General features: G+C 47.8%; 2 protein-coding genes across 2 annotated transcripts in view; one reads left to right on the top strand and one right to left on the bottom strand.

Moving 5' to 3' along the window:
- Positions 1 to 29,955: 29,955 nt before the first annotated feature.
- Positions 29,956 to 140,176, bottom strand: LOC147733038 (interferon alpha-inducible protein 27-like protein 1). Its single transcript, XM_086957599.1, has 5 exons — positions 140,041 to 140,176; positions 68,558 to 68,623; positions 67,560 to 67,721; positions 43,382 to 43,481; positions 29,956 to 30,246 (listed from the first exon to the last, which is right to left on the bottom strand). The coding sequence occupies exons 1-5, from the start codon at positions 140,066 to 140,068 to the stop codon at positions 30,195 to 30,197; spliced, it is 408 nt and encodes a 135-aa protein (XP_086813725.1). The 5' UTR covers positions 140,069 to 140,176; the 3' UTR covers positions 29,956 to 30,194.
- Positions 140,177 to 141,636: 1,460 nt separating this feature from the next.
- The window catches only part of LOC147733037 (uncharacterized), a 4,169-nt gene continuing 1,626 nt past the window's right edge, over positions 141,637 to 144,179 (top strand). The window contains exons 1-2 of the mRNA XM_086955603.1: positions 141,637 to 141,651; positions 141,737 to 142,691. Coding sequence (XP_086811729.1) covers positions 141,637 to 141,651; positions 141,737 to 142,691 — 970 coding nt within the window. The remainder of the gene's footprint in view (positions 141,652 to 141,736; positions 142,692 to 144,179) is intronic.

Genomic DNA, 144,179 nt, shown 5'->3' with positions numbered 1-144,179 from the left:
TCATATTCTGCCATCTAGTGGTCGAGTTCGGAATCGTGTGCTATCCTTCTCTTTTTCTTCTTAATGTTCTCTTTTTTTTTTGCGTGGGTGTCTTCGACCACACTTTAGTGGTAAGTCCACCCCCAGTGTGACGTCAGATGGCACCATGGAAGTTCCTGTGCATGGTTGCCATCTTCAGATTTTTTTTTCAGCCTTTGGGTCTGAAAGCACACTGGAGGAGCTGTGAAGAATGTTGGAAGATTTGCAGAGAGGAGAAAGAGTTGACTGAAAATCACCGGAGCCACGAGAAACGCTGAAGACCAAGGAAGGGAGTGTTCTTGTCCCCGACTTGGGACCCCCCCTCGGTTAGGACCAAATGGCTAGAGAATGCAGAGGAGAGGGGCAACTAAGGGATATGGAGAACACCCCCTTTAAATTCTGCCCATACTGCCACCACAAGTTTGCGCATAAGGATCCACATGCCGTCTGTAACCTATGCCTCCCCAAGGATCACAACACTGAAGACTCTGGAGCCTGCGCCAGATTCGCATCAAAGACTCTCCAGACGAGATTGAAGCAACAACTAGAACACTACGCCATGGCTTGCACACATGGACCACGAGAATCCCTGAAAGACCTGGGGCTTTCCAGTGATGACTAGAAAAACATCAAAGAGGAGGAGAGTCAAACGCCAAAGGGAGCCTCTTTGAAATCGAGAGAGCAGAGCCTGGTGATGGTCAGTGAAAAGACCAAGGAGCAGAAAGTGACAAAAGGACCCTAAAGCCACCTTGGCATCAAAACACTTGACAACCGAAGGTTGGCACAAATACAAAGAGCTGCATGGGTCTGGACCAAAGGACACCAAAGAAGCAAGCCTTCGAACCAACCCTCAACGCCAGCAGGCACAAAGGAGGGAACAAAGGAAAAGGACAAGGAACCTGCTGCCCGAAGAGTCAACTGTTATGTTTTCTTCCCAACAGATGATGAGGACAGGCAAGGTTAGTTATATTTATATTTTATTGCCACAAAGAATGTGAGTTCATACGATGTGAAGAGCCTGGGTCAACTGTCGTCCCATGGAATCTGGTCATCACACGTCCCATGCTCCAGATTAAAGGGAACATGGCCAGCCCAGATGCAACACATTCCCCTTCATAATAACCATATAACATTAATATTCAAAACAGATACTGAACACAAGAGAATACAATTGACTGAATATGCATCCCACGTAACAGCACACTAGCACAAGTTAACATGAGCAACTAATCCTTGCACCAATCAGGTTTCTTTCTATTGCACACCTCAACATTCTCCCTTCCTTGTCTTTCACACCTCCGATTAGTATTACTTCCCTGTACACACATCCCTACTCTAGTTTTTAGCAACAGACTAATTATCCTTAACTCCTGGTCAAAGCCACCTTGGAACTTTTATAACTTTACTCATACTCCACACATTGCTAAAAGATAACTCAACCACCTGATTGCCTACACTGACAACCTTCATTGGTGCTAAATATTAGGCTCTCCTGATCTCACTATTCTTCCCTTTTTCACCCCACCCAATCATTCTTGCTAAAGGGAAACCACATTTTTGATCCACTCCTTGATTGAACTTTGCCAGCTGACTTTGGCTACATACCCTCTGTTTTCATCTTTAACTTTGTCTATCAAAATTGACATCCACTTATGATTCACATTACATAATGCTCTTGGTTGTGATGATTGTATTTTTTCAAAAGGGGATGCCTCCTCACCACTTCTTGGAGTATTCCTGTAACTCCATAACAGTTCCTTAATAGCCTGATAACAATTCTTACCATTGACCACAGCAAGTTGTAACCCCTCCTTCAACACTCTAATTCACCTTTCCACAATCCCATTACTTTGTGGACAGTAAACTGATGTGCGTAAATGCTCAATACCATGATTCTCCAGAAAGTGCTCATTTCCTCATGTCACCAAACATCGGGGAAACCCTTATCTTTCAAAAATCTCACACAAAAATTGAATAATTATACCAGACGTGACCTGTGGTACTAATTTAACTTCAGGCCATTGAGATAATTGATCAATCAATACAATGGCAAACATCTGACATTTGCCAATGCACATGGGTCCTGCAATATCTAATGACACTCTTTCCCATACACTCAGGGGACGCGACAGTTGTACTTTTTGATGTACCACAGTTTTTTGGTATTGGTCAGTAATGGCGCATTCCACACATTATCGTACTTTCCTTTCAATGCACTTATCAATAGCTGGCCACCAGAATACAGCTCATACCGGGATGTCCTTCATGGGCCATATCCAAAATTGAATCCCTTAAACTTTCTGGCACAACTAATTGCTCACCTCGCGACAAGATACCGTCTTGTACAATTAACTCATTAAATACACAGAAAAAGGGTTTCAATCGTTCATTCAAATCTCTCTTTTTCGGCCAGGTTGAACATAAATATCTCATTGTGTGTCCAATGTCATTGTCACATGCTACTTTCCATTGACTTTCCTGAAAGCATCCTTTGGACACCTCACAAATGGATACCACTCTTTCCATGTCATCATCATCAATGTTTACAACGTCACACATAACAGGCAATCTAGACAAACAATCTGCTAAGATGTTATTTACTCCCGGAATGTATTTCACCTCGAAATGAAATTCTTGCAATTTATATTGCCATCTGGCAATCCTGGGAGTCGCTTTCTTACAACCTTTTGTAGTGAATAGATCAAATAAAGGACGATGGTCTGATCGTACTTTAAATTTTGTACCATACACATACTTGCAGAAATATTCAGTTCCCCACCAACATGTTAGAGTTCTTTCTCTAAAGTTGAGTTTTTTTCTTTCTGCCCCTCGTAATGATCATGAGGCAAAAGCAACAGGAAGCAGCTTACCATCATGCTAGTGCATCAACACTACACCAATAGCTATGTTACTAGCATCTGACATAATAACAATCACATATTGTGTCAAATGTCACCAATGCTAGTGCGAAGCAATTTCTTGTTTTAATGACAAAAATTCAGAAGTGCAATTATCATCCCATTCGAACATTAGATTTTTTTAAATCAAATTCCTCATATTAACTGTTCTGTCCGCAAACAATGGAACAAATTTAGCATAGTACTCCGCAACCCAAGAAAAGATCTGAGTTGATTTTTATTCTGTGGCTCAGGAACATCTCCTATTATTAGATTATTCATTATTATGTTTGGGGGCTACACCATCCTTGCTAATACTGTATCCCTAGAAATATACTGATTTCACACTACATTTGCACTTGTCCATTGTTGAGTCAACCCTTATTCTGAAGAATGTTGAACACCTTATGTAATACTTCAGTATGTTCCTGACTTGTACAACCAAAGACCAAAATGTTGTCTTGGAGGTATACTACGTTATTTAAATCTTTAAAAAGTTTGTACATTACCCTCTGTAAAACTGATGATGCTGAAATTAGACCAAAGGGTATCCTCTTATACCTAAATGCATCTTCTGATGTAATGAAGGATGTGCAGGATTTGCTATCTTCATGTAACACAATTTGGTGATATGCACTAGATAAATCTAATGTAGAACACGTAGTTGCCCTCTTCAATTTGGCAAACAGATTGGCAATGTGTGACGATCCACCCACACATACTTATTCAGGTCTCTTAAGTCAATACACAGTCTGACTTTACCATTAGTCTGGTGTACGACTACTACCGGTGATAACCACTCTCAAAACTCTATCTCTTCAATAACGCCTTGGACACTGTTTCTTTAGTTCCCCTTTTAATGCGCACCTCGTGGTTAAAGGTATATTTCTGACTTAGTGCACTTTAGGTATTGCCGATTCCTTCAATATAATCTTGTGCACAAATTTCTTAACCACATGGCTGCTGCGGGGATTTTTGCCCTGTGCTGCAAATTACAATTTTGGTGCTTCTATGACGAGCTCAGCTCGTCATCAGCACACGACACCCGTGGGTGATGACGAGCTGAGCTCGTCATCAGCATCGAAAGGGTTAATACATCCTAATTGAGACGAAAAGACCTTTGGAGACAACTTTTCCCAATCAGTAAATTTGCTTTCGTCAATCTGACACACCAGATCATTGTAGCCTAACACTTGATCAGGATGATTGGGATCCAATTCATCATTAGGTCTCTCTGCAGTGGCCAACCTAGTAAACAAGATCCCACTTTGGCCACATACATTTTTGTTTCTATAGTTTTACCTTTAAAACGTACATCTGACTCAAAATATCCTGATACATCAATTGGCTTATTACCAGAACCCACCAGTTTGATATCAGGTGGAGATAAGTTCACAATTGGGAATTCTTTTAACCATTCATCACCTATTATGGTATGTCTTGCTCCATTAATTTTCTTCCCTTTAATTTTAATTTTGCAAAAAGGAGCATCTTTGTGTGTTTCATTTATTCCAAATACACTTAATAAAAATTCATCAGCATTGTCACATGCAGGATCATCCATGACCTCACGTATATAATTTTTTCTTTGCCTGTTTTCCCTACTCAAACTCTTTCTATATTTGTTCCTGTTATGATACATCCTTGTATAGTGACCTTTAACTCTGCAATATCTACAAACCTGTCCTATAGCTGGACATACTTTGTCACCGTCCGAGTTTCCAGGCATACCACACTTGAAACAAACCTATTCCGTCCCCCCCATGCTTTGAGCTAACACCTTCATCTTGCTACTTGTTTTCTCATCAGAATTACCCTTCTTCCTAAAAACCTGAATCTCAACTATATTCTTGTCTGATAGTTCCTTCATACCCAATTTCATGTCTTCAAATTGATGTGCAATATCTAATGCTTTATCAAGAGTTAAATCCTCTGCCGCTAATAACTTTTCTTGCACTATTATGTCAGCTATTTTATGGACTATTTTATCTCATAACATTTGATCATGAAATGAGGCTTAGTTACATTTTGCTGTATTAGTATTCCTAAATCACTGACAAATGTATCAACAGACTCATTAAGCATTTGACCTCTACTCAAAATCCCGTGTCGAGCAACAACCTTGTTGACTTTTTTTATATACACTTTGTCCAATTGACATAAGGCCATTTCATAGATATCGACATGGTCCTCTTCTTCTTGGCGAACTGTTATAGGAGATAATTACTTAAAATACGCCTCCCCTCAGCCCCTAAACAATGTATGGCTAATTTACATTTGTCTGTGAATCCATCACCACCGATCGCTTCAATGTTTCCTTTAAAACCTTCCTTCCATTATTTACTTTCTAATTCAGGTTCTCCTGGTGTAGATAAGAATGGTAACTGAAGTAGAAAGGAACTCGCACAGCTAATTGTTCATGAGGTAGAGGATTGTAAAGAGGTGTAGTGTGCTTCGAAGAGGAAATCCCTGTCTGGCCAGGCAGTGAAGCATCCGCAAGGACTAATACAATGCTCCCCCTTCTGGGGATAGAGCAACTCTGAGCGCAACAAGTGGGGACCAACAGGTCTTATTCCATAACGCGTAGATTAATCAAAAGTTCATGCCAAAAGGACCAAATTATTCATCCATCTTTCAGAATTTATTTGACTGGTATTGAATGCATACTTTCACTTAAATCATTGGATGAAACGAATTCATAGAATGTCTCAATCATTGACACGTTGTAACAAATAAATCACACATCCCGATGCATTTCGGGCTACGCCCTTCTTCAGAGGATTACTCTACGAGAAAATCAGAAAATGAAACATATCACTAACATATCCTGCTTCTAACAAGTGATACAAGATGCTCATCTGTAACATTATAAAATAACGTGATAAACTACCGGAATGTCCCAAGAGTGAAAAACGTCAATAGATCCTAAAAAATAAGAGTAAAAGAGAGGTGCCGGTGATCTGACCTAATCAATAAGATCAAATGCGTCCCAAACTCACCCGAAGTCACCCTGAGGAAAAAACACGGTTCAGCGTTCATAAAGCGGGTGCAGGAAAACAAACAAACATGGCTGGTGCGCATACATGTAAAAGTGAAAGGTGATGTATCGAAAGTAAACAGACAAAGCCGAGGCTAAACATGCAAAACACAGTGACGGATTCAAAAGTCCCAGACAGGGTACTTACATCAGCGTAAATACGCTCAAACTCCGCGGAGTTCCGTGGAGGAAAAGATCACCGGGTAAGCCGCTGGTCGACTGAGTTAAAGCGTCCAGCGAGGATAAACATAAAAAGTGGACTAGGGAGTGAAAGATCAGTAACGGAATAGTGGGTGAATAAGCCATGCAACAAATCGCCATGTTGAAACGGGTAGACACATGAGGCAAAATACAAACAGGAGGAAGGATCAATGAAAAATACATTAAGAAGAAAAGTGCCTGATTCAAAAAACAGTAAAGTTAAAAGAAAGGCATGAAGAAAAGATGCAAAGAAAAAAGGTTAAAAAATCATGACAGTGGTTACAGATAGCAAAGAAATTCCATACGATCGTTGAGCCCATGGGGCACCATCGTGGACATAAATCGGATCCAAAAGTTCTCTCTTTTTAGTAGGGTGTTCTTATTGTTCAAGGTAACCTTGACTTGCTCCAATATTTGGAATTTTACCTGTGCCACAGTATGTCTGTTCTCACGAAAATGAGTTGCCACGGTGGATTTGAGGTTTTGGGTGCGAATGTCACTCTTGTGTTCTAATATCCTGACCCGGATCTTTCTTTCCGTGTGGCCGATGTAACATTTGCCACAGGGACATTTCAATAGATAAATAACATTACTACTATTGCAAGTAACGTTCACTCGAAGTTTGATCGAATGTCCTTTCATCGGGTGATTAGTGGTGTTACCAAGAATACAATTGTTGCAGTTACTGCAGTTGAAACAGGGTTTGAGACCCGTGTAAGTAGTCTGTGTATCTGATTTGCTGGGTTGGCTTAAGATTTCTTTCAAATTCCTGCCTCTGGTGAAGGCAAACATAGGCGGTTGGCTAAACAGTCCTTGGAAATCAGGTTCCATAGACAAAATGGGCCAGTGTTTGCGAATGATATGTTGAAAACGGTTAGAGATCTTGGAGTATTTAGAGACCACAACCATGCGGTCAGAATGTTTCTTGGGTTTGGGTTGCAGTAAAGCAGACCTGATACTCTTTTCGCTTCTCTCAACTGCCAGGTCAAGTATGGGGGTGGGGTACCCCCGTGCCTTTAATCGATCCAATGTGATCTTGATCTCCTTTTTGCTTTCTTGTTCATTAGAAACAATGCGTTTGACTCGGAGGAGTTGAGCATAAGGCAAATTTTTCTTTAAACCCAAACGGTGGAAGCTTTTGTAGTGTAAGGTGGAGTTTCTATCAGTAGGTTTCCGGAAGATTGTGGTGGACCAATCTCCTGGTTCTCTGTGTACTTCCACGTCCAAATAATGGACGCATTTATCACTGTATTCCCAGGTGAATTGGATTCTCTGATTGATGTTATTCCAAGATCCAAGAAAGGTAACAAGGGTATCAACTGATCCACCCCATAATAGAAAAATGTTGTCTATGTATCGAAGGTACAGTTTTCTATGTTCCAACCAGCTGTTTTGGCGTAGAATATGTGACTCCTCAAATTGTTTCATGTAGATATTGGCGTAGCAAGGAGCTGCCGAATTTCCCATGGCCGTGCCATTCAATTGAAGTATCCACTTGTCTAATACCTTGAAGTAGCTGTGATAGAGGGTAAAAATGGTGAGTTGCATCAAGAAAACTTTCAGATCCGGGTCCAAATCAGATGAAGCTAACACTTGTTCAATGGCAACAATTCCTCCATCATGAGGGATGGAGGTGTAGAGCGAACACACGTCCACTGTGCACATGATCAGTTCAGCGTTTCTCAGTTCGTTCATGATAGGTTCCAGCAATGGTACCGTATCAGGGTGCTGGCGTGCAGTTTCTGATTAGATTCTTTTCTAAGCAAGTAGAGTAATTGTCTGATGTTACTCTCCACGCTGCGAGTGTTACCAGTGGAGGTGATGTCATCTTGGATCAAGCCATATATTTTATCTGCAATTACTCTACTTGCTTAAAAAAGAATCTAATCAGAAACTGCACGCCAGCACCCTGATACCGTACCATCGTGCCCAACGGATCCCACGGGCCTGAGGGTCCCTTTAAAACCTCTACTTTGCAAAAATAATGTCAAATTCGTTGAACGATGGTATTCCATCCTCAACAAGTGCTCCCTCGACCTGATCGTGGAAGAGTTATCTAAAACATTGGAAGAACTGTCCCACGAGATAACTTGCGTAAAAAAAGAGCTGGACGAGGCCATGTCCGCTGAAGAACTCACTAAAATGTTGGAGGATGTGAACACCCAACTGGATAAACACACACGGGAAACACAGGAAAGAAAGTTTCGGAAATTCAAGAGAGACACCATAGATTATAAGCTCGGCGAGGTGTACACCTGGGCAGAGGTGTACGCCCGCCGACGCCCCAACAAGCCTTATAACCCTTTCTCTGCTAACGAAACATCATCTTCCGAAGAAGACAATAGACAAAGACCGACCTGTGCTACACCTGATGCTGAATCACAGACACCGAGTACCTCTACCGACTCTACGGTTCATTTTTTAGAACCGGGCCTAGATCAACAAAAAGATCCCGGGGGGGAAAAACCAGCCGAGGAAATAGAAAAAACTCCACCAACAACCAAGATCAAGAAGACCAACAGAAGATGATGAACCTGGATGACAACCTCGTCATTAACATCTCTTCTATTGTTTTATCTACCGAAGAAATTAACACCTTACAAAAGGGTCAATCATTTGTTCCCACCACCAGAACCAACACCTTGGAGCTAGAAGTCAGTGCCTTCAAATTGGTACGGAACATCCGACTCAGACATTATTTCCAGAACATTTGCCCGACACCCACACTAGAAGAAGACATGCTTCGAGGACTGCGCCCACACAGTTCTTTTTTGGCACCACAAAGCCACAAAATCATGGACTCTTGAGAACTTGATCAAACAGGAGATTCTGAACTTACTGTTTCAACAACCCATGAAACATGGGAATCTGACAAAGAAGGAGAGAAACATCTTACAAAAGCTAGCGGACAATCCTACCATCACCTGCAAGAATGCTGAGAAAGGCGGCGCCCTGGTGATCATGGACACTACCTTCTATGAACAACAGATTGAGGCTCACATCATGGATTTCAACACATATGATGTCCTTCCGGGGGACCCCAGGTCGGAGTTCTCCAAAAATCTGATTCAAATAATTAACCTGGCATTCGACAATGGTACCATTAATGACAAAACTAGAAGATATTTGACACCTATTAATCCGAAACCTCCTGTGCTTTATATGCTACCTAAGATGCATAAAGATCCTACCAAACCTCCCTTTCGACCCATTGTCTCCACCAGAGGTAGCATCCACGAGAACGTAGGTAAATTTTTGGACAAATATCTCCAACCGTTTGTCCTTAAAACTGAGTCGCATGTACGTGACACCACCGACTTTTTGTTGAAGCTGGAACCTATCATGAACGAACTGAGAAACGCTGAACTGATCATGTGCACAGTGGACGTGTGTTCGCTCTACACCTCCATCCCTCATGATGGAGGAATTGAAGCCATTGAACAAGTGTTAGCTTCATCTGATTTGGACCCGGATCTGAAAGTTTTCTTGATGCAACTCACCATTTTTACCCTCTATCACAGCTATTTCAAGGTATTAGACAAGTGGATACTTCAATTGAATGGCACGGCCATGGGAAATTCGGCAGCTCCTTGCTACGCCAATATCTACATGAAACAATTTGAGGAGTCACATATTCTACGCCAAAACAGCTGGTTGGAACATGGAAAACTGTACCTTCGATACATAGACGACATTTTTCTATTATTGGGTGGACCAGTTGATACCCTTGTTACCTTTCTTGGATCTTGGAATAACATCAATCAGAGAATCCAATTCACCTGGGAATACAGTAATAAATGTGTCCATTATTTGGACGTGGAAGTACACAGAGAACCAGGAGATTGGTCCACCACAATCTTCCGGAAACCTACTGATAGAAACTCCACCTTACACTACAAAAGCTTGCACCGTTTGGGTTTAAAGAAAAATTTGCCTTATGCTCAACTCCTCCGAGTCAAACGCATTGTTTCTAATGAACAAGAAAGCAAAAAGGAGATCAAGATCACATTGGATCGATTAAAGGCACGGGGGTACCCCACCCCCATACTTGACCTGGCAGTTGAGAGAAGCGAAAAGAGTATCAGGTCTGCTTTACTGCAACCCAAACCCAAGAAACATTCTGACCGCATGGTTGTGGTCTCTAAATACTCCAAGATCTCTAACCGTTTTCAACATATCATTCGCAAACACTGGCCCATTTTGTCTATGGAACCTGATTTCCAAGGACTGTTTAGCCAACCGCCTATGTTTGCCTTCACCAGAGGCAGGAATTTGAAAGAAATCTTAAGCCAACCCAGCAAATCAGATACACAGACTACTTACACGGGTCTCAAACCCTGTTTCAACTGCAGTAACTGCAACAATTGAATTCTTGGTAACACCACTAATCACCCGATGAAAGGACATTCAATCAAACTTCGAGTGAACGCTACTTGCAATAGTAGTAATGTTATTTATCTATTGAAATGTCCCTGTGGCAAATGTTACATCGGCCACACGGAAAGAAAGATCCGGGTCAGGATATTAGAACACAAGAGTAACATTCGCACCCAAAACCTCAAATCCACCGTGGCAACTCATTTTCTTGAGAACAGACATACTGTGGCACAGTTAAAATTCCAAATATTGGAGCAAGTCAAGGTTACCTTGAACAATAAGAACACCCTACTAAAAAGAGAGAACTTTTGGATCCGATTTATGTCCACGATGGTGCCCCATGGGCTCAACGATCGTATGGAATTTCTTTGCTATCTGTAACCACTGTCATGATTTTTTAACCTTTTTTCTTTGCATCTTTTCTTCATGCCTTTCTTTTAACTTTACTGTTTTTTGAATCAGGCACTTTTCTTCTTAATGTATTTTTCATTGATCCTTCTTCCTGTTTGTATTTTGCCTCATGTGTCTACCCGTTTCAACATGGCGATTTGTTGCATGGCTTATTCACCCACTATTCCGTTACTTATCTTTCACTCCCTAGTCCACTTTTTATGTTTATCCTCGCTGGACGCTTTAACTCAGTCGACCAGCGGCTTACCCGGTGATCTTTTCCTCCACGGAACTCCGCGGAGTTTGAGCGTATTTACGCTGATGTAAGTACCCTGTCTGGGACTTTTGAATCCGTCACTGTGTTTTGCGTGTTTAGCCTCGGCTTCGTCTGTTTACTTTCGATACATCACCTTTCACTTTTACATGTATGCGCACCAGCCATGTTTGTTTATTTTCCTGCACCCACTTTATGAACGCTGAACCGTGTTTTTTCCTCAGGGTGACTTCGGGTGAGTTTGGGACGCATTTGATCTTATTGATTAGGTCAGATCACCGGCACCTCTTTTACTCTTATTTTTTAGGATCTATTGACGTTTTTCACTCTTGGGACATTCCGGTAGTTTATCACGTTATTTTATAATGTTACAGATGAGCATCTTGTATCACTTGTTAGAAGCAGGATATGTTAGTGATATGTTTCATTTTCTGATTTTCTCGTAGAGTAATCCTCTGAAGAAGGGCGTAGCCCGAAATGCATCGGGATGTGTGATTTATTTGTTACAACGTGTCAATGATTGAGACATTCTATGAATTAGTTTCATCCAATGATTTAAGTGAAAGTATGCATTCAATACCAGTCAAATAAATTCTGAAAGATGGATGAATAATTTGGTCCTTTTGGCATGAACTTTTGATTAATCTACGTGTTATGGAATAAGACCTGTTGGTCCCCACTTGTTGCGCTCAGAGGTGCTCTCTCCCCAGAAGGGGGAGCATTGTATTAGTCCCTGTAGATAAGAATGGAACAGGAGCAATAAGTCCATCTATAATGGCAGGGAAGTGTTTACTAGATGTATAAGTCACCAACGTTATGAGAAAAAATATTTGAAAAATAACTAACTTGGTGTGCAAATTACCGAATTTATTGATCTGCAAAATGTCATGTTATGAATGAACAGCAACAGAACTGAATACAGCTTGCGTATGACTTGCCATTACACTAATCATAATAAGCAACTAGCGCACTAGACGTGGAGTACATGCACTTTGCAGCAAAAAGATAGCACACTAAACGTGAAACCGAGCACCTGAGACCAAACGTGGAGCTCTCATCGGGCAGTTAGCGCTCTAGTCTTTAGCCAACTGTTCGTGCGCTATCTCTCGCTGGTAGTTAGCGCTCTAGACACAACGTGCGTAGGTGCTAGAAGCATTAAGAATTACTCACGCGGGTCACAAAACCAGGAGAAAATCTTTACTTCCTCTGGTCCTCACCGTGAATCAGGACCATGCGGGCAACCCGTTCCAGGTAATCTTGCCAGAACAATCCCCGGAAAGCGAAATGGACGAAACCGCTGAGATCCAGCAACGTGACCAGCCCATCAGGACTCCAGGCTCTTCACTGCTACTCGGCTCATCGCCAGTGTTTCGTTTTCTTCCTAACAGATCATGCGGACACGGAAGGTAAGTTATATATATAGTTTATTGCCACGAAGAATGCGAGTCCATATGACGTGAAGAGCCTGGGTTAACTGTCGTTCCCATGGAATCTGGTCATCACTCGTCCTATGCTCCAGATTCCATGGAACGTGGCTAGCCCAGATGGAACAGAAACCCTCCTTGCAATTACCGAATGCTCACTCAAGGTAGAGAGGAAAAGACCCCAACTTGAGGTCGAAATGGCAGCACCCTCACAGAGCAAGATGGGGTTCGATGAGTCTCTGAAGTTGTGATGCATCCCAATAAAACCCTTGGAGTTGAGTATGTGGCTACATACTGGACATCTAGGCGCCCTCGATGCCAGAGCAGAGGAAGACCTAATTGACTAAAAGGAGTATAAACCCTCCACGATGGACAGGGCCAGCTTGACAACGAATAGCAGGATCTTGATGCCAAATTCAACAAGGAGGGTGTTGACAGCTACCCCTTCAGGCCCTCACTCCTAGACAACTTGTCCATGAAACTTGGACTGATAAAGAGAGTTGCAGACATGTATGGGAGATGTCATCACTGAAGACGAACCTGTACCTACCCATGCTTCCTAGCATACTGGATCAGGGCACAGAAGCTTTTGAGGAACCTGCCACAGACACAGTAGTTACACCTTGAGTGGAGAAAATGCATTCCACTCAAGACCCCAATACTATAAGGGGAAGGTGCCGACAGACTCCATCATAGCGAAAGCCATGAATAGGAATAAGGCACCCACGTCAAGCAGGCCACCACCAGAGAAGGAGCGCAAAAGAATGGATCTTGGGGGTAGAACGATGGAAAGAGAAGCAGCACCACAATGGAGAATTGTGAATACCAATGCACTTCTCAACAGGTACAACCACCAGCAATGGGTGGAAATGAAAGGACTGCTGCAGAACCTTCCAGAGGAATTTAGAAAGAGAGCAACAACAGTGATTCAGGAGGGCAAGAAAACCGCCAACTCCTGCCTCAAATCAGCACTGGATGCGGTGGGTATCAACAGAAGGCACATGTGTATGCGCACAACCCTCTGTAGATATAAGTCTCCAGCTTCAAGGGTGTCGTACAAGCATCCGTCATAAATATGTCTTTCACAGTTGAAACACCCTTTGTGACTGCCATGGATAGGGTATTCCAACAAATAAACAAGAATAATGACAGCCAAGGGCATGAGGGCCTTACAATTCAGAGGATCCTTCAGGAGAGGGGGAACCTCCAACAGGAGACCAACAGACAGGGCAGGGTTCTCGCCAGCCCACAACAACACCAAAAGCAAGGCTTCCGCCAATGAGCTACATACCAGCCCACTCCACAATAGTGGCAACACCCAGCGAGGCAGCCCTTTCACAGGAAATCCAGAAGGAGAGGACAACCCGCAAAAGGGGGACCAAGCAGGTGACTCTACCTGCCTAAAACCCACCACATAACACCAATAAGGGGAAATAGGAGGATTGCTCCAGAAGTGGTGGTCAGTCACCTCTGACAGTAGGATCTTAACGTTAATATGACATGGTTACTGCATAGAATTCTCCAAACCATAGCCTAATTTCCCACTGAATATAAGAACCTTAAGGGAATAAGAACTCACAGTTGTGAGAAGAGGTGAAGGAACTCATCAAAAAACAAGCTGTAGACAAGAGTCCCTCCAAACGAGGCAGGCATTGGCCTCTACTGAGCGTACTTTCTAGTACCAAGACTTGACACTCGGACCTAATCTAGGCCATTGATACCTAAACATGTTGATACAAACTCAACACTTCAAAATGACAATGCTACAAGAAGTAATCCCATTCTTAAGGAAGAAAGATTACTTGGCCACCCTAAAACCTAAAAAGACCCCCAACTACACATACCAATAAACCAAAGGCACAAGAATTTCATAAGATGCGTCCCATTGGCATAAAACCCACACCAAGGTTGTTTAGAAAATGCCCACCGGAGGAAGCAGCACAGTTGAGAAGGCAGGGTATACCGGTCTACCTAGAGCTGGATGATTGTGGCATTTTTGTTTTGAGCTTGCCTTTACAAGACAAAAAGATGCAAGACTCATCACCATGATGCAATGCCTCGGGTTCACCATAAACCAGGAGAAACCATCATCACGGCCAGAGCAGGTGAAAAAGTTGCTGGGGGCATCACTGGACTCAAGAACAGCATGTGCATATCTAGTCCCCAAGAGAGCGACAGCAGTAGAAAAGCAAACTTGCCTCTACCAGAAGCAGCAGGTACTGACTGCGATGACGGTCATGAAATCGATGGACATAACGGCATTATGCATCCCCCTCATACCGCATGGGAGACCACATACGTGACCCAGAGGCACGGCTCTGCAACGGATTATTGCAAGCCACGGAAAAGATCTAGTGGTAGTCTCAGAAAGGGTTCAAAAGGAAATAGAATGGTGGAATCCGACAAACGTGAGGATAGGGAGAGCTTTCAAATTACTAGCGCCCATGGTGACCATGACAATGGATGCATCCCCCAAGGGCTGAGGAGCACACATGGACAATCCGAAGGTCAAAGGACTGGAATTCTACAGATGCCATGAAACATATATACCACCTGGAACTAAAGGCAGTCTTCCTAGTGCTGAAAGCATTTTAGGCACATGAGAAGGGTCAGACAGTGCTTATCCAAACAGACAACAAAACAATGATGTTATACCTCAACAAGCAGGGAGGAACAAAGTTGTTTCCACTGTCGAAACAAGCTCAGAAGATATGGAACTGGGTGAGCTGATGAAACACAGCCCTAATAACAATACAGCTCCCGATGGAAACATAATACAGAGGCAGACAGATTGAGCATACAAGAAAACTTATCCCACAAATGGAAGATAAGCCATTAAGTAGTGGTCAGTGTGTTTAGTCTGGGGCACACCAAGTATAGACCTACACACCAGTCCAGAAAACACACAATCCCAAGACTTTGCATCCAAGTCCCCTTACCACCAGTCAGAACGGAATGCTCGGTCGATAAAGTTCAGGGAGATTTGCATACACCTTTTCAACAATACCCCTGAACCCAAGCATACTAGACAAGGCCAAACAGCCAGGGAATTAGATAGAGTCACGTCTGATGCGTGGTACTTGGCAGGGCTGCTCCTGTTTTGGTGGGGGGTGGACCACTGAAGACCTCTTGGAGGGATTGGATTGCGGACGTAAATCCTAGCTATGGCGAAAATTACATTGGCACATGAAGAGGTTAAATCCTCTGAAACAAGCTGGTCTCCCTTCCTGATGTACTCGTCAAAGGACTATAGAGAACTCACTCCTCCACAGTTTACAAAAGTGTTGCAGAACACAACAGAAATGGCTGCTGCCCTCAGAACATACTTAACACCTTGGGAGCCACCAGCGCTAAAGCAGATCTCCCTCCTGTGCTGAGATTTACTGAATCCCCTTTTTCATGACGAGCTCAGCTCGTCATGAGCATCGAAGGGGTTAAGGAATGAAGGAAGGAGGACCTACTCACCTTCATCACAACATTGAACCCTGGATGCGGATCGCTGCTCTATTCCAGGGGCGGTTCTGGACCAGTGCAGTTGGACTATGAAGAGTGACTGGGGGTTGTGTGACTTCTTTTTCATGTTTGTGTTTTTGTTTATTTTCTTAAGTTTTTTGCTCCTGGTCAATCACTGGTATACGGGCGATGGAGTGTGTGCCAATCAGCAATGTGAATAAAATAAAGCCCTACCTCTCAGGATGTATAATGTCAGTTCTTATGCCTTCAGCATCCAGTGTAAAGGCCTCTTTTGTATGGCTCCCTCCTCTCGGACAATCTAACTCAGGGGTGATTTCGAGTTCACAAACTGGCAGAGCTCCAACCCTGATTAATTCTCTGTAGAGGTGAGGGAACTGAAAGGTATCCCAGTGGAGCTTCAGCCAGCTCCACTGTAAGAAAACCTTGACCCGGTGGACGGCCCATCACAGAAGTGAAGATTCGCTTTAGGGCAGTGGCATTGGTGCAGCCGCAGTGGGCGCCGACCTGTGGAGGGCGGTGCTGTGACCTCAGGGGGCACTAGGTTTAGCAATATCTTATAATATTAGGGAATAGGGGCACTTTTGTAGGTGGTTGCGAGACAATCCGAGGAGGAGGTCAGGAGAAGTGAGGGCGCCAAAAGTGATTGTCACACCGGGAGCCACCAGCGGTGGTGAAAGGCGTGACATGGGCATGGTGACGATCACTGATCTTTCCAGCCTGGGACTACCACGTGAGGAGCTACATTTATTTACATTTAGCACACTGATAGCTTAATTTATAGAGCTAATGAATACCCATGTACACTGTCTGATCCAAGTCAAATGATAGCACATTTTGAAATAAATGAGTTCACCACAGTCTTGTCACTCTTGAGGTTACCAGTTCAGAAATATCAGAACTGGAGTTGCTTGGATCTTGCATGCGCTTGCTAACTTTTATTGGTACGGATACATTTTGCTGTTCAAATTAAATACTCTTCTTTAGACGTCACAGCATATGCCTACACAAAAGGAGGAAATGGATTTAAGGCCACGTGCTCTTCTTTACGACTGAATAAAGCCCATTGCTGACTCAAGCTCAGCATTCAGGGTATCCTTCAGACCGGAGGTAAGGGGCACTCCCAGGTTCCTAGGGAGAGGCCACGAAACCCCAAAATGGATCTCCAGGTAAACATGAGCAGCCAGTCTTGCTTTCTTCATGCAGAGGCAGCTGGTCCCATTGTCCCTTCTTACTTTCTATTGCTCAAGTATCTGCGAGATCCTCCTGCACTCTGCTACTAAGCATTATATGTTGTGGGTGATATAGGAACTAGGGGAGACTCTTTTTAGAGAATCTGAGGGTCCAGGCTGTGGGGGTGTAAGGGCTTAGCGAGGCCTGCAGCGCAGCGTAGGCAAATTACTGGACACACACACTGTTACTATGCTAGTCTGGACAGGAAGTGCCGTGCCACCTCCGTCCCTTTATTTAAAGCTTTCTGGCCACGCATGGCCAGAAAGTGATACATTTGTGGGTAGTGCTTCCGGGGCTCATCCCGAGACCCTCGGAGCACTAGAGCGCTACATCCCTTCCCAACTTGGATTTTGAAAACAAATGAAATTAAACAGTTCAACATGCAAAGTCTGCCAGTCTGTGATTAGGCCTTGGATTGGGTCTAAGATTGTATTGCCACTTGCCTCTCAGAGGTGTCTGGTCTCGAGCGGGTATTGGTGATGGTAGAGGTGATTCTTCTGCGGCGTCTGGGGGCCGGCATGTGCTGGTTGAGGCCGTGTTCCCTTCTTCTTCCCTTGCTGCAGATGAGTCATGTTCGGGGTTTTGTTCTCTCGGTGGTGGTATTTGTTTGAACCAGGATATGTTTCGAGTCACCTCTTCTCCGTCTCGGCTGACTGTGATTGCTGTACCTCTGGTCTCCTTGATAATCCATGGTTCTGGTTCGAACGGTGTTCTGAACTTCCCTCCTTGTCTCCTTGTGCGGATTAATACTGTCTCCCCTGGGTTCAGAGTTCTTGTGTGGGCTCTCCTTTTGAGACTTGCCTTCTCATTGGTCCTTCTTCTCCGTTCCTGGGTGCCTGCTGGCGAATATGGTGCAGGGGCCCAATTGTCAGCCATAGGTAGCAGGTCTCTCCGTGGTCCAGCCAACATCAACGCCCATGGTGATTGTAGGGTGGTACTGTGCGGGGTGCTCCTGTATTCCCTTAGGAATGCTTGTAGTGCTTCTTCTGGGTCACTCCCCTCTGAAGACGATATTCGCAGCACTTTGTTTACTGTCCTCATAAACCGTTCCACCTCACCGTTGGCCTGAGGCCACTGGGGAGTGATTCGGTGATGTTTGATTCCCAGGTTCTGTAGAAATTCTTTGAACTCGCTCTCTTGGAATGGGGGTCCATTGTCAGTTTTGATGACCAGCGGGATGCCGAACATCGCGAATGCTTTGCTGAGGATTGGGCGAATGTTCGCGAAGCTGGTTGATGCTGCAGTCTCCACTATGGGGTACTTGGTGTAACTGTCAATCAGTACTACCGTGACTCTCCCATCCGGGAAGCTCCCAAAGTCTAGACTTAGCCATGCCCATGGCGACGGGGCATGGTCTTCCGTGATTATTGGGGCAGGTACTTCAGGGCTGCTGGTTATTTGACATGCTCGGCATTCTCGTACGGCGGCATCAACACACTCGTCCAGGTTGGGGAACCATATCTTCTCTCGCATCCTCGCTTTCATCCTGCGTGTGCCTTGGTGTCCCTCGTGTGCTAGGGTGGTCGCCCTCTCTTGTAAAGTCTTGGGGATGACTACACGGGCTCCTCTCAGTAGCAACCCGTTGTCAGCGCAGCTGAGGTCGTTATGTATCTTCCAGAATTGGCTTAGGCGTGTTTTGTCTGCCTCGTTCCACCCGCTGACGTCTTTCAGGAAGTTGGTCCAGGATCCTGATTGTATTGCTTCTTTCGCCCGTTGGATGACTGTGTCGTTGTCATAGTGGGCAACGATTGTGTCTGCTGTTAGAGCCCTGGGGCATGCTCCTGTGGATATCATGTTGATGAACTCCTCCGCCTGACTTTCTTGTTCTGTGTTGTTGGGTCCCTCTGTGAAAGGGTGGCGTGATAGAAAATCTGCCGGGTTTTTCGCCCCGGGTCTATATACCAGGTCCATTTGGTACTGTTGAACTTGGATGGCCCAGCGTTCAATTCTCGGTGGGGGGTGTGGAGCTGTGCCTCGGAATAGAGGGATCAGCGGTTGGTGGTCTGTCACCATTCTGAATGGGTGACCAGATATGTAGAGGTGAAAATGGGCGCAGGCCCATTTCACGGCCAATGCTTCTCTTTCAATTTGCGAGTATCTCGATTCTGTCGCTGTCAACGCTTTACTCGCAAATGCTAGCGGTGCCCACACTCCGGGTTCGGCTTCCTGTGATAGTAGGGCTCCCAGGCCTACTGGGCTGGCATCCACCAATATCTCTGTGGGTCTCGCAGTGTTGAAATAGGCCATCGTGGTGCTGTCTAGTAGTGCCTCCTTGATATGGTGAAACGCTTTGTCTTCGGTGTTCGTCCATTTCCACGCACTGTCTTTCTTCGTCAGGTTTCTTAAAGGCTCTGCGATTGTGGCTAGATTGGGTATAAACCTTGCACAGTATTGTGCCATTCCTAAGAAACTCCTCACTTCGGACGCGGTTGTGGGTGCTGGGGCGTTCTTGATGGCATGAGATTTGCGTGGGTCTACCTTCACTCCGTCTGAGTCAAACACGTATCCAAAGAACTCTATTGATTTTCTGAAAAATTGGCATTTGTCCTTGTGTAGGGTGACACCATACTGTGCGAGTCTCTGTAGGGTGGCTTTTAGTCTTCGGTGGTGTTCCTCACTTGTCTTGGCGTGGATCAGGATATCGTCGCTTACGTTCAATACCCCTTCCAGTCCTGATAAAATTTCTTTAATCGTATTTTGAAAGATCTCGGCTGCGGATGATATGCCGAAGTTTAATCGCTTGTACCGTCTCAGCCCTAGGTGTGTTGAAAATGTTGTTATGTAGCGGCTCTCCTCCGCTAGTCTCAGCTGATGATATCCTGCATTGAGGTCCAGCTTGGAGAACCATTGGGCCCCATTTAAGTCTGTCAGGATGTCGTCCACTGTTGGAGTGAGGTGTCGTTCCCTTCGTATGGCTTTGTTCGGGATCCTCATATCTATGCAGATGCGGATCTTGCCTGGCTGGCGGGGCTTCTCGGCTATCACCATCGGGGACACCCACGGTGTTGGCCCTGACACCTTCTCAATCACTCCTTGTGCTTCTAGTTGGTTCAGTTCTTTCTCCACCGTGGAGCGCAGGTGAAACGGTATCCTTCGGTGCCTCAACGCCACTGGTTGTATGGCGGGGTCGATGTGTAGTTTGATCGGCGGTCGCTTGATGGTACCAAGGCCTTCAAAGAGTGTGGGGAACATTTGCAGGATGTCTTCTGTTTGGAGGGCTTTGACGGCGTTCGCAAACGCGATGAGGCGGAGGTCTTCCGCCGTGTTGCTTCCCATCTGCCTCTTTGTCTATGACGTGGAAGGTCGTCATTACTTCATTGTCTTCCGCTTTAACTTGAACCATCATCTTTCCTCGCAGCCTTGTAATGCTGGATTCCCATGACATTCACGGTGGCTCCCGTGTCGATGACTCCTGTCACTGGTGATCCGTCGATGAGTATTTGGCACTTGGGCTGGGGCCTTCGCCGTCTCTTTAGTTCACTTACGAATGATACGTAGTAACATTCATCTTCGTCCTCCGTGGATGATTCGTCAAATTGCGCTTGCCTCGGCGACTTGCTTGACCGGGACGACGTTGCGTCATCTAGCGACAACTGCCTCAAGGCTCCGGTGATTGATTTTCTTCCTGACGTTCCTCTTCCTCGGAAACCACCTCTGCATACGCTTGCGAAATGGTTGGGTATTCCGCATTTTGAGCATGTTTTGCCTCGTGCTGGGCAGCCATCTTGGTTATGCTCCTCTCTGCCACAGTATCCGCATGGTGTTCGGCGCGGCGTCCTGGTCGGCCATCTTCCTCTGCTTCCTCGACTGGCGCCGCGGACTGCGTCTACTCGTTCTGTCTTCACCACGGTTCCCGCTTCTGCCCGTGGGTTCAGAGCTGCTTCCATCGCGGTCGCACGCGCGTCCGACAGCTCGTGGGACCGGGCGAGAATTAGTATTTCTTCGAGTGTTATGCGCGGTTGTCTTAGAATCAGCGTCCTCAGGTGCTTGTTGCGACATCCTTGGATGAGCTGCGCCGTTACTTCTTTCTTTTCGTCATCATCTGTGCACGTGCTTATGAGGTCCCTAAGGCGTGCATGAAATGCGTCCATAGTCTCTCCTTCCCTCTGTTTAGATTGGCGGAATTTGAAGCGTTCATAGTGCGGGTTTAATTGGGGGTCAAAGTGTGCGTTGAGCGCGTTGACTGCTGCGTCATAGTCGGTGTCGTCCCCTGTATCCGGCAGGTGTTTGAATAACTTATATAACTCTGTGCCTCCAAAATGTAGTAATAGGGATCTTTTTACTTCGTTGTCCTTCTCCCTTGTGGCAGTGAAATAGTTGTTGAGCTGTCCTAGCCACACGGCCCATCTGGGCGCTGCTGTGCCTGGGTCTATGAGTTCACTGAAAGGTGGTAATGCTTGGATTTGGGAGTGGACCGATGGTGCTGGTGGTTGTGTCCCGGGGACTGTTGCCTGTGCTTGGGGTCTTGCTCGCTGCGCCGGGTCGGCCACTTGCTGTGTTCCACCTATTGCTCCCCCTGTGTTTGTGGACATTCTGATGTTGTGCGGGGGTTTGGCGCTCTTTTACTAGTTGTTTCTTCCCGCTCCGCAGGTTGTGTTTGCTTGTGTTTGTTGGTGCTGGTACGCTTGGTGCTGGCGTTTGATGTCTCCGGATGACTTTTGTGTTTGCACGTGCTTGTGCTGGTTTCTTATTTCTGACTTTTGTGTTTGCACGTGCTTGTGCTTGTTTCTTATTTCCTCTCGTGTGATGTGGCGGGCGGCCTCATTAGCGGGAAATACCTTTTCCTCTCTCCGGCGAGCCGTTTGCACGTGTTCAGGGCCTCGCGCTTGCGTAGTTCGAGGCACCTCTCCTGCCTCGCGCTCTCTCAGGGCTTCTTACGCTTGGGTTGGCGCCTCTCCTTCTGCGCATGCGCGCACTGCCGGGCCTGCTGCCGGGTCGCTCCTCTCGGCGCGCTTCCTCGCCTGGGCTGTTCTGCCGCTACCGTCACCGGTGCCACACGCAGCCTCTTGCATCTGCTGCTTACCGGTAGGTGTATTCTTGCTTCGGGTGGCTGGCTCTGCTTTCTTCGTCGCCTTCGTTCCGCTTTGGCGCTGCGGCCAGCGTGTTCGAACCGTTGTCGGTCGGGCAGGTAGCGCTGCCGGCTGGCGCTGCTCGCTTTAAGCAGATCCCACCCTCGTCGCCAGTGTGGGGGTGTAAGGGCCTAGCGAGGCCTGCAGCGCAGCGTAGGCCAATTACTGGACACACACACTGTTACTATGCTAGTCTGGACAGGAAGTGCCGTGCCACCTCCGTCCCTTTATTTAAAGCTTTCTGGCCACGCCTGGCCAGAAAGTGATACATTTGTGGGTAGTGCTTCCGGGGCTCATCCCGAGACCCTCGGAGCACTAGAGCGCTACACATGCGACTGATCCATTATTGAAAGCTGTTGACGCGACCCTCGTCTGAGGCATTAGACACTGCCCCTTTACTTAAGAGATAGTGTTTGTATGAACGCAATAAATGTGATCAGCGGCATTCTATATGATACGCAGCGCACTAGAGTGTGATAGATGGTGCTTCTGCACAGCAGAATGGACGGTCAGTTTATAATCCAAAGACCTCATTGGACTGAAAAGGGGGAGTAGGCTACAGGGCTCCACCCAATAGCCACCCGGTTCTAGAAACAGCACGGAAGTGTCTGACTCGCTGAGTGGTTAGTGTCTCGCTAAATCTCATTGATGGCAACTGTAGAGGACGGGATTTTGAAGAAGACGAGCTAGGGTAATTCACATGTCAGATACTCCTGCAAAAGGTTGTAAGGGTGTGGATGATGAAAGTCAGTCTGATGCCAGAATCTCAGAAGGGCCAGCAGAATTGTTGCGGAATCAGATGCTCATTAGAAACTAAAAACAACCTTTAGACAAAGCACAAAGTCACTCACGTGTTAAACTTCTGAGAGGAATGGGTTATCCTAAACTAGCTCAGAATCAGCCCTCGCTTGCATTTTACGGGTATAGTTCATGTAGAGTGCCTTTAATAACCGATATTGCCCTCAGCAGACTTTATTATGACCTATACGCGGAGTTTTTTGTCGTCCTGTCGGATTGTTAAAATTTCATGGCATGACTGAGTCAACGTTCTTAATTTTCAGATGTTTTCATTGTTTCAGAATATAACAGATTTGGTGATTAGTTAATTCTTCAGAGGTGCTCCCACATGCCGGTAGATAATGCTGCTTGGATTTGTGGTGACTCAGTGCCACCCCATAAGTGACCGATCAGAGCTGTATACAAGTACCACCTGTGACTGCTGATTTCAGTTTCTTGCATCTTTCTCTGTCCAAGCCCACAGACGTGGAGGGTAAAACAATTTGTCTGAAGCATTATTCGGATTCCTAACATGGGACATTTTTAAATGGTAAAGAATCCACTCCACAGAATGGAGGTGTGATTCTGTGGTTTGATCAAATATCCACCAGGAAGAGTGTTACCAACGGTCTGTAATCTCTTCTGCTTGATGCTTCAAGCCACAGATTCATTGCCTTTAGAATAGATACCATAGCAGTAGCTCACAGAGGTGGTGGGCCTGGGGAGCAGGCTCAGGTCAAAACGTCCTGCAGAACCGAACAGGCAAAATGACCTTCCCACTGAACTGGACCTTCAAGGCAGTAGTGTTTTGTGAATCTATGCACCAACACCCATGTCTTAGCCTAGCAGATGTCCAGAACAGAAACTTCTCTCGCTATAAAAACCGATGGAGGGATCTAGGTCCTGCTGGAGTGAGAGCACAGTCGTTCGCTGGGTTGCTTCTCGGCCACTGGATAGCACATTTGAATACAAAGGACTATACACCTTAACAGGATTCTCTTCTGCTCCATCTTCCCTTTCTTTGCACCGACAAAGAGGTGATAGTCTACAGAATGTTCTTTTGTGTGGTCAAAGTGAAAGCTCAGAGCCCTCTTAGGCTTAAGTTGATTAAGTCTTGTCTTCTTCTTACAGGGTTGAAGCAGAGCAAAACAATGCTGGCAGAGAAATCGAGTGGCCAAAATGAAAGGGGGTCATGACCTTCGATAGGAAGACCGCCCTAATCAGTATCCGTTTGCTGGGGAAAAATGTGGTGTTTGGGGGCTGGACCAAAAGTGTCTGCAGTTCACCCCCACAATATGCTGACTCAATGGCAATGAGGAAGCTCAACTTTTGTGTTACTAGCCTTAAAGAACTGCTATGAATATGCTTAAAGGAAGTGCGCATGAGAAACGTCAAGACCAAGTTCAGATGCCATTGGACATTGCTAATTGTTTGAGGGGAAACATGCGAGTCAAACCTTTCATAAAATGCATCACAACTTGTGACTTAAATAAAGTGGTTGGTCAGGTAAATAAAAGAAAGGCCAAAAGGGCTGACAAATAACCTTTCACAGTGCCCATGGGACAGCTATGAGGGCGATAAGAATGACAGGGCCCAGTCTGTCTTGATCTTCCTCAGAACTCAGGGTAGTAGAGGTAGCAGTGGAAATGCCTACAGGAGCAACAAGTGCCTTGGAGGAAACTCCAGCTGGCAGAGTTGTTTGCTACAGTCGAATGTGTAATGTCAACAAGTCTAGCCAGGATACTTCCTTCTCCCTCTTTCACCTCAGGATGGAGACATAACTACTAATCCATCAGCTGACACCTGCTTTTTTTTCGTTTTAGCGCTCAGAGATTCCATCATGTGTTTGGCAATCAGAAAGATATTTTTCGGGTCCAGCCACCTCCAATAGCATAGTGCCATCTGATACAGGATCCAGGACCCCACCTTGCCCTGCATGTTGCAGCATCACATGGCGGTCATGTTGTCTGCGAGTACCTGCACCAGCCTTCTATTGATGGATGGTAGAAAGGCTTTCAGGGCCAAAGGAATACCCCGAAGCTCCAGAAGACTGATATGGATCCAACTCTCAGCCAGCGGCAAGAGGTCTTCGATCTTCCCCTCTCCCAAATGCCACCCCAAACCCAGCAGTGAAGAGTCTATCAGCATAGTAAACTTTGGGTGGGGAGCCACCATTTAAGAATTGGAGATATCTCCTGTGATATCTGGATGGAGTTTAAGAGGCATCCCTGTTGCTTGGTCAAAAAGGATCTGAGGTTCCATTGCGGAGCCAATAAGAGCTACCTGACTTTCAGGATGAGAAGGATGCACAAGAGCGGGAGACCAAGAGGCCAGAGAACCATCCTCACTGAGACCGAGGACGGATCCTGAAACACCAGCATCAGATCCTAAATGTCCTGGACTCACTGTGGTGGAGGAAAGGTTCTGAACGATATTGTGTTCAGAAGTGCCCCAATAAATAGAAGTGTTTGTGTGGAGCTCAGGTGGGATTGTAACTCGTTTATATTGAAGCTCAACTATGTCAAGAGTGCGGCTGCCTCCAGAGATGATCTAAGACTGACTGCGGGAAGCCATCCTCTAGTACCCAATTGTCGATGTATAGGAATACGTGCATCCCGGACAGCCAAAGGCGGGCTGTGACCACTGCCATCACTTTTGTAAACACCAGAGTGACAAAGTTAAGACCAAAGTAAAGGAAGGTGAATTGAAAGAGTTCCTGCCCCACCCTGAACCACAATGTCATGCCTGTGAGACTGAAGGATGGGTATAAGGAAATACGCGTCTTGCAAGTCCAAGGATGCCATCTAGTCTCCTAGTTGTTGAGCTGTCAGAATCCAAGCCAGAGCGAACATTTTGAACCTTTTCTTTCGCAGAAATGTGTTCAGTGGGCAGTGGTCAGGGGTCCAAAATAGGCCTGAGGTTCATAGAAATGTGGAAGTAAAGCGTGCAGCATGGTCATCCTCTCCAAGTCTGCACCTGTTCCATGGCACCTTTAGAAAACAAAGGGTTTACTTCATGCAGAATTGTGGAGTGCTCTTTCAAAAGTCGTTGGGGTATGGAGGAAGGGAAGAGCAGGGCAAAGCCCTTTTAAACAATCTGTCAGACCCATCTGTCGGAGGTGATGCATCTCTAGCTAGGTAGGAAATGTCATATTCTGCCTTCAACGGGCCAAGTATCTATCTGAGAGGGCAAACTAATTCAGCTTTGTATACATTGCGGAATGGAAGAAAAAAACTCTGCTATCCCTACTGGATGGTGCGATTTTTGTTGGAGCCACATCCATGGCCAGAAAGAACTGGGCTGGTTTCTGCAATGCAGGTCGAGAGGGCTGGTGCCGTCTGTAAGAAAGCCCCCAGCAATCGTCTCTAAATATCGTGTATTGGAGGGGAAATTGCTTGGCTACCATCAATAGCACCAAGGATCGCGCTCCGACATGCCCATCTTTGAATAATTCTAGCGCCAAGTCAGTCCTCTCTCCAAAGAGCCTGGAGCCTTCAAAGGGCACATCCATTAAGGATGGTTACACATCTCCCTAAAATCCGGTTGATTGCATCCAGGTATGTGCCCTGAATACAACATTGGTGCCATTCGCTTTGCCAATGTAGTCTGTAGTGTCTGGACGAACGCAGGCAGAGTCTGACTGGAGATCCCTTCGGCTCCTTGAGGCTGGAAGGCACGCCAGAGGGAATTGGAATCACAACACAGACGCTAATCGTGGCCTATTAAACACTGCTGTTTGCTGCAAGGTCGACGATAGCCTGGGGAACTTGAAGCACGCTTTACTAACCGTGGGATAAGTTCGGTCTCAGAAGCCATCAAGAGACAGCGATCATCAGGACAGCCTTGATGTGAATCATGTCCTTTTCGGTGGAGACATGATTCGCTAGCACACTGCAAAAAGTGTCGAAGTTGTTGGACAAACTTCGAAATTTGGGAGTATTGCTCTGGATCCGTGTCAACGGCGGATGTTAGAATGCATGGCCGGTGCTTATGTACGGCACTGCTGTGCCACTTCCGGGGCAGCACGGAGTCACCATAGAGCCATGCAGCGCCTTCTATTGGCGCACAGGTGAAAACATATCCGGATCCAGTCTGGAATCTGGGGGTCTCATTCATGAAAAGTACGCATCGCTGCGTGAAAACAGCGATGCGTCACTTTTCGTTGCGCCCTCCTTGCGACACCAATGATGCGTCATATTTACATTATGACATCATTGCGCAAGGAGTTACAGATACATCAGTATTTCTGACGTATCTGTAAGCGCAAAAGTGACGCATTGCTGGAGTGTGTCACAAAAGTGACGCAACTCCAGCAATGAGTCCTTTCACATGGGGCAAGCCCCATGTGAAATGGCATGCGTCAGTCTTACGCCTGCTGTGAGGCAGGCGCAAGATTTTGACGCAACAGCGTCCTAGAAGTGACGCAGTGAAATCTCATAGATTTCACTGCTTCACTTCTACGACCCTTCCTTGCGTCAATACGCCCCCCTTGCATACATTATACCTCGCGCAGGTATAATGTGGCACAGGGGTTTACAAAGTGACGCATCTACCTAGATGCGTCACTTTGTAAATATGGTGCAACAAGGCGCATTTTTTACGCCACTGGTGCGTCACAAAAAGTGACGCACCGGCGGCGTAACAGTGACGCACAGCCGCATAAATGAGCCCCCCGGGATATTGTAAATGTGCAGAATCTGTGGTTAAAATGATCAACCCAAATTGAAACAACAGTGATGAAAGAAATGATGTCCATGCAAGGACTGAATGTGGCGCAGGGATGATTTCAGCTCCTAACAACTAGGGCCATAGTGCTCACAAGGGAGAACATGGGCTCAAAATAAAGGCAATCTGCACTCCCTTCTGTGGATGAACATGGCCTATTCAGGGGTGAACTGACTGCAGGGGCATAGCAGGTGCGGAGGGAACTGAGCAACTTGAAGATGGTTGATGTGCTCCTATCCAGCAAAGAGTGTAGTATAGAGAGGAGAGGAGATCTACTAACAGTGAAGAGTTGCTGACGCAAGCACTGATCACACATACTTACAGAAGCAGAGTGGGTCATTCTTGCGTAATCACAAATGAAGTTCGATTTGTTAGGAGAACTAATGAACCAGATTGCCTCTGTATGACATTGTGTGTTGGTAATATAGCAAGAAGGGAAAAATGGATATATGCAATCAAACAATATGTTTGAGCCTATGATTTGTAAGGTTAACAGAGTGTGCACAGTGCTTAAAACACAAAAAACAAACCTTTAAGAGGAGTCCAGATTGTGTGGTAGGTGTAAATGGGAGGAAGGTTATTTTTCTCTGTATGGTGCAGCGAAGTCTACAGGGTTTTGGAAAGAGGATGTGGGACACAGTTGAGTTGGAGGGGCTAGACCTGAACCCCAGAATTTGAAGAACATAAAAAGGCATATTTTTCCATACCAGCAAAGGATGGTCAAAATTGATAATGTAAGAAGGAGGGAAGGCTAGGGTAGGAGAGTGAACTGATTACAAGTGCCTTGCAAGAGTATGCTGCATTTCTCACACCCAAGAAAATTTGACACCGCAAGGGTTTGGGATTTAGCAAGCTCGATAATATCGCATATTCCGAGATTTGCTCTTAAAAGGGGCATAACAAGCAGATTTTAGTGCTTAAAAGCACCAAATCTAAATGTTCTGGTATTTATTGGGCCTCTTCCAGAGGTTAAATTCTGGCAGGTTTGACCTGCCAACAAATATCTGTGAGATGCAGACTTTATGGCAGCCAGCAATTGTTTGGTGTGGTAAACTTTGCACATATAATCAAAATACCTGTGCAAACAGGAGTGTGTCCAGGGAATCGTAAACTATCGGGGATCTCGTAAAATGGCCTGTTGTAAAATGTACTGCACAAAACGTCTTTGTAGTAATGGTGGTCTCCACTGGCAGATGACCTGACATTTCTAAAAGTTTTCTGGGTGCGAGGACCAACACCCGCATCCCACACAAGAAATCTAGGGCTCATCCTAGATGTCAAGCATAACATGACGGCTCAAGTCAATGCAGTGTGCACCTCCTGCTTTCACATTTTATTCATGCTGCAGAAGGTCTTCAAATGGTTGCCATCACCAGGCGAACTATCAAGCAAGCACCAGCAGGCTCGACTACAGCAACACTCACTATGCAGGAATATCCAAACAACTTCTACACAAGACTCCAGACCATCCAAAACAACACCGCAAGACTCATTCTACCTCCCATGCCACAACCACATCACACTGCACCTCAGGAAGCTTCACTGGCTCCCCATTCCCAAGCGCAGCCAATTCAAACTTCTCATGCACACATACAAAGCCCTACACAACACAGGACCATAATCCTGAACATCCCTTTACAATTTCACCAACCCACCGGACACCTAAACAGTGCCTCATTCGCATACATTCCCTGCATCTGCAATAGCAAAACCGGAGGCTGCTCATTCTCCTACATCACACCGAAGACATGGAACGCCCTCCCTCAACACATCAGAACCTCTTCTTCGCTTCTAGAAGTCCGCAAGAAACTGAAGACCTGGCTTTTCCTATAAACACCTTGTGTACCACACACCTGCCCAAGCACCTGGATACCGTCCTGGGTTATTAGTGCGCTATTTAAATCAATATAACATAACAATGAAGTATTCTGTGCTGGTTGTTTTTGTACTTCCAATTCCTTCATAACAGAAAACATGGTGTATTGAGGTTTGTAATAATTTAATATTTATATGGAATTTTCAATTAAATAAAGTAAAGACAAACTTACGGCAAAAAACTATAGACCGGATTTCAAGTCTGTGTTAATTAAAAATCTTCAGATGGCTACAGGAAGGGCAACATTCAGAGAATGTACAAGAGGAATTTACTGAACAATATTTTGTTTATGATGGAACAATGTCAATGGTTTTTATTCTTCCGAAGTAGACCAGTGTTAGAGAGATTCCAAGGCTATGAAGTAGCTGAGGTCCTTGCTTTAGTGACTGATGGTCCAGCTGCTTCCTGCTGTGACGTCTGTTTGGTCAGAGTTTTGCTTTGGGACTCCAGGGTTTGTCATCGGATTCCTCAACCAACCTACAAAAGATGGGAGTCAGTGAGGACAATCATCTAATATTTAGCACATAAAGATGTTGTACATTACACGGACATTAACCTTGTCAATTGCAGGATGCAGTAGGACCTTGGGCATTTTTGCCACGGACACGGGGACTCGGCGCATGTCAGTGACTATTCGCGAGTACACTAAGTCTTGATTAACACTGCCTGATTTGATTTAATTACACAATCTTGTGTAAAAGGTTTTATACACGGTTTTAATTTTGTGATTTTAATAGACAATTTTTGTGTAAAACGTTTTGTACACTGTTTTAATTATGTGATTTATGCATTTGTTTTAGCTTTCTGTTACTATGATGGTTTTTGAAAACAGAATAAAGTAGATTGATGAACACTGCCTAAATGTTTGGTAATACTACCAGAAATACTCATTCCGTTTAAATAAAAGAATGTGGATATGTTTTTTAGATGTGAACAATATGTGCATGCTGTAGGTTCAAATAGCCTTTCCTTCTAAAAAGCATTGATAGTAAAAAATACAAATTCAATACTGGACTAACTTTGAATACATACGATGAAGCTTTATAAAGTGCAACAGCGACCTCAAGTGGTCCCAGTTTAATAATAATATGCACACAGCGTTAGATGCAAGTACATCTCTTTCCTACCAAAACAAGCATTTTAAATGCAATAGGTCTCGCAATTGCGAGATTGTAAGCTAGTGGCGTTGTACATGATAAAGCCTTTTATTTATGTGTTTTTCAAAGCAACACATATATAAAAGGCATTGTCATTTCTAATACTTATAGCTCAAACTCTCGCAAAAGCGAGACCACTTTCATGGTGGCTAGACGCGGATCGCAATATTCAGGTTAGAGTGAGCAGAGTGTAAAGAAAGGGGAGCGGCCAACATTAAAGTTAAAGTGTGTATTGGGAGCTTTTACACAAAGTGTAAAAATAAATAAAAAGCTTTTGCAGCGCAGCCGCTAAATTGAAAGCAGACACGCTGTAAATTAATTAAATAAGCGCGGCCGCTATAGTTAAAGCGGACCACGCTGGAAATTAAAAAATACATGACTAATAAAAATATAAAAGGTGGCGGTGTGCTGCGACATCGTGGGTGGAATAGGGAAGATTAAGAGCTAACCGACTAGATAGAATAGACTTTTTGCCGACGGAGAAGCTGCCTTTTTCTGAGCGCTGTCAGACAAACAAGAAAATTGATTAATTCAACTTCTAATGGGAATTACTCTTGTGTTTTCATTACCCGCTTTGACATCTCATTAAAATAGATGCTCTTTATACTCCACATTTTGCGGACTATTAACCCATGAGAATAGTGACCTGGCTTGGCCACCCTTGGCACCAGGAAAAGGTTGCCTCACCATTCCCTTCTCTCCTGATGAAGACCTGCAAACGGAGGTTTTAAAATTACCCTCTATGCACAAGTTGGGTCGAAACGTTGACGCATACCCCTTAGCAAGGGCCTGTACCACACCATATCATCTTGCCCTCTCACTAGATGTTGCATTTATGCACCTAAAAATCGATGATTGATTTGATTTATGAATTACATTATGGACAGGTCTCATTATACTAGTTTTTGTTTCATTAAATAAACTGTATCGACTTCAAATAGATATAACTTTGACTCTACAGCCTGTAATCTTCCCCTTTTCGATTTCAAGCACAAGCACTTTCTTCTCCTTACACCCTTTTCCTTTGAGCAACCTACTCATTCCTTAAACATATGTGGTAATGTATTTACCAACTTTTCGCATTGTTTAGAAAATTAATAAGTGAATACAATTTGAAAAACCAAAATGTGGGTGTTTCTTCTCCTTTTCCTTTTCAGGGTACTAACCATCAATTAATTTGTGATCTATACTGTATTGATTACCAGCTGTTGATTATTTGGCCAGCACTCACTAAAAAGTTTTGTTTGACTTTGCGTTCTTACACAATAGGTCTAGGACCAACAGTTTTTCATAGTAGCCGACTAGATAAAGCAGACCATGTAACACAAGTAACAAGTCCAGTCGTTATTGAAGGTTACAAATGCAGACAAGACGGTACAAGGGAGGGAGTACTAAGCCTATTCACGAATGTAAAGCAACGATTTCAAAAGGACAAGAACAGGAACCAATTGAAAAGATGGGAAGGAAATGGGCGGAGCTTCTATGCCATACCTTGCCTTGCCTTGCAGAACAGCACATGTGCTGCCCTGGCTCGACCTAAAAACGAATGTAACGTTAATGCCTGTGGCCCTTCCTAGCCACATGTCCCTCCTGGAAGGTCCACATGACCGGTTCTGTTCCTTGTCACTCGGAGGCACAGGAGGAGGAGTGTGGTGCATACAGTGTCCTGTGACCTCCAATCCATACAGGCCTTTGTTTTACCTAGATATTTTGGGCAGTGCAGAACGTGCTTCCGTCATTTCCAAATAAGCACATATCAAAATTCTATGTGCAAGCTGCTTTATTGTAGGTAGATATAAAAGGGGAACATGGTGCAGTTTGAAGAGGGCAAATCAAAAAATTATTTTCAAAGAGATGGAGGCTCAGGCCACCCAAATCCTCTAAAACGACTCATTTAGTGAGCGTACTGGAAAAGAGGCCCTGACACCTTCACCTGCAAGGTTACGGAGAGTGGGATTAGGTCCTAATTCCCTGTTCGTGAGATCTACTCACAGTGGGTGACACAAGCTACCCTAGCCTTAGAGGCTTTCCTCGTGGCCCTAATGCTGTCAGAAAAACAGAGTTATCGCTGGCTGGATGATGCCATGACCTTGAAGACTACTTCCTTACTCACCACATCATTAAGGTATAAAGGAATGCATGCAAAGTGTAATTTGGTAAGGAATGAAATAGACAGCCAGGACTCCTTTGCTAAGATCAGGCCTAGGATTAATGTCGTCTTCACTCCAGTGTATCTACCCAGAATAAAGCTGGGAACTGGTTTGTGTACAGATATAGTTGCCAGGTTTGTGGCCTTAATATGGTGTTCTAATAGGTTTGTTCATTTACTCTGCTTTGACACCACAAACTAGGTAGCATCCACTGAGGGGTGAAGGGTTAAGACACCCCAAGGGAAACACTAAGCAGTGTCTCAGGGTGGAGCTAGGGTGTTTAATACTGGCTTTTTAGCTACCTTTCTGTCTGTCCTGTCCCCTCGCTACCATGAACATTCGCCGGCAAGGCGTTCCCATGAATAAAGCACCAGCTTTCCTGTCATCTTTCTTTCCAGCAGACACTTCGCGTTAAAATGCCCCACTGAACACCAGCATCAAATCACTGGTTGCCACGGAAACCTCCAGTTATCCCGCCCCTATTAAGCAGTGTGTAACACTGACACCTAAGGGAGCCAATTGGAGCATGCACAGGTCAATAACCTTCCTCATACCTAAACAGGGCTTCAAGTGGGATGAAAAAACTGGGGGGTCTCTCAAAAGGGCGTGGCCAGTGTAATTAACCCCTTCGCTGCGGATGACAAAGCCAGCTCGTCATGGGCGTTACCTGCGCTACGCGGATGGCGAGCTGGCTTTGTCACAAACCGCGCGATTTTCAAATTTCAGCGCACAGCGGGAAAACCCGTAGCGCGCATGCGGTTAAGGGCGTGGCTTTAAAACACACACGCAAAAATTCTGTGTTCAGCATAGTGTGCCGCTCCACTTGTATTTTGCGGTTTGTCATTGCATCCAGATATGTGATACAACAAGTAACATCATACCTACAAAAAGTAAGGACATTGGCTTTCTCAATGGTTATTAGTTGCATACGATAAACAAGCTGCAACTATGGCTTGTTACATACAATACTGAAAAAGCTTCCAATTAAAGCCCTGGGACCCTACCACAATGTTGCTGCTCTTGCGTTTCAGAAAGAAGGGAAATCCAGAACGAAAATGACTCTTTAAAGGATTTCCCTTCCCCCACAACGCTCACCTGGCATGACGTCATGCCGCAACTTCTCCACTAGTGAGAAGTGAGCAGTGTGGGCAGCGCACATCGATGTGCCTGCTGTCTCGAAACAGGTCTCTATTGGCCTGTTTTGAGCCCTGGTACTTTTTTCCGGACTGCTGTCACTGCAGTCCGGAAAAAAACGGACCGCCTGTACCAGGGCTAAAAACAGAGCCCGATAGAGACCCGTTTCGAGCCCCCCTTTAAAAAACTGTTCAGACCCCTTGAGACCCGGCCCACTTAAAGCCCTGTACCTAAATCCACATTGTGACCAAGTCACAGCATTCGCCTGACCAGCCTCTACATGACATTCGACAGGAAGCTTTACCTGACCCTCACTAGGACTTTAATGGGACCCATCATTTGAAGAGCTCTGCCCTGTATCCATCGAAGGGGTTAGTGGTGAGCTTTTGGAAAGCCACCAATCCTTGAGCTTCCACCATCACAGACTACAAAGAACGCCACTGGGCGTCTCCGGCTTCTGTCCAGGTCTTTAGACTTTCTTCAGGCCTGAATTCCTAAAACCATTGGCTTTAAAGCGAATGCCACAGACCGTGCTCCTGGATGGTGAGTAACTAGCGGGGTATGCGTGCAGGAAGTTCTTTACAAGCCATTTAGAACGAGGTCAGGGCTTTAAGTGAAACCGGGTCCTGCTGGTGCTCAGCACAGACAGTTCTAGAAAGCAGGTGCTGAGACGGATCTCTATCGGACTCTCCACCTTTGCCCTCACCCTCAGGGTGAGAAAATCTCAAATCAGCAATAGAACCACTGTTCAAAGCCTTTGATGTAACTTCAAAGAGACTCGTTTTAGTTCTTTCAGTCTCAGAACTAAAGCATTTTAAATGTTTTTTTAAATTTAATTTTTGATTCACAGGGCAGCAGCACAGAAAAGGACATCTGAGTTACATACACATTTTCTGGTATCAGTATACAAAACTCATTTTCACAGCGTAATGTTCGATCAGTACAGTATTTCTTCATATTATTATAACCAACACAGAATATACAGCATTAAAGTAAAGTTTTCTCTTTCAGCTCGGTGAGTGACATGTGTAACAGCATTATAGGCACCGTACTATTCCATTAATTATCATTTTCCCCTGGTCTCTAGCGATACTTTCAGGTTCCAGGCCCTATACATTCCCTTTCTTCGCCTACCTCCTCATCAGTGCCTGGCGATTGGTCTTCTGCCTTATGTTGCAAGTAGTCCATATGAGGTTGCCAAAAGTCTTTCGGCCTAGGGGCCTGAGGCAGATCCTCCTCGTACGTTCCCAGGGTCTCTTTACAGTATACCTTGTCCGACAACCAGTCCTTAAACCGGGGAAGGGGGGGGGGGGATTTATTGCCCCACTTGATGGCTAAGCGCCGTTTTGCTAGTAGCAGTGCCGCAGCCAGCAATTTGCGCCGTCTAACCGTTTTGAGCCTATAAGCTCCTAATAAACATGTCAATGGTATGTTAGGGATTGACTCTGATAACATATGCGTTAGCGCTACCACCACCTCCCGCCAGTACGTTTCTAATGCGGAGCAAGCCCTTGCCATATGGAGGAAGTCGGCCTTGGGGGTATCGCACCTTTTGCACTTATCGTCTGCGCTGAGCCCATATCTATGCATTTTATATGGGGTGTAGTATGTCTGATGTAGGAATCTGAAGAGTATGAAGAGTATAATTCGTAGGTTGCAATTCGGTGTCAGTAAATGTAGCTGTGCACAGCTGTAGTACCCTTCTTCAGAGATAGGGGACCCAATAGCCTCCTCCCAACGTGTTCGCTCTCTGTCTGGGTCTGTGTGTTGTTCACTTTGGAATGTCTTATATAATCTTGTTACTAGTGCCACTCGTGTTGGCGCAGTCAGCAGAATCTGTAATGCTGTTGGCTCATTCGGGAAGTCTTCATATAGGTCTTTCATTGCTGCGCTCAGTCTAAAGTATGCAAATCTTTTCATCGGTGTTTGATGCGCGCACAGGGACGGGTTCTGGTAGGAAATGAATGTATTCTGCGGGAACAATGATCCTAGTGTCGTAAAGCCCATCTCCCCCATGATCTTCCTCATATTTTATTCTTGTGTGACCGACAGTTTGGGATGATGCGCCAATGGTACGCTGGTGCATACATTGGTAATTTCTGTGCTCTCATTGCTAGCATATGCCAGGCTCGCGAGGTACACTTGACGGGGTGGATAATGTCATTTGAGTACGCTCCCACCGGATCTGATAAGTATTATGCCAGTTTATTCGGATGGGCATGATCTGTTTCCACCGCTATATGCGAGATGTGTGTGTGAGGTTGCGTCCAATAATGCGCATGGTGTGCTTGTGCACACCAGTAGTATAATTGCATATCAGGAGCGGCGAAGCCCCCTTGGTGATACGGTTGCGTGAGGACCTTCCAGCTCACTCTGGGCTGTTTCCCGGCCCACGTGAGTCTTTGTAGCATTGTGCGCAATTTAGTGAAAAACACCTGTGGAAGCCAAATAGGTATATTCCAGAACAAATACAGCAGTCTGGGTAATACTACCATTTTTTGGAGGGCGATGCGGTCTGCCATAGACAGTGGCTATTTGATCCATTTTTCAATTTGGTCCTCCAATTTGCTAATGGCCACTCCGTAGTTTTCTCTGATCACCGTCTCCGGGTCACGGTGCACCCAGACTCCCAGATACTTTACGGGTTTGGTGCTCCACTTCAGTGGGTAATCCATATGTGGCTCTGGGGACCGTGGCGTTAAGGGGAGCACTACAGATTTGTCCCAGTTTATGCGGAGGCCCGAGTATTGTTCAAGTTTTATATATTCTCTAATTAGTGGGTTTAGACTCACGTCCGGATATCTAGTGTACAGGACCATGTCATCCGCGTATAAAGATATGCTCACAGGTCGAAGACTAAACTGAAGTGCAGTTTCTGGATGGTTCTGTCGAATTTTACAAGCTAGTGGTTCCAGCGTGAGTGCAAACAAGATGGGCGACAGTGGGCCCCCCTGTCTTGTACCGCGACTTATTCCGAATGGTCGCGAGGTATGACCATTAATTCGCACTCTAGCTCTGGGTTCGTCATATAACAATGCTATCCACTTCAAAAAGGCGGGCGGGAAACCCATCTAGTGAGGACAGTCATCATGAAGTCCCATTCTATCGAATCGAAGGCTTTCGCCGCATCAAGCAGTGCGGCTGCCGCCGGCAGCTCGGGTTTAGGCTGTGATACGTCGTGAATATAGTGCGAATATTGTGAGTTGTGGATCTCGTGGGTATAAAGCCCGCCTGGTCTGGAAGCACAAGGAGCTTTATTAGTGGTTTTATTCTGTTTGCTATTATTTTTGCCAGTATTTTAGCATCTATATTGATGAGGGATAGGGGGCGGTATGAGTCACAATATGTGGGGTCTTTACCTGGTTTTGGAAGTGCTATCAACAGCGCCTCATGCAGCGTTGGCGGGAGGGCTTCCTCCTCATAAGCCTCTCCAAACATCTGTGCTAGCTGCGGAATCAACAGGTCTTTGTACTCTTTATAAAATTCCCACGGCAGTCCATCCAGCCCCGGGGCTTTGTTATTAGGTTGGGAGTTGATCGCTTCCCTGAAATCGCCTTCTGTAATGTGGTGTCCCAAAAACTCTCTATGAGTGTCAGATAGCCAGGCCAGCCCTACGTCATCAAGGTATTCATGAATTTCAGTTTGTGGGAGATTTACCTTCGTGGTATACAGTGTTGAGTAATAGGAGCGGAATTCTTCCATAATGGACGGGGTGTCGTGTATGTGCACGTCTTGAGCATTCATAATTTGTGTAGAGAGGCGCACATCATTGGTTTACCTTTTTGCATCAGCGCCCTACCCGGACGGCCTCCTTCCCCATATGCCCTAGCTCTGTATTTTTCGGATAGATATTTTATTTCCGTGTCGGCATCCTCATGGTACGTGTTTATTTTATTCCGAATATCCGATAGAAGTGATTCCTGCAGGGTGTTAGCATATTCTGTTTCCAGGAACTGAATGTCCTGTTCCACCATGTGTAGCTGTTGCCGAATATCCCCGAGGATTCCAGCGTGTTTACTTATGCAGTGTCCCCTTATTGTAACTTTGAATGCCTCCCACATTGTCCTATAGCTCTCTATTGATCCAGCGTTCCTCTGAAAAAAGTCCTCAATGGTGTGTCTCAATTCCTCACGGAACACCTGATCTTTTAGTACATCTGGCCTGAGTCTCCACGTGAAGTGTCTAGGGGTGTGTGTAGGCACTTCCAGTTCAAGTCGGACTGGGGAGTGATCCGATAGAGTCTTAGGTAGGTGTTCCACTGCTGTGGTCCACGTGCTCACTTCTTGTGTGGTCAACCAGTAATCTAATCTCGACCATGTGTTATGAGTGATTGAGGTGCAGGTGCCCTCCCTCTTCCCGGGTGTCTCCTTCGCCACAAGTCTCATCGCCCAATCGTTCATTCCGTCTAGGATTGCGCAGGCTGCACGTTGCCCGTGCCTATCAGCCCTGGAGGCACTGTTCAGTAGTGGATCCAGGCATGTCTTAAAGTCCCCGCCCCATATCATCGCTGTTGGCTGCATCTTACGCAGCTTTGCCCAGATAGTTTCGTAAAAGAGTGGGTCATCTGTGTTTGGGCCGTATGTCCTGATAATGGTAAGGTCTGTGCCTCCATAATCCCCTCTGAGTATTATATATCTCCCCTGGTCGTCCTTGATCATAGTGTGCAACATAAATGGGATGTTGAGTTTAATTAATATTAATACTCCTCTGGCATAATTGGAATAAGAAGATGCCACTCGAATTTGTGCCCATCTATATCCAATTCGACACTCTCCCCGGGGTGCTATATGTGTTTCTTGAATGCATGCAATGTCAACTCTGTGTCTATCCAAATATGCAAGTACTTTCCTAATTTTCCTCGGGTCCTGTAGGCCCCTCACGTTCCAGGACATGAGGGTCAGTGTCCTAACCGTTTGAGTCATAGCTGTTATGTTGTTTTATTATTTATTTTGGTATTTATAGAGCGCGACACTCATCCCATGGGATATCACGGCGCTGTAAGAAAAGAAGACTACTGAAGCTGTGCTGGGGGATTAGTTTTTGGGAAAGAGGTGAGTTTTTAATTTTTGGCGGAAATGGAGGTGGTTAGTGGTGTGTCTGAGGTCCATAGGTAACTCATTCCATCTTTTGGCCGCCAAGTATGAGAAGGCGCGTCCACCAGTCCTTACTTTGTAAATGCGCTTGGATTTCGCCAGGGCTGAGTTGTTGGATCTTAGATTCCTGTTGGGGATATAAAATTCAATTTTCCCTTGAAGGATAGTGGGGCCCGTTTTATGAAGGGCTCTGTGTGCATGGCAAAGTAGTTTGAAGGTGGCCCTCTGACGCATTGGTAGCCAGTGAAGTTTTTTTAGGCATGCAGAGGCCGAATCTCGCTTGCCTTTGTTACAGACCAGTTTGGCCGCCTGGTTTTGTAGGACCTGTAGGCGGGAGAACAGTTGCTCTTTCATCCCTTCGAACAGGGCATTGCCGTAATCTAGGCGGCTAACCAGGAGGGCCTGGGTGATTGTGCGTCGACAGTCCAAAGGTATCCAGGAGAAAATTTTTGCCAAGAGTTTGAGAATTGCAAAACCTTTGCCCCAGAGTATGCGGATGTGGTCTTTCATGGACAGGGCGTCGTCCATCATGATGCCAAGGTTTCTGGCGTACTGTTTTGGGACGGGGGCTGATCCCAGAGACGGTGGCCACCACGTGTCGTTCCATGAGAGTTTGGCTCCTCCGAACAGTAGTATCTCCGATTTTCCGGCATTTAGTTTTAGGCAGTGGTTGCGCATCCATTCTGCCATTTCGGAGAGACAGCTGTGTAGTTTTTTCTTAGTTGTTTCCGACCCTTCCATTGTCACCATCAGCTGAGTGTCATCGGCATAGGAACATATGCCGATGTCCCACTTTCCATTGTATCCCAATGTAGTGGTGCAGCCGTGTATGGTTCAAACTTCTCAGCAGTGTAGTAATCTGTAATGTATGTGTGGTGTCTGCTGCTTCCGCCCAGCGATTTTCTACCTTAACCCCCTCCCACTCCATTAAAAACGGAGACATTCCCGAGCTTGGCTCCCCATATCTAGTGTTCCTCTGCTCCCCCTCCCCCCCCCGACATTATGATCAAAACAGCCCCAACCAACATAGAAGTAAATAAACTAACGCGGTGCACGCCTAGGGGCAGGAGCTGCCAGCCCATTTCCTGTGGATACCAACCACATAGGATAGCGCCCTTTTAAACAGAATTTATCTAGGAATCATAAACTCTGTTTGTATATATAATTACTTGAGCGGAACTATACTTTGTACCGGAACTGACAACAGTAAGCATTATTAGTAACTTTACAGTCTGACTTCAACCCTTCGGTCACTAAACTTCGGGGCAGCCAGTCCACAGCTATTATGGCACTTATCTGTAGGCAATCATCTGCAGCTGAGTACATCTGTGCATAAGTCTTTCGGGATCTTTCTCTACACGCAGCAGTGGAGGAAACTGATCCTTCTCAGCATAGTTTCCTTTGCACAGGACTTTGACCAGCCCCTACGTTACAACCGTTGTCAAGTTTGATCCATGTTGCCTCCAGTAACTTCAGTTCGATCCATGTTGCCTCCAGTAACTTCTGTTATCTCATACATGCATTCATACATGTTCGCGGTGTATGTCCGAATTAAAGAGCCACTTCTACGGGGCTCCATCAGTCATTCTGCCGTGTCTGATCCCGCAGCTTGGTCGTCTTTTCATGCCTCTGGGATTTCAGTCTTGGGCCTCGGCTATGTCTTTGTTGAATGAACTTCAAAAATCTTCAACGAGCCTTAAGATGTGATGTTTTCCCATCCTCTGTGACGTTGAGCCTTGCTGGGTAGAGCATAGCGTCTGGCACGTTCATTTCCCTTAATTTCTGTTTGGATGCTTGGAATTTCTTTCGGGCCTCTTGTACTGCTACAGTGAAGTCCGGATACAGGGATATGTCCATGCCCTGATGAGTTAGCTTCCCCAGTTCTCGGGCCTTTCGGAGAGCGGCGTCTGTCTCTATAATTGAGTATGCGGGCTATAATCGGTCTCGGACGCAAACCAGTTGGGGGTTTCGGCGCAAGGGATCTATGCGCTCTTTCCACTATGAAGACCTCCGAGAATGTGTCTCTTCCAAGCAGCGATATAAGCAGTTGTTCAACGTATCTTTCCATGGGTCCTGTGTTGGTCGTCTCGGCAATTCCCATCAGGCGTTTGTTGTTTCTTCGTGAGCGCGCTTCCAAATCCTCTGCTTTCGCTGTGAGGTCTGCCATCTGTTTATCCATTCTCGTTAGTTTGGAGTCTGTTTGTACGTTCGCGTCCTCTGCTTCGGAGATGCGGCGTTCCGCCATGTCCAGTCTCTCAGTGTGTCTGTCCAGGCGCTCCGACATCCTGTCCACCCTATATGTAAGAGAATCGATCTTCCCATCAATGTTCATCAGCGCTGATTGTATTGTGGCAAACATTGCCTGCACGTCTCCAGTTGGAACTCCGCTTGTCGCACCTGTGCTCCCCTGTGCTGTTTGTTGGTCTTCTGCGTTCTGTTCTGCTTTTTTTTTTTATTTGTGTCAAAGTTGAGTTTGGGTTGGTTCCTGTCCGGCTTCCCCATAGTCGACTGTTGTCCTGGCTGATACGTTCTTGTCCTGTGGGGAGCGTGTGTAGCACCACCTGTTCCGGTGTAAGGCTGTTTGCGTGACAGAGGGTGTCCGGTTTCACAGGGTTCTCCAGTTCCTGTGTATGATCCTTCTCATCTACTCTGGTTTAGGGCCCTACGCAGGTGCAGTTTGGAGTAGTGGCGATCACTTACACTCTGTGTCGGAGTCCCTCCATTTCTGCCCCTTCAATGGGCCAGCAGCTCGGCGATAGCGCAGTCACTTGACGCCAGTATGCCCAACTTCTTGAGATGTGTGCCTCCAGTACTCCCACCTCGCACACAGCAGCCGGGACAGGTTTTCTTCCCTTGCGGAATGATCTAGGTGTGGGCTCCAGGGATGGTGTTATGCCGATGATCTCCTCCAAGGCCTCCAATACTCTTTTCACAACGAGGTTGGGCCCAAGTGTTTTCTATCAGCGTGTCTCAGACTGGCCTTGTCGGGCCCCCAGCGCCGTCTTGTGGCCTAGGAATGATGAAAAGGGGAGCCCGCACCGCTGCTCGCTAGGGGGGGGGGGGGGGGGATCTATTCTGGCCCTCCTCTCCTGTGCCGGTTGCTTTTTCGCTACTCTTCTGCCGTCTGGGTTCCAGGGCCGCTTCCCCGCCTCCTCGGCAGAGTGTCGTTACTTTCGCCTGGTCTCCGCGGCTCCCACAAAGGCCTCAGTCGGCACCCGGCACCCTGGGGGCCGCTATGCCACGCGGCGAAAGGTCTTCCTCTTGCCCCCACCTCGCCTCACCACCGCTGGGGTTCTCGTCGCCTCCGCGCCGGCTCGTCCGCAGAGCGGGTCTCAAGTCCTGGAGAGGTCCGACGTGCGTGCCGTGCGTCTCGGCTCCAGCGATTACCACAGGTCCCAGGCTTCACGTTTTGTTTACGCTCTACTAGGCCTCAGATGGAACGATGTGTGCGCTCGCTGTTTTTAGCTTTCATCGTCGTCGGATGTTCAGTTTCTGGTATAGGACATGAGCCCTAGATGTTCCGCTCTCCGTAAGATGAGTTTTGGTCCAAGTTGTAAGATTTTAATGCATTATTATGGGCTGATTGCGAGGAGCTCTTCTAATCGGCCACCATCTCGCAGCGTGGCAAGCTCCGCCCCCCAAGCATTTAAAATGTTATATACAACAAAGCCATAGTTGCTGCTTATCTATGCAACTAACAACCATTGACAAAGCCAATAGTCCTGGCTTGTTGTACGTATAAAGTTGCTTGTTGTAGGTATAAAGTTGCTTGTTGTATCTCTGTATTCAATGACAGAAACATCGAGATATCAGTCGGGCAGCACACTACGCTAAGCAGAGATATTTAGCTTACGTGTTTAAGCCACGCCCTTAATTACATCGGCTACTCCCCTTTGAGACACCCCCCCCATTTTTTCATCCCATTTAAAGCCCTGTGTACGTTATCCAGAATGTGCACTTGAGAAAGATCTCACCGCTTCTGATTACAACTGACGAGAGTGCAAGAGTAAACGATGCAAAGCCACACGGCTTGTCCCATTGCACAATTACCTTGAGAAGATTAAGATGCGCGTCTTACTTTTCGTCCTTTTTGTCATTCTTGCCGGTGGCCCTTTTCCACAAATATCCAGCCGCCCCACCAACAGCAGCACCGACGTAGGACACTCCAGATGTTGCTCCTGAAACAAAATGGATTCTTCCATCAAAGTAAGAAGCACAAAGGGGAACTGGAGGGAAAGAAGTGACTCGCGCTGGCGGAAGCGGTGACGTCACTGAGCCGAACTAACACACATGCACTACCACAAATGGTAAGGGGTGGACGGTACTGGTGTGAAAGCAACGGTTTGTCCCAGAACAAACATATTTGTACAGGGTTCATCCAAATCTAGTTCAACTAGAACAAGTATTGGCAAAGCCAATAGGTCACAGCTTTATAATGTAAGTGCCGATCTATTGGCGTTGCTAATGTTTGTAAAATATTGTTTAACAAAGCAAAAACATTTCAAAATACTGGCAGAAAAGCAGACACATACCTTGTGGTTTCTCAAACTGGTCTCTGAATTCAATTTTTTCAGCTTTTATAAATGGCATGGTTTATTTTTCAAAGGTTTTGCACTTAGGAAAATCTGAACAGAATGTAAAAAGTTCAAGGAATGGTGGAAAGTATAGGGAAATGCTAGTCTGTGCCTAATTTACTTTCCACAGGTTTCAGATATTTTGTCATCTGCAGTAGCCCAGGGAATGGATTTATGGACCTCCCAGAGATGTCCCATGCTAAACACACATTCTGCCTTAGATGCCGGCTGAATGTGTGCGGTACAAAAGGGGGTGGTGATGGACGGAGCATCTGAATCAATCAAACACTCACACCCAGTCAAAAGATCTGGGTTTAATCCATCACTATTCTTTAGCCCACTCTGCCACCCCAGTTAAGACATGGCTATATGCAAATCATTCTGACCCTGTGCCTCATGGGAACAGTCCAGCCCGAACTGCCAAGCCATGTCTTCCCTGGACCGGAAACAAGCTTCCGAGGACCGGTTTCTGGCATTCCAGCCGTCTTCAGCCCAGCTTGCTTGAATCCAGTGGCAAAGTGAGCAAGGGACTCACGTCTGAGCATACCCTGCCACACTTATGGCGGCCAAAAGCGGTACAAAAGGGGGTGGTGATGGACGGAGCATCTGAATCAATCAAACACTCACACCCAGTCAAAAGATCTGGGTTTAATCCATCACCGTTCTTTAGCCCACTCTGCCACCCCAGTTAAGACATGGCTATATGCAAATCATTCTGACCCCGTGCCTCATGGGAACAGTCCAGCCCGAACTGCCAAGCCATGTCTTCCCTGGACCGGAAACAAGCTTCCGAGGACCGGTTTCTGGCATTCCAGCCGTCTTCAGCCCGGCTTGCTTGAATCCAGTGGCAAAGTGAGCAAGGGACTCACGTCTGAGCATACCCTGCCACACTTATGGCAGCCAAAAGCGGTACAAAAGGGGGTGGTGATGGACAGAGCATCTGAATCAAACACTCACACCCAGTCAAAAGATCTGGGTTGAATGTGTGCAGCAGACTGCCCTTACCTGAGCGTCATAAAAGCCTGTGTGTGCCAAAGCTTGAACTTTCATTCAATATGTGGAATACAGAACATAAAAACACAAAGGATTGTCCTTTGGGAATAACTTGACAACTATTTCACCTTACTTCTTCACTCAAATCACCACCATACACTCCTGAAGATTACTGTTCTGATGAAGAAAAGTGTGCTAGCACAGACCTTATTTGCAAATCTGTAAATTTGATTCATTAAAAAAAATTCATAAAACGTAAACATTTGTTCCGATAGATCGGGAGAGAACGGGAAGGGCCTGTAAATTGAAAGCCAAGAGTGGAAGTGCAGCACGGATTGTGTCCTCCATTTAAGTAGCCTTTTAGACATGCCTCAGTGCTGCCATTGCAGCCCGGTGCCACACCACTAGTAACTGTGGGAGGTATTTCCCCCTATCCTTGAAGGTTTAGGCATCTATTAGTCCATTTAAAAGATGCCACTGCACGTACTTCCAGCAAGGATGCAGTGCACTGGAGAACGTTGGGTTTAAGGTTATTTTGCCTCTCAGGGGCAGCTTTTAGTTTGAAAACAAATAATACTATTATTTTAGTGTTATTATGCAATAATTATAAGAATGAATATTAGTAGTCTCCATTCAAGAGAGTGGTCAATGTTATCCTACGAAAAATTAGCACCATGCATAGCTTGGAGTGTCCATAGTGCAGAAATGAGCAAAATTGTTGGAAAGAGCAAGGGGGGCCCCCCCAAAAGACAACAAATTTGTAGCTTGGTGGTGCAGACAGAATCACCGCTCCTCAAACTAAGCTCCTCTCCTTGTAGTTTGTAGCAGCTCTCCACTCCCTCCGATAGGTGAATAGAGGGCTTCAGGGACATTTGAGAAGCACATAGGATTTTTTTCAAGTGATGTGTGTCCACCAAAAATACACAGGGGCAGTGAGAATAGGGTGAAAGGAGGGTGGTTCCGCTAATAAAAAACGTTCTGCACATACATTCTTATAAATGCCTAAGGAAGCTATTGTGCAGTGGACATGAACACCTCACTTAACAAGCATTTTCAATGCAATGGTTTCGTCTTTGGAAAAGTTAGAGCTATTGGCATTGTAAATGACAACATTTGTATTTATGTGTTGGTTTTGAAAACCGATAAATAAATGGCATTGTCATTTACATTGCCATTAGCTTAATCTCTGCAGTCCCTAGCACTCCCTCGCACTCCCTTGCACACTGCACTCCCTTGCACACTGCACTCCCTTGCACACTGCACTCCCTTGCACACTGCACTCCCTTGCACACTGCACTCCCTTGCACTCCCTTGCACACTGCACTCCCTAGCACTCCCTAGTCACTCTGCACTCCCTTGCACACTGCACTCCCTTGCACACTGCACTCCCTTGCACACTGCACTCCCTAGTCACTCTGCACTCCCTTGCACTCCCTTGCACACTGCACTCCCTTGCACACTGCACTCCCTTGCACACTGCACTCCCTTGCACACTGCACTCCCTTGCACACTGCACTCCCTAGCACTCCCTTGCACACTGCACTCCCTAGTCACTCTGCACTCCCTTGCACACTGCACTCCCTTGCACACTGCACTCCCTTGCACACTGCACTCCCTTGCACACTGCACTCCCTTGCACACTGCACTCCCTTGCACACTGCACTCCCTTGCACACTGCACTCCCTAGGCACTCTGCACTCCCTAGGCACTCTGCACTCCCTAGGCACTCTGCACTCCCTAGGCACTCTGCACTCCCTAGGCACTCTGCACTCCCTAGGCACTCTGCACTCCCTAGGCACTCTGCACTCCCTAGGCACTCTGCACTCCCTAGGCACTCCCTAGGCACTCTGCCCTCTCTAGCACTCCCTAGCACTCTGCAGTCACTGGGGTTGTCAAAAGGCCTGGTGCAATGAAGGCGCGAGACGAGGCGGTGCCAGACCTGGACTCTATACCAGAGGTCTTCAAACTTTTTGATGCCGAGACCCCCTTGTAAAACCTTTTTAGGTGTAAGGACCCCTTCCGACAAAAGATTCTAGAAACTGGTACTCCTCATCATCAACAACTATCGACAAACATAAATGCGCCTGTTAGACCTCATCACATCCATCCATCATTCATCCACCCACACTTCCACACATCCATCCATCCTTCTTCCACACATCCATCCATCCTTCATCCATCCACCCTTTCATCCTTCCATCCTTCATCCATCCTTTCATCCTTCCATACATCCATCCTTTACCTATCCACCCGTCCATCCATCCACCCATCATTCATCCACCCACCTTTTCACACATCCATACATCATTCATCCATGCAACCTTTTATCCATACATCCATCCTTCTTCCATCCACCCTTTCATCCTTCCATCCATACATCCATCCTTCATCCATCCACCCTTTCATTATTCCATCCATATATCCATCCACCCTTTCATCCATACATCCATCCTTCATCCACCCACTCTTTCATCCATCCATCCACCCATCATTCATCCCCCACCTTTTCGCACATCTATCCATGCATCCATCATTCATCCATGCAACCTTTTATCCATCCATCCACACTTTCATCCTTCCATCCATCCTTCATCCATCCATTCACCCATCATTCATCCACCTACCTTTTCACAAATCTGTCCATCATTCATCCATGCAACCTTTTATCCATCCATACATCCATCTACCCTTTCATCCTTACATCCATCCATCCGTCCATCCAGCCACCCTTTCACCCATCCACCCATCATTCATCCACCCACCTTTTCACATATCCATCCATCATTCATCCGTGCAACCTTTTATCCATCCATACATCCATCCTTCATCCATCCACCCTTTCATCCATCCATCCATCCTCCACCCACCTTTTCACACATCCATTTATCCTTCATCCTTTCATCTTTACATCCATCCACTCATCATTCATCATTCATCCACCCACCTTTTCACACATACATCCATCCTTTCATTCTTACATCCATCCATCCTTCATCCTTCCTTCCTTCCTTCCTTCCATCCATCCATCCATCCACCCACCCATTCATCCTTCCATCCATACATACATCCTTCATCCATCCATCCACCCATCATTCATCCACCCACCTTTTCTGTGCCTCCCTCGTGGAGGGGGGGGGGGGTCAGTATTCCTCTGAGTCTTCTTCCTTCTTCCTCTCTCATGGGAGGGCATCTCTGTGCCTCCCTGCTTGGGGGGGGGCAGACAGGCTGTATAAACATCGCGTGAAGAACAGACTCTCAGCCACATTTATCCTGCACAGGCGCCAGGTATGAGGGCTCGTGGGACTTGAACCAATGATTGTAATGTCCATCTGCTGTTAACTGTGTGTTTGTAAAGCGCTCTGTTACCTATGTGTTAAACTAGCGCTATATAAAACGTTAAAAATAAAAATAAACCCCACAGCTAAGTCCTTTGAACTCAAAGGGCTACAGCCTCCTCCCCAAGCCTCCCCCCCCCCCCCAGCTCGTGTAAGTGAGCCCGGCTGTATCAGCTTCAGGGACACAAACAAAGGCACACCAGAGTACTTCACAGGTCTTCAAAAGACCGTTACTTGTTAATGAGGCTTTGATGTTTGCCGTGAGCACCCTCAATCAGCCGACACCAGGAACTGCACTCTGGCAGAATCTGCGACCCCCCTTCCCAGGACTCCACGACCCCCCTGGGGGTCGCGCCACACAGATTGAAGACCTCTGCTCTATACACAGGTGAAGCATGTGGGGTGGGGCAGGATCGGCTGGTTACGACGTCCCGCTACTTAATTGAATGATTTCAGGGTAAACCCCTCTGCCCCCGCACCACCTCTTTCGCCACACTCATTTGTAGCTAGCACTGCCCAGAAGCAGGGAGGCTGCGCGCGAGGCGCTATGCACAATCCTAGTCAGCGCCTTCATTTCGAAAGACATGGTCGAAGCACTGGATGCCAGCGTTTCGAGGCAATCCCAGTGCCGGACATTCAGCAGTGTGTAACGTTCGGGAGCACCAGTCACAACCTTTGCCTTCCACCGCAGACACCACCATCCTGTCACCACCGACCTCCTCCCAGCTCTTAGAAGGCATGTTCTGTACAGTGTGCGCTATACACAAATGGTCGCTTCTCCATACGGCAGCTGGAGTAAGGGCGCTGCAAGAAATACCCCACCCCCCCGTTCACCCTTCCTGTTCCACCTGCCCCTCCCTCGGTGCTGAGACGTGTCCCCACGTCCTGGTATCACCCCAAGACTCCCCTCTTTGTGCAATTATCGTCCAGTTCCAAAGTGTCCCCAGGCCACCGAATAAACCTTGGGGAACTCCCTGGGTTCTGTCCTTCACACGTGGCGTCCGGGCCATGTCACTGTCCCCTGCATCGCGGGCCCTTCTGCACTGCTCGTTTTGCCCCAGTGCATACACGTGTGTCACGCTGCCCATATAGCCGAATGTCGTGACGTCGCTGCCACGTTCGCAGTCTCAGGTCACGGTGCCTCTGGGTCACGTGTCAGAGATGCCCGTTGCTGCCTCACATTGTGTGTTTGAGGATACTAGTCACCCCCGGCGGTAGTTTCCAGGAGGCCCTAAATCACAATGCCAGTGTCACCCTGTGCCACAGGGCAGTGCCGGAGTGCCGCTGCGGCGCTACCCCATTACAAAGTGTCACTGTAATGCCCCGCCTTTTGCCCCGTATAGAGGCATCTGTGACTTGCTGGTGCACTCTCACGGTCTCCCCTTGTCACTGTGCGGCATTGTTGCCCCACGCTGTGGCATCTGCCACACTGAGACACGACAGCCCTGCTGCGCTGTGTCACTTTGTTGAAACAGTGATGTCACATGTCCTGGTGTCTACCTGGACCCGTGGCTCGGTGACTCCCCTGACCACGGTGTCACTGTGGCTCCTTGCAGCACCGTGGTGTTTTAACGCTGTGCCACACAGTTGTTTCTACGGGCGGGGGTGTCACTGTGGTTCCTTGATGTGCGGTGTCACTGATGGGTTCTCTCACACGCAGCACCCTGACACAGAGTCGCCCCCCTCGGCGTCCCGTTGTGTCCCCGGTGGTGCTGCGCTGCCCTGCACTACCGTGTCGCGGCATCACTCGCTGACATGCCTCGTGTCATGGTGCCACTGTCACCCCATGCTGTGCTGTCTCTGCCACGCCACCCCACACTGCGGTGTCGCTTCACAGCGCAGTATCCCTGTCTTAGCCCGTCACTGCACCCTTGTGAGTCTCTGTCGCGACATGTTGGCCCATGCGCAGATCACTGCTGCCCGTGTCGGTCATGTACTGATGCTATGTGTCTTTTGTCGTCCCACACTGAGGTGATAATTCCGCCCTACGTCCGCGTGTCACCATCAGACTTTCTGCCCAACGTGCAGTATCACGAGTCACAACGCGCCCTATCGCCCATGTCAAGGGGTCACTGTCCCGCCTCGTCCCTGCATGCCGCGGTCCCTCTACTGTGTCTTGTCTGTGGCCCCTTGTCTCTGATGCCTCTGCCCCCTTGTCCTGGTCTCTTTACTGTGTCGTGTCTGTCGCCCCTTGTCGCGGTGTCGCTGTGATGTCTCTGCCCCCTCCTTCCTGTAACGGGGCCTCTTTAGTCCCTTCATATCCCGATGCCATGGTCATGCCCTGTCGTCCCACACTGCGATGCTGCTATCGCTAAAGGCTGTCACCATCATCCGCTGTCACCAATGTTGTGGTTTCACTATCGGGACTTGTCACCCCATACTGCAGGGCAGCTTTTAACCCGTGGCAGTGCCCCTGTCAAGAGTTGTAGCCCCATGTGGCAGCATCTTTTCGCATGCCCCCCCTTGGCGCGGTGACATTAGCATTTCATGTCGTGATGCCACTGTCACGTCATGTCGTGGTGTCAATGTTGCCGCGTGCTTGCCGTTTCCCCTTCTGTATGGTTTGCTCTCTCTACCCTTCGTAGCATCTTTCCCCGCTTTAATTCTTTCTCTCACTCACTTCTCTTCCTTATCTCTCTATCTAAGCCCCATCTCCCGGCTCCTTCTCCCCCGCCTTTCGACGGCGGTCTCCGAAGCCCACTCGGTGACAGCAGCTCACAACCATCCCGCTTTACCCCACGCCCTCCCCCGCCAGGCTCCAGCCGCCACCTTCACACTCCATCGCCATAAATTCAATTCTAAATCGGTTTAAAAAAAAAACTCGAGATGAGTCACGATACACGGCAAAGTTAACGCCCCAGCCCGAAAAAATGTAAAAGTAGACCAACACCCCCCTTCCCGGAGAGGACAAAATCAGAGCGCCAGGAGGCAATTCCGTGAGCAGTGCGCGCTATAAAATAAAAACAAAATTTAAATAACCACACAAGACCCCACCCTCGTTCATGGTTGGGACTGTGCACAAGTACATGCAGCTACAGTTGCTTGCAGTAAAGCAAGCAGAGCTTCGGAGTTCCCGTAATTACACCCATTATTACAACGCGCCCAAGCAGAAAGTTTGCCCCACTCCTCTCCCCTTCCACCGAGGGCCCAAACTGCACGATGAGATTATGTGACGGGTGGGGCGGCCAGCGGGATACAACCATGTGGCACCAGGACGATCAAACAAATGAGGAAAAACAGCCATGAAAAGAAAAAAAAAAAAAAAAAGTACACGCCCACAGTGGACACTTCTTCATGACGTTAAGAAAAGCCTAAAAATCGCCGGAACGCCCACGAATCTGCTCCGGCATTGACGGACAGATCTATGTTCCAATGGCTAGCCTCCATTTATGGAGCTAGCCAATGGAACAGAGGGGCGGGACTACACACACATACTCTAGACTAAAGATTTCGCCTGCGCGAAACGCTGCTTGCGCAGCTTTCGGCGAGGCGAAACCTAAAAAGGATTCACTTCATTCCAGAAAATGTCCCTGTTTTGGTCCATGAAAAAGACAGACTAAAGCCCCACAGTGAAATACACATCTGCTACTTCAATCCGTAGCAGCTGCTCTAACCTAGAAGAATGGACCCACATGTTCCGGAGATGGAGTCATGGACTGCTGAGGGACTGCAGGGGCCATGCTGCCTGGCACCCCACAACCACTGCCCTCCCATGACTGAACACCAAGTGTAAATTAGAATTAGCTAAATACAGGGTTAGATTCACTATTCAGATAAAAACCCTGGGCAACAGCCTCTCAGAGAAGAAGCCACATGTTCTACCACCGTAGGACAACAACAAGCATTTACAATGCAACGGTCTCGCCTTTTCAAAAGTTAGAGCTATTGGCATTGTAAATGACAATTTTTTTATTTATGTGTTGGTTTTGAAAACATAAATAAATGGCATTGTCCTTTACAATGGCAATAGCAGAGCATTGATGTGCACGTGCTCACACTGCTCACTTCTCACTAGTGGAGAAGTTACGGCATGAGGTCATGCCAGGTGAGCGTTGTAGGGGGAGGGGAATCCTTTAAAGAGTCATTTTCGCTCTGGATTTCCCTTCTCTTTTTGAAACCAAGGAACAGCAACATTGTCTTGGTCATTGTCTTGGTGTCACCAGGGCTTTAAGTCGAAGCTTTTCCAATATTATATGCAACCCATAGTTGCTGCTTATTTATCTTATGCAACTAACGACTATTGACAAAGTCAATAGTCGCGACTTGTTGTAGATATGTTACTTTTATCATATATCTGGATGTAATGACACAAACAGCAAAATACAGGCCGGGCGGCACGCTATACTGTACAGACTTTTAGTTTACATGTTTTTAAGCCACGCCCTAACTTATATTGGCCACGCCCCCCAGCCTTTTTCATCCCACTTAAAGCCCAGCCTACACAATTTACTTCTTACCCCCACCACCCAGAGAAGACTATTTCTCTGCTCGGATTACTTCGTCCAACCGTCACACGCTGCTGCACTCACGCCCGCACCTGCACACTCCTCTGGGTTCTTCTCCTCAGTGTGACCGCTCGCCGGTATGATCTGTGTGTCTGGCGGAGCGGCCTCTGATGGAAGGGTCCAGCTTCTTACACAACCCGAAAGTGAAGTCCAGCAAAGCCCTCCACAACGGCCACCTGTCTATAGGTGGCATTCTGATCGCCACGGCAACGGGGCTGCTGGCGTCTGAGGTCAAAGAGCTAGAGAACACAGCAGGGCAGAGATGTCACGACGACTGAGGTCGTGGGCCGCGCTGACATCACGGCCAGCCCGTCGAAGATCAAACCTCGCAGTCAAGTTGGCCAGTTGTGACGGGAATGGGCCCTCTTTGCACTTCCTACGCCGACCCCTCGTCTCATCAGTCAGCTGGCAGGCTGGTCAGGGCTATATGACAGTAATGCCCTTACCACTCTACAGGCCCCTTTGCCCCTAACCTATCAGCAAATATGTCCTGCCATGACATTTGCATACTAATGGATATTTGCATCAAACTCTACTACCACCATTGAAAACCCCTTCTCAACGTGATTTGGTGTTGGTGAGGTATTTGGTAAAAGCAGGTCTCTCTTTTAAGAAAAGTAAAAAATTCGACCACGTGTGACCCTATCATGGGAATAGCTCCGCTATTATTATGGCAAACGTTTAGAATTAAAAATACTTAAAGTCAACTGGGCATTCCCTAACTTGTATTCCAGAATGTAAATTGTTGTGTGGTGCTATACTGTATGGTACAAGTGCGGCACCCGCTGAAATTTTAAAAGTAAAGCGGGGGTGCCGTGATTATACCAAAATGAAAGAAATAGAACAAACATCCATTTCTTTCATTTTGGTATAATCGTAGCACCCGTGCTTTACTTGTACCATTTTAAAAGTAAAGCGCGGGTGCCGCGATTATACCAAAATGAAAGAAATAGAAAAAACATCCATTTCTTTCATTTTGGTATACTCTCGGCACCTGGGCTTTACTTTTAAAATGTTACAAGTAAAGCGCGGGTGCCGCGATTATACTAAAATAAAAGAAATAGATGTTTTTAGGGCTCGTCCTATTCCATTCCGCAGGAATGAATCGGAGGAGCCCTATTGGGGTGAAACTAAGAGCTAAACTAAGCTCTTAAATGCGGATTTCCAGAAGTGCACGAGACCTCGATGAGGTCTCGTGAACACGCTTCTGTCCGCCCGAGCCGCCTTCCTCCACATCAAAGCCATCTGTTGCTTTGCGCTCGGCCTCAGGCCGGCATTTCTCCTCCCCAAATTATTCACTGCATGGCCGGCCGGCACATCAAAGGCTGCTGCTCCCCATGCGTCTCGTCACCCTTCCTCCCTTGTTTAACTTCTTTTTTCTTTGTGTTTGAGCAGTCAATACTTGTGCTCGTGTTTTCACTCGCTCCGCCTTTTTCACCCTCCCACCCGCCCCATCCCAACCCAAGCCATAGCACCTTCACATCTGAACGCTGCCTTATCTGGGTTTATACATCATGCCTGCTCATGTTTGTGAGCGTTTCACACTGTACACTTTTGTGAGTACCTCACACCAGGGTTCTCGTGTGTGGTAAAATCACTCAGTATCTCGCATGCATGGCTCATTTGTTAGCATCTCGCACTAGTTTTCCATATTAATGAGCCTCTCCCACCCACGCTTCTGTTTCTAAGCCGTCTCTACATGAGGCTTCCTATGTTTGTGAGCATAACACACTATACAAAGCATTCCCACCCACTCGCTCGCTGCCCTGCTCCCCCTCCCCCGCCCCCACACAGCAATGCCAAGATCTTGTTTTGTTTGTTTTGCGATCGTGCTACGCGCATTTGCCTTACAGAACGCACACTCTGCATACATTTATAGTGGTTTTGAGCTTCATGTCACAATGTTTAGCACTGCGCTGGTATAGATTTTTGACACAAAAAAACCCCTTTGCCTGCGAAATATGGTCAACACTTTTGTATATGTCGCTTTACGTCACACGACCTACTGTGCAAAATCTCAGCCTCACTTTCTACTAAGATAGCATCTGAACTATCAAGAGCTGACAGGCATATATAAATAGCAAAAAATAGTGAAGTCGGACTTTCAATTGTTATTAACTACAGGACACTCCTCCATCAAGTGCTTCGCATCTCAGTCACCTGAGAGGCATATTTGGTGCTTTTTTAGCCGCCTGTGCTTTACAGCACAAGACAACATCGACAGGAATAGTAAGGCGCTATGTAAATAAATATATACATCCAGTTTATGCCACCCGGTTAGCCTATTGCAATTGCGTCACATTGCATGGCGATACTGCATCTAGCGCTTCACATCTCACCAGAACCCTCTGTGTCAGAGGTGACATCAACAGTATATGTGGTGCTTCCCAGCCTTGTGAGTGGCACTCAACAGGACACACACACAACCACACACACACGCAAAACACCACACACACAACCCCCCCCACACTCACACACTGCCCCCTCACACACTGCCCCCTCACACACTGCCCCCTCACACACTGCCCCTTCCAACCCCCCCACACACACAACTCCCACACACAGAACCCCCAACACACAACCACACACACAACCACACACACAGACAACCACACAAACACCAGGATAGCAAAACATAGCAAAACAAAACATAGCATAGCAAAACATAGTATAGCATAACAAAACACAAAAAACATAGCATAACATTACAAAACATAGCATAACAAAGCAAAGCATAACAAAACACAACAAAACATAGCATAACATTACAAAACATAGCATAACAAAACAAAGCAAAGCATAAAAAACCTAGCACAAGAAAGCATAGCATAACAAAACATAGCATAGTAAAACAAAGCATCGCATAATAAAACATAGCATGACAAAACATAGCATCACATAGCATAGCACAACAAAACATAGCATAGCAAAACAAAGCATAGCATAATAAACCACAACATAGCATAGCAAAACACAGCATAGCATAGCATAACAAAACACAGCATAGCATAACAAAACAAAGCATAGGGTAGCAAAACAGCATAGGATAGGATAGGAAAACAAAGCATAGGATATCAAAACAAAACAGAGCATAGCATAACAAAACATAGCATAACAAAGTATAGCATAACAAAACACAGCATAGCATAACAAAACACAGCATAGCATAACAAAACACAGCATAGGATAGGATAGCAAAACAAAACCTAGCATAACAAAACTAAACATAGCATAGCAAAAGACAACAAAGCATAGCATAACAAAACATAGCATAACAAAACACAGCATAGCATAACAAAACACAGCATAGCATAACAAAACACAGCATAGCATAACAAAACACAGCATAGCATAACAAAACACAGCATAGGATAGGATAGCAAAACAAAACCTAGCATAACAAAACTAAACATAGCATAGCAAAAGACAACAAAGCATAGCATAACAAAACGCAACAAAACATAGCATAACAAAATGTAGCATAACAAAACAAAGCATAGCATAGCATACAAAACAGCGTAGCATGACAAAACATAGCATAACAAAACAAAACATAGCATAACAAAACACAACAAAACATAGCATAGCATAACAAAACATAGCATAGCATAACAAAACATAGCATAACATAACAAAACATAGCATAACAAAGTATAGCATAACATAGCATAACAAAGCATAGCATAACAAAGCATAGCATAACAAAGCATAGCATAACAAAGCATAGCATAACAAAGCATAGCGTAACAAAGCATAGCATAACAAAGCATAGCATAACAAAGCATAGCATAACAAAGCATAGCATAACAAAGCATAGCATAACAAAGCATAGCATAACAAAGCATAGCATAGCATAACAAAGCATAGCATAGCAAAACAAAGCATAGCATAGCAAAACAAAGCATAGCATAGCAAAACAAAGCATAGCATAGCAAAACAAAGCATAGCATAGCAAAACAAAGCATAGCATAGCATAGCAAAACAAAGCATAGCATAGCAAAACAAAGCATAGCATAGCAAAACAAAGCATAGCATAGCAAAACAAAGCATAGCATAGCAAAACAAAGCATAGCATAGCAAAGCATAGCATAGCATAGCATAGCATAGCATAGCAAAACAAAGCATAGCATAGCATAGCAAAACAAAGCATAGCATAGCAAAACAAAGCATAGCATAGCAAAACAAAGCATAGCATAGCAAAGCATAGCATAGCAAAACAAAGCATAGCATAGCAAAACAAAGCATAGCATAGCAAAACACAACAAAACATAGCATAGCATAACAAAACACAACAAAACATCGCATAACACAACGCAACAAAACATAGCATAACAAAACAAAGCATAGGATAGCAAAACTAAACATAGCATAACAAAACAAAGCATAGGATAGCAAAACAAAGCATAGGATAGCAAAACAAAGCATAGGATAGCAAAACAAAGCATAGGATAGCAAAACAAAGCATAGGATAGCAAAACAAAGCATAGGATAGCAAAACAAAGCATAGGATAGCAAAGCATAACAAAACATAGCATAGCATAACAAAACATAGCATAGCATAACAAAACATAGCATAGCATAACAAAACATAGCAGCATCACAAAGTGGTTGCATCTCAGCCACAGACTTCCTGTCTCGCACGCATTATGTTAAACATTTTACATTCACACAGAGCCTTTCCTATGCACTTTCAAAGGTTTCCTACTCTGTACAACTACCATTGCTGCACCCACACACACACTCTGCACCCTCACACACTCTGCACCCTCTCACACTCTGCACCCTCACACACTCAATACAACATACACTCCAAATGCCACTCAGTGCCACATAATTACACACCACATAATTACACGCTACTAAATTCAACACACTCCACACAATACCACTCAGTGCCACATAATTATATGCTACATAATTACACTGCACTCAATGCAACATACTCTCCAAATACCACTCAGTGCCACATAGTTACATGCCACATAATTACACTGCACTCAATGCAACATACACTCCAAATACCACTCAGTGCCACATAGTTACACGCCACATAATTACACTGCACTCAATGCAACATACACTCGAAACAATACCACACAGTGCCACATAATTACACGCCACGTAATTACTCTACTGAATGCAACACACACTCCACACAATACCACTCAGTGCCACATAATTACACGCCACACAATTAGACTCTACTGAATGCAACATACACTCCACACAATACCAATCAGTGCCACATAATTATATGCTACATAATTACACTGCGCTCAACGCAACATACACTCCCAATACCACTCAGTGCCACCTAATTATACGCCACATAATTACACTGCGCTCAATGCAACATACACTCCAAATACCACTCATTGCCACATAATTACACGCCACATAATTACACTCTAATGAATACAAAATACACTCCCCATGTTAACACTCAGTGCAACATAATTACACGTCATATGATTACTCTTATCAATGCAACGTAAATACACTCCACATAATACCACTCAGTGCCATATAATTACACACCTCATACTTACACTACTTAATGCAACATAAATAGACTTTGTCTGTCTATCGCACTCTCTATCTATCTATATAATCGCCCTCACTCTATCGACCTCCCTTTATCGATCTATCGTCCTCACTCTATCGATCCATCGTCCTCACTCTATCGATCCATCGTCCTCACTCTATCGATCCATCGTCCTCACTCTATCGATCCATCGTCCTCACTCTATCGATCCATCGTCCTCACTCTATCGATCCATCGTCCTCACTCTATCGATCCATCGTCCTCACTCTATCGATCCATCGTCCTCACTCTATCGATCCATCGTCCTCACTCTATCGATCCATCGTCCTCACTCTATCGATCCATCGTCCTCACTCTATCGATCCATCGTCCTCACTCTATCGATCCATCGTCCTCACTCTATCGATCCATCGTCCTCACTCTATCGATCTATCGCCCTCCCTCACTCTATCGCCCTCCCTCTATCTATCGCCCTCCCTCACTCTATCGCCCTCCCTCTATCTATCGCCCTCCCTCACTCTATCGCCCTCCCTCAATCTATCGCCCTCCCTCTATCTATCGCCCTCCCTCTATCTATCGCCCTCCCTCTATCTATCGCCCTCCCTCTATCTATCGCCCTCCCTCTATCTATCGCCCTCCCTCTATCTATCGCCCTCCCTCTATCTATCGCCCTCCCTCTATCTATCGCCCTCCCTCTATCTATCGCCCTCCCTCTATCTATCGCCCTCCCTCTATCTATCGCCCTCCCTCCCTCTATCGCCCTCCCTCTATCGCCCTCCCTCTATCGCCCTCCCTCTATCGCCCTCCCTCTATCGCCCTCCCTCTATCGCCCTCCCTCTATCGCCCTCCCTCTATCGCCCTCCCTCTATCGCCCTCCCTCTATCGCCCTCACTCTATCGCCCTCACTCTATCGCCCTCACTCTATCGCCCTCACTCTATCGCCCTCACTCTATCGCCCTCACTATCGCCCTCACTCTATCGCCCTCACTCTATCGCCCTCACTCTATCGCCCTCACTCTATCGCCCTCACTCTATCGCCCTCACTCTATCGCCCTCACTCTATCGCCCTCACTCTATCGCCCTCACTCTATCGCCCTCACTCTATCGCCCTCACTCTATCGCCCTCACTCTATCGCCCTCACTCTATCGCCCTCACTCTATCGCCCTCACTCTATCGCCCTCACTCTATCGCCCTCACTCTATCTATCGCCCTCACTATCCATCGCATCACCACAGCATCACTCAGGGGCACCACAACATCACTATGCGCTACCACAGCATCACTGAACGCCACAGCATCACTCGTCGCCGCCACAACATCATTCAGAGCCACCACAGCATCAATCTGTGCAACCATTCTGTTGGACCCGGCCCTTTAGGCAGGTTCACCCCTAGACTTTTTGCTTTTTCCTAGCCTGTTTTTGGAACCTGGTGTTGGTGATTTTAGGCCTCTGCGCACTTTTTCACTGTGGTACAGTGTAAAGTGCTGGAGCTCTCTGTGTATGTATGGTGAGTGACCTGCCCTCCCATAGGAATGAATGGGGAATATGTATGCCCATGGTAGTTCCTGATGTGTAGGGAGTGCAGGGTCGAGTTTGATATGTACGAACTTGTGAGACTGAATGCTGCGTAATGGTATATGCGGCATGAGTGTGTCTAGTCTAGAAGTACCACTTTTAGAAGTTGGCATATTTGTGTAAGTTGTTGCTGGCGTGTGATTGGCTGGTGAGCCTGGCCCGGAGTACATGGGCCTGTTTGTGGATGGACTGTCTGGGTTGAGGATGACAGGGTCGGCAGAGCCTCCAAGGGGTTAGCCCGTGGATGAAAGGCAGCATCTGCTGCCAAAGAGGTGGGAGGAGATCCCCTCTGATAGTGCAGGGCTGTGCCTGCCTGACCACCCTGCTGGCTCCCCCTCCTGCGGGCCAACTGTCACCTCTGACCCTGATACTGACAGGCAGAAGGAAACCAGACATACCCCAGTGCTCCAGCAACCCCCAGAACTGGTTTAGGCCGGGCTCAGGGCCCCCTTGCACAAAGACTTCAAAGGACTTCAAAGATGTTTCTGTGTATAAGAAGGGGCTGTGTCCCCTTCCAAAATGTTCTTGTTCTTGTTTCGGACTTGAATCTACCAGGGGTGGGCGCTGCCCAGCCCCTGGATGCCTGGAGGACTGCTGGGGGACCCCTCTGCCTTGCCTGGGCAGATGGGGGAGGACATTGCTTTGCCCCCTTGAAATCTCTGGGACCTTTTTGCAGCATGGAGAAGCTGCATTTTCCTGCAGGAAGCGATGTGCGTCCCCCTGAGCGCCTGGGAGCGCTCTGCCTGCTTTCTGGCGCTTTGGAGCGCTTTATTTTCGTTTATAGCGCTGGAAGCGCTGAGGTCTCTTGCCCGTATTTATTTGATGGTCTGCGAGTGCCCACCTCGCTGGTGTATTCTATCCCACGAGGGAGCCCACTCCTCGGTAAATTAAGCCCCCGCCTGCCTGCCTAAGGAGACGGGCCGCTGCACTGCCCACAGCGACCCGGAAGTGGTTGACCGGCCGGCCGGAAGTCCCGCCCCCGCCCGGGGACGCGTGGAGCTGCTGCACCATGTGGGGGAGACCGGAGTGCCGGCGAGGAAGAAGGATGGCCGGTGAACAGGGCTCCCGTGTGTCGAGGGAGCCCTGCAACTAGAGGAGAGAGAGCGGAGGGGGCGCGGGGCACATTGTCGGCGCCCGCCCCCGCCGCCGGTGAAGCCTTTGCCGTTGTTGCCAGTCTCCCATGCCTGGAGGGAGACCGGAGAAAAAGCGAGAGGAGCGGCATGAGAAGCCGAGCGGAGGGGGCGCGAGGCACATTGTCGGTGCCTGCCCCCACCGCGAGCGAAGAAGAACCGCCGCCCGGAGGAGCCCGCCCCCGAGAGCGCGGTGAGTCGGCAGGGCTGGGGGGGCGGCTCCGTGTGCCTGCTGTTGGTACCGGAAAGCGGCACATGGGCGGGAATGGAGGTAGGGCGGCCCCAGCTGGCAGTGGGCCGCCCCAACGTTTCAACGGAGCCTGAGGCTCCAATGGTCATATGTGTTTCGAGAGCCCCGTGGGGCCCAGTGGTGGCGGTGCAAGAAGGGCGGCCCCGGTTGGCAGCGGATCGCCCCAACGCTGTCTAGAGCCCCGAGAGGCTCCAGGGGACATACTTCAGTTACGAGCCCAGCGAGGCTCGAGGGCGGCAGATTCGTGTTTGAGCCCTGATGGCTCCAACGTGGGGGGCGTCATTGTTTACAGAGCCTGTGTGGCTCAGAGGGGCCATATTTTGTTTAAGAGCCTGTTTGGCTCCAGCGCTTGGCCACATTTAGTTAGAGGGGGCGTCGGGGCACATTGCCGGTGCCCGCCCTCTCCTACCTGCGAGGAAGGTGTTTGTAGAGCCTGTGTTTTTATTTATTTATTTAGGAGATTTGTTAAGCGCTCAAATACCTGTGGGTGTCTCGGCGCTGAGTGTTTATTGAACTAGTCCATGAGAAGTTATTGCTTGAACAACCAGGTCTTTATCTGTCTGCGGAAAGAAAGAAGGGAAGTAGAGGTTTTGATATGATGTGGAAGACTGTTCCATAGTTTGATGGTGGTCACTATGAAGGATCTGTCTCCCCAGGAGACTTTCTTGGTCCTGGGGACCTGCATGAGACCAGCAGTTGAAGATCGAAGGGATCTAGCAGGTTATAAGGGCAAAGTAAGTCTTTCAGAAATGCTGGACCTTGAGCGTGAATTGCCTTATACGCAAAGCAGAGATCTTTAAATTTAGTTCTCTTCTTTACTGGTAACCAGTGAAGCTTTCGAAGTGTGCCAGATATGGAGGTATACTTGGGGCTTGCTGTGATCAATCTGGCCGCAGCATTCTGCACCAGTTGCAATTTTTTTAGAACACCTTCTTGAGCATTAACTAGAAGGGCATTGCAGTAGTCTATGCGGGCCATGACAAGTGCGCTGATCAGAGTTTTTGCCATATTCATGAGGAGATAGGGTAGGAGTTTTTTTATCATTCTCATGGTGTAGAATGAGGAGGAAACTACCGCATTAACGTGGTGCATGAAAGTGAGTTTGGTATCCAGTATAACTCCAAGATTTCTTGCCTTGGTCACTGGGGGAGGGGGTTGTCCTAGGGCATCAGGCCACCATATGGGAGACCAGGCAGGGGAGAGGTTACCAAACAACATCACCTCCGTTTTATCGGAGTTCAGTTTCAAGCAATTTGTGGCCATCCAATTACTTATTGCCAGCATTCCCAGATTAAAGTTGGAGGCCACTTCATCTCCATTTTTGTTTATGGCCAAGACAATCTGGGTGTCGTCAGCGTAGGATGTTACCGCCAGGTGATGGATTTTTATGATCCTCGCTAAGTCCGACACATAAATGTTAAATAGTGTAGGACTTAGCGAGGATCCCTGGGGAACACCGCAGGGGAGAGTGAAAGGAGGTGAGTTGAAATTGCCGAAGGCAACTGACTGTACTCGATCAGCGAGAAATGAGGCGATGAGGTCTTTCGCCGCACCTGTAATGCCTGCCGCTGTGACACGGTCGATCAAGATGGAGTGATCGACCGTGTCAAAGGCTGCGGACAGGTCCAGTAAAATGAGCACTGCTGATCCTCCATCATCGAGAGTCTTCCTGATTTCCTCTGTGGCTTTAATAAGCGCAGTTTCCGTCCCGTGTCCCTTCCGAAAGCCAAATTGTGTATCATCCAGACAGTTGTTTTGGTCTATAAAGTCTGAGATTTGAGTGTTCATGATTTTTTCCACAATTTTGGCGGGGAGCGGGAGGCAGGCGATTGGTCGATAATTAGCGGCTATCGACGGATCTAGTGAGCTTTTCTTGATACGTGGTTTGATGGTGGCTTTTTTCCAGATGGAGGGAAAGGTAGTGGACAAGAACATGGCATTAAAAATTTCAGTGAGTTTTGGGCCTATAATTTCAGGAAAGTTTTTGAGAATGGAAGGGGGGCATGGATCTTCCGGAGATCCAGAGTTCGTGGTACATATGAGATGGGATACCAGTTCTGAAGAGATCTGGGCGAATTCCTGGAAGGAACCAGAGGGGCTTGATTGAGGGGGGATAGAACATGCCCGGGCCAGTGGAGTGTGGGCATTGGGAGTGGAGGGAGGGTGTCCAATGCTGGTAGCATGGGCTTTGAATTGGGTAAAAATATCTATGACTTTTTTTTGGAAATGATTTGCCAAGGAGTTACATAACTCTTGGGTGTGTGTGATTGGGGTGGTCGCTGCTTGTCCAGAGAGGCGCGTCACTACCTGGAAAAGTTGTTTAGTCGAGTCTTGTGCAAGATTGATTTGATTGCTATAGAAGTTACTTTTCTCCTTGATAATTAGTTGCTTGTAATTAGACATCATGTTTTTGTAGAGGGCTTTTTGATCTGGGTCGTAGGTGTGGCTCCCACAGTGGGTGCAGTTTGCGCCCAAGGGTCAGTGAGGACCCTGTCGCAGTTTCTTTGATGATTCTCCAGCTGCCCAGCACTTTGTGGGCAGCTGCCACGTTTAGGCTTTTTGTACTTTGAGACTGGCGCTGCATGGCAGCGCACCCTGACATTGAGACTCAGGGCGCCTGAGCCCCAACACGGCCAGTTGGCCTAGGGACTGCCACAGGTAGTGGCTTATGTGAGTTAGTGCACAATTGTATGGTTATTGCACCTCTGAATGTGTTTGCTTGCATCATGTGTTATTCCTGCACCTCTGAATGTTTTTAGACATGTGATTTTTGCGCTATTGTATTGCTCTGGCACCTCTGAATGCTTTTATGCATCATGTGTCTTCTTGCGCTGCACCTCTGAATGTATTTTATTGCGTCATGTGCCTTATTCTTAACACCGCTGAATGTGTAGGTTTATGCATCATGTGTTTCTCCTTATTACTCCTCTGAATGTATATTTATGCATCATGGGTAATGTGTTCTTTCCTAGACCCCTAAATGCTGTGTGATACTTAGGTGGTTGTTCTTTTTAGTACAGGTGGTCCTAGTAAGGTCCTGGTTCCCTGCGTGACATGCTCCTAAGGTGTTTAGGGTTGCGTAGTGTGTACTTACCTGTCCCCAGTAGATACTGGTTGTGATTTCTAACTGTTACTTTGTGCTACAGTGATTTTATATACTTATTCTAATTTCTAAAAGTGCTATTTCTAAAAGTGCTGATTATGACAGTGGCCTATGTGGCCCTGTCTTGTAAGTAATCCCTTGTAAATATTGCCTGTGCCAGTTGGCACAATGTACATGTGTGATTCTATCTGATATGTTTTGACAATACAAAAGTTATTTTATAATAACCTTGTGTGGAGTTTCTTTTGTGGTGTGCCTAGTATGTTGTTGCTGTTGTGCGCTGGTGCAAATGCTTTACACATTGCCTCCGAGTTTAGCCTTACTGCTTGTGCCAAGCTACCAAGGGGGTGAGTAGAGGTTATCTTGGCGTGTGACTTCCTTGCCCTGACTAGAATGGTGGTTTCTGCCTGGCTTTGGCGTCAGCCTTAGCCTACCAGAAATAGCCAGTTCTAACACATTCAATAACAACTGATTCATATATGTTCTCTCAATGTTTCAAACTTTATTACAAATGTCACAAAATAATGTTAATATTTCACTTCTGTTCTTGTATTTTCATCACAATAAAATACACTAAACGTAATCTTCCAAAAAGTTATTTGCAAAAGTTTAAGCTATTGCCATTATAAATTACAATAACTTTTATTTAAGTATTAAATATTGAAAAAAAATACCACCCATTGTTATTTTTAATATTAATTTACTAAGTCATGTAAATACAACACATATTGCATTACAAATGCTATAGGTGTCACGTTTGCAAAAGTTAACACTATTGGCATTGTAAATGACAAAGTCATTAATTTCGCTATTTTCAAAACAAAAACAAATAAAAAAGTTGTCATTTACAATACTAATACCTCTAACTTTACTAATGCGAGCCCTATTGCATTGCAAATGATTGCTTCTATTTCTTTCATGTTGATATAATCGAGGCACCCCCGCTTTACTTGTAACATTTTAAAAGTAAAGCGCGGGTGCCGCGATCATACTAACATGAAAGAAATTTCTCTTTTAGCCCAGTCTTTCAGACTGGGTGCCCCGAATTCCTGCTGTGGTAAAAGGTTCCTTATCTTCTTTATGGGGCCATCTGGACCCATAAAGAAGATAAGAAATATTTTATGCCAGCAGTAAGTCAAGTACGCCAGTCTGAAAAGGAGGGGCTTAAAGAGAAAGAAGAACGTCACTAGGACCTCTTCTCCAATGGCTGGCCACCGTTTAGTATGAACGGTGAAGCCAGCCAATGGACAACCTCGCTAGTGAAACTCACTCTACATCATTAAATCTCGCCAGCTCGACTGCGCATGTGCGCAGTCTTTCGCAGGCCGAGACCTAAAAAAGGATCATAGGGCCATATGTATCATTTAAAATTGCGATCACAAACTCTGAAATTCGCAGAATTTCGGCGTTTGAGATTGCAATTTAGCTAAGTGGGATGTATTAAGGTGAAACTGTCTTGCAAAATAAGGAATCGCAAAATTTGCGATTCCTTATTTTGCGATTGCATTTATGGAATTGCAAATTTTGCGATTCCTGAAATGCAATGTAAGAGGCACAGAAAAAGAGCAATTTGGGCTTAAGGAATCGCAAATTACCACCAACTTCAAGTTGGTGGTAATTTGCGATTTCTCTGAAAAATGCACCCTTTTGGATTTTTGAAAGTGCCATGTGACGCACATACATGCCCTCAGGGCATGTATGTGAGCCACATGGGCACACATGCACATTTCAGAGATGCAGCAGGGTGTCCTTTTGACACCCTGGCACCATTGAAATTGCTTTCTCAATTTGCGATTCTCTAGTTGAGAATCGCAAATTGAGAATGTCTCCCCATTCATTCCTATGGGCCTTTAGGCCCATAGGAATGAATAGGGAGGTATTCCTTAATTGCGAATTGCAATTCGCAATTAAGGAATATGTAGAATTCGCAAAATTATTTGCAAATCCTACATACATAGCGTTTTCCGATTCTCAAATAGCGATTCCCAAAATAAAAATAATATTAAAAAACAAATATGAATATCGCTATTTGAGAATCGCAAAACCAAACTTTCAAACATATGGCCCTTAAACCTTTATTGAAGCGTAGCAGCTGGTGTTTCAAAGGCCAGCCACATCCTAACCACCAGGAACCAACCAAACATTCCAAAGACAACAATTGTGCCAATCACAAAACTCCGCATACCCCAGAGCACACCCTTAAAATGAGTACACAACACTCCAACAATAACAGGGTCAAGCTGCCCCTGATTTCAGAGGAAGGCTTGGAACGGTCTCAGCTCTTAAGAATGCCCTTTCTCGCCTCCTCCAGGCTCATTAGCCAAAGTCTGTACGTTCTGATCTAGCAGCCAATAGCCACCGGCACTCTGTCACACAACTAGGGACTCAACAATTTCAAGTAATTCTCTGCACTTCTGCCAGATTCGTAACACATTTTCCAGAATGAATTATTTTTTTTGCCCTAATACCTAGCGACTGACTGTTGAAATATCCTACCTTGAGTACCATCAGACCACTAAAAGAGTGCCACACAGGATTTTGGGGTACCTGGGCCAAACATTTTGGGGGTCATTGTTTGGGGCAGTTTTGAATTTATGATTCAATTTCAGCTTTTTCATGCCCTCTTTGGCTGGGTCAATAACAGTGCACAGACAAAGTTGCCCAAATTTTAAATGAGTTTACATTTAACATCCAGGGATAGTGATGTGTGTTTTCAATATTGTAATACAGCAGCAGCTCACCAATATTACTGCAAATAATCTGTGACCCACTCCCATTTCTTATATGTGAAGTCCTATTTTGATCTAAAAGACATTTTTATGGATGTTGCATGTAACAAACACAACATTCCTCTGCAAAATGTCTAATAGACACTCACACATCACCTGCATTAAAGATAAATTACGATATTTTAAACAATCTGTTTACGAATTAGTCAAGTTCATCAGGGTAAGACTGCAGAACAAAGCTGGCTCTATCTGGCCTATATGCGTCAAAAGAGAGGGACTTAGAGCGCATAAAGATCCAGCATACACGCTCCAAATAACTAGGAACTGCATACCCTGTTGACTGATCTTTCTGTGGCCTCCTAAAGGTTGTGGCCCTGGACTAGAGTCCACTTTGCCCATGCCTTAAAACGTCTCTGCACAGTGGGACTTTTTTTTATAGATAGTGGTGTTTTCAATACTTAGGCCAGATTGAGATACCCACGGTTTCCAACCAGTTCACACCGTGCTTCTCTTACCCACGCTCTGCAGGATGGCGACCACTGATCCAGCCGGCACTCCACCACCATAGGCGATGGCTGTCGACTTCATCATTGCAGCTCCCACGGACCCAGCTGTTATACCAGCTGCTGTGAAACCAGCTGCAGTCAATGCAGCAGGGACAGCGACAGCACAAACCCCTGTGCAGAAGAAGAGACAGAGGCCAATGTTACACAAGCAACAACATAACTTCTCTTTACAAAGAACTATGCCAAAGTAGCCCATCAATCCAGCCTAAACATATAACCGCTTGCTAATCTAACTCACCTCGGAACTACAGCCCCTCTGCACGTTCATTCCACCAATGATGCCAACCTACTTGGAGATGCGAATGCACCTCTACAGACCCTGTGCTGGAAAGGTGGAAGTTGGATTGAATTTGTGTTTTAATAGAGAATGAGCAATTAAACATAACCTCTTTCTCTATTGCTGTAAGTGTTCATTAGCTTTGTTCTAAGGATAAAGCTTTGGCACAATATACAGAAGTTTCCCCGCCATGTGTTCGTTGTCTTGAAGTTCCACCATTTGGTTGTTTCTCCTGGTCATCTGTGATCCCCTGGTGCCGGACTCACTACTTGCAAAAAGAGAACATGGCGCTTTGTGGACTTCTGGGATCGCTGGTCCTCTGCTGCTCCTAGGTCTTGTGGTCTCATTTAAACCACTGCAGAAGGCTTTACCATCTCGTCTTTCAGTACCTGAGTCTTCCTTACAAATGAATCCCCTTCAGGGACTTAGTTACCCCGATTGGTCTCTCACTCTGGTTATCTGACTCCTTGGGCCTTTCACCTGTAGATTTGGCCAGGTTTCTGAGAGGAAAAGGAGCGCCCTTTGCCACTCAAAATGTGGGTGACCATATGAATATTAAAATGCTGCATAAACCACCAACCTGTTGCCCCTTGGTGCCTCCATTATGCAGTGTTGGCCTAGAACACAATGACAGGATGCTTGCAGAAAGAGATGAGGGGTAATACCTTACCTGCACCCGCAGTGACGTAGGCAACCGAAGACCAAGACCACCTGCTTTCTGCCTTCTCCTTGGAATCTAAAAATGAAACAGCAAAGACTGAATAATGACTGAAAACTGCACCTTTATCATCACAGTCCACTAAGGGCTTCATCACAAGTGGCCTGTTAAAATCCTGCTAAATTCTGAGGAAAGCTGCACACACCCACTAAGCTGAGAATAGTCAAGGTTTGCAGCTGGACGAGTGCACAATTTGTGGCAAATCGCATTTTGCCCACCTTGGTACGGAGAATAACATGGTAACAGTGAATGTTTTTCCTGGGGGGGGGGGGGGGGGGGGGGGGGGAGTTTGGGTACTTTTCAAGAAATGTGTTTAAGATGTAAAGTTAGAGACTCACGATGACACAGAACATACTAATATTATGTGAAAAACAACAACTGAATTGAAATTGTGGATCTGACGTCTGGTAGGCACACGCTTCCGACGAGATGACTGGGAAATGGGCCTATTTTCTAAGCTACACTATGAATAGGAAGATGAGAAAGATGTCACAATTTTGTTTGATTGTATTGCTCCACTGAAAACCTAATAGAATGTTTTTCCTCATACCAATACGGATAAAACAGCGTTTGTACAATTTGTGGTACAATTTGTGGTTTGCTACAGTTTTCACCTGCCACAAATCGCAGAAGCAACTACCTTCAACTTGCACTCCCTCACTGCAATCCTGTTTTGGAAGCAAATGGACATTTGCTCCTAAAAAACAATAATATGGGATACATCATGTTTATGGCCTCAAGGAATATGGACTTTAAGTCTTCCAGATTAACTTCGACATAAAGCTTTTGACGTTTTGTGTCAAAGTCAAATCGACTCCCGAATGATCTGGTCTTCAGTCTTGTCTCCTGAGGGGGGTATGGTCTCTGATCTGCTTAGGCTGAGTTTGTATCCAGACTGGGATTCATAATCTCCTCGTATTGACCAGACGCCCAGTTTTTTGCCGACTTCCGAGGTGCATTGGAACAAATGAAACGGACAAAGGTATAGCACTAGTCTACTATTTATAAGCAGAATCCTCCTTGGTAATTTGCCCCTCTATTTCTGGGTATGCTAATCTCACTGAGTGGTACGCACAGGGTTGGTCCCCATGTGGTCCGGAAGAAGAGGTTTAGGGGACACCTTGAAACATGTCGACCAAATACTAGGGAAAGTATACACAAAACAGTCACACTTTCGCCCTACTATTAACCCCTTTTTATCCATACCAACTAGGAGCAGGAATAAATTGATCGCTCACTAGCTAGGTATTTTTAGCATCACCATCATCACACCCCAAAAACTGCACTAAACACTTTTTTCACAAAAAGTGCTCCTACGTATTCTGCAAGTTGCAAGCATGCCCCAGACAGTAGCTGTCTGAGATGGCCCCAATGATGAAGCATGTCACCTAGGGGCAACCATTGGTGAGTGAGGGGGACTCAATAAGAGAATTTTCCCTTTAGTTTTGGGGCGTTGTTTCGCACATTTAGCGGAAGCCCTTCCCTTTGATTAGGTTCTCGGATCCGTCATTTACAGATTTGTTAATAACTATACACAGTCTGGACGATGAACCCAACGTCTACCTCCATCTCCCCCCATTTTTGTTTATAATATTTGCAGCACATAGCTGTGGGAGACCCCCGTTTTTTTTCCATGTTTTACATTTGTGTTACCAAACATCACACAACATTCCACTACCAACATGGCAGAAGGAATATGCTACTTACCAGTATGCATCTGTTTTTGGCATGTAGGGCTGCTGACAGTCATATCTGTGCATAGATCGCCGTCTAGTGTTGGGTCCGGATGACTGCACATTGTTGTCCTGGAAGAGTCTTCGAAGTATCACAAGATAGGTGGCTCCTCCCCTGGACTACAGCGCGCATGGGCATCCTCTCCATCCTCAGATTGTTTTTCGCCATTGTGGCAGAGATGGAGTGTAATACTGAAAGTGCTGACCATGCCTGAAAATGATTGAGTGCTACAGCTGCGACAGGCACCGGGGAGGAGGGTGGGCGATATGAATGTCAGCAGCCCTACATGCCAAGAACAGATGCATACTGGTAAGTAGCATATTCCGTTCGAGGCATGTGGGCTGCTGAATTCATATCTGTGCATAGAATAAATAGCAGTTACCTCCTTAGCGGCGGTTGCCCGTGCCAGCTGCAGCAGTCTGAAAGAGTTCTGAGAACAGCCTGTCCTACAGCAGCTTGCTGTTTGGAGTGTACATCTACGCAGTAGTGTTTGGTAAATGTATGTATGGTGGTCCATGTGGCTGCTCTACATATATCCTCTAGAGGAATGTTACCTAGGAAAGCCATGGATGCCCCTAGCTTGCGTGTGGAATGCACTCTTGGGGGAACTGTTAAAGTGCGTTTAGCCTTTTGATAACAGATTTGTATGCATTTAACAATCCATCTGGCTATACCGGATTTGGAAATAGGGTTGCCTTTGTGGTGGAGAGAAGGCAACAAACAGTTGTTTAGTCTTTCTAAAGTCTTTTGTCCTGTCGATGTAATACAGGAGAGCTCTTTTAACATCTAAGGTGTGCAGTGCTCTGTCTGCCACTGAATCTGGGTTTGGAAAGAAAACTGGCAGTTCTATGTTTTGATTAATGTGGAACTGCGAGATTACCTTTGGCATGAACTTGGGGTTGGTGCGCAGCACTACCCTATTAGCATGAATTTGTAGGTAGGGCTCTTGAATTGTCAGGGCTTGAAGCTCACTGACTCTTCGTAGCGATGTGATGGCTATCAGAAAAGCCACTTTCCATGTAAGAAACTGTATCTCACAAGAATGAAGACGCTCAAAGGGGGGCCCCATGAGCCTGGTGAGAACGATGTTTAGATTCCAGACAGGCGAAGGAGGGTGTCTGGGAGGGATTACTCTCTTAAGGCCTTCCAAGAAGGCTTTTATGGCAGGCACTCTGAAGAGGGAAAGGTGCTGCCTGTTTTGAAGATAAGCGGCCATGGCAGCCAAATATATCCTAATGGAACTATACGCTAGATTGCATTGATATAGATGCAGCAAGTAAAATATGATGTTTTGTGTGGACGCATCTAGCGGATTAATGTCATTGCTGGAACAGTATATGACAAAACGTTTCCATTTGGCTGCATAGCACGCCCTAGTTGTAGGTAGCCTTGCCTCTTTGATGATGTTCATACACTCAAGGGGCAAGTTGAGGTAGCCAAACTATGACCTCAGGAGCCAAATCGCTCGGTTCAACTGTTGCGGATCTGGGTGCTGAATGTCTCCATGGCTCTGAGTGAGGAGGCTGGGAGTGAGGCGCAGCCGTTGGTGAGGCACCACTGAAAATTCCAGGAACGTGGTGTACCAAGCTTGCCGTGCCCACGTTGGAGCAACCAGGATGAGCGTCATGGAGTGCTGCCGCAGTTTGCCCGCCACCAGCGGTATGAGTGGGGCTGGGGGAAAAGCGTACGCAAATCTGCCTGACCAGTTCATCCATATCGTATTGCCCTGAGACTGCGGGTGTGGAAACCTGGCGGCGAAGCTTTGGCATTTTGCGTTCTCTTTTGTGGCGAAGAGGTCGATCTCTGGATGACCCCACTGCTGGAAGTATGGCTGGAGTACCGAGGGGTGAATCTCCCACTCGTGCATCTGATGACACTGCCTGCTGAGCAGGTCCGCCATCTGGTTGTCTATGCCCGGGAGATGTTCCGCCATGAGGAAGATGTTCCTCTGAATGGCCCACTTCCACATGCTCTGGGCTAGGTGAGATAGCTGCGGGGAGTGTGTGCCTCCCTGTTTCTGGATGTAATACATGGCAGTCATGTTGTCCGTCCGGATCAACACGACCTTGTTGCACAGGTGCAACTTGAACGCTTTTAGTGCCATGAAGATTGCCATCAGCTCTAACAGATTGATATGCATCTTCCGCTGTTGTGTTGTCCATAGTCCCTGCACCGTGTAATGGAGGACATGCGCTCCCCAACCCTGGAGAGATGCGTCCTTCGTTAGCACTATCTGCGGGACAGGCTCTTGGAACGGTCGTCCCCTGCAAAGGTTTTGTGGGTTCCACCAATGCAGAGAGTTGTATGCACGACCGGTCACCAACACTACGTCTTTTAGATGTCTATGAGCCTGGCTCCACTGTCGTGCTAAGCATTCTTGAAGGGGACGCATGTGCAGCCTCGCGTGCGGGACTAGAATATGCAGGATGCCATCATACCGATGAGCTGCATGAACATCTGCGCTGGGAGCGATTGTTGAGGCCTGAACCTCCGAATGAGCAGCTGCATGCTGTTGACTCTGGCAGAATTCGGCTGCCCTGTTGCCGTCAGAGTGTACAATGTTGCCCCTAGGTACTGTTGCACATGGGCGGGCTGCAGGTGCGACTTTGCGTAGTTGAGTGAGAACCCTAGACTGTGAAGGAGGTGAATTGTGCGTGACATGTGGCTGGCACACTGCTGGGCTGACTTCGCTTGAACAAGCCAGTCGTCCAGGTAGGGATAGACATGAATGTGTTGTCTTCGAAGGTGCGCAGCCACAGTCGCTAAGCACTTGGTGAACACTCTGGGGGCAGTGGTGACCCCGAAAGGCAGGACCTTGAATTGGTAATGCTGATTGTTGATGGTGAACCTGAGATATTTCTTGTGACTTGGGTGAATGGGAATGTGGAAATACGCATCCTTGAGGTCCAGGGTCGCTAGGAAGTCGCCCTGACTGAGCAACGGCAGGACCTGCTGTAAGGTTAACATATGAAAGTGTTCTGAAAGTATGTATTGGTTGAGGGGTCTGAGGTCTAGAATGGGCCGCAGGGAACCGTCCTTTTTTGGGATTAAGAAGTACAGAGAGTACACTCCTGTACCTCGTTCTTCTGCAGGCACGAGCTCTATTGCCCCTTTTTGCAGCATGGAGAGTACTTCTTGCTGCAATAAGTGCATGTGCTCTGCGGACATAGGACGGTGCCTTGGGGGTAGGCTGGGGGGGTGGAGGTTAGTTCTAGACAATAGCCGAATTGGATAAGTTGTCTCACCCACCTGTCCGTGGTAATGCCTTCCCAGACTGGCAGGAACTGCTGGAGTCTTCCCCCGACAGGTGTTAGACGGTCGGGGGGCAGTGACAAGGCGTCACTGTTTGTTGGGAGCGGAGGATCTGGCATTGTTATTGCCACGTCCTCTGCCCTTGGCGCTGTTCCCACGGTATCTACCCCTGGTATTCTTTGTATAGGTGGATTGCGTGCTCCCTTTGGTGTACTAGGCTTGCTGTAAAGCCTGTCCTCTAGAGGCTCCCCTATTACCGGAGCGACGAAAGGAACTGCCCCGAAACTGCTGTGATTGCAGAGCCCCCATGGATTTCGCTGTCTGTGTCCTTTTTTATTTTTTCGAGGGTTGTGTCTACCTCGGGACCAAAAAAGGAAGTCTGGATTAACCGGCTGGTTGAGCAAAGTTGTTTGAATCTCGGGTTTGAACCCAGAGATGCGGAGCCATGCGTGACGTCTTAACATTACACTAGTGTTAATGGCCCTAGCTGCCGCATCCAGTGCGCATTTGATGAATGCATTAGAAATCAACTTCCCCTCCTGTATGATCATTTCTGCTCCCTCTTTGTAAACATCAGGCAGGTGTTGCAACAACTGTTCTAGTGTGTCGTAGTGAGCCCTATCGTATCTAGCCAATAGGGCCTGTGTATTTGAAATCCTCCAAATATTAGCAGCCTGTGCTGCCACTCTTTCCTGACGCCTCCAAGATCTTTGATTCTTTGTCCGGAGGATGAACGTCACTACTAGTTTGCAAGTTTGCCCTCTTGCGGGCATTGGCCACTATGAGGGAGTTCAATGGGAGTTGGCCTTTGATGTAGGTGGGGTCCACTGGAGCAGGCCTATATTTTTTTTTCAATCCTTGGGTTGATAACCCTTGCTTTCGTGGGTTCTTTGAAAATGCCCGCAGCATGCTTGAGGACCCCTTTAAACATAGGCAAAGTCTTAGTGGATCTTTCAGAGGTGGAGAAAGTGTCAAATAAGAAATCTTCCTCCACAGGTTCTGCGTGCATTTCCACGTCATGGTTGAGGGCTGCCCTCTCTATCAAAGCGTTAAACGCCGCCGTGTCTTCAGTTGGCGAGGTTTTGTGGATCATCAGGATCTACAGTTGGATCTACAGCATCAGACCACTGTTGAGGTTCCTCCTGATCAGTGTCAGCGTGATAAGTGAAGGCCGCCTGACCATAATCATCACCCATGTCCTCCTCGCTTTGTGCTGGAGAATATTAGTTGTGGATAGGTCTCAACGTGTTCAAAGAGAACTGGTGAGGTGGCCGAGTCTTTCTTCAGTTTAAGAGGAATTTTATAACCCTGCAAGGGATGTTCAGGTGCGATCTTCCGTTTATGGATGGTAAGCCTGCCCGATTCCGAGTCGATGAAGAGTTTCGACTGGTTGTCGTACGAGGGTTCGTGGAACACAACCCCTTCAGGGGTGGGCTTCGAAGGCACAGACAATGTTTTGGAAGGGTCGGTGCCTTTGTGGTGTTCGAGATGCTTGGCTCGAGCCGTTGGCGGAAGACCGAATTTAATCGGAGGGTGGCCGACCTTTTTGGAGCTCGCCGTAGTGGTCGATCCAAGCTGCTTCGGCGACTCAGTAGGACGCTTGCTTGATTGCGTCGACTCGAGCTCCCGTTGCGTAGCATGCACAGCCTTAGGCATCGACGTCACTTGCTGTTTCGGGTCGGCTTTGGTTTTCGACTCGAGTTGTTTGCTCAGTAGCGGCTTGAGCGCTGAAATCTTCGGCTCGACGGCCTTCTTGGTCTGGAGGCCTTTGGCCTGGTCGCCATGTTTGTGCGTCGACGTCGAGGTGACGTGTTTGACAGTCTAGCTCTGCTGTGACGCTCCAGTCTTCGAGGAGACGGCCCCTTTCGACGCCGAAGGGTCGTCGATAGTCTTTGATTTGACTTGCGTCAACGTCGAACCGATGACCATCTTAAGTAGTTTTGGTTTCGATTTTGGCTCTGTTGGTTTTGGTTTCGATTTTGAAGAATCGACCGATGGCTCCTTCGAAGTATTCTTAGCCTGGCTTGGACGTGGGGCTATAGAATGTAAAGGAAGATCTTGGCTAAGGCCTTTCGGCGATGCCTCGACCTGAGCCATAGGGAGCGTATTGTCAGTTGTAGGCCCCGCTACTGCGGTTGGGCCTGGCTCATCACTGGAGTCGTCATCGACGGCTCCGATGGCCCCTTAGTCGTCCCCTACCTCGACGACGTCTTCTTCGTGGACGTACTACTCATCTTGCTCGTCCACCTCGAAGTTGGAGTCATGCTCCGACGCTGGTTCCGACTGCTCGTCAGGAGCTTCATCTTCTTCATCGGCACCTTCTTCGTCACCGGCCTCGAAGATGTTGACCGGTTCGGGCGCCGACTTTTACGCTGACTGTCTTGCTTCGCGTCCAACTCGAAGCATCTTCTTGGAGCGGAACTTCGAGCAGGCCTCGTCGTGATCGGGGGACAAACGTTTATTGCACACTGGGTGCACATCAATGTGGGGGTATTTCGAATTACAGACGTGGGAATCGTTTGAACGGGCTCCGATCCATCGTCGTCGTAGTCTGGGCCTTTGGTGTCGAAAGCGAGAAACAGCCTCCGACGTCCGGTTCGAAGAACTGAAAAAGAAACAGGCACCAAACGAGACAATACCGGCGCTTTGAAGGCCTTTTGGCCTTAGGAAAGAGTCAATACAAAGTTTCCGAACAAGAGTCGAGAAAGTACATCCGAACCCAATGGCGGAAAAAAACAATCTGAGGATGGAGAGGATGCCCATGCGCACTGTAGTCCAGGGGAGGAGCCAACTATCTCGTGATACTTCGAAGACTCTTCCAGGACAACAATGCGCAATCATCTGGACCCAACACTAGGCGGCGATCTATGCACAGATAGGAATTCAGCAGCCCACATGCCTCGAACATACCTGGCCTTACGTTCCCTGAGGAGGAAGTGGAGAAAGTCCTTTCCTCCATGATCCCTCTAGGAGAAACACACAATAGGCAGCTCAATGCTGGGATGAATGGAATTGAAAAGAAAATCAGATAAAAACAATGATCCATGGAGTCATGATGACTGGATATTTAAGGGTCAAGCGCCAAGAGGACTAATAGTACACAACAAACCTTTTATCTTTCAGCAAGATAATGCCTTTTAAAAAAGATTTGTCACTAATCTCTTGGCATTGTACAAGAAATTGGTTAGTGCTCATAATAAAAACAGCAGTACACCCGTCACAAGAGATGAAAGAAAATACACACTTTGGAGGTCAAACTCAAAATCTTCCAAACAACAGAGCTGAAAAAAAGATTGGAGGAACTGAACAAAACAACGACAGATTTTGAAATAACAGACACTAAATATCAGAAATGTAAAAAAGATGCTAAGAATTTTAGCCACAACAAGGTATACCCTTATATCAGGGAAGACTATCACCTGACTGGCAAAAACCCAGGGTACAACACAGATACCAATGTGCGGATAAGGGCCTGACCACCCTCCTGATCCTGCTAGACCTCACGGCTGCCTTCGACACCCTTTCTCCCTCGGTTTTAACATCTCGCCTGAGGGAGATTGGGGTTGAGGGGCCTGCCCTGCGTTTGCTGACATCCTTCCTCGACCAGAGAGAGCAGAGGGTGAAGTTGGGGGATTTCCTATCTCCATCCCGGTCTGTGCATTGTGGGGTCCCGCAGGGGTCGGCATTAAGTACGACCCTTTTCAACATCTATGTGACCCCACTTGCCGGACTGATTAGATCTTTCGGGATGGAGGTAGTTTCCTATGCCGACGACACCCAGATCCTCGTCTCTCTCTCCCTGCCTCCAATTTTAGATCTTGTATGGAGGCAGTCGCTCAATGGATGATTTACAATTCATTGAGATTAAATGGGGAGAAGACGGAGGTCATGGTGTTCGGAGGAAGGAAGAGATATGGTCGCCGAATTGGTGGCCGGACTCACTGGGAGCGTGTCCTGTCCCTGTCACATTGGCCAAAAATCTAGGAGTTCTTATCGATCCTACCCTCAGCATGCGTCAACAGAACAATAGAACAGTTTCAACCTGCTGGGGTATAATCTATGTACTGAGGAAAATCAGACACTATCTCTCTCAGCAGGCGAGAAAACAAGTTGTGGTCGCTCTTATTGGCTCCCGTCTGGACTATTGCAATGCGCTGTATGCTGGATTAAATAAGGGTCTGCCGCAGCACTTGCAGGTGGTCCAGAACGCGGTGGCCAAATTTGTATTAGATCTGCCCAGACGTGCCTCGGCCACCTCCGCCAGAAAAACGCTACACTGGCTCCCCATTGTTATGTTATGTTATGTTATGTTATGCGTTTTTTATTTGGCGCACAGATGCTCCAGCTAAGGAGCGTCCTGGCGCCAGACAAGGCAGCTGCACAACACAACTAAATAATAAACAACATAAGTATACAACTAAGGGAATAAAAACGTTTTCACCGCGCGATGAAAGGAAAGCAAATCGCTCATAGCGCGAATTGCCGGGGGTAAGGAGTTCCACAGAGCAGCTGCACGCACTCGAAATGAGCGTCCACCGGCCCTACTTCGCTTGAAGCGCGGCACAACAGCCAGTTCGAGGTCTGCCGATCTTAAGGGTCGCGCTGGGATGTAATTGGCCAGGAGGGCCGTAAGGATCGTTGCCGGGGACCCCTTCAAGATTTTATAGGCGACGCGGAGGACCTTAAACTGGATCCGCTGGGCCACCGGAAGCCAATGAAGTGACCGTAGGGTGCTGGAGGTAGGACAGAATCTTGGGAGGCCTACCACTGCTCTCGCTGCGGCGTTCTGAATCCTCTGTAAGCGCCCGATCTCTGCCACATTCAAACCGGCCAGCAGGGAACTCGCATAATCCAGCCTGGAGATGACAGTGGCTTGGATCATGAGTTGCCTGGTAGGGGCATCGAAGAACTTTAGCACAGGACGGAGCCCACGCAAGATGCCGAAGCAGCAGGCAGCCGTGCGTTTGGTGTGGCATACAAACGTAAGGGAAGGGTCCAGCCAGACCCCGAGGTTCTTAAGCTCGGCGACTGGGATGGGAGCAGGACCCAACTCCCCCGGCCACCATCTCTCTCCCCACAGTTCCGGCTGTCTGCCAAAGACCATGACCTCGGTCTTACTAGCGTTTAGCTGAAGACAATTGGACGTCATCCAGCTGGCGACCGCCCGCAGTCCTTGTTGAAACCTGGAGGCGTCGACTTCGGCATCCCCGCTGATCGTGACCGCCAGCTGGGTGTCATCGGCATATGACACCATGGTCATACCCCATTGTTTGACAACCTCAGCTAGCGGCCTTACGTAAAGATTAAACAACGTAGGGCTCAGCGAGGAGCCTTGGGGGACGCCCAGGTTTAACGGATGGAATTCGGACTGATAAGGCGGGACGGTCACGCTAAAGGCCCGGTTGGTTAAGAACGACCGGAACCACTCGAGGGCGGTGCCGGTGACACCAGCCTCCTCTAGGCGCAGCAGAAGGATAGGGTGCGAGACGGTGTCAAAGGCAGCGCTTAGATCTAATAGCACAAGCGCTGCCGTTTGTCCCGCGTCAAGCACGGAGCGAAGGTGCTCCACCATGTAAAGCAGAGCCGTCTCCGTGCTATGACCTGCCCTAAACCCATTCTGCGTGGCGTCGAGGATATCTGCTCGGCAGAGATGTTCCGAGAGGACAGCATTTACGTGCGCCTCCATCACCTTAGCCGGCCATGGCAGGAGTGAAATAGGCCGATAGCTCTCCGGCTTGCTCCCGTCCAGGCTCGGTTTCTTAAGAATAGGGCGAACCATGGCTCGCTTCCACTTCAATGGAACTTTGCCAGATGTTAGTGACAAATTGATCAAGGAACAAAGCGGTGAGATGTCATGTACCGCTAGGTCCTTGAACACTTCAGGGCAAAGTGGATCCTCTGGGGACCCAGACTTCACTCTGCGGGCCAATGTGTCTAGGCTATCAGCAGTTAACAAAGGTAGAGAATGTAGTCCCTCAGATGGTAGCGGCTTGAAAGGTGAATTCGCCGAGGGAACGACCAAAGGAAAGGCTCGATAGATGGCATTCACCTTTTCCAAGAAAAACTCTGCCAGTTTTTCACAATGCTCAACAGAGCTCTGATGTGATGTTGTGACTTTTTTGGCAGTGAGGTCTTTCAGTACCTTGAAGATAGCCTTAGACGGGTTCGAGCTATTCCTAAATTGTGCCGCATAAAAAGCGGCACGAGTTCTACATACCGCCCGATGGTACACTTTCACAGTTGACAGATATAGAGCTTTCTTTGAGCTGGAGTAGGCTTTACGCCACGCCCGCTCTGCGCTCCTGCAAGAGACCTTCAGAGCCCGCAGTGAGTCGTCGTACCAGGGGCTGGCCTTGCCAGCTCCAGTTTTGCAGGTTACCAAGGGGATAAGGGTGTCCAGGGCCCTAGAGACCCAGTCGCTAAACCTGTCATATGCCTGATCAGGCGGACCCAAGACGTCAAACGGGTCAGCCGATAGGAGATGGAGAAACTCATCCAGCTTAAGTTTGTTCCAGCGTCGTCTTGGAACCGAGCACACCACTGGCTTAGGTAGAATAGCCACAATAGGGCAGTGGATCTGTATCAAATAATGATCAGTCCATGCCAGGGGTGTGTAGCTGGAAGATCGGATTCTTTTTAAGACCCTGTGTATGACCTACAGGGCTCTGGCTAGAGGCAGCCCTACTGGGATTGGATCCATCCTGTCCCGCTATAGCCCCTCTAGGAACTTGCGCTCTACTAACAAATTTCTGTTATCAGTTCCACGCACCCGTAGAGCTAAATGGGGCGGCAAAGCCTTTTCCACTTTGGCATCTAAGTGGTGGAATACTCTCCCGGTGGAACTTAAGACCCTCCCCACCATGCAGTCATTTAGAAAGGCTCTGAAAACCCGGCTTTTCGCGAAGGCATATTTGTAGTTGTGTTCTGCCTTTATGTTTTGATCTGTTTTGCTAGGCGCCTTGATGCCTTTGGGTTTTAGTTGTGCACTATAAATTTTATTTCATTCATTCATTCATTCATTCATCTGACACAGGTTTGACAGTTTTGGCCGCAGGAATGACACCAGGCTGGCGTAATCGCAGTGGAAGAATGAGGAATGAGGAATAGAGGAGGTCAGGGCTTTGGATGGCCACCTTATCAAACAAACAAACCAACTATGGAAATTCAAAGAGGTGACACTGGCTTATATCCAAAATCTACATTTACACCGCCATCAGTCACACTACCGGTAGAACTATTAGCCTTTGAAAAGGCGGTTCTAAAAGAAGTAGGAGATAGATCAAAGAACCATAAAAACATTTCATAATACCTCCAAGAAGCCATCAAGGAATTGGCCAACAGGGACATCATAATAAAACCTGCGGATAATGGCAGTGTCATTGTCCTACAAAGCAGAGACATACCGAAGTAAATGCCAGAGGCTAATGTCAGACAAAATAAATTATGAACGCATCAAAAAAGACCCTACAGAGCGATTACGAATTGGGATTACCAGCATGATTGAAGAAGCATTAACACATGATTGGTTACTAAGAAAGAAGGAGAATTCATGACCAATACCCAACCAGTTGTGCCCTATTTCTATACTATCCCAAAAATTCATAAGTCACTGGAAAAAAAACCAGGACGTCCCATTGTTTCTGGTATCGGATCAATCCTTGTACCACTTTCAAAATTTGCAGATTCCTTTCTACGCCCCCTGATACAAAAAAACAATACATAAAAGATACAAAAGCAGGACTTTGCCTACTCTCAACTTTGACCCTGCACACAACGTCCTCATTGGCTTGGATGTCGAGAGCCTATACACGAGCTTACCACACAAAGAAACCCTGGATATCCTAGAGGAAACCCTATATGGAGTAGAATGGCCCTATCACACACCACAATATATAGTCCTCGATTGCTGCAAATGGGCTTTGACTGAGAATGTTTTCAGTTTTGAGGACATTCTGTTCCAACAACGACATGGGACCAGCATGGGGAGTACCTTTTCTCCAAGTTTGGTGGAATTGTACGTTTACCACTTAGAAGAACACAAGATTTTGTCAGACAACAACCCACACCGAGAAAAAAATACTGGAATGGAAGAGGTACATTGACGATGTCCTTATGGTATGGAAAGGCGACGAATCCGAAGCAAACAAGTTCCTCCAATGGCTCAAACTACAGGACCCATTCCTAAAATTCACACACACCATGAGCAGATCAGAATTGGTGTTCCTAGATCCCAACATCTATGCGGCAGAAGGGACTCTTATTACTACCACACACTTTAAACCCACTGCCAAGAACTGCCTACTACTTTATGACAGTTTTCACCCTTGCCACCCGAAAGAAAACCTCCCTTTTGGCCACTTTCTCCGGCTCAGGAGGAATTGCTCAGAAATAAAGGATTATGAAATACAGGCAAAAGACCTATCCGAAAAACTCTGGGAAAGAAAATACCCAGTTAAAACCATCAATAAAGCAAAGATAAGAGCAGCCAATAATCACAGGGACGCTCTTCTGGAAACGCATGAAAAAGAGGACAGAGAAAAAGACTAGACCCATCTGTATAACATTTAATATTGCATCAGATAAAGTCTAGGATAGTAAGAAAGCACTGGAGGAACCTCAACAGTGGCAAACTAAATATCCCACTACCCATGTTCTCACATAGAAAAGGCAAGAATCTCAGCGGAAATCCTAGTACACACTCGCACAAAATCCCAACTCAAGAACCACCAACAGGTTATCAGTATGTTACACACAGGCCATCACCCATGTGGCAACAGCAGTGTGTGCCACGAAGAAGGTGACTTTCAACACAGGAACACCATGGGAATTAAGAAAGTTCACCACATGCAACAGCTCAGGGGTGATGTACATGATCACATGTAGCTGTAACCTACACTATGTAGGCATGACTACTAGAAAGATCAGCACAAGACTATAGCAACATCAGGTGCCACAGGGCAAGCACACAGATGACAGCGCACTTTAATGAAAAGAAATACACCCCAAATGACATGTGATGGGTAGTGTTAAAACATGACACTGACAATTTAGAACAGAATCTCCTGGAAATAGAACAAAGATGGGTGTTCAAATTGCACACAGATACAATAGGCCTGAATGATAATATCCCATGGGGACAGTTCAGAAGATGAACAACACCTTGGATACATTGGAGATACAGATAGAATAATCCCAAAACCACACTGGGATGGTTTTATTTACTTCTCAGATGAGAGGACCGGATGGTACTCAAATCACCTCCAAGTAAAGGTCCCACGAATAGACTCCCACGTGAGACCACAAATTGCTTTTGTAATTCCACTGCCATGATGCAGGGAACTTGCAAATACTGAACGACCGCATCCACAACCACACGAAGCAACAGCCTAAATCCTACTGCCTCGCTAGCTAACAAAGACTTTAGAGTAGTTTCTCCTATCAGGTTGACATTACACTAACCACATCTCAAATGATAATATTTTAACTAAATATTGGAGGTGGACCAATTCAGGCCTTTACTTCCAATATGGCGCACAAACCTTGCCAATAATGAAATGGCTATTAACTTTGGTTTGTTGTCTTTTTTCATGTTATATTTTTGTCAGTCTTTTTTCAGTTGCGGTAATCACCTTGAAAAATGCTGACAAAAAAATGTATTATTTACTCATTCCCAAGTTTTACAATGCCACTAATGTAATTAAAAAAAATTCCAACCCTGAAAATGATCCTCCCAAAATGGTGCAGACAAATTTCTGAAACTATGCAGCCTTTTTCTTACACCCGCGGTCTAGTCTTTACTCGCATATGAGCATGACTGGGCTTTTTCCTACCAGTATTTAAACAACGGGTTGAAGACACGCTAATATGCGGTCCGCCCAGGTACGAGTAGGTGTCATTGTCGGAGGAGTGCTGAGCCAACTAAGATCTTTTCTTCCCTAACAAGAACCCAGGATCCCTGATAAACACTCCTTTTTTCCTCCAGGCCACACACTGGGTAATAACTAACCAGTATTTCGCATTTATCCATGGCCTGCTCTTGACTCATACTTTATATACATTCTTCCAGGGTTACACAGGCCCCTCCACCCCAGGCAGTCCATGACGCACAGCATTGCCAAAACAGGAGTATGTTATTGCAAATTGTGAACTGTATGTTTATATGTTTGTTTTGTCTTGTAATGTTTGCTCACAAGTGTTTTTCTTTTTACCAATGTTTTTAACGATTAACCATGCTTTCTCACAATAGAGTAGTCCGATGTGTTCCAAGGTGTCACATTGGATACAAGCACTGATTAAATATTTAGGGCACCAACACAAAGTTTAGAGTAATGCATGGATTTAAGCACTGCATATGGTTTGGACCTGCCCACGTGGGAGGTGGGCAGGCAATATGTACTAATCTCTTTTTTCACTTTTATCTCCTTTAACAGATACTACGAGTCTGATTTCAAAACGTATGTATTAAATGTGGAGCTCACACATTAGGTGTGCATCTGTTCTTTATTATATTATTTCTTTAGTATAGGATAGTTTCTCAGGGAGAGGTACTCCTGGGGCTGGTCCTGAACAAGAGGTTTAGGGGACACCTCGAAACATGTCGACCAAATACTACAGAAAGTATACACATAAAAAAGTTACACTTCCTCCCTACTATTAACCCCTTTTTATCCATACCAACTAGGAGCAGGAATAAAATCGCTCACTAGCTAGGTATTTTTATCACCACCATCACCACTCCCCCAAACACTGCACTACACATTTGTTTTACAATAAGTGCTCCTACGTAGTTACACAAGTTGCAGCACACCCCAGACAGTAGCTGTCTGGGATGGCTCCAAAGATAAAGCATGTCACCTAGGGGCAACCCTTGGTGAGTGAAGGAACTCAAGAGGAGAATTTACTCTTCATAGTTTTGGGGCGTTGTTTCGCACATTTAGCGGAAGCCCTTCCCTTTGGTTAGGTTCTCTGATCTGCCAGTTACAGATTCGTTAATAACTATACACAGTCTGGAGGAAGAACCTAACGTCTACCTCTATCTCCCCCCATTTTTGTTTATAATATGCTAATCTCGCACCATGCTGCTTCTACACCATTGTTCACTAGAATGCCCCTCTGCTCCTCCCACTTCCTGTCCAGTCTCCTCAGACCAGAAGTAGTGTCTGTTGTCTCATCTCAGCTAGGAGTCTAGGCTGACCATGGCACAGGGCCCAGTACCTCAAAACTACATGGCACGGCACATTTCTGTCCGCCGTTCAGCGTGGTCCGCTTAGGCGGAGCACATTAAAATGTACATGTACATTCCAGGGCTAGCCCGCAGGTCAAACTTGCAGATTTATTTATGTTTTGATTTTATATAGGGGCATATTCTCAAACCCCCCTTGCCACCACACGTCACTTTTAATGACGTTGTTGGGGAGATAGGGGCTTAGCCCTATTCACAAGGTAGCGTTAAGTCACGTTAAGTGGCTTAACGCAGCCTTGTGAATACGGCCCCCTTCATGCTGTTTTTTGCGTGAAAGGGGCGTGCAGTGGGCGTTCCACCGCAACACTAATTGAGTTTGACGCTACCTCCTATTCACAAGGGCAGCGTAAATAGGAGGTAGCGCCAAACTTAAGACCAGGAAAAATCTTGTCTTAAGGTGGCGAAACAAGGAGAAAGGCTTTAAGTCTCCTCGTTTTTGCCTTTTCCATGTGTGCTGCCTTCTGCAGCACACATGGAAAAAGCAAAATGCCATGGTTTGTTTATGTTCAGGAAGATGTCCCTTCCTGCACATAAACAAACACCTTACTGTACATAAACAAACCTCTCTTTTAATGCGGTTTTGTAACTTACATGTGTGCTGCATGAAGCAGCACACATGTACGTTACAAACGGGAATTTAAGGTGTGTTTAGGTGCAGGAAGAGACACCTTCCTGTACATAAACAAACCTCCATGCTTGCAGACACCCTTGCACTCTGGTGCAAGGATACCTGTGTTGGCGCCAAGTTTAAACGCTAGGCTGCACCATATCCTTGAGATTAGGGTGCAGCTCCATGTTTCCGAAGAGGTGGAGAGAGGCGTTAAGCCAAAATGGCCAACGTCTGTTAGACCTAACATCATTGGCCTGAGTCTCTCCTCCATTTTTTTCTGTTTGCCTCCTCTGTTTACGATGTTTTTGCTGGTATATTGCTTTGGTCACTGTGCCACTGCTGATCAGTGCCACAGTGCAAGTGCTCCCTATGTAAAATTACTGTACTGATTGAATTTCATGTTTGGCTTATTTGGTTTACTGTCAGTCCCTAGTCTAGTGCACCAGGAGTGCCAGGGCTTGTAAATACAAATGCTGCTTGTGGGCTTGCAGCACATGTTGTGCCACCCACAAGAGCAGCCTAGTAAAAGTATGTCTAAAGGTCTGCCATTGCTAGACCTACGTGCAGTCTGGTACTGTCACGCTGACTGCGCAAGTACACCTACTTGCCAGTCCCCAAACCTTCCCTTAACTTCATGTAAGTCACCCCTATGGTAGGCCCGCGGGCAGGGTGCATTGTAAGTATAAGGTAGGACAAGCCTGACCAAGTGGGCATGTCCGAATAGTGAATTACAGCCATATTCGTTTTTCACTATTGTGAGGTTACCTGCTCTCCATTAGTTAGAATGGGCTGCCAGGATTATTAATGCTATAATCCTAGTTGGCTCGGGGAGCATGGTGCAATGTCGAGTTTGGTATCCCTGAACTCAGGGTTTAATCACGCATCCGTTTGTGTGGATGCTTTTTGGACTCTGGGTTTGAAAATAGCACTTTTAGAAAGTGGCTATTTTCTTGTCTAACTATTTCTGGTTTCTGCTGGTTAGAGGTGTGTGTGTGTGACAGGGGCTGGGTGGCTCCAGAGTTCTGAATGAGTCAGTGTGGGGTGAGTGGTGCATTGGCATTGAGAGTAGGGGGAGAAGTAGTTCCTGATAGCCTGCCCTGCCTGATACAATGCTGGCTCCACCTCCTGCCGGGCGACTGATAGCCCTGCTCCTGGCAGTGCCAATACTGGCTCCACCTCCTGTTGGGCGTCTGAGGACCCAGCCCTGCACAGTAAATAGGCCAGGTGCCTCTGCCTGGCTACACCCACAACAAACCCAGGATGAGGGGAATTCCCCTGCATGGACAAAGGGATCAAAGCCAAAAACGGGTATAAGAGAAGGACCCCTGAACCAAGACTTTAGATCAATTCTGACAAGGAACCCTGAACCAAGGACAAGAAGCCTGCTGATCCAAGGACTTGCCTACCCCTTCTGCCAGAGTGCTGTTTGCTGGGGGGAATCCTGCAGTGGCTTCTTTATTTTTGCCAAGGAACCAGGAGAGAGGAACTGAGTGTGTACTCTCAAACTTTGCTAAAGAAAATCTCCAAGGGCTGGAAGAGTGCCAGCCTCCTGTTGAAGTCACAGGGCCAAAGGACTTCATTCATTTGCTAAAAGTGCTTGTTGCTGGAACCTGAAAATCCAGCACCTCTGAAAGAATCCAGCAATCGCGACGCTGACGGACGCTGCCGAATCCAGCTCGACATCGTGAGTAACGGCTTCAGTGTCCCGCTTCCTCAACGCTGGCCGCCAGGCCCGATCAACGCCAGTAGCGACGCCAGTGAGTAGTGAGTTCGGATCCAGCTCCAAGTGACCCCGTGTCTGCGCCGCCGCTGATCGCATCGACTCCGAGCCCTCTCGACGCCGTGAGCGCTGCTCACTCATGCAACATCATCATCGACATCGACGCCGTATCCTGCTTCGCCTCGAGTGCGCTGCTCCTGCCTGACATCTGTCGACGCCGCTGCAGATCGCCCCGACTCAGAGGCCCGATAGACGCCGAAGACGCGACGCCGGACATCTCGACGCCGCTGATTAACGTGTGCTTCGCTTTTCCAAGGTACTGTGTTGTGGGGGTCTGTGCGACTCCGGGCTCGACGTAGCGCTCCTCGCGGTCGACGCCGAACCTTTGGATTAAATTTGCCTCGACGTCGTGTGACTCCTGTGTGGGTTACATTGTTACCAAGAACTATGATTTAAAGAAGAAGAGTTGCTTTTGTTACTAAAGACTTTGTGCTAAGAAGAAACTACACGTGAACTATTATTTTTCCTTCAAAGAGTATTTATTAAGATTGTGGTATAATTTTGTCGTTATTTGGTCTTGTGCTAAGCCTTATATAAAAATCCTTATTTTTATAATACTACTGTGTCGTGTCCATTTGTAGTGTATTCACTTTATTACTGTATGTGGTCATGAATGCTTAACGCACTGCCTCGGAGATGAGCCTGTCTGCTTTGCCAAGCTACCAAGGGGGTGAGCAGGGGTTATCTAAGTGTGTGATCCCCTTGCCCTGACTAGAGGAGGTGAGTCCCTATTTGTCAGAAGTGTATACCTCTGCCTACTAGAGACAGCCAAGTCTAACAGTCTCTCTCCACCACTTCTACAAGAATATGGCTCTTAGTGCGAACATGGCCAATGGTAATCATAGCGCTATTCAAGAGTGCAGTTACCAATTCTCTTCGCAAGAATATTTTAGAGATACAGCACAGGAAAAGAGAAAGAAGAGACATTCAAGAGTGTGTGGGAGATCCTAGATTTAGCCCAAGTGCCTTTCAAAGAGGAGAGTTGAATTCTTTTTAAAAGTAGGACAGCATGTGGTCCTACAGAGGGTTGGAGGAAGGGAGTTCCAGAGTTTTGCGGTTCTTTCCGAGAATGATTGATTCATGTATTGTTCTCGTTTTAAAGTGGGAAGGTCAAAGAGTAGGTAGAGTGGGTTTCTTCCACCCGGTTTTGAAATGAAAAGAACATTTCTAAAGTGCAAATGTACTCAAACGTGTCAAGGCACTAAAGCCACAAAAAACATGAGCACCAAACAGGAAAAAAGTAAAAGTCTGCACTGCACCAGGGGGTAAGGTGAGGAAAGCCAGGTTTTCAGATATTTACGATAAACAGATCTTTTCAGATCCTGTTGTGAGAAGTTGGCCCGATATGCAGTGCTCACTATTCTAGTGATCACTATGCATCAGTCCAAACGACCCTTATGGTGATTGGTTGTAAGTCAACCTTAGACCAGCTATCCTAGTAGCGTGGATACGAGCAGTCTTCGGGCTAAACTCTAGAGGGCGTGTTAAGCCAGCTGTTATACCATCACATACCCCTTGAACACCAAGTGAAAGGACACCACACAAGTGTTATGAAAATAAACAGTGTATTTATTAGAATCACAACAGCCCTGTACTCTTTATGAGGACAGGGTACTAAGCACACAACGAAACTCTTAGGAAAATACTTCAAGTGCACAAGCAATACAAGTGCCCGAGGGCACGGAAAGTTTAGTGGTCTCGGGCGGACCCGATAAGGCAAGTCGGAGGCGGTGGGGACTCGGGACCCTTAAATAAGGAGGTTATGCAGGCACCGAAATGCCGAAGTTACCTAGCCCAAGGGCTGCGGCTGCACAAGTCTTTACAGACGTCGGGAGTCCTCGCTGACGAACCAGGAGCCGGAAGGAAGGAGTTGCTGGCCGGCGACCAGTGGAGATAGTTCGTAGAGATCCAAGCCTGGATCAGAGATGGATGACACCTGAAAGCAGAGGGGACCAAGTTCGTACTACTAGCCAGTAGTCAGAGGGTACCAGGAGGGCACCGGATGGTCGTCACCTCGACTAGGTGAGTGGGCGACGTTAGGCTCTGCAGTCTCACGGACCAGGAGGCGTTGTCGGCGACCAGGATGGAGGTGCGAGCTGTCCCACGAAGGTTGATGCTGTTGGCGTCGCTAGGCCCAGGATTGGGGCAACAAGCCTTGGCAAATTTCAGGGCCCCGTGGTGGGCCTAAAATGACGTCTGGAGTGGACCAGGAGGGTCCGCGGTGCTCCTCTCGCAGAAGGGAGCAAAGGCCGGTCTGGAGCAACCAGACCAGCAGCGTTGGTTGTCGGATGTCGTCAAGGAGGTCACAAGCCAGCGGCTAGTAACCAGTCAACGTGCTGAGCGGCAAAAGCAGAAGGGCCCCACGCAGATCGTGGAGATGCTGGGAGGCTACACTTCGGTGCTGGAGCTGCTCAGGGTCGGGGCTTCTCGGACCCCAGAGCACTCACCAGAGGATCCCTCGGCGGTCGTGCTGGTTTAAGAATCGTGCAGGTTTTGATGATGGCCGGTCCCTCGAGGTCTCGTCACACCCACGGATCTCAGCTGAGCTGACGATGTGGGTAGAGGTCGGAGGTGCCAGGGAAGCCGGTTCTCGTCGAGCTGGGCAGTCGGATTCCTGAGGAAGGACTTAAAGCAAACCACAGAGTTCTTAGATGGTGCCTGCGGATGCAGGGTGACTACTCCTTAGCCACAAGGGAGAAATCTTGAGAAGAGTCTTGAATGTCCTTTCGTAGAAAGTAGTTCTTGATTCAAAGATGATCTAATTTGGAAGGGTCCCCGCTCCTGCCTTTATCCTAAAGAAAGGGGTGGGTACATGACTAGGTCCTGCCCTAGGGGTGTGACCAGGAAGGGAGGTAGTTACACCCCTCTCCCATGCCGGGCTTTCCCCAGGTCAGGGGCTGGTGTGCCCCTGGAACTGGTTCTAGCCGGCAGATGCGTAGTGAGCACCGGGGTGCCACTCCGCAGTCACCTTCCTGTAAAGCCCTGCCTACCCAGGATACACAAAACCCTGTCTGGGATGGTGCGAACACCGCCCCGGACAGGAAACCCTTTGTCCAAGCTCTCCTCGCTGGAAGGACTCCCAGCAGCAGGAGGTCAGACTCGTGTCTGTGGTGGCAGCATCCATTTTGTGGAGCTGAGGCTTCAGTTAACTTTAACCGGGGTTCACAGTTACGTACATGTCGTGTCCCTCTAGAAGGGCGGAATGCTAACCTCGTCGCCAGCATTGGTGAGGGGTCAGCATCCCGATTCGTATGACACCTTACTCGACATGTCTTGATAATGCGATACCGAAGTTACCAATATGGTACGCGTTATCATGGAACAGCCATTGGGTCTTGGTTCCGCAAGCTGCAACCGGGCTCGGCTCGTGCCAGAGCCCAATTCACACGATTCCATGCACTCTGCCTTCAGGATTGTCAAGGCCTGCCATAGGAGTGACTGATAGGAACTCGGGTGTCCATTTTAGGGTTAGATATAGGGATATTATACCGAAAGCAACGGGCGAGTACGCCACGTTGCCCCAGCTGTCGCGCAGCCAGTTGTGTCAGATTTAGATAGCCATCCAGGGGTGGCATAATACATGCTTCAGCCCCTGGTAGGCCCTGGGTACACCGATGCCCTGAGTTACAGGGTCTGACAAGGTGGCCCAGTTCCAATTGGGTAATGCACCTACGGTACACATGCCAATTTAGCGAGAGAACAGCTAGGCTGTGGGTCTGATTGGCAGGCCCACAGCCAGAGAAAGTCGTAAACCAGTGGAACAAAAGCAAAAAGTCCGGGTGATCATAGGATTGCAGACCCTACTCTCCTACACCTGCGATATGCAGATGTAAGGGGTTTCACAGTTTGGTCCCAGCATATGAGAAAGAGCTCCTGCCTCACATGGTTCTGCAAATCTTACTAACTACCACCTTCCTTCTATAGGCGGAGCAGTCTATTAGGCACATAGCACTGAAGAGTTGGTTGAAAAAGCCACCAACCCATTTGATGCAGTGCTGAGAAGGCCACTTTGAATATCACTTTCTTCCTGACCGGAAGCCAGTGGTGGGCCCGAAGACCCTCAGCCACAATAAGATGCTTAGGAATGCCTAGGATAAGACGCGCGACAGCGTTTAGAATGACCTGGAGCTTGTTAAGAGAGGAATTACTGATATTCAGATAGAGAGCATTACAATAATCCAGATGGGAGGTGACAAAAACCACAGCCTCTGACTTGCGAAACTGGCAGAATAAACTGGAAGACTTTTTTCAGAGATCTGATTATGTAAAAGCAAATGGTGGTGGTATAATTAACCTGCAGATTGAAGGTCAGAGTTGCCAAAAAGGAACCCTACATTTTTGACCGATTCGACTGGGTCGGTAAAGGACCAAATCATTCCGGCCACCAGAGTTCAGACCAGATGGACGGCTGTACTCCAAAAATTAACACCCCAGTTTTATCAGAGTTCAATTTTAGAAAATTGTCTTTTATACAATTACTAACTCCTGCTATACAGTTCTCAAATTTATCAGCCACTAAAGGCACACTGTCTGTTACTAACACAATGATATGGGTGTCGTCAGCATAGGACAACACCTGAAAAGCAAAGGAATGGATCACAGTTGCCAGCGGTGAAAGATAGGTTAAAAAGGGTGGGGCTAAGTGGGGACCCCACACGGAAGACTACAAATCTTAGCCCTAAACTGTCTGCAGCTACCAACTTGCACCCTATCCACAAGGAATTAGTGTGGAAGGTTGAGTGCCTTGCCTTCCACACCCAGGTGCCGCAGTTGATAGACTATCTGCTTAGAAGAGACATTATCGAATACTGCAGACAAATTCAGCATGACCAAAATTGCGCTCTGATGAACTGGACCTCTGATACAGACTGCCGCCATCACTAAAGTGATCTCTGTGCGAGGGCCACTCCTGAACCCAGTCTGAGATGGATCTGGAAGATCATAAGAATCAATACACCTCATCAATTCCCGATTTATACGCTTCTACAAATTTTTGGCAGGGGCAGGTAGTAAGGAGATTGGACGAAAATCCCCAGGGTCAAGGTTAGGTTTCTTCAGCAGAGGGACGACAATAGATTCTTTCCAGGGGCTGGGAAAGATGCCAGCCTCCAAGATCTTGTTGAAAGTCATAGACAATGTTCTGCAACTATATCTGGGGACAGTTGTAGATTTTCTTTTTGAGGGTGGGGGGAGGGGGAGGGGGGTAAGGGGGAAGAGACAGGGATCGAGAGGAGAATCAGATTTAACATCCATCAGGAGTTCTTTAACATGTGGTACTGTAACAGGACCAAAGGAAGATAGCACTGATAAGTGCTTCAGAGAGGAGGAATAGGAGATCATGGACGAGAACTCCTAAACACTGGATAAGTCATACTCCAATCAAATGTTTTAAATCTGGTCTCTGAAGAAGTTGGCAAATTTATCACCGAAAACGTGAGAAGTGTTAGAGAACTGCAGGGAGGGCAGATTAGAAAAAAATTGAACCACTTTAAAACGCCCATTGGAGGAACGTTTTTGCTGAAACTTTTTTCTGTGAAGAAAACAGATTTGGCTGTGCACATTGAACGCTTATACATCGATAATGCTTTATGCTTACTCATGTCCTCAGGGTCCAGATTTGAGTGCCATTTGCGCTCCTGTCTGCAGCATAATCGCCCAAGTTATTTAAGCTGCTCTGAGAACCAGGGAGAAAATTGGTTTACTTCTAGATAGCCTCCATACTACCATTAGGGCAATAGTTTATATGGGCGTCGAGACCCAGCTGGCAAAATCTGCAGCAGGGAGGGCCGAGAAAATGCCCGGACAAGAGTAAATAGTTGTTAAAGGAAGCTGCATGTCATTGCAAGAGATCTTATCCCAGTTTCAAATGGGTTGGAGGAAACCTGGCAAGCAAGAGGTGCCAGCCGGTGAGTTAAGTGAGAGGTAACCATAAAAGGTCAACCCCAGGTGATCAGACCAGCTGAGAGGTGTTATATCCCTCCTTCTAATTCCATCAAAGTTGATGAACATTCCATCAAGAATATGTCCTGCCATGAGAGTAGCGGAGTGAACTAAGAAACCCAGATTGACCATAAACTCCGAGAACATGGTGGAATCCCAATAAGTAGAGTCCCCTAAATGAAAGTTAAAATCCACAAGGACAATAAAATTAGAATTCGCTAGAAAAGGTTCTAAACTGATTCAAAGATGATAAGAAGCAAGTGTGCGAGCCTGGAGAATGAAAATCCTAGAGTCCTGTAAAAGTAAAGCTTGCATGGATTTTAATTTTAAAAGACGCCATTTTGCAGTCCCATGAGACTGGATAACTAAAGGCTCAAGTATACAGTTAAAGGAATCATTAAAAATAAATGCAATGGCCCCACCCACCCTGTTGAGGCAGTCAACTCTAGCAATTAAAAACCCAGACAGAGGGGAGGAGCCAAGATGGCCGCGGAGACGGACGTGTGATCTCCCGGCTCCCTGAGCCCTTGTTTCCCGCACAACAATCCTGTTCCCTATCCTGTACCTGTGTACCGGCGGATTGATGGGGAAGTTTCCTGATTCCGGAGGTGTCCCTCCGGTGTTTCTACCCGCCCGGCAGCCTGAGAAACGTCGAGAGCCGCGCAGGGGACGACCCTAGCCCTGGACCCGGGACCTGCTCCACACAGCGCCGCCTGCGACTGCCGTGGCTACAGGGGCCGATTACCTTGGAGCAGCGCAAATATCCCGGGCTGGCCGACTGGAGAATTGGCTTTCACGTTAGGCGCTCTGGTGCCTGGGACTGCTGACCGCGTAAACCTGACTTGCTCCTTCCCACGGTGAAAAGCGGTAGGATACCTACTCATTGCTTATTGCATGCCGGGGGCGCCTCAGCAGCCATAACTCCTTCACTGCCTCGCCTCTCCTGTGCCGGTCGGCAAAGAGCCCCCCCCACCGTCTGCAGCCTGCGGACCTGTCCTGTCTCGGGGGAGCGGATCGTTTTCTCCTGGCGCCGGCTCTGCCTGGACTCATTGTTTGCTCGATGGTGGGACCATGATGGCCGGCTCCTCTGTGGTAATGGCGGGTGGCGCCCTGGCTTCTGCCCGACAGTTCCGGCTTGCATCTCGTTGGGGAGCTGACTTGACTGACGAGGCTCATACCACGGAGGTGATGGAGGAGCACTCTCAAGTTACCCTCGCCTCTGTTTTTCTGGCTCTAACTGAACTGTGGGGTGAATGGCGCACGTACTTGCTACAGCTGGAGGAGAAGGTCGATGGCTGCCTGTCTGGATCGGAATACATCCTGCCCATCCTCTCTCCCTGCTCTGCTAAACAGCCTCCGCTGATCCCGGTCAGTGAAACATTGTTGCCGGGGACGTGTGGAACTGATCAGCAGCTTCGCGGTGTTCAGGAGAACGAGCTACAAAATTCCCGCCTGTGTATTGCTACAGTATCTCTCTCCCCAACACGGAGAGCAACCTCTCCCACGGAGTTCCAGGGGCTGCTGCTACGATGTCTGCCTATCCTGCCTGACTGTGCTTATCTTTTGGGGACGTCATTATCTTCCGTGATGTGTGGTATTGTGGCTTTCATCATGCTGCTTTATTTCAGTATTGACTTTGGTTGGGACTGGCGAATTTTACTCAGTCCTCGGACTTTTCTCTATTGCCGAGTGTGGCCATTTTGTCCCTTTGTTCTTGTGGGGGCGGGCTCTCCCCTTCTTCTCGCAGTTTCAGGCTTCTCAGGGTGGGCGGGCGCAGGGGGACGTCCCAGATCGGGCCAGGGCTAGGCTTTACTTAGTGTGATGGATGCATGGGCGGGCGGGGATCGGGTTGGGACTGTTCCTGGCTTCCTTTGCCTGTTCCATCAGAATTGTTCCTCCCCTTCCGCATGACGCTGACCATTTGTTTCACAAGGCGTTGGGATTGCAGGTGGCTGGGAGTCCGAGAGATCGGTTACTGTGTGGGCTCCTCCCCGCCTCCTTCTTTTGGGAGTGGTAGATCAGCTTGTTCTTTTCTTCCTCCCTATATTCAAGAGTGACAATTTTTCATTTCTTATTGTTTTCTTTTTCCTTCTTTCTACATTCTCTTGCTGTCTCTTCCCCTTTCTTCCGGCTTTTCTTTTCTTACTATATTTCGGGTTTATAGGGCGACAGGCACGCTGCTAGGGGGGGGGAGGCCATAGCCTCTGCATGTGTGTAGGGTGGGGGGTTATATTTCATTTTTGTTAGTTTCTATGGGACCTGTTTTTTACTTCTTCTATGATTTTACCTTCTCCTGGCCCATGTTCAGGCACGCTGGGTGATGGGTGGCCGTGGAGATACGATTGGGATGTAGGGTGCTACCTTGTAGCGTGGATATTGTGAGGCCATCCTGCCTGGCTGGGACTGGATTATCGATATGTGAATTGATTTGATACTGTAGCCAATGTCGTGTCCCACCTGCATGGACCTTGTTCTTATTTTCCTATTTTATTAGTACGGAACACCACGACCTGAACTCAATAGTTGCATAAAAAACTTAAAATTTAACCTTCATTCCTCCTGTGCCACGGTAATGCGACGTTTTCCAGTTCTACTTCTGCTGAATATCCGCGGTTCTGCTGCATTACTGTGTCGCCATACTGCAAGCTATAGTGCTAAATGAGAGTTTGTGGCCGGCCGGATGGTTGTGGGCCCGTATTTGTTATTTACTTCATGCACAATAAAGGTTTTCAAAAATTTAAAAAAATAAAATAAAATAAAAAAAAACCCAGACAGAACCGCCTCCCCAAGGTCTGGTACGGAGTATTGATTTGCTCATGTCTCCTAGATAAAAAGACAGTCAGTCTAATATCAAGGACTGAACAAGAGCCATATCTTTACATTTATGTTTAATTAGAGATTGCGCATTAAGGGAAGGGGGGGGGGAAGAAGGGGGGGGGGAAGAAAGGGGGGGGGGGAAGAAAGCTGTCAGGAGGGGAGGATTCGGCCTCTTCCTGGCACCTAGCACCATCGGGAGGGTAGGGTTTAAGTTGGTGGCGGTGGGGTTATTTATTGTGCCTAGGGCTTAGTGTGGTCGGAGGGAGATTAATTATGGCCGAGCCAATCCCCAACTGTAGCGTTTACCAGGCTTACCTGTCAGAGCAGTCAGAGGACCAATGGCGACACCCGATGGAGACGCAGTGTGGGCCGCGCTGCTGGTGCTGGGCCAGGCGGACTTCCTGTGGCCCGGAGTCCTTGACAAGGTGTGGATCGGCATGGTCTGACCCACGCGGTTCGCGTTGAGTGGTGTGGATGTGGCGGCGGTATGACAGGATGAGCCGCCACTTGCCGAAATACAAGCATTTGCAATGCAATAGGTCTCGCATTAGGAAAGTTTGAGCGATTGGTATTGTAAATGACAAATTTTGTACTGAAGTGTTGGTTTTGAAAATAGCGAAATTAATAGCTTTGTCATTTATAATGCCAATAGCTATAACTTTCGCAAATGTGACACCTATAGCATTTGTAATGCAATATGTGTTGTATTTACGTGACTTACATGTATTGCTATTACAAATAACAATGGCTTTTATTTTATTTTTAATAATTAATACTTAACCCCTCCCCTGCTGGTGACGGAACCACTCCGCCATCAGCCGCGGTCGCGCTGTGCTGATGACGGAGCGGTTCCGTCACGGCCCCGTCACGGCCCGCCTGCGGATTCTGCGCCTGTGCTGAGCGTTCTATTGAGCGGGCGGGGCCGTGACTGAACCGCTCAGTCATGAGCGCAGCGCAACCGCGGCTGGTGACGGAGAGGTTCCGTCACCAGCATGCGCCCGCCGTGCGGCCGCCCCGCCCCCTTAGCACTGCGGCGAAATAGCCGCCGCAGTGAAGGGGTTAAATAAAAGTTATTGTAATTTATAATGGCAATAGCTTAAACTTTTGTAAATAACTTTTGTGAAGATTATGTTCAGTGTATTTTATTGAGACGAAAATCCAAGAACAGAAGTGAAATATTAACATCTTTGTGAAATTTGTAATAAAGCTTGAAACATTGAGAGAACATAATTGAACCAGTGACGCTGTAGTGGCGCCGAGTGATGCATTCTTGGCCCCCGAGTGATGCATTATTGGCCCCCGAGTGATGCTGTGGTGGCGCAGAGTGATGCTGTGGTGGCGCAGAGTGAAGCTGTGGTGGCGCAGAGTGAAGCTGTGGTGGCGCAGAGTGAAGCTGTGGTGGCGCAGAGTGAAGCTGTGGTGGCGCAGAGTGAAGCTGTGGTGGCGCAGAGTGAAGCTGTGGTGGCGCAGAGTGAAGCTGTGGTGGCGCAGAGTGAAGCTGTGGTGGCGCAGAGTGAAGCTGTGGTGGCGCAGAGTGAAGCTGTGGTGGCGCAGAGTGAAGCTGTGGTGGCGCAGAGTGAAGCTGTGGTGGCGCAGAGTGATGCTGGTGGTGGCGCAGAGTGATGCTGGTGGTGGCGCAGAGTGATGCTGTGGTGGCGCAGAGTGATGCATTCTTGGCCCTGAGTGATGAAGTGGTGTTGCTGAGTGATGCTGTGGTGGCCCGGAGCGATATTGTTGTGTGCTGAGTAATGCTGTGGTGGTGCTGAGTGATGCATTCTTGGCCCTGAGTGATGCTGTGCATATGTGTATTTGTGCAGTTAAGCTTATGTAACTGTGTGTGTGCCTCTCCATGTAAGACAACGTGTATTAATGCGGCACGCTAAAAAGAAATACTACTAACGAAGTATTAAAGGCCTGCACATAACTTATAGTGCAACCTTAGCAGTTATGTTTGTGCAACTCTCTTTGTGTGTGCCTGTTTATATAATAGAACAAATGTAATGCGGCATGCTAGAAAGAATAAAACGAGACCTAAAACAAGTCTTCGCGGCTCGATGCGGTTTGGGAGGTGGGAGGGGAAGTAGGAGAGGGGGGAGTGATAGGGATGAAAGCGCTGGCAGCCGCATGCTGACAAATGGTGATCTGAAGAGCGCGTGAAAAACAATCACTTTAGAAACAGATGTCAACAGCTAACTCTGCGAGTAGTTTGGCAAAGCTGGGCATTTTGTACTGGAACGGACATTCACAGAGCAATACTGTTCCTCAGCACATAATGAAACTGCTGTTCCCGAATACCATACTGCTCTTATTCTCACAAAAAAATTCACTTGCTGAATGTATCATTTGCCTTTTTTTGCTTTGAATGAAAATACCACAATGACTTGGACTTTAATTGCTCGTCCACTACAAGAGCTGTGGTGCGTGTCCTCTTTACATTAAAGAAAACCAAAGTATCTGATATAACAATGTTAGATCCACCTTCCGATAGATTATTCGGTCTCGGCGATATAACTGAATGTCACGGTCACATTTTCTTCGACAGAAACCGTTGCAAAACATGCTTGAATTCGAGAAGAGTACAGCGCAAGCATATGCGCCTGGTGGGGTTCGGTATTTCCATGGGTGACAAGAAATGCAAGTCTAGTTAAGAAAAAGGGGTAACCCTGTGTCCCTCAGAACCTGGGTATTTATAGTTTAAACAAAAAACGGTTCTGTTGGGTCGGACCAATTACTTGTAAAAACATTCAATTAATGAGAACAGAAACAAGAACTCTCTGATACAAGTCCAACAAATCGATCAATTATATTAAAGGCTTTCAAACATTTGGTATCTGAATTGTACTCATTCTTAGATAACATTCAATGCTTGTAGTGACTGTCAAATAAAAGTGACTTTTGGTGAAAGGTGCTCAGTGAATAGCAAGATATACAAGATATACAGTGCAATCTATGTACAGGTATATACAAGTTTCTTCATTGGCCAGATAATGCTTTTTGAACCAAGGATTCCTAAAGTTCCTATCTGGATCCTGGTCTTTCTGGGCCTATGATGCTCGTCGACGTTTCGACCCTCTTGCGCCCCGGTTGGTGGTCGCAGCGGGTCTTTCTCAAGACAGGGGGACAGTATATGTGACAGACCGGATAACTTCAGTCTGAGACCGGTGTGGCAAACATGCCAGTCAACTCTTATGAAGTGATTACTTTCCAAGGTAGACGGAGGTGCTTCTTTCCTCTTGTATGCGCGCTTGAGTCTGGACTTTCCAAGGCAGTCTGGACTCAAGCGCGCATACGAGAGGAAAGAAGCACCTCCGTCTTATTTGACAGTCACTACAAGCATTGAATGTTATCTAAGAATGAATACAATTCAGATACCAAATGTTTGAAAGCCTTTAATACAACTGATCGATTTGTTGGACTTGTATCAGAGAGTTCTTGTTTCTGTTCTCATTAATTGAATGTTTTTACAAGTAATTGGTCCGACCCAACAGAACCGTTTTTTGTTTAAACAAGAAATGCAAGTCTGCAAAATTCTTCTTGAACGAGGAGCGTCACATTAAAGGAGCTTGGGGGAGGGGGTTTCTCATGCTCACACATGAGAAACTCCCTACACATGAAACATTAACACCTTGGCTGCTAAGGGTTTTCCCGCTGGGTGCTGGAACTTATTTTTTCCCATTGTTCATGACAAGGTCAGCTCGTCATAAGCGCAGGGCAGGTAACACCCATGACGAGCTGGCCTTGTCATTAGCATGGAAGGGGTTAAAGCACCTTTCTTTAAAACGGTTTTATTTTTTATTATTATATTTATTTAATGGCAGCATCTTCTTTACGGAGCCATCTAAACAGCAGCCCGGGCTGCACAGACCCATGGAACTTCAGGAAAGCTGAGCGTCACTATGAGGGTAGACAGCCCATGCTGTAAACTGTCGGCAATGGAAAACAAGCTGCTTTTGAAGGACAGACAGCGCTGGGAGGAGGGTTGATTCTGCGGAGCGTGTGAAGTGGCTGGTGGCTGGTAGGAAATGTCATGCCTCTCGAAGTACAAGCTCTGGCATTGCGCAGAGGGGGGCAGGGGAGAGCATTCCTTTTAAGTCTGAAGCTCTCGGCATTGCTGTGGCAGGTCTAATGCGATGATGCGAGGCACAGACAAATGGTGGTTTGTGATGTGGCGGGAATAATTCCTTTGAAGTCTGATGCCGAGGCTTGGGGAGCACATGGCAAGCGCGTGCACGGAGCACATGCACTGTGCGTAATCCGCCTGCCAAAGCCCTCTTGGTAAGCTTTCCTGGTGCACCTCTATATCTCTCGCCATAGCGATTGCTTAACAGCAATAGCTAGGCAAGACCTAACAAGCGACAGGCAGGGGGCGGGGCCAGAAGGAAGACCCAGCAGGAACCCGGAGGGCTGCCTAACATGGTGCCGGTGCTGATGAGTTCAGGCGCCGGCGGAGAGAAAATGAGCAAGGAGCTCCCAGGGGAGAGCGGGCCTCTTGATCTCTTGAGGAGGCCCACCTGGGAGTAATGCAGCCAAAAAGAAAGGCAGTCTTGGTCCAGTGTCAAAAAAATCTAGATGGGCTGGGGCCCACTTGGTAGCCAGTCAGACAGAGTGCAGAGGACACAGAAATGAGGGGTACAAATAGGGGTGAGTAAGGGGAGGGGGGGGGGGTGTTACCCCCTCCCCTTGCCTAGATGGGCGGGCATGGATTTAGAGGTACACATCAAGGAGCAGCACTAATTAATACAATAGACAGAGGAAAGATTGGCCAGATTGTGTGAAGCTAGGGAGCGGGAGGAGCAGGTACCCTTGAGGTGGGTGGGGGGTGGTGGTCCATTCAGGCATTTTTTTTTTTAGGCAATCATGGTGCAGAAGTGCTGAGATGGGGGGTGGACTAGAGGGGGTAGGTGGATCTGAGTGCAGAATAGTCACCCCATGGGGAACGACAGAGGGATAGCTAGCACGGCGTCGAGGCCTAGTTGTGTGCAGGCCCCACAGGTTGGAGCAGCCTGTTGGGATGAAAGGGGCCAAAGACCGGTAGGGGAGGTCGGCTAGTAAAGGGGCTACACCAGCGGGGTGCAGGACAGCTCCGGAACGCTGGCCAGAAGCAGCAGGGGGGTCCGCAGCCACCTACCCACCAACGAGGGAGCGCGCAGCAATCATGACAGCGAAGGATTGCACCAGAAAGATTGGCATGTGGGCGAAAGGACAGAAGAGAGTGGTGTGTGCAATGTACGGGGGCAATGTGGAGTGAGGCACAGGTAGTGTTGGATCACGGGGAAGAGAGTGACGAATGGAAGAGGGAGAAGTGTGTGATGATGAGCAAGCGGCTGCAGGAAGCTCTGGGACTGCAGAGAAGGCAACCAGGAAAACTGGTGTTTTACAGGAGGCAAGAGCGGCCAAAGAATAGTCGAAACACAAGGGACAGAGGAAGAACAGCAGCTGGGGCAAATACAAGGAGGTTCATGGCGGACTCTCAGGTATTGGGGATTGGTGGATGGCATGGGAGTAGGGGGATAATGGGGCAAAGGGGAAATCCTGCCGGTTGGTGGGAGTGGGCGATGGGACAGTGCGTGACTCGGCAACAAACACAGGTGCAGCAGTGGCGCTTGCATTGGACAAAGGACTGAACTTCTACAACCCTCCAGGCACCTGCCCTCCACCACCCTTCATCTCGCTCACACCCCACGCATATATTGAAGCTACAGCAGAGGCCGCTCCTTCTCCTACCTCATGGCCTAGTCTTGGAATGACCTCCCTCTTCACCTCTATACCTCACCCTGTCTGCTGGAATTCAGGAAGGGACTCAAGACCTGGTTGTTCGAGTGTGCCCACCACTGCAGCAGGACTCTCAGCACCTAGATACCTTCTCAGTGATAAGTTGTGCTCTACCAGTCCAGTTTGATTGATCAATTGATGGATCCTGAGTAACTGAGCAAAGTACTTGACTCCCAGGAATATCGTAGTCCGAGCAGTCCAATGCTCGCTCCGACATGGTGAATGTAGATATAGGGGGTAACCACAGGCTCACAACTCAAATTATATCCAGTAGCAGCAATAAATTATTGTCCAGCCAAATGCTTACTTATGAAAATAGAGAAGTCATTTATTTTACCTCTATTAACCCAAAGGTAACATTTAAAAACAACTTCATCGGTTCCCTGGGGTCAGGGCTCCAGTATTTGTTAGGCAGTTCCCTGTGTCCTACTGCCTCCTTGGTCTAGCGATCATGCTTATTCCCCATTCACTTTGGGAAACATCCAGGGTAAACCCAACTAGTAGTCTGAGTGTCGAGATTTCCACTTCGACTATAATAAAGTCAAACGCGTTCCAGCATCATACCGATATCTAACAAGCAAGTTCCCATATAGCCAACTGCTCCAAATCAGTCTTACTCACACCTTTAGGGTCAGAGTGCCTGAAGTTCCTTGAGCATGCCCCCTTTGAGGGCACTACAGCAGCATCAACTGATTCAGGCGAGTTGACTGCACACTGGTCTGCGCTTGGCAGTACTCAAGTTACTCACACGTGGTCATGCAACTGCAGTGACCGGAGGTTCTTTGTGGCTCCTTATGACAGGGTATGTCTTTGGTTTTTCCTAGGGAGGGGAGGGAAGCAGTGCAAAGGTCCTGATGAGGATCCGGCATTCTGGTGTAGCTGTGCAAGGGTCCCCACAGCAGCCTCACTCCTCTGGTGACGATCTCTAGCACGTCACACTTCTTGCTGGTCCCTGCGACTCATCTGGCATATGGGGGTCACCGTATCTCTACAGTACACAGGCTTCAACCCTATTGGCACACCAGATTCCTTCACTGGGTCCTATTCTGGCATAAGGGGTGTTGGACCCGGCCCTTTTGGCAGGTTCACCCCGAGACTTTTTGCTTTTTCCTAGCCTGTTTCTGTGACCTGGTGTTTGTGATTTTAGGCCTCTGCGCACTTTTTCACTGTGGTACAGTGTAAAGTGCTTGAGCTCTCTGTGTATGTGTGGTGAGTGACCTGCCCTCCCATAGGAATGAATGGGGAATATGCATGCCCATGGTAGTTCCTGATGTGTGGGGAGTGCAGGGTCGAGTTTGATATGTACAAACTCGTGAGATTGAATGCTGCGTAATGATATATGCGGCATGAATGTGTCTAGTGTAGAAGTGCCACTTTTAGAAGTTGGCATATTTGTGTAATTTGTGTCTGGCGTGTGATTGGCTGTGAGCCTGGTCCAGGAGTGCCTGGGCCTGCTTGTGGATTGACTGTCTGGTTTGAGGGTGACAGGGGCTGGGGAGCCCCAGGAGGTTGTCCGAGTCAGCCCGTGGATGAAAGGCTGCATCTGCTGCCAGGGAAGTGGGAGGAGATGGCACCTGGGAGTGACTAGGGCTGTGCCTTCCTGAGCACAATGCTGGCTCCACCTCCCGCTGGGCGACTGTCACCTCTGTCCCTGACACTGAAGAGAGTTCCCTAAAACCAGTTCTAGCTGGTTCTCACACTGCCTGCACAAAGACTTCAAAGACTTTTCTCTGTATAAGAAGGGGCTGTGTCCCCTTCCAATTTGTTCTTGTTTCTGACTTGAATCCTACCAGGGGCGTGCTGCTGCTTGGGCCCAGGGGAATCCCTGGCCCCTGGATACCCGATGAAGGCCTGGAGGACTTCTGGGTGACCCCTCTGCCTTGCCTGGGCTGATTGGGGGGCTTTGCTTTGCCCTGGGATCCTTTGGACCTTCTTCCTATCCCCCCAGGACTTTGCTGTATCCCCCTGAAAGACTTTGCTTGACTTTGGATGTCCTTATAGCACTGGGGGCGCTGTAGTTTGATTCTTAGCGTTGATAGCGCTTTATTTGTACTCCTGGGCTTGAGGGCGCGTGTTCTTGCGAAACAGGCCCTCGTTGTCTTGCCCTTTAGCGCTAAGGAGCACTTTATTTCTAACTTCGCGGCTGCCCGCGCCGCTTATGCCCGCTTGTGCTTTTAATCGCGAGGGAGCCCACCCCTCGGATTCTGTCCGCCCGCCTGCAAGTGCCGAGGAAAGGGCCATGTTTTTAGGCATCATGTGTTTTTCCTTTACTACTCCTCTGAATGGGTTTCATGCATCATGGGTAATGTGTTCTTGTGTATACCCCTAAATGTATTTTATTCTTAGGTGGTGGTGTTTTGCCTAGTACAGTTATACTAGAGAGGTTATGTGTCCATGCGTGATCTAGGCCTATGGTTGTTAGTATTGCGTAGTGTGTACCTACCTTTACCAGTAGTTACTGGTTGTGATTTATAACTTATCTTGTGCTATACTTATTCTATTTCTAAAAGTGTTGATTCTGACAGTGGCCCATGTGGCCCGGTCCTGTACATAATCCCTTGTGAATATTACCCGTGCCAGTTGGCACCATGTATTTTGTGTGATACTATCGGATGTGTTTTTGCAATACAAAAGTTATTTTATAATAACCTTGTGTGGAGTTCCTTTTGTGGTGTGCCTAGTATGTTGTCGCTGTTGTGTGCTGGCGCAAATTCTTTACACATTGCCTCCGAGTTTAGCTTTACTGCTTGTGCCAAGCTACCAAGGGGGTGAGCAGGGGTTATCTTGGCGTGTGACTCCCTTGCCCTGACTAGAATGGTGGTTTCTGCCTAGCTTTGGCGTCAGCCTTAGCCAACCAGAAATAGCCAGTTCTAACACGGGGTTGCTAATCCCTCAGTGCACACAGGCTCCGGTCGGATTGACACAGCTATGATCAGTTTACTTTGCAGCTGCCCCTCCTGGCATACAAGGTCGCTGACACAACACTGGATGATTGCACGTTCGACAAAGTGATGTCCACGGCTCACTTCACTGCAGCTCTCCTCTAGCATACGAGGGTCACCAACCTTTTCCTGCACACAGGCAACAACCCGATCGGTGCAGCAGCTGTCTCCTCTCACCTCGGAAAGGGAGTCCATTCAACATGATTCCCCACTGGACCTCGCTCCCTCCAACGCTTTCCTCTTCCTCACAGGGCACACTGGTCTTGGTAAGTATGCAGGCGCTGGGGGTCCAGGTTACTGGTCAGGTGGTCTTGGATTCTCTGGGTGATGTCTGGGAGATTAGAAGGCCTTGGGCCCCAGTCCTGGTCATAGGCAGTCTTGCAGACTGTCCAGACTGGCTGTTTAACATTTGACACGTTGTGGTTTTAAGCTCCCCTTCTTATAGTTTATTTCCAGACACCAAATGAGATTTAGAGACTGAGTCTTTGAAGTTTAGGTTTGAGGTCTGCTTCCTTTTTAAGTGCCTACTCCTCTGCCCTCTCTTTCCCAAGAAAGCAGTCTGTCACAGCAGCAGTGTCTCCAAAGCGGATAGCCTCAGAGCAAGGGCATTGGGAGTGACTAGAGTTCCCCCTGAATATCAGTGACAGAAATGTGCATCAAAAGATTAGCCCAGGGCCTCAGTCCTACTCTTTACTCTTTTCTAATGTTATGTTATGTTATAAAAATGTATATAGCGCGCAACTGCCCCAGCGAAGGGGCGTCCCGGCGCTGACTCCAGAATAAGCAAACCATGAGCGAAGTAGTGAATAGGCACCTCCAGAGGAATTTTACGGAAATAGATGAGTTTTTATGGCTTTCCTAAAGACGGACAAACTTTGAATTTCTCTAATGTAAGTGGGTAGAGCGTTCCAAGCTTTAGCTGCAAGAACGCGAAAAGAACGTCCTGCCGCTCGAACTTCAACCAAATTTAGGCCCGCAGAACGTAATGTTCGCGAAGGAGCATACAGGTTGAGAAGCGGGCAGAGCATCCTAGGAGTAGTCAGTCTTAAGATTTTTAACGAAATACAGAGAGTCTTAAACTGTACTCGTTGGGCTACAGGTAGCCAGTGGAGCCTTCGGATGGTCGCAGAGATCGGGCTAAATTTAGGCAGACCTACTAGAGCTCTAGCAGTCGCATTTTGAATACGTTGCATTCGGACAATTTCTGCCTGATTAGCGCCCAACAACAATGAGCAGGCGTAATAGAGTCTAGACATCACTGTGGCCTGGACTATCATCTGTCTGGTGTCAGAGTCAAAAAATTTCAAGACAGGTTTCAGGCTACGCAACATGCCGAAGCAGGTGGCAGCAACTTTCTTTGTATGGGTAGAGAAGCTAAAGGGTCGAGTCTAGCCAGACTCGAAGATTTTTCACTTCTATCTTTGGTTCCAGAGATTTTCCCAAAGTAGATGGCCACCAATGATAACCCCATAGATAGGTGTTCCTGCCAACCAGTAGTACCTCAGTCTTAGCCGCGTTGAGCTGTAAACAGTTAGCTGTCAACCAGTTAGCCACTGCAGACAGCCCAGCTCTGAATCTGGCATGATCCCCAGTAGCACCCTCCGATAGGATAACCACCAGCTGCGTGTCATCCGCGTATGAGACGATGTTAAGGTCCCACACCTCAGCGACCGCAGCGAGCGGTTGCACATAGAGGTTGAACAGGGTGGGGCTAAAGGCCGAGCCCTGAGGAACACCCTGCTCGATAGAATGTGCCCTAGAAAGAAAAGGAGGGGTGGAAACACGAAAGGATCTCCCTGACAGGAAAGATCTAAACCATGCCAGTGCCAGATCAGTGACCTCTGCTTCTTCGAGCCGATGGAGCAGGATCTGATGTGAGATGGTGTCAAAGGCGGCACTAAGGTCCAACAGGACCAATGCCGCCGTTTGACCCTGATCGAGAGTAGAGCGAAGATGCTCAGTCATGGCCAGCAACGCTGTTTCCGTACCGTGATCAGCGCGGAATCCATGCTGAGTATTATCCAGAATGTTATTGGTATTCAATAAGGTGGAAAGTATTGAATTTGCATGGGACTCAGCAATCTTCGCTGCCCATGGAAGCAAGGACATAGGTCTAAGTTTTCTAGCTTCAGGGGGTCCAGAGTAGTTTTTTTTAGTATGGGGGAGACCCATGCTTGCTTCCATTTAGCTGGGACAGTAGCCGATGAAACAAGGCATTGATAAGACTATGCAATGGAGCCAGACAGCAAAGTGCGGAGTCTCTAAACTGTGTCGGCTTAAGGGGATCCGCCGGTGATCCGGATTTAATTTTCCTAGTTAGAGTATCAAACTCCTCCCAAGAAATTTCTGGAATAACCATCAGAAGGGAGGCAGGACTAGGTTTCACCAAAAGGGAAGGGCTCGACTCCTTCACAGAGATGAACCTTTGGTAGATACACCGGATTTTCTCCACAAAAAAGGAGGCCAGTTCCTCACAATGGGTAGCAGAAGTAGGTAAGTTTTTTGCACTTTTTTTGGTCTTAAGCTCTTTAAGAATCTTAAAGATAACTTTAGCAGGAGTGGAGCTAGCTTTAATTTCAGAGGCATAGTAGTCTGCCCAGGCCCTGCAAATAGCTCTACGATAGGCTTTAAGTTCTTTTAAATAGCAGGCTCTCTTCTCTGAGGAGTATTCTTTCCTCCATTCACGCTCCAGTCTCTTGCAGGTCTTCTTTAGGGCCGCCAAGGCATCGTTATAACAGGGATTAGCATCTTGGGTACGTCCTTGGACCCACATAGTAGGTATAAGTTGATCCAACGCCCGTGTGATCCAGGCACAGAAGACTCATTTCCTTCATAAGATGTGCCCATGCCCCTCCCTTGTGATCTTTCTCTGAATTAAAGATCACCCTTTGAAGTGTACCTGGGGTGCCTTGCTCTCTCTTCTCCAGTGTCCCACCCAGCTTACAGGAATGCTGCAATATACAAATCTGTCTGAGGGGGGTTTCATGTACCTCCTTTTGTTTCACCGTGCCGCCCTGGGTCTCACAAAATGGAATCCAGAGTCCCCCATATTTGTATCCTTTACAGACAAACACCCAGTACATGTATTCAAACTATATGCACTGCACAGCCCTGGATCCTTCATGTATTGTACTACTCTCAGCCACACATACAACAGGCACATGCATTCAATTTACACATACTGTACAGCACTACATCGTTCATGTACTGTACCTGTCACAGGAAAACATACACTGAGCACATGCATATTACATACATGCAATGCACAGTACTGCATTATCCCTGTATTGTACCCTTGCCAAGCACACATACACTCAGCGCAGGTACACCACTCATGCGCTGCACAGCACTCCACACCAAACCGATATAGGCCAAAAGTGAGTTAAGTACACAACAGTGGAACTTTAAATAACGGACACTGTAGGCCTCACTCCTATGGCGAAGGTAAAAAGGAAGGTACTGATCACTACACGGGCCGTACCCACCACAGCGCTTTGGCTGCTTAACTCCTGGTAAAGGCAGTAGGCTTCAACCACTTTGATGGTGGTGTATGGGCGCCCTCCCATTCCAACAAGACTGCAGTCTGTGAGGAGGAAGGGAAGGAACCAGGACTGTGTCAGGAAAAACCAGGACTTGGAGTAATGAAGATTACCTGTAAATAACCGGGGTACTATCTCCTCGTTCAGCTTCCCTGACTATGTCCTTACACTTGGGCTCATGCCCACGCATCAAGATTGATTGTGGAAACGGACAATAGCAGGAGCACAAACTGCACTGATGCAAGTAAATTAACATTTAATGCATGCCCTGCAAATGGGTACATAAAGAATTCAAGTTTGTAAAACAAAAGACAAAACATTTTCACCAAACGTAGAAGAAAATCCCCCCCCAACCGAACCCGGTAATGATTAAGGAAATTATGTGGAGAACACCAGGTAGCTGCAGTACACACATCCTGCAAGGTAGTAGTGTCCCCAATAGAGCCCCAAACAGAAGACACCCCTCAAGTAGACCAACCCTGAACCAGGGTAGGAACCTAAAGCAGAGAAACCTCATAAGCCTTTACAATCACAGACTTAATCCACTTAATGGAATATAAAAATGTAAAGCGACATACATGAACATTACCGGCGCCATCTAGCAAGAGCCTCTGCGTGCGCGTAAGTAGCAACCATCTTAGACATCGCGGCCATTTCATACTCTGCTGGTCACCTACGTTTCACCCAGAACTCGCTGTCATCCCCAGCGCCCCGACTAAGCACGGACAAATGTACTGGTTGTAAAACCTTGTCATCATGACAAGGCCCCGGAGTCACTTTCCGCCCTACACCCGCTCGTCCTTTCATCCTCAGTACACGGGCAAGCCCTTCTGATAACCTCCCTCACCGCACCTGGCTGCTCAATCCTGTCCCAGTCACTAACCGACCCTTGCTGACATAGTTTATTGCCCACACAGCAGGTCTTGTTGCACTGACAAAGAGGCCTGATTCAATCAATGGCGCGAACCCTTAGATCTGACCGAACCCACATGTTTTCTGATCCTGTCGAAACGTCCAGCTGCGAGATAGCGATCATCTGTTAGATCTGGGTGGGGGACGATTGCTGCTGGGTTTGAGTGGGAACCTGCTTGGGGCGGGAATTCCGAGGATGTTTAACCTACCAATAAACTGGTGCAAACGTGTATAAAAGACAGAGCCACGGAGATGCAGTTAGAGCACCTCCCGAAGACATTCCGGTGTCCGAGTTGACATGTTCTCCTCTGGAGTAATAAACCTGTTTCTTGCCTTCCAGTTTCCAGCGCCTACCTTGTTATTTTGATAGATATAAGAATGTGAATCAAAGGTGTTTCGCGCCAAGCAGCATTGGTGGCCTTAGGAGAGTTGTTGCTTTTCACAATTGGCGTCCCAACGCGGGGCCCATCAGCAACACGTGTGTTCGGTAGAGAGGTCCTAACGACGGAGTGAACATCTAAACGATTGGAGTGCACCTGCCCGAGAAAGACCCTTGTCTGGCTGCTGATCAACTGAACTTCACCGGTTCCGAACGGACCTCTCTCGAGTGACCTACGGTCATGACTGGGACCTCACAGGAGTGCAGCGGTAAAATCGGAGTGAGAGGACGATCGGGCGCTGGAAGGGGAAGACAAAGAACTATCCATACGGTCTGGGTAAGGTCGTGAGAAAAAAAAAACAACTGTTATTTGATTGTTGGATTGATGGTCTTGGAATTGTTTTGATTGCATACTAGTATTCCGTTATGAGTTATTTGAGACATTCCCTGCTTGCAAACAACGAAGAATAGGAATATTCCCTCTCTTTGCAGACAGCGAAGGATTGGTATTGCAGACTTTAGTCTACTTGAGTTTGAGATATTCATTTTTGACCGCTAAATAAGTCATGCCCATCTTCTCTGGATTATTTGATAATTGGTTCGGCCCGGACCGTTTATTAGAGGTCAGTCATCCGGCACCACTGGAGGGCACCCCTAATGTCAAGTCAAGTCATGTCAGTAAATTTATATAGCGCGCTACATACCCAGAGGGTCTCAAGGCGCTTGAAGAGGGTGGGGAATTACTTGTCAAATATCCACGTTTTAAGTTGCTTTCTGAATGCTAGGTGGTTCTGAGTAAGGCGAAGGTAAGTGGGAAGTGAGTTCCAGGTTTTAGCTGCCAGGTAGGAAAAGGATCTACCTCCCATGGTGGTTTTGTTGATGCGAGGTACAGTGGCAAGGGCTTGGTTGGAGGATCGTAGCTTGCGGGAGGGGGTGTAGAAGGACAGTCGTGTGTTGAGGCATTCGGGTCCGATTTCGTAGAGTGCTTTGTGTGCGTGGGTTAGGAGCCGGAAAGTAATCCTCTTATTGACGGGGAGCCAGTGGAGGTTTTTCAGGTGACCAGAGATGTGTTCTTTACGCGGAATGTCTAATATGAGCCTGGCTGAAGCGTTCTGGATGCGTTGGAGTTTTTTCTGGAGTTTTGCGGTGGTACCGGCGTAGAGGGTGTTTCCGTAGTCCAGTCGGCTCGTGACCAGAGCGTGGGTGACCGTTTTTCTAGTTTCGGTGGGGATCCAACGAAATGTTTTTTTGAGCATGCGAAGAATGTTGAAGCAAGATGAAGAAACGGCGTTGACTTGTCTGTTCATCGAGAGTGAGGAATCCAGGATGACGCCCAGGTTCCGTGCGTGGTCTGTCGGGATGGGTGCTTTTCCAAGGGCCTCCGGCCACCAAGAGTCATCCCAGGCGGAGGGGGAGGTGCCTAGGATGAGGACTTCTGTTTTGTCTGAGTTCAGTTTCAGACGGCTGTGCTTCATCCAGTCGGCTACTTCTTTCATTCCTTCATGCAGGTTGGTTTTGGCAGTGTTAGGGTCTCTGGTGAGAGATAGGATCAGTGGAGTGTCATCAGCGTAGGAGATGATGTTGAGGTTGTGTTGGCGTGCGATGACCGCGAGGGGGCTCATGTAAACGTTGAAGAGGGTGGGGCTGAGTGAAGATCCTTGTGGTACGCCGCAGATGACTTCAGTGGCCTCTGACTTGAATGGTGGAAGGTGGACTCTCTGGGTTCTTCCGGTGAGGAACGAAGTGATCCATTCCAGTGCTTTTCCTTGGATTCCGACGTTTCTGAGGCGTTGTAAAAGGGTGCTATGACAGACCGTGTCGAAGGCTGCGGAGAGGTCGAGGAGGATGAGGGCGACTGTGTCTCCATTGTCCAGTAGAGTTTGAATGTCGTCTGTTGCTGCGATGAGGGCGGTTTCAGTGCTGTGCTTGGCTCGGAAGCCGGATTGTGAGGAGTCGAGGGATTTGTTGGTTTCGAGGAATGCGGCGAGCTGGTTGTTGACCGCTTTCTCGATGACTTTGGCCGGGAATGGAAGGAGTGAGATAGGGCGGTAGTTTTTGAGTTCGGTGGGTTCAGCTGTGGGTTTCTTCAGGAGGGCGCTGAGTTCGGCATGTTTCCAGCTTTCAGGGAAGGTTGCGGAGTTGAGGGAGCAGTTCATGACGTCTCGGAGGTGCGGTGCTATAATGGAGTCAGCTTTGTTAAAGATGTGGTGAGGGCATGGGTCTGTGGGGGATCCTGAGTGGATAGAGTTCATCAGGCGGATGGTGTCCTCAGTGGAGATTGGCTTCCAGTCATTGAGGATGTTCAAGGGGGGTGGGGGTCCTGCAGGGGGTAGGGTGGGTTGGTCTTCGGGTCGGTTGTCGAAGCTGTTGTGGATGTCTGCAATTTTGTTGTGGAAGAATGAGGCTAGGGAGTCGCAGAGGGCTTGAGAGGGGGTGATGTCGTTGGAGTTGGCTGAGGGGTTGGTAAATTCCTTGACGATGTTGAATAATTCCTTGCTGTTGTGGGCGTTGTTATCTAGTCGGTCCTTGAAAGCGGCTTTCTTGGCATTCCGGATCAGTTGGTGGTGTATGCGGGTGGCGTTTTTGAAGGCGTCCTTGGTGCTGGTGGTTGGGTCTTTTTTCCAGGCCTTCTCAAGGGAGCGACAGAGTTTCTTGGATTTCTTAAGATCATCGTTGAACCAGGAGGCCTTCTTGCTGCCTAGTGTGATTTGTCGTTTTTTCAGTGGTGCTAGGATGTCGGCGCTGTTGGATAACCATTGGGTGAGGTTGGTGGCTGCTTGGTCGGGGTTTGAGGAGTGGGCTGGGGGTTTAGAAGAAGGGATGAGGAGGAGATCTGGTCGATGGTGATTTTGTTCCAGTTTCTTTGCAGAGTGGGTTGGGGGTGGTTGTTGGATGTGGGCTTTTGTAGGTAAAGTGAACGCAGCTGTGGTCAGTCCAAAGGAGAGCTGTGGTGTGGCTGAAGGAGACATGTTTGCTGGAGGTGAAGATAGGGTCGAGTGTGTGACCTGCGATGTGGGTGGGGGTAGTGACAAGTTGTTTAAGTCCGAGGTTGGCGAGGTTGTCCAAAAGGGTGGTGGTGTTGCGGTCGCTGTTCTTTTCAAGGTGAAAGTTGAGGTCTCCCAAAAGGATGTAATCCTCGGAGGGGAGCGCGTGTGGAGTGATGAAGTCCGTGATGTCGTCACTAAATTGTGCGCGGGGTCCTGGTGGCCTGTAAAGGAGGGTGCCTCTGAGTGTGGTCTTGGGGTCGATGTGGATCTGGAAGTGAAGGTGTTCAGTGTTGGCGAGATTGATGTCTGAGCTGGTTGAGATGCGGATGGATTTCTTATGGACGATAGCGATGCCTCCTCCTGTGTGGCCGGTACGGTCCTTGCAAATGATCTTATAGCCTTCCGGGATGGCAATGGTGATGTCCGGGGCTGATGTGGCGTTCATCCATGTTTCTGTCAGGAAGGCGACGTCCGGAGAGATGGTGTCTAGTAGATTCCAGAGGTCGATGGCGTGCCTGTGGACTGAGCGGGTGTTGAGCAGGATGCATTGTAGGTGGTTGGGGTCGGATATCTGTTGTGTGTTCGTAGATGAGATGTTCTTGGTGCCGTCGAACTTGCAGGAGTTGCAGGAGAAGGGTCCATGGGTGTGTCCAGGAGCGGCTTGGACGCAGTTGGGGGAACGGCCGGGGTTAAGGGCGAGGAGGGTGGTGGCCTCGTAAGTAATGCGGGAGGGGTGGGCATTACGAGGACCAGGGGGTCTGGCGCTGGGCGCGGTCCAGGCGCGGACGGGCGTAGACGGGCTTACCTTTGGCGCACCTTCGGCGCGGCCGTAGCGCGTGGACGCTGCGCGTGGGGGCATTGGCCATAAATGGATGGTGGAGGGGGTGGAGCGTGGGAGGGTCAGCAGGGAGGCGGTTGCGGGGAAGAGGGGCGGGTCCGGGGATATCCACAACAAAATGGAGGGTCAAAGGTGAAAGCGAGGCAGGGGCAGCGCCGAGTGAGCAGTCCAATTAAATTAAATAAATAAATGTATGCGCAACAGACACAGCGATGCAGACAGTACAGGGGCAGCGCCGAGTGAGCAGTCCAATTAAATCAAATAAATAAATATATGCGCAACAGACACAGCGATGCAGACAGTACAGACAATGAGCAAGGCAGCCAGAGCAAGGTCGCGCTAGTATGTCCGTCGGGTAGTGCAGCGCTATGCGTGTACAGCGCTAGAAAGCGAACTGCTGTGAAAACGATACCAGAGATGCGTGTGAATCACCGAGCGATGAAGCTGCAGGTGAGCAGGAGCGTGAGGGAGCGACCGTTCTGAGTAAGGTCCAGGCGGTCACAGTTGGGCTGGGGGAGTGGGAAACTCAGTAAACGTGGGTGGAAGGGGCAGCAGGGAGGCGGTAGCGGGGAAGAGGGGCGGGTCAGGGGATATCCACAACAAAATGGAGGACATGTATGTAAAATATGGATTAACCACTGTAGCTTAGAGCAAACTGTGGCATAAACGCACTAGGAAGGACCAAGAAAATCAGTGGCCACTGACGGGATTTTTCGACCCCGCTAAAATGGAAAGCGCTAGAAATAGCCCTTCATAAAAAGAAAACTACACCAACTATGCTTGATAGCTTCGGTTTGTGGCAGAAAGAAGCAGCCCAACGAAAGAAAAGAGATGAAGCTAGATTAGATAAAGAAATGCGAAAATCAGCTCACCTAGCTTGCAGAAAGTTAGAAGAAGACATAAAAGAAAGAGAAACCGCTAGAAGGGAACAGGAGTCCCAAAGCATAGCCGAAGGTAGCACCATTGCCTCGTTCTCCACAGCCTCGGCCCCGACCGAGCCTCATGTGCCTAATGCCTCATCAAAAAGACACGTCAGTAGGAGTTGAATCAAAAGAGAAAGGGTTGCCGAGGGTCCCACGATTGAGTAAGGACGAACGAGCAGGCATTGAGAAAATAGTTAAATCCCTCGTAGATAGAAAGGAGACAGAAGAGTACTTAACCGACATATTCAACTCCTATGTCGAGAATCACAAGCAACACTTTGTTGTACGTCTGTTACCACACTCTCACTGCTTACGAAGAAAAATACAAAGATGTAAGGCCCGAACGACTCATGGCTTTTTATAGGAAAATAGATACAGGAGATGGAAATGACAGTGATGTGGCGGATCTCTTCTTATACACACTAGAGGTATTCCGCCACCTCATGCAACAAGGACGGGTAGTTAAGGACAAGACATCTATAATGGCAGGGCCCCCAATAGAAATAACATTATGCCGATAAGGGAAGCTGCCCCTTATTGGGTCCCTCCTAGAGGGCAAGGGAATAACAATGATATAAACCACCAGGACGCTAAAGGAAGGGTGGTCTACAATTGGGTACATCAACCCTGGGACAGGCGGGACATTCTGACGTTCCGTAAATTTTTACCGGATTTACAAAAGAATCCCACCGCATTTTACACCGAGTTAGGTACCACCCTGGGAATCAACCATCATGACGCTTGCCGACATAGACTTATTCTTTGGGCTATGTTTGCCAGCGGATGTGTGGAAACAAATTAGGAGGATAGCCCACACACAGCTGCTCGGTCACACCTGAGAACAACTCGGTATACTAGACAAACGAAACCCTGGTCAGAAACCGGTGAAAGCTATATTAGACCTCTCCGACAAGATAGTACAGAAAGTAAAAACTATGATCCCGGAGAACAAGATAGACTGGTCCATACTAACCGCGTGTCGCCAGAAGCCACAACAAGATGTTTGAGTATTTCTCCCGATTCGAAACGGTGTTCTCCGATTACAGTGGACAAGACATGTCCACCGCAACCGGACACCACTTGTTCGTGCAGAATTATGTTAAAGGGCTGCTGCCGGAAGTATCACAGAAGGTACAGACCAGCGAAAGCAGTTGGGCAGCCTCTAAACCAGCGGCCATCCTCCAGATGGCCCAGTACTACGAACACCAGAAAAATGAAAATGATAGGGCTACAGAAAAGAAAAAGAAGGACTTGAAGGAAAGAGTTATGATAGCACAGCTTCAAGGGGTGAATACAGGAAGGGAGCAATACAAGGGAGGATATCAGCAGAATGCCCGTAGAGCGCAGCCACCCAGAAATGATTCATCGATGCCATACACAGGACGTCGGGACTTAGGACAAGATCAATGTGCGTTTTGTAAAGAGTATGGACACTGGAAGTCCCAATGCCTGGTTCTGTTAGGAACTGGTAGGGGCAGAGGGGCGAGGGAAATAGTAAATGGACAGAGGGGGAAGAGGACGCGGGAGAGGGTACATGAATGATGCTAGCGAAGAAAGGCCAGGAAGAGCGAATGCATTTGATCATCCCAGACAGAATCAGTACCAACAGTCAGATTACAACCACACGTACGACTTTGCATAGGACAGCCAGGGCAAGGGAGGGATCCAGTCGAGCTCTATGTTGATCAGCAAGGCCCTTATGTTACCACAAAGGTCCTGGGCACAAAGTCGCCATTTCTGGTAGACACTGGAGCAACACGTAGTGCACTATCCAAACGACTGATTCCAAGGGCACCCTCGTCTGGCTCACATGTGACCTCAATAGGATTTGATGGCAAGCCCTCCACCAACCCTTTGTCCAAACCGATCCCTTTTAATCTTGAAAATATTATTGACACAACATTTCTTCTCTCCAACACCCCAGATGCCATTATGGGTCTTGATTTGTTGAAGCATTTCCTTGCGACTAACAGATGTTCACCGGACGGGGTACGAGTCATCTTATATGACAACCACCAACACCAAATAGATAATCCTTCCCAGCATATGTCTCCCATTTCTGAGACAGACACATCCCTACTAGACACTTTGCCATCACACTTATGGGCTAGGGCGGATTCAGACGTAGGATGAATGAGGATTGACTCAGTACCCGTGACAATACGACAAGACGCAACACTACCGAAAGTGCCGCAGTTCAAGATATCACCGGAGGGTGAGAAAGCACTGACAGAAATCATACACTCACTGGTAGAGGCAGGGGTGGTAAAAGAGGTAGTGAGCAATGTGTTTAACAGTCCTATTTTGCCGATCATAAAGAGACAGGGAGAGGGAGATGGGAAAGCCTACCGCTTTATCATTGACCTGCGTGAGAAACAAGATTGTAGTGCCTCAGTATCCAGTCGTTTCCGACATCACCACCATTCTGACCCTAATTCCGTCCACTGCTACCACGTTCACCATCATCGATCTCAAAAACGCATTCTTTGCCATACCCATTCACAAGGACAGCCGCTATCTTTTCAGATTTACCCTAAGATCACGCTCATATAGATTTTGTAGAGCACCCCAGGGGTACACAGAAAGCCCGAGCATCTATAGCCAGGCGCTCAAAAGACAGTTGAATGCCGTACAATTATCAGACGGGTAGCATTGATATAATATGTAGACGATATCCTGCTAGCAGCAGACACCACTCCAATAGCTGTCGCAGCCACCATCCAACTACTACATTTCCTTGCCGAGAATGGTCACAAAGTTTCCCTAAAGAAATTGCAGTTCTGCAAACCACAAGTAACATATTTAGGTCACTTTTTATCGAAGGAAGGGAGGACACTCACGCCGGATAGGATCCAGACAATTCTAGACACTCCTGTTCCCAAGAATCAGAAACAAATCCGCTCTTTGATAGGCCTCACCTCATTCTGTCGACAATAGTTGCCGAACTTTAGCCTCATTGTCAAACCCCTTCTCTCCCTCCTAGCCAAAGACATCCCATTACCACTCCCATGGACACCGGAATGCCAGACGGTGTTCAAAGAATTACGAGATGCCCTTTGTTCAGCACCCATTCTGGGAACCCCAGACTACTCCAAACCATTCTCCCTCTACACACACGAAAGGGAGGGATGTGCATTGTCCGTCTTACCACAGTCAATTGGTCACAAGCAATGCCCCTGTGCAGATTTCTCTGCCACCCTCTACCCAGTAGCCAGAGCGCTGCTGGCGTGCTTGCGCACTGTAGCAGCTGCAGCAGTGTCGATACGCCAAAGCGAAGAAATCGTGCTCTCCAACCCAATCACAGTGTTAGTACCTCATGCAGTCTACACACTACTGAACGAGACCAAAACACAACATTTGACTAGCGCCAGACTGACGGGATACGAGTTGACCCTACTAGCACCACACATCACTCTGAAACGATGCACCACCCTCAATCTAGCCACATTGCTACCCCTACCCGATAACGACCCTGGTGTATCTCCATTGCACGACTTCGTGACACTGACTGGCGAACAAACAAAGAGTAGGGTAGATCTCCGAGACACAGCCTTTTCAGAACCAGATGGGGAACTATGGGTAGATGGCTCGTGAATCAAACTGCCCGACGGCACCACCTCCACTGCATACGCTGTCACCACAGCCCGAACCATTCTAGAGACAGCCCGCACTGCCCAACGATCCGCCCAAGCAGCAGAGCTCATTGCCCTCACACGAGCATGTATTTTAGCCGCTGGAACGACAGTATACATATACACCGACAGCCAGTATGCCTTCAGGGTGGTTCACCATTTTGGGCTCCTGTGGAGAGAGAGAGGGTTCTTGACTTCACACGGTACACCCATCCTGCAAGCAGTCCTCCTCCCCAAGCAATTAGTAGTGATTAAATGCCAAGCACATAAGAAAGTGATAAATCTCATTGGTCAAGGAAATGCACTAGCCGACGTCACTGCCCGAGCCACAGCCGAGGACAGAACCACGACGCAAATGTACGTGACCAGGTCACAAGCAGAACAATGGACTGACTCTAGAACCACTGTAAGAAATACAAACGACAGGCACACAAGACGAATTGAGTGAGTGGACACGGGTGGGACTAAAAGACGAGGAAGGTGCTGGAGGACTAAAGATGGGAACAAATGGCTGTTACCCAATGATTATCTGATCCCCATATTGACCATGGTACATTTACCTGCACACATAGGATCTGTCCCCATGACTGAACTAATCATCAGAGTATGGCATAACGGCAGGATAGCAGAATCAGCAAAACGCCTAGTGCAACAATGCATAGTATGCCTACAACACAAACCAGGAAAAGGGACAGTAGTACCACGGGAGGGTTTGGAGTCCCCGACCACCCCTTCAAAATCCTCCAAATGGATTACATCCAACTAGAAAGGTGCCATGGTCTAAAATATGTTCTAGTGATAGTGTGCGCCTTTAGCAAATGGGAGAGGCATACCCCAACCGCATCAATACCGCCTTAGCTACTGCAAAGGTATTACTGAAGGAGTTCTTCCCCCGATACGGCCTTTGTAGAATTTTATGGAGCGACAATGGCCCCCACTTCATAGCAGAAGTAATACAGAATATACTGAAGGGGTTGGGGGTGAAACAAAAGTTCCATGCTGTCTTCCACCCCCAGTCAGCGGGCCTGGAAGAAAAGACACAATGCCACGCTAAAGTTGAAACTGACAAAGATAGTAGCAACGACCCAACGCCCTCCCATTGGCATTGCTATCAATGCGCTTCACCCCAACCAAACACCGATTGACCCCGTATGAAGTGGTCTTCGGCAGGCCTATGAGCATTTGGGTGGCACCAAAACCAACCTCCATTAATGATGTCCCGGACATATTAATGTCCGACTATTTGTATAAGTTGACGAACGAACTAACACTTATCCACCAACAGGTGCAGCAAGCCAGACGTATCCAGGGGCCCGGGACATGATATCAGGCCTGGAGATTTCGTACTGATCAAGAATTTCCAGAGGACGAAGAGTCTGAAACCCAGGTGGACGGGCCCCTGGCAAGTCTTGATCACCACCCGAACTGCTCTTCGAGTGGAAGGAAAGCGAAACTGGCTTCATGCACATCACTGTAAAAAGATCTCCCCAACACTGACATCCCACGAGGAAGTGGACGTCCAAGAAGAGATCCTGACGAAAGATCGACCAGCCCTGAGTTGCTACCCACAAGCGGAGACACTTGAACTGGCAGAGTTTCCAGACCACATAGTACCTTCCAAGAAAGGGTACAACTTGAGATCAACGAAAAGAGGGTGCCTCGACAAGCAGGCCACCAACTGAGTCAAAGGTCTCAGATCGGTAGCTAAATCTACAAATGCTACCAGGAGGACCGCTAGACAAAAGTATGTGGTCCAGCCAGTCATCGAGCCCCTTGAAGATGATGGAAGAACCCGAACGACCAAAGAACCACCACAAAGACTCCCAAATTGCCAAATTGCACAGCACAGAGACAATTGCACTTGTAGCAGCATCTCTCACCGGTCTCTTGCTTATGGTCACAGTGTGGATCATTGAAGAGAGTGCTCCGGCATACAGAACAATGTCACCTACCATGCAACTCACCACTAAGAAAGAACACTACCTGGTATCACCGTCACCACACCTCCGAGAACGACGCAAAGAATTCTGGAATAATTATTTCGTACAACTATTGCACCAGCACAATCTTGCTGCAAATGCCACCAACTGTTGGGTCTGTGGGCTGCTACCACATGCCACTGAACATTCCATTCCCTTCACCCTTTTCTGTTCATGGGTCCTGCCTATCCTGGTTAATGCTCCTGCAAGAGAGCTACAAAGACAATGCTACATCCGATGGGACAATCAAGCAATTCTACAACGAGTTCTGGCTGAACAAAACAGGAAAAACGACTGCCCCCTTTTGCCCTCTCACTTCAAATGCAACCTTCCCAATGAACATCCCCGCCAAAGAGCGAGTAGAAATGCAAGTGTTCAACAACCCAGCCAGACCTACTTTTACCTATCTAAAGAAAAGGACTGCCGCAACCATGACAGTGGCCCTATCTGCGGTGAACGTCTCAGGCCTTGTCTGCATCGAAGGCCACGGGACTAAGATCGTGGGTCACAGCACATTTCAAATAAGGAGGACTCTGAACACTGCCGACCCCCTTCCTTTGTTACATCACCCAACATGTACTTAGTCTGCGGTACCAAAGCCTACATCTGGCTCCCAAAAGGCTGGGGGGGGCGGGGGCACATGTTACATCGCCTTTGTTCTGCCTCCAACCTACACAGCACCTGCAGGACAACACCAAAAAAGGCGGTCCAAAAACACAGACCAAGCGGACTCTGCCGAATCAGAGTTCCTCGATGCAGCAAAAGGACTTGTCCCGTTCTGGGGTCCGATGGCAAACAACCGTGCCATCCGAAATCTGTTCCAAGCAGTAGAAACAGCCCTGAACGTCACAGCTGGCATCCTCACCAACAACACTGCCAAGCTTCAGGCAGTCCGCCTGGTGGCTTTACAGAACCGCCTTGTTCTGGACGTGGTACTAGCGGACCGTGGAAGAGCATGCCGCATCATCGGTGCCAGTTGCTGCACTTTCATCCCTGATAACTCACCTTCAGTTTACAAGGCAATTGAACATCTTCACAGGCTGGCATCAGAGATCCACCAAGAGTCAGAGACTTGGACACTTGGAAGTTGGTTTTGGGGCATTTTGAAAGAATGGGGTTGGAAAATAATGATGATCCTCTTGGTCCCAATCTTTGCAATATGTGGCTGGTGTTTGGGGGTACACTGTATACTGCCCTTGTGTTCTCTTTGTCTGAACTCTTTGTGCCCTAAGACTGTGGACATTCAACTCGCAAAAATTAGAGTAATATATGACAGAGAGATACAGGACATTATGGACATTGAAGTAAACTGACAAGCTGGCTAGGATATGTTCAAAGGGGCGACTGTAAAAATGTAAAGCGACATACATGAACATTACCGGCGCTATCTTGCTTAGCGAGAGCCTCTGCGTAAGCAGCAACCATCTTAGACATCGCAGCCATTTCATACTCTGCTGGTCACCTATGTTTCACCCAGAACTCGCTGCCATCCCCAGCGCCCTGACTAAGCACGGACAAATGTACTGGGTTTGTAAAACCTTGTCATCATGACAAGACCCCGGAGTCACTTTCCACTCTACACCCGCTCGTCCTTTCATCCTCAGTACACAGCCAAGCCCTTCTGATAACCTCCCTCACCGCACCTGGCTGCTCAATCCGGTCCCAGTCACTAACCGACCCTTGCGGACATAGTTTAGTGCCCACACAGCAGGACTTGTTGCACTGACAAAGAGGCCTGATTCAATCAATAGCGCGAACCCTTAGATCTGACCGATCCCACATGTTTTCTGATCCTGTCCAAATGTCCAGCTGCGAGATAGCGATCATCTGTTAGATCTGGGTGAGGGACGATTGCCGCTGGGTTTGAGTGGGAACCTGCTTGGGGCGGGAATTCCGAGGATGTTTAACCTACCAATAAACTGGTGCAAACGTGTATAAAAGACCGAGCCACAGAGATGCAGTTAGAGCACCTCCCGAAGACATTCCGGTGTCCGAGTTGACGTGTTCTCCTCTGGAGTAATAAACCTGTTTCTTGCCTTCCAGTTTCCAGCACCTGCTTCGTTATTTTGATAGATATAAGAAAGTGAATCAAAGGTGTATCGCGCTGAGCAGCATTGGTGGCCTTAGGAGAGTTGTTGCTTTTCACAGGAAGAGTTGGAAGGGCGGGAACCCTTATTTGGTAATCCAAACGTGACAAAGATTCAACCTTCTGAAAGGGAGAAGTTTGGTCAAGGTAAATAGACAAAGCTCTATGCCGAGCCAAAGTGTGCAAATCCACCTCCTCAGCCGATAAAGGTGAAGGGAAAAACACAAGAAGGACATATGTGAATCAGTGGGAAAACAAGACACAACCTTAGGGAGGAAATCAGAACTAGGCCGGAGAATCACTTTATCCTCTAAAAACCTAAGAAACTGAGCCACTCCTAACAATGCACCAATCACAGCAACCCTCCTGCCTGAACAAAGACCAGAAGAAAAAAAACACCTCAGTGAGAAACTTCAAGTCAGACTGCAAAGGTTCAAAAGGGAGGGATGTGGGAGCCTTAAGGACCAACGGTAAATCCCGAGGAGTGTCGGGAGACCTAATAGGAGGGTGATGCAGAATAAAACTTCGCAACAGCTTAAAATTAAAAGGAACTAGCCCAGCCACCCATGTCCTCCTAACCGCCTGGATAGTAGCCCACTGGGATCTGATGGTAGACACCACAAGGCCCAGCACAAACCTTCCGGCAAAGAATCAAGAATCCTCATGGGATCACCAGGAAGAGGCTCAAAATTATGTGCCACACACCACTTCTCAAAATGACCCAAGTAGCGGGCATAAGACTTCTGTGTAGCAGGACAGTGGGCCAAGTAAATTGCATCCCCTACATCCTTAGAACAACCCTGCTGAGGAAGAGCTAACCTTTCAGCAACCATGCTGCTAGGTTCAGATGCCGGAGCGCTGCTGGTGAGAGCAATGGAAGGGACAACGGAGGGCAATGAAGGGGTAACACCGAGGCAGAAGTGATCGCCAGAAGCGATATCTGTGAGAACCAAGGCCTCCTCACCCAATTCGGAGCTACCAGAATGACTAATGCCTGGTTCATCCTCAATTTCCGCAAGACTGCTGGAAGGAGAGGAATTGGCAGGAAATACAGGAGACCGGCTGGCCACCTGAACAACAGAGTATTCCCCTCCCCCAACACCAACGTGGAGGGCACCAGGGAACAGAACTGGGGCAGAAGTGCATTCTCCTCGGTCGCAAAAACCTCCAACCATGGAACCCCAAACCTGAGATTCAGCTCCCGAAAAACTGCAGGGCTCAGACATAGGGACACCGATGATGGAAACTTCCTGCTGAATTGGTCTGCAGGCTTATTCACCTTCCCCACAAGAAAAACAGCCTTCAGGAAGCGGAGATTATTCTCTATCCACAAACAAATATCCTGTGCCAGAAGAAACAGAGCAGAAACCAGTCCTCCCGGTCGATTCAGGTATGACCTACCAGTGGTGTAACACAGGCCCCCGCAGCCCCCGCGGGGGGTCAAGCTGCAGGGGGCCCCCTCAGCTCAGCTCTCAGGCCCTAGAGCTCCTGATTAAATCTAGAGTGGGGGGCCCTCTATGTACCTTGCAGGGGAGGGGTGATTAAGTTTTGTTACACCACTGGACCTCACCACTTGATTGTCCGTGTGGACACACACAGTCTGACCCTGGATGAAAGGAAGGAAACAGCAAAGCTCTCTGAACAGCTGCCAGTTCCCACCAGTTGGAGGACCTGTGGAACCCCTCCAGGCCCCATCTGCTCTGAGCCGCAGCAGTGCTCAACCCAGCCCCCCAGCCCAACTTGTTGGCATCTATGTTTAGTGACACCGGAACCTGAGGATACAAAACAACCACTTTTATCAGTGAGTCTGCTTGAATCCACCACGGGAGAGCTAGTCAGATCTCTGCCATCACAGGCATTAATGTCTTGTACATCTGATATTAGGGGAGCCAATGTACCAAGAGATAGTGCACCAGAGGATACAAATACACCCATCTCCAAGGCACTATGAACAAGATGGACACCTTCTCTCCTGGATTCCTCAACCATAGCCTGGCAGGGGCTGAAGTCCAGGCCAACTGATGCTGTAGATGCTAAATTAACCGGTGACTTAATAATTCAACAGGAACCCGAAAGTCCAATTCAAATTGCACACCTTCTCGACACCAGCTACTGCCTTGGAAAAACAAGAAGAGGAAATTAGCCAATCACCAAGGTAAGGGAAAAGGTAAATGCCTTTACCATGCAAGATACCCACCAAAGAAGACAGCAAATTGGTGAATACCCTTAGTGCTGAATTAAGGCTAAAGGGAAGGGCCCTGAATTAAAAAGGTCTGCTGCTCACAGCAAATTAAAGGTAACAATGGTGATTGGGAACAATCAGCACATGTAGATAGGTATCCATCATACCCATTGATGCCAGAAAATTCCCTTGGGTCAAGAAAGTCACGATGGGCTGCAGAGTAACCATTTTGAAAGTTTGATGAACAAGCAACCGATTTAGGGCTTTCAAATTCAATACTGGACGAAAATCACCTAATTGCTTCTGTACCTAAGCAAATGGAATTATCTCCTTCACTTTTTCGTGCAGGAACTGGAATCACTGCAGAATTTTCCACCAATGTCTGCACACCCTCCAACAAATGTCTGCACACCCTCCAACAAAGCCTTCTCTTGTGGACTACACATCCAAGTGGCTACCTGCCTGTTGTACGAGTTTGGTTGTCACCAAGAACATCAATGAGTTTTTAAAAGAAGTTTTTGTATGCGAGGGTATTCAGGACATAATGGTCACTGATAATGGTGTACAATTTACATCTTCAGAAATGCACTGCACTTTATTTCCCACAAGCCACTGGACTTGTTGAGAGCATGAAAGGTAGTACTCAGTCTGCTGTGGAAATGAAGGTTTCTTTTAAGTCACTTTTAAGAGAAAAACTGTGGGCACACAGGAATACCCCAAACCGTGTTTCTGGTGTGTCTCCTTTAAAAAAAAACCTCAGAGGTAGATTAGCTGGAACGAAACTCACACCGTAATGGTTACGCGGGAATAAAAGTTTGGTTTCTAACCAGAGAGCTAAAAATTATCAAACTATGTACAGACACAGATACGATGCAAAGTTTGGAGCAAAAGAGAATTCATGGAATGTGGGGGATTTTGTTTTTGTAAAAAAATGCAACTTTGTCTCCCAAAGGTCAGTCAAAATTGTTTGGCCCTAAACGCATTATCAAAGTAATGAAAAATGTTGTAATGTTAGAAGGTGGTGATGTTTGGAGTATGTCTAAACTGTCTAAGTGCAATGGTGGAGATTCCAGGAATTACACTACAGCTCGTGACTATTTTAGTTCTAAGAAAAGTCCGTTTATACATAATGATTCTCATGTTGAAACTCATTCTGAACATCTTCTTTTGGAGAAGAGGAGGAGGAAGTGTCCTTCATATTTAAACGATTATATTTTGACCTGATGTTCATGTGGTTACTATGCTGTGATCTCATGTTGCATTTTATGTTGATGTGATGATCTCAGGTTACATTTTTATCTTGATGATCACAATTGTTCCCTATAACTTATCTTTATTTTCACAATACTGTAGCACTTTTATTCATCTTTTGTTTTCTTGTTATCAATTGTATTATTTCTTCTTCCTTTCCTTGCTGTTCTGTGAAGCGAATATGTGTTGTAAGTATCCCTTTAAGTGCTGATGATGCATCTAGGAGAATGTGAGGTTCATCATCAGAACTCTGGGATGGTTGTACTTGGGACCATTATATGATCGGTTGTCTGCCCGTGTCCTCTGGAGGTTGCTATTAAAGGACTAGTTCCTGTTACCCGAAGTGGTCGACATCTTCATTTTAATTGAAGCACCACTTCCTGCCTACAACTGGGCTTTATCTGCAACTGGGGCGCCCCGGCCACAACACCGATTGGGCTGATATGCCCCTTTAGCAGGAGAGGGAAAAGCCTTTTTGTAACCAAACCCAGAAAGCAGACCGAACAGGAACCAGACATTTCTTCTTCTCAGCAGTCTTTTTGACCTGATCGTCCAACTGTTGTACAAACAACTTAGAACCATCAAAAGTCAATTTCATTAAAGTGGACTTCTGGGCAGCATCAGCCTTCCAAGTCCGCATCCAAAGATTTTGCTGTGCCGCAACTACTACCCTAGATGTAGCTGCTGAGACACACATGTTGTCAAATGACAGGTCCGACAGAAATGTAACCTCTTGTTCCATCATGCTCAACAAAGCAGAAGGATCCCCCCCCCCTTTCATCAGATCACCCTGGGATTGGAAATGATTGCACTGTATAATTAGCATAGGCTCACTCAAATACCAAAATTTGAAGCAGCATATGAGTGCAAAGCAGTCTCCACCTTCTTGTCTACTGCATCTGCAGGCAAGGCATCTTCCAAAATAACATTACCAGAAGAAAGCCCATTCATGAGGTTATCAACCTTAACCACTAGCATAAACTCTTCGGCAGAGTGCTCTACAGGGTACTTTTTTAGAAAGAAAAACAAGGAAAAGTGTTCTTGTTAACCTCCCTCCATTCATGAGTAAGTACTTTACGAATGGAATAGACTCAGCCCTCTGATAACAAGCAAATACATTTTACTCCCAAACCCCAGTTAGAGCAGGATCAGGAAGACCCGAATTCTGTCTCAGGTGGACCAACAGAGAGGACAGCTCTCACCCATACAGAAATCTCACTCTCCTACCCTCCTCGCATCCTCCTTGTCTGGATCCACCATTACTGGAACCGCCAACCAAGGAACTTTAAGAGGAACAGGACACTCATGCTTCTGCAGGACAGTCCCCACTGCCTTATCAATCGTGGACTTGATATCTGCCATAGAAACAGTGGTTGAAGTGCGTAGAAAAAAGGATAGGAAATATGATGCTCTGTGCATTGGGGGTGAAGGGAGTGAGCATGGGGCCGTGGCCAAAGGTGTGGCTAAAAAAACGAAATATTCTGTAACTTTCTTCAGTCTTTCACCTTCAGGTTACTACATATAAAATAACGCAGAGCTTATTTGAAAATTAAATGCAAGTGATGTTCATCAGTGGGGAATGCACTGTTGTACATTATGATACCCCTATTAGTTAATGCACTGCACCAGAGAGCCGCAGAATTGAATCCTAGTTGATGCAGTGGAGAATATTGACTTTTATATGTTTGGTGCTACATGGTCCTAGTCCGTGACAGAAGGCACTGTCAACATGCAAGTAATTATTTTAAACGTGTATTATACACAGTATAAGAAACGTTGCTGCAATATTGGCAAAACTGATTAAGATAAAGTGTTTCAAAAATATAGATTTTAGTAATACCCAGCCTGTATGCAGTGCAATATTTTTTTTCCAACAGTCTTTTAATAGCAAAGTTCACAACTTAGCTGGCAGCTCCTCGACACCTCCCAAAAAGAATAAATGTGTATCACCAGGAAGCTTCAAGTGACTCCATCCATTAAAGCCAATACCGGCTTCCATGCACCATTTACATTTGCCGATTGACCAGTTGAACACATTTACATTTCTTTCAGGGAAACAGGCACCCTGGGCTTGTTTACCTGTCTGCTCCTCCCTTGGTGTTACAGCACAAGAGAGACGTTCTCCAGTCTGCTTCAGCTGAAGCATTACAACAGTTGGAATTAACTGTCCGGAACGACTATTTACTCCACACCAAGTAGAGGAACTGTTTTCCTAAAATAAAAAAAGCATGGGCACGTCGTGTCTCTCCGATCACCCCCCACTTCGACCACTGCCTAGAAGGGACAGTCTCAGAAGTACATGCAGTCCTTCCAAGTGTCCTCATCAGGGGTTAAGCTGGCGCATTCTGGGTGCAACCCGCATTACCGCGAGATTGCAGAATGCTCGCGCAAAACAGCTGAGCTGTGAGAATTTTCCCCATCCTCTGATTCTACCTTTTCCAGTTTGCATTGTTTTCATCCCTTTGTGCCACGGACAGCCAAAGAGGAGAGGGTGTTTTGAATCCGCATAGGATGACTGCTGTACCCATGTCTGGTCATACCCTGCCCTAAGTTGGCGGGGTATGACCAGACATGGGTCCCTTGCTCACTTTGCCTCTGGATTCAAGCTAGCCTGGCTGATGAGGGGTGTTACCCCGAAATGGTCAGGATGCTTGTTTCCGGTCGAGGGAAGACCTTGCTTGGCGATTCGGGCTGGACTGTTCCCATGAGGTACAGGGTCAAGGCTGATTTGCATATGGCTTGGTCTGAACTGGGGTGGCAAAGTGAGCTAAAGAACGATGATGGATTCAACCCAGAACAAATAGTGACTAGGGGTGAGTGTCTGAAAAGTTTCAGTGCTCTGTCCATTGTCTCTTTATGCTCGTGGTATATCATGAATAAGGCTCCCTGTTATCCGTTTTTATTGATTTTTACAGATACAGACAGAAAAGATTTTCTTGTCTGTTTTTATTTTTATATGAGGATCAACAAGCATTTACAATGCAATGGTTTTGCCTTTGGAAAAATTAGAGCTATTGGCATTGTAAATGACAATTTGTATTTGTGTTGGTTTTGAAAACAGATAAATAAATGGCATTGTCATTTACATTGCCATTAGCTTAATCTCTGCAGTCACTCTCTACTCTGCGCACTCTCTACTATGCGCACTCACAACTTCACACTCTGGGCACTCACAACTTCACAATCTGCACATTCTGCACTCTGCGCACTCACTACTCTGCGTACTCTCAACTTCACAATCTGCACATTCTGCTCTTCGCACTCACAACTTCACAATCTGCACTCTGCGCATTCTGCACTCTGCGCACTCATTACTCTGTGCACTCACAACTTCACAATCTGCACACTCACTACTCTGCACACTCACAACTTCACAATCTGCACTCAGCGCATTCTGCACTCTGCGCACTCACTACTCTGCACACTCACAACCTGCACTCGGCGCATTCTGCACTCTGCATCACAGGGAGCCTGTGGTAACAGAGAGCCCCAGATTTAAGCATGTGTCTCTAGTGAGGTGCATGGAGATTGCCCTTTCCCTTGCCATCCTCAGCTGTTTGTGGGATGTACATGCCCCAGAGAGCCCCAGATTTAAGCATGTGTCTCTAGTGAGGTGCATGGAGATTGCCCTTTCCCTTGCCATCCTCAGCTGTTTGTGGGGTGTACATGCCCCAACTGAAGTAAAAAATGGCCAGTACAGTGTATTGTTCTCTCTGACCTTACACGCTGTGAAAGTTGCGGGAGCGCCGCTATGACCTCACAAACGAAGTAATGCAACGTTTCGTCTGGGTAATACCCAACTGCCGGTACAATACACCACGCACCTCCTCTGACATCTCCAACAGCAATGGAGGGCATTGTTCTAAGCATATGACATCACAAACAGGCGTGGGTATTAAGCGGTCTAAGCTTGTGACATCACAAGCACCAGTTGTAATGGAGCATGTTAAGATCGTGACATCACAAGCACCAGTTGTAATGGAGCATGTTAAGATCGTGACATCACAAACAAGCATTACAATGAAGCGTTCAAATCTAATGACATCACAAACAGCCGGTGACATGCACCTGTCACACTGAGCTATGTTAATCTGATTGGCCCTTACAGATGCACAGCATATACACATTGCGATGGCAGGTTGTGCATTAACCCGCTAATCTATTTCACCAGAAATGTAACCTTTAACTTATAGGTTTCACAAAGATCCGTATAGATTTATCAACGCACTAGAGTGATCCCTATAGATTTATCAACGCACCAGAGTGATCCCTTTATATATATCAGGCCCAAGTTATCCGAATCGGATCGGACCCTGCGAGCTCCCGTTAGACCGAGAGCCCTCCATGTTGTGCGTTAACCCGCCCGCCCTCTTGAATTGCCGAGATGGGGGTCGTTTCCCGTGGAGGTTGCACTGGCAGTAGCCGGTGCATTGATCCACCGAGCATCAACCAGGAGCTGCTGTGCCTGGCAAGGAGTGAAGCTGTTAACGAGGTTCCTGGCAGGGCATCGGTGAAACGGAGAGTGGCCGAGACCGGGTCTGGCAGGAGACAGCGTCGCCCCGAGACAGCCTCCCGCTCAGATGGCCGTGAATGTTTAATGCCCGGCCGTGGAGGGGGCAGGTTTACCGCAAGTTCACCTTTTAACCCTGCGGATTCCGATCCCGGTGCCGCCGGGGTCAGGTCTGCCGAACAGGAGGCTTCTGAGACTCTCCTGACCTCCAGTTCCCTGACGCCCGGCCTGCGCCACGAAGCCACTCACTTTAGGCGCTGTCTACGAAACGCACTTCGAACCGCGATTGTAACCACCAGTGAGAACAGTCACGTCTGTGCCGTCAGAGGCCTGTTCACATAAACGAAAACACACTTTTTAATTCAGAAATGTGAAAGTAAAACATACAATTACATTGCTTCACATTTACAGGTAGCACGCAATCCCCCAGGTGCTAAATTTCAATTAATTTCACAGACAAATTAAGAGGAGGTCAGAGAGACGCGGGAGCGCGCATTCATCACAGTGTCTCACCGGAAGGCGGGCATCAGAGAGAAGCGGGAGGGGGCGGGAAAGGGGGAGGAGAGAGCTGACGACGGCCGGCCGGAGCAGAAGACGGGCACCAAAACAAGCGGGAGGGGGCGGGAAAGGGGGAGGAGAGACGCTGACGACGGCCGGCCGGAGCAGGAAGGCGGGCACCAGGAAACAAGCGGGAGGGGGAGCAAGGGAGGTGCCGGCAATGCCGGAACAGAATCGGGGGCGTTCCCGGCGTCGCGTGACGTCGGCAAAAGCCAAAGAATGTCGGGAACGCCCCCGTGTCTGGTCCGGCATTGACGGACAGGCCCCTCGTCCAATGGCTAGGCTCCATTTATGGAGCCAGCCAATGAATGACGAGGGCCGACCCAAACCCACACTACAGTTCTCATTAGGTTTTTGCCTGCGCAAAAAAGATGCGCAGAGCGCATCTTTTTGGCGAGGCAAAACCTAAAAATCTGGGTTGATCATAGGATTGCAGACCATACTTTCCTACACCCAGCATCACTCAGTGCCACCCCAGCATCACTCAGTGCCACCCCAGCATCACTCAGTGCCACCCCAGCATCACTCAGTGCCACCCCAGCATCACTCAGCGCAACCACATCATCACTCAGCGCAACCACATCATCACTCAGCGCAACCACATCATCACTCAGCGCAACCACAGCATCACTCAGCATCACTGGTTCAAATATGTTCTTTCAATGTTTCAAGCTGTTTTCAAGCGTTCACGCTTTATTACAAATCACAAAAAGATGTTAATATTTCACTTCTGTTCTTGGATTTTCGTCACAATATAAAACTCTGAATATAATCTTCACAAAAGTTATTTACAAAAGTTTAAGCTATTGCCATTACAAATTAAATACATTATTTAACAATTAATTTAACAAAAAAAATAAAAGCCATTGTTATTTGTAATATCAATACATCTAAATCACGTAAATAAAAAACATGTTGCATTACAAATGCTATAGGTGTCACATTTGCGAAAGTTATAACTATTGGCATTGTAAATGACAAAGCTATTAATTTAGCTTTTTTAACAAACACATAAATAAATAAAAATGCCATTTATAAGACCAATAGCTCAAACTTTCCTGATGCGAGACCTATTGCATTTCCAATGCTTGTTTTTGTTTCACTTTTACTTGCGGCGTTACACAGTGTCCTTGATAAGTCGGTAAGCACTATGTTTTTTGAGTCAGTCGATTTTGATTGACCGGCAGTCCTCAGCTAGTCATAAATCCATCATTTAGAGGCCAACCCTTCATTTGCAAATAGCCGTGCTATTCGAAGGTTTCTGACTACACAGTTAATCAAGTACTAAGGCATCTTTTCTTGACCTGGACTTTTCAGCGCTCAATATGGGGGGAGTGTCACAGTGATCATCAATTGCCAGTGGCGCTTCTGTTTATTGAATGTGGCAGAGCAGCCCCGTCTGTGCTCTCCACGAAATAACTGAGCTGTCTGGAAGACTCAAGTAACCAAAATAGTCGCTGCTAACATTTTTTGTTTGCACAGGTCGTTATTTCATATCCGGACTGGGCCGACACGGCTGTTCAATCTTCTGAGGTCGATAAACTGAGTGCTGGTAATGTGCTGCTAATGTGTGCAGTTATTTTCCAACACTTAGAAAGGGACGAATTTGAGATTTTAGGTTCACAGATGCCAAGAAGGTTCAATGTGGAGGCATAATCGTAAGGTAGGTTCAACAACATTTTGCAGCCCACGCCCATCTGTCAGTCACGTTCAGCAATCATAGACACATTATACCCTGTGCGGCTCATCTGTGCGGTACACTGGTCATGCTTTCAGAATAAACAAGCATTTGCAATGCAGTAGGTCTCGCATTTGCTGGGTCTGAGCTCTTGGCATTGTAAAGGACAATGCCTTTGTTTTGTTTTTTTAAATCTAAATAAAAGACATTGTAATTTACAATGCTAATAGCTTAACCTCTCGCAAATGCAGGACCTATTGCACTAAATGCTTGTCTTGTTTGCTCGCGGGCGCTGCGGGGGAGGGGCATTGCTGCTTAGTGCGATAAGTTTCACTTCCTGCTAGTTCACCGTTTCGGCATGTCGAGGGTCCGTGAGTGGAGCCGGATATGGAGGTAAGTGCGCCTGGTAAGACCGCAGCCAAGCCAAGGGTCACTCCGCCTAATGCATATTTGCTATTATCACAGCCCTTCCCTCAAAATACACTTGCTTGAATCACTGTGCCAGCGATGGCTTTGTGCCGATACTAAGGATGTCTGTTGTTCTGCTGCTCTGTGAACGTTCCCATGAGAGGTCATGGGGTCATGGGTTATCAGCCGTTTACAAGTCACAGACTCCCATGGCTGGAAGCTTATGACCCAGCTTTACTTTAATATTCATGGCAGCCCTGGCAGCTTCTTTTCCCCTCCCTACCTCCTTTCGCTTTTCTTCTTGGTTCCGACAACTTCCGTTTTGTTTGTGTGAGTGGTAAGGGGGCGGAGGGCTTGGTTGAGGGCAAGTGTCTGTTACGGAGCTCTCGCCACGAAGCTCCGCCCCCTCCCCGGCTCCACTCCTCAAACGGTGATTTCAGATCTGTATGCAATATTAACAAAGCAACGCATGGCCGCCCGTGCTTTCCTCGTACTCACTAGTGTTAAGAGGCGGTGGCTTCCGAGTTTCGAACAGCACTTCAAGCAACGCATGGCCGCCCGTGCTTTCCTCGTACTCACTAGTGTTAAGAGGCGGTGGCTTCCGAGTTTCGAACAGCACTTCAAGCAACGCATGGCCGCCCGTGCTTTCCTCGTACTCACTAGTGTTAAGAGGCGGTGGCTTCCGAGTTTCGAACAGCACTTCGCTCTGCAGGAGGTCATTGACAGTCACTAGTCAGCCCACTACCGAGCAGACTGACCCGGACCCAGCCCAGTCCATCCAGGGCTTTCAGTGGCATTCATCACAGTGTCTCACCGGAAGGCGGGCATCAGAGAGAAGCGGGAGGGGGCGGGAAAGGGGGAGGAGAGAGCTGACGAGCAGAAGACGGGCACCAAAACAAGCGGGAGGGGGCGGGAAAGGGGGAGGAGAGACGCTGACGACGGCCGGCCAGAGCACGAAGGCGGGCACCAGGAAACAAGCGGGAGGGGGAGCAAGGGAGGTGCCGGCAATGCCGGAACAGAATCGGGGGCGTTCCCGGCGTCGCGTGACGTCGGCAAAAGCCAAAGAATGTCGGGAACGCCCCCGTGTCTGGTCCGGCATTGACGGACAGGCCCCTCGTCCAATGGCTAGGCTCCATTTATGGAGCCAGCCAATGAATGACGAGGGCCGACCCAAAGCCACACTACAGTTCTCATTAGGTTTTTGCTGCGCAAAAAAGATGCGCAGAGCGCATCTTTTTGGCGAGGCAAAACCTAAAAAGGAAATTGGTTTGCTTTTTAGGTGATTTTAAAAATACTGTCTGCCATGACTGCCAGGCCAAAAGCTGTGTTGATAGGTATGAGGTTTTAAAAAAGAGGAATTTTAGAAAAGATGCTGTTACAGCAGTAGATATGAAGAAGGTGGATGCTGAACATTGAATATGTTTATATGTGTTTTGATTTATTTTCTGCTGGGTTCACAGCATTGAAACCTGGGAGGCATTCAAGCACGAGTGCATATTTAGTGGTAAAATTATTGTGGAAATATACTAATTTCAGCCTCATTTTTTCACAAAACCCAAAATTAATATGGATAAACACCAAAAAAATTAGCAATCAATAAATATGGATAAATACAGCGGAAATGTCCAAAAAATAAATACCATAAAACTCGGAACCCTAATCATGAATGCCAGGGCTATAAGCGGGCTGGCAGTTCTAAAAAGCAGGAGCTAAGACTGTAACAGGCACATGCATCATTGCACCCGTTTGCAATTCCTAAATTGCGAAAATTAAGGAATCGCAATTTAGAAATCGCAAACTGCAATGCATGAAAAATTTGCATTTATTTTTGCGATTCGGTATTTTTCCTTAATTGCGATTCACAATTTGCGAATCGCAATTAGGGAAAACCCTTCCCATTCATTCCTATGGGCCAAAAGGCCCATAGGAATGAATGGGAAGGCATTCATATTTTGCGAATTTCAAATTGCGATTCGCAAAATGTGAATGCAATTTCAAGGGAGCAGGGGGGGTCCAAAGAACCCCTCCCTGCACCCCTGAAATGTAACTTTAAATGCAATATACACACACACGCCCCAAGGGCATGTGTGTGTGTAAATTAAAACTTTCAAAAATACCATTTGTGCATATTTGAAAGTTTTCGGTAAATTAGCATGAAGTTCAACTTCATGCTAATTTACCACTTCCAAATTGCGAATTCGCAATTACAAAATGATCATGCATTGCATTTAAGAAATCTGAAATTGCGATTTCTTAAATGCAATCGCAATTTTAGAAATCGCAACATGGTTGCGATTCCTAAAATTGCGAAATGCATGATGCATTCCAAATTAGTCAATTGCATTCGCAAACGGCCGAAAATTGCGATTCGCACTGTTTGCGAATGCAATTGACTTTGATGCATGTGGGCATAAGTCTCTCCGTTTTTGCCTTGACTATCATGGTGAAAAACAAATCTCAACTCTGAAGCAGTCCCACCCTTCACTGTCTATAATATAACTCCAAAGAGACTCGTTTTAATTATTGTACAGCCTCATCATTTCAGAACAGAAGCATGTTCAATATTATATACAACGAAGGCAATTTGTTGCTTTTTTCTCTTATGCAACTAACAATCATTGGCAAAGCCAATAGTCCTGGCACACTGTAGGTTTATTGTCACTTGTATTATATATATGGATGCAATGACAGAAGCAGCAATTACTTTCTGCTAACTTGTTTTAAGCCACGCCCTACTAACATCGGCCACGCCGATTTCAGCACTCCCCCACCCCCGCAATAAATACCTGGAACTGATCAGCATCAAGGCAAACTGAAGGAAAACACGGGTGCCATATTGGAATAGGTGCCTACAGTTAGTGAGTCAGCAGGGAGCGCTTCACGTTCACTGTAATTTGCCCTAAAGTTGTAAAAACTGCCAAAATGCAGCACAATCCATTACAAACGTTACCAACTGCGCCCTATGAACCGGTAAAGCAGATTCCTAGCAGCGCGACCAAGACATCGACAGAACACGAGCCCAGCTGGCTCGAGCAGGGCGTGACTGAACCAATAGAGTTAGGCTGCTACAGCAAGCCTAAACGCAAAGAAAACTGTAGTGACTTGGTGTGTACAAGTTCTAGTGTTCCTGTGTAATGTAACACACTCTACACCCACCCACCACAGACGTCATGGTGTCACATGACCCTGCCAATAAAAGAGGCTGAGCGCACGTGCTCAGGACCTTTCCTACCACTCATTCCTGGTGTCCGTGTCCATCCTTGCTGCGCCTATCATGAGGGCCCTGGGCCCATAACTTCAATCATTACAATGGCGACAAGGTCGGTAGTGAAACTCATGCGTGCCACTACCCTATTCTAAGAAAAAGGGGGAGAGAGTGCCCGCCTGAAGGGCACCTCCTGCAGCAAGGCACAGCGAGCCAAGAAGCCAGTGAGCATCGTCGGAGCCCAGCAGCCACCAAGAGGCCCACAGCAAGCCGACGGTAGCCTCCTGCGTCAGCCGCCACCAGCATGTGCCATCAGGAATGAGCGGACCGTCCAGAGCCCACCTGATACGCCGCGAAGCAAGAACCCCACCAGAGAGGTGCACGGGCCGGGCGGAGCCCACCCGCCGCGACCGCGACGGAGCATCTGCCCGCCGGCCGAAGGTGAGCCCCAGGGGCGAAGTGCCCAACATGAACAGTGCCAGTAAATAAGCAGCGCCAGCGGAGCCTACCCGCGGCCTGCCTGAGTCATCCCTTGCCCCCGCCGCGTGTGTACGGAAGCGGCGGGGCCCAGAGTAAGCCACGGCGTGAAGGGAAGGCGGCCGGACCCGAAAGTCAACAAAATCAACGAGGGGGAGGGAGCGGAGTAGCTAACCGCCTCCCGACCCCCCTCGCGACGTGGTCCGGGCCAGCGGAGTCCACCCGCGACCGGCCGGTGGCACCCCCAGCGAGGGAAGACTCAGCAGCGCCAGCGGAGCCCACCCACGACCTGCCGACGGCACCCCAGCGAGTAAAGTCACTGCAGAGCCTGCGGAGCCCACCCGCGGCCTGCGAGAAGCAAGACAGGTCTCCGCCGCGCAGCGTGTGCGGGTAGAAGCTGCTGCGGCGGGAGACCGGCGATAGTGGAACCTGCTGGGCCAGAGAACGATCAAGTCGGCAGAGCCGGCGGAGCCCAACCGCGGCCTGCCTCGAGCGCCCCCCGCCAGGGAGGAGTGACCGGAGAGACCCGCTCCCCCGCCGGAGTGAAGCACAAACCCCCGCCCGCGTGAGGACTGCCGAGGCTGCCGCGGGCGGTGAAGGGTAAGCGGGAGACCGGAAAGTGGAGCCTGCAGGGCCGGATCGTTGCCGGCATGTAAATAGGCAGAGCCGGCGGAGCCCACCCGCGGCCTGCCTCGAGCGCCCCCCGCATTGGCAGATGAGGGACGGAGCGACGCGCCTAGAACAGTTGCCCCCCCCCCCCCCCGCCCGCGCGAGGAATGCAGAAAGCTGCCGCGGGCCGGGAGGGCGGAAAGAAGTGAAGGCAGGACAGGCGCCGGCAACAGAAGGTGCCCCCACCTCGAGGGGCAGGAACAAAGTGCCGGGAAGCGGCCGCACCACCAATACCAAAGGTGCCCCCTCCTTGTGTGCTCCGGGTGAGGAGCAGAGTGCCAGCAGCGCGGTCAATACCGCCAAAGAGTTACCAGCCCCACCGGAACACTGATCAAAAGGAAGTACCGGTGCACCAATAAAGACTGTGAAATTTGCCCCCAGCATCAATGCTGCACAACACCAGAGGGACACAAACAGTGCTTTTGCAATGTCGGCCTGACTTCAGCACATTTATAATTCGGTACATTTCTGGAACACTAAAAGTAAAGAGAATCTACTCACCCATTCTCAGCAGCAGCTCCAACCCCCTGTGCACTGAAGCAGTAGAGTGCACACCCGGGAAAGACAAGACAGGTTGCTAACAGATCCAGCAACATTGCCACCTAGTGGCTAAAAGCAATAGTGCACTAACATCCACCAGCACTGAAACAAGCATTGCACAACGCAAAAGAAGTTAGTACCATCTAGAGGCAACAGACGGAGTAGCGCCCCAAGGGAAAGCATCTTAACGCCCGAATCCAGAAAGCGCGCTCTGCGCAGAAGACGCCCACACGCACCAGCAAGGAGTCGGCGGCTGCCACTTCCGAAGCGACGTGGGAAGAGGCGTGTATGCCTCACTTAACATCAACACCTCACCAAGCATCCAAGTAAGGACAAAACATCTGGAGAAAACGACTGCCAAGCGCTGGAGGAACGATCAAGGAACAAACTGCCGAGATCAGAAGACGGGGAGAGAAGTGACTCCTATTGGCCACAGGAGATCACCGCAGCATCAACTACTCCCGCCAACAGTCCGAAGCAGCAACCTCCTGACGCCAGCCAAAGCAGCAAGTACCCAACGGTCCAAAGCAGCAAAGTACTGGACGTCAGCCAGAAAGAAATCGACGCCAGCCAAAGCTGCAAATACCGACGACACGCAACAAGTGTCCGAGAGCCTTGAAAAGTACGGGCGCAGATAACGCGCCACGTGGCAAGGCACAGCCCCCACTAGATGGAAGAAGGGCACAGGTAACGCCACAGTGCAGAACAGTTACCGAAGAAGACCACTAAGCGTGGCACCCTCAGAAGCCGATCCACAGAAAGATCGCGTACCAAGTATGACCCGCGACGGGTCCCCTCGAACAATACCAGAAAGTGCTAACGCACCAAGTCCGACAGGACGACCGAAGAAACCTGCCAAAACATCAGCAGGAGTGGACCGCCAAACGGTCCAGGACGTTCGACCTAGTCAAGGTCTCTGAATACCATCCCACGAACGTCACCAACAAGAATCTAGGTTCGCGACACCAACTCTGGAAGCTGAGGAAGAAGGAGGAAATGATCCAGTCGGGGACAAACCAGGATCACACATGCAGCGGGCGCGCCCTGCATGGAGGAGCCAGGTCAGGAGAGAAGATGCAAGATCGGACCGAGTGATGTCGCGAAACAGGAAGGGAGAAAAGGAGAGATCCGTGTGGCACGTCTGCCACCGTGAAAAGAAAGGAAGAAGAGGAGAGAGCTGTGTGGCACGTCTGCCACTGCGAAAAGAAAGGAAGAAGAGGAGAGATCTGTGTGGCACGTCTGCCACTGCGAAAAGAAAGGAAGAAGAGGAGAGAGCTGTGTGGCACGTCTGCCACTGCAAAAAGAAAGGAAGAAGAGGAGAGATCTGTGTGGCACGTCTGCCACTGCGAAAAGAAAGGAAGAAGAGGAGAGAGCTGTGTGGCACATCTGCCACTGTGAACAGAAAGGAAGAAAAGGAGAGTTCTGCGTGGCACGTTTGCCACCGTGAAAAGAAAGGAAGAAAAGGAGAGACATGTGGCACCCCTGCCACTGCTAGAGCGCAAGGAAGTATATCCACGTGGCCCTTGCCACAGTTCAGAAAGGAAGGAAGTGTATTCCACGTGGCTGTTGCCACAGTTGAAGAGCAGAAAGAAGTACATCCCCGTGGCCGTTGCCACAGTCACCAATGGAAGGAAGTAAATCCACGTGGCCGTTGCCACAGTTAGGAGTGAAGAAGAAGTCAGTGCGAAGTAGGTCCCCACAGGAGTCCCAGGCCAAAACTGGTACGTACTATCACCCACGGCGAATACAAGAACTCCAACCGCACCCGTGACCACGGAAGCCAACTACAGAAAGACTGTGAGGACAAACAGGGGCTACCCAGTCGTTTACAGACTGTTTCCATCTAGCACCTCCAACCTGTGCCAAAGCGGACAAAAGTTCCCCGAAACAGACTGAACTCCATCTGCCCATTTCCAAGCAGCGGCGGATAGAAAAGCTTGGCTGAACTGAACACTTCACTGCATCCTGAGAGATGTTATTTTATCCAAATGTAGATTCTGAAGTTGGGTCTTTTCATTGATTAAAAAGGGGAGTGATGTAGTGACTTGGTGTGTACAAGTTCTAGTGTTCCTGTGTAATGTAACACACTCTACACCCACCCACCACAGACGTCATGGTGTCACATGACGCTGCCAATAAAAGAGGCTGAGCGCACGTGCTCAGGACCTTTCCTACCACTCATTCCTGGTGTCCGTGTCCATCCTTGCTGCGCCTATCATGAGGGCCCTGGGCCCATAACTTCAATCATTACAAAAACGACACCGAAATATACATTTTAAAACAAAAAAAACCTTGCTTTCCTAGCACCGATGTAATCCTCATCAGGTAGGGTCAATGTAGCAGAAGGAGAAAAAAAACAGGAAGTGGTGTGTTACGGTCCCCCCCCCCCCCTTTATGGGGTGGCTGGGTGAGGGAATATGTGCTGTAGTTTGGAGTTAGCTTCTCACTCGGTCAGGGAACACGGACTCCTGAATAAAGGCTGCCTGCCTTGCGAACGATTCTCAGCTGTACGGTGCGATCCATCTTTCACTTATGTTCACACACCAAACAAGTCAAATGCCTTCCGTGGACTAACACCAGCCCCATTCCTCACCTTTCATATTTGTTTCATCTGCATTCATTTCAACACCTCGCCCCCCAAACCACTCGCTTCCACTCTCCTTGGAGACTCGCCGCAGCTGGGAGAGGTAGGCGCCTGGCAGACTGTCGGCCACTCCCAGCCTGAGACTTTGAACTTCCTGGGGTTCCTCCACCCACCTCAGAAACGGCCTATATATAGACACTTTTCACTAGACAGTCACAGGGGAAGTAAAGAAACTGAGGGGCATATTATCAAGAAAAGGCGTTAAAATTATCGCAGTTTTAGCGACAGGAAACTGCCGCTAAAGCGGCGATAATGGGCTTGATAATATGCCCTGGAGAATTCCAATAGAAGTCCATGTTCTGGTGTGAACAGGGACTTCTATTGGAATTCTCAAGCGCATATTATCAAGTCCATTATCGCCTAAAGCGGCGATAATTTTTTTAACGCCTTTCTTGATAATATGCCCCCTGAATTACAAAATTGCAGCCACCCCCTTAGATGCTGCGGACGACGTCCCACGTGACGGTAGGCGTGTACGGGGGACGGCCGGGGGCCGTCCGAACCCCGCCCACTGATTAGAATCCCAGGACTGCAGCAGTCAAATTCTATTTCAGGACAGGAGGCTCCGATTATGCTTATACTCATTTCTTTACTGACATATAGCAGCCAATCACAGAACAGTAAAGAAAAACAGAACTACGTTACCCATGAACCCAGGGTAACCATAGAGTACACCAATAGTATATAAACAGTCTCAGAGGTAACCACTTCCTCTTTCTTTGCTGCTCCGCAGCCAGTTAAGTGCATATTTGTTATTTCACTGTTATTTGACTTGTGTTTTGATAATATTCATACCGCTTTGCATGCGCTGTGTGCTGTTTCATCGGCGCTTCTCTCGCGCTCTTGCTGCCGTTTTTGGTCGTTCGTTTCTTCGACCGGCGCGCGCGGTGGGGAGCGTGTGTCACCTCCCTGGGTCGGGCACTTGCTGCCGTTTGTCCGTTGTTTTGTGGAGGGAGTTCGGGGCGGTCCTGCCTCGCGCGCGTTAAGCTCGAGCAGGTTCCTTGGCTGTCGGGCGAGCCGGGTGACTGCGCATGCGCGACCTTTGTCATGCAGGGCTTTCCTCGCGCTGCTGCGTTTATTGACATCGCAGCGCCGGCTCCTGACCTCGTCTGTAGACGTAAACGCCCACTGCCTGTCAGCTGGCCCCATTTGACACCGGAGCTTGAGGAAAACGGCCCGGTTGATTTATAGCATAGGCTTTGCCGAGAGTGGTTGTGTTTTTTGTCAGCAAGCCTCCCTCCACGCTCTACTTGTTGTTTACTACGCAGTTTTTTCTGCTTGTACTTGCTGGCTGTGAGGTTTTTCACTCCCTCGGACTGTGTCACTGACATACCAGATTCCTTGTCACCTGGTGGGCTATATTCACACGTTCCCTGTGTATCATGAGTGGCTCCTATTATTATTAGGAGGAAGGTGACTATGAGGAGGAAGGGTCCGAATTTTTTGAGCAGGACCTTGTTGAGGCACTGGACAAAGGGGTTCAGCATTCTATGAACAAAGCAATGGTTCGCGCCATTACACCCCTGAAGCGCCATTTGACGCAATATGCGCAACAGCAAGGTTGGCTGCCTTCAAGAAGTCCTCATCCCCTGGTAATCCCCATTCTTCTGATTTTCGAAGGCTAGCTCGGTCATTGTCCTCCAAGTCGAAGACTGTCCCTGTAATTGTTGAGAGCGGCGACCATGATGCTTCCTCTTCCTCCTCGGAGGTTTTGCCTCCTCCTCCCAAAAAGCGTAAATGTAAGGAACATTTTGTTGACGCCTCCTCTCAGCCTCCTGTCTTGACTTTTGAGCCTGAGCATATTGTGCACCCTAATTCTTCTGCCTGGCTCCCCTCCCCAGCTGTGGCAGAGTATGTTCAGCAATATATCCGCCATCCTTTTGATAAGGACGTACGTGCACGTCTTCGCTCGGAGTGTCCGCGGCCAGATTTAGCGGACAACCTTGCGGACACGCCTGAGGTCGACCCTACAATGCTGACATACATGAAGAAATTTTCAAAGGACCCCAAGAAGGGTCTAGACCGTTCCTGGCGGGCTTGCCAGGATAAGGTCTTGGACCTCCTAGGTCCTATCACTAAAATGTTAGATCTGGGCTTCCGAGCCAAGGAAGCATCTTCCACGGTTGATCCTGATGAGCTCATTGAGTGGGCACAGCGGGCCGTCTGCTTTTTAGGGAACGCCAACTGTGCCCTCTCAAGTGAACGTCGGCGTTCAATTCTGCTGAAACTGGACCCAAAATTGTCTGACCTTTCTTCTTCTGAGGCAGGGGCTGCAGCTCAGGGTCTTCTTTTCGGCCAGCCCTTCTTAAAGGAGCTCACACATTTTGTCAATACCTTTAGCAGTATTGACAAGGCACAGGCCACCTTGAAACGGGCCATGCGTCCGGTTTTCAGCAAGGCCGGACGAAACAGGGGACGCTCGTCCGGCCGTGGTCAATACCAACCCAATCAACGTGGGTACCAGTCCCATAAGGGAGGCCAGCAGGATTCCGGTTATGCCCAGCGGTCTAACTTCTACCCCTCCAGGAAAGGACGTGGGCAGTACAGAAAAGGAGGTTCAAGCGGCAACTCCGGCGGATATCAGGATTCCGCCACTTCAGGTGAGACTTCTTCCTGCATGCAGTGTTGTTCTGGGGGGCAGGATTCGCCATTTTCTAGCCAATTGGCGCGCAATCTCAAGCGATGCTTGGGTGCTGGAAACGGTTCAGGGATTCAAAATCGAATTCTATCATCCCTTCCACCAGTCTCGTCCTCCCTTCCCTCTTCACTTCTCAAAGCAAAGTCAGGAGTTCATCACAGAGGAACTCAAGTCTCTGGTATTGAAGGGGGCCATTGTGCCGACAGTACGCCATCCTCAGGGGTTTGCCAGTTCAATCTTTCTGGTGGAGAAGAAGGGAGGGGGATCGAGGTTGGTCCTCAATCTGAAGGATTTCAATGCGGGAGTAGTTTACCGGCACTTCAAGATGGAGGGCATCCATCTGTTGCGAGATCTCTTGAGGGAGCGGGATTGGATGGTTCGTCTGGACCTCAAAGATGCTTATCTCTCTGTCCCGGTCTTCCGTCCCCATCGCCGTTTTCTGCAGTTTCAATGGCTGGGGACTTGGTATCAGTATCAGGTCCTGCCCTTCGGCCTTTCGTCAGCACCGTGGTGCTTCACGAAACTGTTACGTCCTGTGGTGGAATCTCTCCGCAGTTGCGGAGTTCGTTTGATCATTTATTTGGACGACATCCTCCTACTGGCGGATTGTCCGGTCAAACTAATGACTCATCTAGACTGGACCATAGACCTTCTTCAGTCACTCGGTTTTCTGGTGAATGTTCCCAAATCCGTACTTCATCCTTCTCAAGTGATCGATTTCTTGGGGTTCAGAGTCAACTCCCTCACTTGTCAACTTCTGCTTCCCCAACAGAAGATTCGGTATATCAAGAGGGAATTGAGTTCCATTATCTCGAGTCCGACTGTGTCATTGAGGTTGTTAGCACGAGTTGTCGGTCTCTTGGCATCTTCCCTGCAAGCGATATTTCCAGCCCCGCTACATTATCGGGCCCTTCAACGTCTGAAGATTCAACATCTTCAGCGGGGGATGCGGTATTCCGACTTGATTCCTCTCTCGGAGGAGGCCAGATTGGAGATGCAATTTTGGTTGGATCACATGGAGGCCTGGAACGGCAGGGCTCTTTTCCGCTCCTCTCCGGAGATTGTGATCGAATCGGATGCCAGTCGTTGGGGCTGGGGTGCTCGTTGCGGTCCAATCTCGACGGGGGGACGGTGGTCTCCGCAGGAACTTTCACTCCACATCAACTGTTTGGAGTTGCTGGCGGGGTCGTTTGCGATCAAATGCCTGTCGCCTCTTCAGTCCCACTGCTGCATCCTTCTCCGGATGGACAATGTGTCCGCAGTGCGTTACATCAACAAGCTGGGGGGGACTCGATCGAGGTTGTTGGCAGAGATTGCCAAGGAATTCTGGCATTATTGCCTTCAGCACAAGATCACAGTTATTGCAGAGTACCTTCCCGGGTCCCGCAATCTTGTGGCGGACTGGAACTCCAGATATCTGAAGGACTTCAGCGACTGGAGACTCCATCCT

The sequence above is a fragment of the Lissotriton vulgaris genome, chromosome 2_1 (genome assembly GCF_964263255.1).
Source record: "Lissotriton vulgaris chromosome 2_1, aLisVul1.2, whole genome shotgun sequence".
Classification (NCBI taxonomy): Eukaryota; Metazoa; Chordata; class Amphibia; order Caudata; family Salamandridae; genus Lissotriton; species Lissotriton vulgaris.
The sequence above is the reverse complement of the archived record's forward strand: the minus strand, read 5'-3'. Positions and strand labels throughout refer to the sequence as shown.

What these genes read in the sequence shown, in the direction of transcription:
- LOC147733038 (XM_086957599.1), bottom strand. Translation starts at nt 140,068, where the DNA reads ATGAATGCAGATGAAACAAATATGAAAG. An exon ending in CTACGTCACTGCGGGTGCAG is followed by an intron (nt 67,722 to 68,557) that starts GTAAGGTATTAC and finishes TCTTCTGCACAG; the next exon opens with GGGTTTGTGCTGTCGCTGTC. An exon ending in AATGACAAAAAGGACGAAAA is followed by an intron (nt 30,247 to 43,381) that starts GTAAGACGCGCA and finishes CATCTTTTGTAG; the next exon opens with GTTGGTTGAGGAATCCGATG.